At 37.2% G+C, this 104,948-nt stretch overlaps 12 protein-coding genes, 1 long non-coding RNA gene and 2 other non-coding genes across 29 annotated transcripts in view; 8 read left to right on the top strand and 7 right to left on the bottom strand.

The window, feature by feature from the left end:
- LOC135616819 (adenine phosphoribosyltransferase 4-like) overlaps positions 1-3,447 on the top strand; it is a 5,121-nt gene extending 1,674 nt beyond the window's left edge. For both annotated transcript variants that reach the window (XM_065116463.1, XM_065116464.1), the window contains 4 exons: positions 801-893; positions 1,207-1,356; positions 2,185-2,243; positions 3,069-3,447. In XM_065116463.1, the coding sequence (XP_064972535.1) occupies positions 801-893; positions 1,207-1,356; positions 2,185-2,243; positions 3,069-3,122 (356 nt within the window). In that variant the 3' untranslated portion in view covers positions 3,123-3,447. The remainder of the gene's footprint in view (positions 1-800; positions 894-1,206; positions 1,357-2,184; positions 2,244-3,068) is intronic.
- A 2,112-nt stretch (positions 3,448-5,559) lies between these two features.
- LOC135616083 (uncharacterized) lies at positions 5,560-7,185 on the bottom strand. The gene has a single exon (XM_065115256.1). It carries the CDS (start codon positions 7,013-7,015, stop codon positions 6,188-6,190), a length of 828 nt encoding a protein of 275 aa, XP_064971328.1. The 5' UTR covers positions 7,016-7,185; the 3' UTR covers positions 5,560-6,187.
- Positions 7,186-8,895: 1,710 nt separating this feature from the next.
- On the top strand, positions 8,896-17,039 carry LOC135616818 (vesicle-associated protein 1-3-like). 4 transcript variants are annotated; one of them, XR_010488508.1, is made up of 9 exons: positions 8,896-9,091; positions 9,373-9,443; positions 9,582-9,663; positions 9,760-9,875; positions 9,970-10,131; positions 10,244-10,288; positions 13,285-13,362; positions 14,677-14,787; positions 16,548-17,039. XR_010488508.1 is itself a non-coding variant. In XM_065116460.1 (8 exons), the coding sequence occupies exons 1-8, from the start codon at positions 9,040-9,042 to the stop codon at positions 16,656-16,658; spliced, it is 717 nt and encodes a 238-aa protein (XP_064972532.1). In that variant the 5' UTR covers positions 8,896-9,039; the 3' UTR covers positions 16,659-17,039. The 4 variants fall into 4 exon arrangements, 3 of the variants coding, with proteins under 3 accessions (XP_064972532.1, XP_064972534.1, XP_064972533.1); XM_065116460.1 differs by lacking the exon at positions 14,677-14,787; XM_065116461.1 differs by lacking the exon at positions 14,677-14,787 and having other exon boundaries at positions 8,942-9,091; positions 9,191-9,443.
- Positions 17,040-21,506: 4,467 nt separating this feature from the next.
- LOC135616817 (E3 ubiquitin protein ligase RIN3-like) lies at positions 21,507-35,165 on the bottom strand. The gene is made up of 12 exons (XM_065116457.1): positions 34,469-35,165; positions 33,630-33,707; positions 31,908-31,994; positions 31,692-31,813; positions 30,039-30,132; positions 29,553-29,658; positions 25,233-25,390; positions 24,988-25,125; positions 24,845-24,912; positions 22,711-22,938; positions 21,845-22,211; positions 21,507-21,761 (listed from the first exon to the last, which is right to left on the bottom strand). Exons 1-12 carry the CDS (start codon positions 34,712-34,714, stop codon positions 21,708-21,710), a joined length of 1,746 nt encoding a protein of 581 aa, XP_064972529.1. The 5' UTR covers positions 34,715-35,165; the 3' UTR covers positions 21,507-21,707.
- A 685-nt stretch (positions 35,166-35,850) lies between these two features.
- Positions 35,851-42,815, bottom strand: LOC135585571 (uncharacterized). Of its 4 annotated transcripts, XR_672116.3 has the most exons (10): positions 42,670-42,815; positions 42,467-42,595; positions 42,344-42,383; positions 38,403-38,478; positions 38,120-38,317; positions 37,834-38,046; positions 37,318-37,739; positions 37,182-37,227; positions 36,974-37,043; positions 35,851-36,217 (listed from the first exon to the last, which is right to left on the bottom strand). XR_672116.3 is itself a non-coding variant. In XM_065116458.1 (8 exons), exons 1-7 carry the CDS (start codon positions 42,710-42,712, stop codon positions 37,362-37,364), a joined length of 1,077 nt encoding a protein of 358 aa, XP_064972530.1. In that variant the 5' UTR covers positions 42,713-42,815; the 3' UTR covers positions 36,768-37,227; positions 37,318-37,361. The 4 variants fall into 4 exon arrangements, 1 of the variants encoding a protein (XP_064972530.1); XR_010488507.1 differs by having other exon boundaries at positions 36,974-37,227; XR_672117.3 differs by lacking the exon at positions 36,974-37,043.
- A 3,323-nt stretch (positions 42,816-46,138) lies between these two features.
- LOC135616082 (expansin-B18-like) lies at positions 46,139-47,466 on the bottom strand. The gene is made up of 4 exons (XM_065115255.1): positions 47,234-47,466; positions 47,032-47,144; positions 46,756-46,949; positions 46,139-46,622 (listed from the first exon to the last, which is right to left on the bottom strand). Exons 1-4 carry the CDS (start codon positions 47,418-47,420, stop codon positions 46,274-46,276), a joined length of 843 nt encoding a protein of 280 aa, XP_064971327.1. The 5' UTR covers positions 47,421-47,466; the 3' UTR covers positions 46,139-46,273.
- Positions 47,467-48,495: 1,029 nt separating this feature from the next.
- On the top strand, positions 48,496-48,569 carry TRNAV-AAC (transfer RNA valine (anticodon AAC)). The gene has a single exon. It is a non-coding gene; the product is annotated as a tRNA-Val (tRNA).
- A 316-nt stretch (positions 48,570-48,885) lies between these two features.
- On the top strand, positions 48,886-48,959 carry TRNAV-AAC (transfer RNA valine (anticodon AAC)). The gene has a single exon. It is a non-coding gene; the product is annotated as a tRNA-Val (tRNA).
- Positions 48,960-49,887: 928 nt separating this feature from the next.
- LOC135616816 (O-fucosyltransferase 29-like) lies at positions 49,888-61,007 on the top strand. Its single transcript, XM_065116456.1, has 9 exons — positions 49,888-50,425; positions 50,809-50,896; positions 53,853-53,929; positions 54,370-54,458; positions 54,554-54,743; positions 56,427-56,608; positions 57,843-57,945; positions 58,746-59,074; positions 60,259-61,007. Exons 1-9 carry the CDS (start codon positions 50,204-50,206, stop codon positions 60,518-60,520), a joined length of 1,542 nt encoding a protein of 513 aa, XP_064972528.1. The 5' UTR covers positions 49,888-50,203; the 3' UTR covers positions 60,521-61,007.
- A 1,728-nt stretch (positions 61,008-62,735) lies between these two features.
- On the bottom strand, positions 62,736-68,575 carry LOC135616815 (formyltetrahydrofolate deformylase 1, mitochondrial-like). 3 transcript variants are annotated; one of them, XM_065116453.1, is made up of 8 exons: positions 68,418-68,575; positions 68,235-68,347; positions 66,197-66,347; positions 65,886-65,959; positions 65,648-65,807; positions 65,085-65,183; positions 64,899-64,985; positions 62,736-63,011 (listed from the first exon to the last, which is right to left on the bottom strand). In XM_065116453.1, the coding sequence occupies exons 1-8, from the start codon at positions 68,493-68,495 to the stop codon at positions 62,865-62,867; spliced, it is 909 nt and encodes a 302-aa protein (XP_064972525.1). In that variant the 5' UTR covers positions 68,496-68,575; the 3' UTR covers positions 62,736-62,864. The 3 variants fall into 3 exon arrangements, with proteins under 3 accessions (XP_064972525.1, XP_064972526.1, XP_064972527.1); XM_065116454.1 differs by having other exon boundaries at positions 68,256-68,347; XM_065116455.1 differs by lacking the exon at positions 62,736-63,011 and adding an exon at positions 63,097-63,647.
- Positions 68,576-68,837: 262 nt separating this feature from the next.
- On the top strand, positions 68,838-69,633 carry LOC135616814 (uncharacterized). Its single transcript, XR_010488506.1, has 3 exons — positions 68,838-69,020; positions 69,106-69,272; positions 69,419-69,633. It is a non-coding gene; the product is annotated as an uncharacterized LOC135616814 (long non-coding RNA).
- Positions 69,634-72,383: 2,750 nt separating this feature from the next.
- LOC103990415 (coatomer subunit alpha-3) lies at positions 72,384-81,616 on the bottom strand. 2 transcript variants are annotated; one of them, XR_001979137.2, is made up of 6 exons: positions 81,457-81,616; positions 81,113-81,337; positions 80,259-80,750; positions 77,006-79,963; positions 73,255-73,591; positions 72,384-72,675 (listed from the first exon to the last, which is right to left on the bottom strand). XR_001979137.2 is itself a non-coding variant. In XM_009409542.3 (5 exons), the coding sequence occupies exons 2-4, from the start codon at positions 81,318-81,320 to the stop codon at positions 77,016-77,018; spliced, it is 3,648 nt and encodes a 1,215-aa protein (XP_009407817.2). In that variant the 5' UTR covers positions 81,321-81,337; positions 81,457-81,616; the 3' UTR covers positions 72,943-73,591; positions 77,006-77,015. The 2 variants fall into 2 exon arrangements, 1 of the variants encoding a protein (XP_009407817.2); XM_009409542.3 differs by lacking the exon at positions 72,384-72,675 and having other exon boundaries at positions 72,943-73,591.
- A 342-nt stretch (positions 81,617-81,958) lies between these two features.
- Positions 81,959-84,730, top strand: LOC135616813 (cell number regulator 6-like). Its single transcript, XM_065116451.1, has 4 exons — positions 81,959-82,404; positions 82,485-82,599; positions 83,928-84,193; positions 84,350-84,730. The coding sequence occupies exons 1-4, from the start codon at positions 82,291-82,293 to the stop codon at positions 84,569-84,571; spliced, it is 717 nt and encodes a 238-aa protein (XP_064972523.1). The 5' UTR covers positions 81,959-82,290; the 3' UTR covers positions 84,572-84,730.
- A 4,336-nt stretch (positions 84,731-89,066) lies between these two features.
- On the bottom strand, positions 89,067-89,984 carry LOC135616304 (ethylene-responsive transcription factor ERF039-like). Its single transcript, XM_065115502.1, has one exon. It carries the CDS (start codon positions 89,978-89,980, stop codon positions 89,258-89,260), a length of 723 nt encoding a protein of 240 aa, XP_064971574.1. The 5' UTR covers positions 89,981-89,984; the 3' UTR covers positions 89,067-89,257.
- A 1,720-nt stretch (positions 89,985-91,704) lies between these two features.
- LOC103990417 (8-amino-7-oxononanoate synthase) lies at positions 91,705-102,507 on the top strand. 5 transcript variants are annotated; one of them, XM_018828518.2, is made up of 11 exons: positions 91,706-92,042; positions 92,357-92,469; positions 92,568-92,675; positions 96,018-96,236; positions 96,324-96,379; positions 96,653-96,740; positions 96,819-96,952; positions 99,816-99,904; positions 101,647-101,797; positions 101,891-101,959; positions 102,062-102,507. In XM_018828518.2, the coding sequence occupies exons 1-11, from the start codon at positions 91,817-91,819 to the stop codon at positions 102,183-102,185; spliced, it is 1,377 nt and encodes a 458-aa protein (XP_018684063.2). In that variant the 5' UTR covers positions 91,706-91,816; the 3' UTR covers positions 102,186-102,507. The 5 variants fall into 5 exon arrangements, 4 of the variants coding, with proteins under 4 accessions (XP_018684063.2, XP_009407819.2, XP_018684064.2 ...); XM_009409544.3 differs by having other exon boundaries at positions 96,018-96,256; positions 96,338-96,379; XM_018828519.2 differs by having other exon boundaries at positions 96,018-96,256; positions 96,338-96,379; positions 102,045-102,507.
- The last annotated feature ends 2,441 nt before the right edge of the window (positions 102,508-104,948 follow it).

The raw sequence follows: 104,948 nt of genomic DNA, 5'->3' as shown, positions 1-104,948 counted from the left end.
TTAGACACTGTTTAGGAAAGGTTGAAGAAAAAGAAAGAAAAGAAGGAGAACTGCTATTATGACCATGTTAATCTCACAATTTTCTTGAACACAGACACTTGATCATAGAAAGGAGGGTCACATTTTATTAGGAGAACTGCAGTAGCCATTCCATGCTTCTTCCCAACAGCAGGGAGTCATCTTATGAGTTGAACCAAAATTGTCATCATTAAATTTTGCAGAAGAGAAATAAAGAAAGAAATGATACCATCACCATTGATTTGTTCAGATTTCATGGTTTTCTTTGGCACCTTATGGCTCCAACCTTCATTAATATTTGTATGAAATTTTGTCACACCTTATGTTGTTTGTGGCACCCTATGGCTCCAATTTTTAGTACTTGTCAGTCCAATCAATTTCAGAATGACTGTCACCTTTACTTAAATTTGTTCAGTATTATGTTATGTTTTCCATAATTAACAGTTAATTCAGTGCTCTGAAGTAGTTGTTATGTCATAATGGTTATTCAATTCTTATCTAAGCATTTCCTTTGCTTGCCTTTCTAAATTCGCGGCTGCTTAGAGTTTCTACGAATGGAATTTTGCAAATTTTTTTATTGGACTTAAATTTTCTAATACTTTTTCTGACGAGTTCTGCGTACGTATATCGGTTGATTTCTTCTTTTCGAGAAATGATTTAGATCACATACCTTAATGTTTTATGCTTTGTGGTACAATGGTTATAACATGGAAAATTCCATTTTTTTTAATGCTCTTATTTTTTAGCAAAATTAAGGTGATTTTTTTTTCCTATTATGATAGGAGTTGAGGCTAGAGGCTTCATATTTGGTCCTCCAATTGCATTGGCAATCGGTGCAAAGTTTGTCCCACTAAGAAAGCCAAGAAAGTTGCCAGGTACATCCAAACTTAGTACCTAACAACCTGCTCTTAGCATTTGCTGCTTCCAGTTGGAATAATATATATGAACTCAGGAGCTCTGCAAAGCAATTACATGCTTGGCCATTAGTTTTCATGTTTTCCTTTATGCATCAGTAAGCCATGTTCTTCTAGTTGACTTCAAGTGGTGATTGCAGTATAGATTGGAGAATGAATTCTAGAATTTATATACTTGTGTGTTGTAATTACTGGGGTTACGCCTAAATTTTTATATATAATTTATGAAATTAACTTCTTTTATTGAATTCTTGGATCCTTGTGCAATGCATAGGTGAAGTGATTTCAGAGAACTACATACTGGAATATGGATCTGATTGTCTTGAAATGCATGTTGGGGCAGTCCAACCCGGTGAACGAGCTCTAGTAGTCGATGATTTGATCGCGACCGGTGGAACTCTTTGTGCTGCGATAAGTTTACTCGGTATGTTCGTGTGGCTTAGATATGTAGCCCAAAACTCTGAACTAACTAAACAAAGCTTGTGAACAAATTCTAAGAAACTAATTGAGCTTGTCGTCGACAGGTAAATTTTCTTGATGAAGATTGCATTTTTAGTGTGTTTTACTTATTCTTTTAATGCAGCCAACATAAGTCAAAGTTCTTACTCAATGTTGATACCTGCACTTTTACTGCCAAAGTATGCTTTAGAGTGAAGCTCAGCTGGTTAATAAGTGGGCAAACTGAAGGTTAAGGAAAATAATGGCTGATTATTGATGTCAAGACATTATCAATGTCAAGAATTGAGGACTTGTTTGAGTATTGGGAAAATAATGGCTACTCTCTTGGTTTTGGCAGAAGATAAACAACATGCATTTCATACACTAAATATACTTTAGCACTCACTTGCATGCCACATTAGCTTTATCTAGACATGGAAAAACTGATTTTTTTGTCTAAACAGAACTTTTCTTGTCGAGGCCAGCTTATCAAATACTACTACTGAGATCCTGTTTTGTATAGCTTCATTGTAAGTTATTGAATCTTGTGCTTAATCAAACACAAATTTCAACCCTGTGAACTTGCTCTGACCTGTCTGAAAGATCCATTTGTCATGGTGGGTGGATGCTACTCAGATTTATCTGGTAGAACAAACCCAGACAGTCTCATATTTTACACAATGCTGAAGTAGATGATATTAACTCTCTTTGTCTTGCATCAACCATCAATGTTTTGCTTCTTGTTGCCTGCTGTCTTTCATTCAAATTTCCTATCTGCTCATGATTGATCTCCCCATGTTCTTCTTCCTCACAGAGCGGGCTGGGGCTGAGGTGCTTGAATGCGCATGTGTAATTGAACTTCCAGAACTCAAGGTGTGTTCTACATGCTATTCCTGTTACTATATTCTTTCACGCGTGTATATACTTTCACTTCATCTGTTTCTTTATCGAAGTATTTCAAGTTTTACTGCCGCGATTTCAATGTGCTGTTCTCTTGTCGAAGTTACATTAGTGTTACAAGCATTCTCCAACAATACATCACATAAATGCACTATTTTGTGTGAACAATTATCAGAAAAGCTCCAAATTGTTCGATCGATCTGCATTTAAAGCAAAATGAGAAAATCATATTACCTGAAGCTTTTGTACTTTTCCGTTAATCTCAACATAAGCAACTTCATTGGCATAGAACTTCACATCCAAATCAATGGTTCCTAGAGGAACTTCTAGGGGTATATCATTGAACTTCACATCAGTGCTAGGGGTATATCATTGAACTTCACATCCAAATCAACTTCTATCGTTCTTAGATGGATAGGAAAACGGTGTCAATTGTCGTAAGTTTTTATCAGAATACTTTACGAGACACTGATCATCTTCAACGTTTTCGACCAAGCTGTTCCAACCTCACATGTGTGAACACTGAATTCTAGCTAGGATCATTCGTATTGAGTATTTACGTATCGGTAAAACCTTAGTTTGACGAAGACCAATTTCAGTTGCTACAATCTGCACAGATCATCCATGCCCAAAAATGAACTGTACCGCCATCGTAATTTTCCATTGGGCTCCTCCGTTTTGCTTTAGTGTAATATCTGTCAATGTTTCATCATGTTTCTTAGAAACAAACCTACACAATTGCTTCTAAGTGGCAACTCAACCAGCAAACACAACAGTGGCATCTAACTTAATCTGCAGGGCCGAGGGAGGTTAAACGGCAAACCGTTATACGTACTGGTGGAGTCCCACTGATGATGGTATTATTCTCTCATCTTGCTGAAGCGAGTTCATGATACTGTATATTGGAGGATTTCATTCCGACTCTCATAGATGAAGCTGCCTATCTTCTTTCCTGTGGCAATAAGATTTGATTGGTTTACTGGGATGTGTTACTGTCTTTTTCCTCACTAAGACACCAGAATTCTGGAGTAATGCAATTGAGATATTTGAGATCAAAGAGGTTTCCAATGCAAAGGAATTGTTTTTGGTTGTATCAGCACCAGCTGATACTTGTACTAGTTCTGCAAACTGTTGTTGAGTTGAAGATTGAGAAATAAGAACTGGTTTTTTTGACTGATGCAATTGATTTTGATAGACTGTGATGCCAAATTGAAGATCTCCAGGAATGCAATTCGAGAAAGATAATCCATGATCATCCACATGATCTGTATGAATTCAACATATAGAAGTTTTGGAGTTACTGCAGCATTTTGTAATCACAAGTCCCTCCTGGGATCATACTTCATCAGTCTTCTCCCACAAGCACAAGAATCATTCACTAGTTTTCTTATATCAGTACTATGCTTAGAGTTTCCTATTTACATAGGTGATGGTGTCCAAAGAAAATTGAGGATTAATGTGCAAGGCAAAATTCGTGCTTATCTGTTTAATTATTAGTTGAACATATAAATCCCTTCGATTGTAACTCTTAGCCGACATTATAATGGACATTAATATTATTTAAAAAAACTCTATGTTAAAGCTTAATCTCCTTCCGAATTCAAATGAAGCTTAAAGTCAACAATGACCTAACTTGCTTATATCATCAAAATGATTGTCTTTACGAAGGTCACGCCCTCAAGCTGATCATATCTCCAAGTTAACATTTTCCTCAAATAGTCATGCCCTCAAATTAACTTATCTTGAAGTTGATCACACCTATATATCGTACTCAATTCACTTTAATCTTTAAGTTGTCAATGGCTAAATCATCTTTGAGTAAGCTATATCTTAGAAATAACCAAAGATGATGATATCCTTGATTTCATTATAATCTTATGATGATTACATCATTCAAAAGTTATATATTTAAAAAAATCACATCTTTCAACATAGTTGTGTATTCTCAAGTTTGTTATATCTTCAAAATGATTGTATTCTTCAAAATAATTGTATCCTCATGTCGATCGTATCTTTAAAATAACCACATCTTTCAAGACAGTTATATTCACAAGTCGATTATGTTTTCAAAATGATTGCATTCCTTAAGATAGTTATATCCTTTAAGTCAATTATATCCACTATATTATTTAAGAAGGTTGTATCATTGAGTTGATCATACTCTTAAAATAATAATTACTTAGGATCAACTATATCCTCAAAATGACTATATTCTTCAACATGACTAAAGCTAGTCGTATCTTTAAGAAAGTCTCGTCCTTAGGTTGGTCTTACCGTCAATTAGTTTTCAAATCTACTACATCTTGACATAGTTTATCTTGTAGGATAAAAGAATCTGACATAACCATATCACGTAAAAACATTCAACCAAAAGATCTTCAAATATCTCAAAGATCTTCTCATGCTTTATTTGGAAGTCGTGTAGAAAGATCCTCTTAAAGATCTTCCCTACGTACCTCTCTTAATTTAAAAAGCAAATAAAATGATTTTTCGAAGATTTTTTCGTTATAGTAGATCTTCTCATGTAAAAGATCCAATCATTGATAGACATAAACATGTGAAAGAAAAGAAATCTCACTCAATCGAGCAGAAATGCTTACCTTAACAAGCAAAGAAGAAAAAATGGATTTATAAAATCGCTAATTGAACACACCTCTCATGAAGAGAACTCCTTACTATTGAATTACACATCTATTTGAGTTAAAATTAATAAATAGTACTTGTGCCTAAAATGCTTGTTGTAGTCAAGATGTCATCTTTGATCGAGTGCGTCATATCTCAATACTCGATATGATCAAAGTGTCTCCTTATGTTTGATACATTCATATACGATGCATAACCGCAGAATATAATCAGTGATAATTAAAAGGGAGCTTCTCAAAGTATGTATTAATTTTGAAGACATCAAATTTAATTTGAATACTCAAATTTCTTATGAATCTTTTTCACTTAAAAAATTAAAATTAACTTAATAGTCAACCCCCTAAATACATAAAGAATGCCAAAACTTACCCCTTAATAAAGAATCAAATAATAGTTAATACATAAAGGGCAATTACAAACATCAAACATAATTGATATTGATATTGTTACAAACATCAAACATAATTATGATGCAGTGAACAAAAGTAAAGTTCAAGAGGACTTTCTCCTCCCCATTTCAAACAGACTAAATACTTAAACATAATTATGTTTAAGACATAATAATCCTAATTTTGTATGGTTGATTGGACCATACAAACAACTTATCTATCACAGAGAAAACACTGCTAGCATTTTTACATGGATCTTATGTATCACTAGTTATTAGAAGAGACTCATGCATGTCTTTTTACCTCATCTTTATTCTGGTCCTCCACAAGTACAGTCTTGGCAGTGCAGTGACAATTGAAGGTATGCAGATGACTGCTTTCTCGATTTGGACCACAATCATGCAGAAATGGAGCACTGAACTCAACTCTTGAATTAATAGAACAAAAGGTTGCTGTCACTTGTAATCTCACAAGCAAAGAATACGTTGGCTTTTAGGTCAGTGGTCTTTATCTGATATATATCAAGCAATAAAAGTATGATGGAAACCCTCAACTTCCATCTTTACGAATTAATGGTCCAAATAAAATGAAGATCTCCAATACATCATCGTTAATTCTACATATATGTGATAATGTCCAATTCTAAATATATCACTGATTTTGGAGGAAGGAAAATAAATGAATTATAAAGAAAACAAATCATTCCCACATGAGTTCAAATGTTTTTTAATGAAACTAAACAAACCAAAGTAAAAAAAAATAAAAAAAATTTTAATTTCTTGCAACGGAGAATTTTACATGCAATCAAATAGAACTATTTTAAGAACATAAAAAATATTATAGATGTTAATTGAAATTGTAATATTAGATTAGGCAAAGGCAAGTTTAAAGCTTATAGATAATTAGAAAGCACGGCAGCACGGCGCGGGGATCGAACACCAGAAGCTCACCTTCGCCCAAACTCACCGAGTCGCCCGCGGACTCGGGGTCCGACTCGGCCCGGACCCGGCCCGCGATGACCCGGCACACCAGCATCGCCCGCCGCCCGGCCCCGCCGCCGCCCCCGCTCTCGTGGGCCCCGCCGCTCCCCGCGAATGTACGTATCCCCTCCGCCGGCGACCACGCCACTCCGCCGTCGAACACCTCGCCGGCCGAGGCGGGAGGGCGGCACTGGAACCGCATCATCTCGTTCCCGTCGGCTGCGCACCGCGCGTCGTCGGACCGGGCGGCGCGGGAACGGACGGCTGCGCGGTATTCCTCGAACCGGGCGACGCTCCGGGCCGGGTTGCGGACCCGGAAGAGCATCTCGATCGTTCCGGAGAAGGCGTCGGCCCCGGCGGCGCGCCCTTCGCCGGAACACCATCGCGACCCGAAGATGATCTCCACCACCCGGCGCGAGGGGTGGCCAGGCGGCAGCTCCACCAAAGACGGGAACGGGCCAGCGGGCGCCACCGCCGTGGCCGGGGAGGGAGGCGGGGCGGAGACTTGCGGGCGGGATCTCGGCTCGGGTTTCGGCGTTCGGGAGGAAGCGGCGGAGGGGCGTTTCGGGAGGACGTCGTTAGGAGCGTGAGAAGAGGAGTCGGCGCAGGAGAGCAATAAGGAGGGAAGGAGCAGCCACTTCTTGGCAGACGAAGACGACGGCGCGAGGGGGCAGTCGACGTCGTCGACGTCGTTAGATCTGCAGCGAAACGACTTCATCCAGCCGGAGGACATTTGACGGCGATGGCAACGGCAACGGCAACGTAAAAACGGAGGTGGGCAGCGGCAAGCAAATGAGATGGACGAAGAGAGGTGAAGGGTTGTATGCAGTGGTGGGACTCAACGGTGGTGGTAAATTTACAGTATTGACATTCTCTTACATTTCCCCTACAAATAAGACAGATCGAAATATATATTTTACTGTATTCATTCCATCAGTATAAATCAGATTTAATTACCTTCTAATCAGGTTTGAAATATATTCAAATTCAAAAGGTCGAGTTCGAATGCCAATATTAGATTTGGATTCCCATAAGATAAAATTCGTCCTCGAAGTAAATAGTTATGTTCTTTCCTTAATTTCTCGACCATGTTGTTCTTATGGGGGGAAGAGATTAAAACGTGACTTCTATTTCAATGATATAATTACTATAAACATGGCTAGTATTTGTTATATTATCATTTTGTATTAAGTTAGGGCCTTTTTAATATATCTTTTTAAAAATGTCCTTCTGTTTATATTATATATATAAATATGAATTGAATTAGTAGTATATTCATAAAAGCACATAATTGAAGTCCCGAACTGGATGCAATCTTCAAGCAAAGTCAGATGCTTCTTCTCATTTATTTAAGTTACATAAAATCCGAGACAGATTTAAACTAAAAATATGTATCTTCTAATCACTCGATGACACATCACGTCATTACTCCTTATGTCTAAGTAATACTCGACGATTCTACCAAACCAATCCTACGGATTACTAAAACTCTTTATGAAAAGGATTAGAGTTACTAATTCACATGCAAATCTAAATCTCTCAACTCTTCACATCCTGCATCATTTTTCTTTGTGATTACCAATTTGATCATTGAATATACTCGTCTTACAATGTTGAATTTGTAATAGACTGCAACTTAAACCAAAGTTGGCTTACGGTGGTATGTTTTGGTAAATGAGTTGATGAGCAAGGCAGAGAAGGTGATCATACAAATTAAAGTAGAGAGGAAAATAATGAATTGTAGAGAAAACAATGTACAAGATGGCATAAAATATTTCTCTCTCCTTTTTTTTTTTTGCTTTTTGCGACCCAAATAATTCATCTATTTTGGACTAACATTATTTAACCCCCATTATTCAACCAAGCCTAAGACTCGCTCCTATCTCTCATTTAACTTGGATGAAGTTTTGCTTACCTGAGATCGATCCCCAAACGCCCTCTCATATGATGTGGCGCTTTCTCACAAGCTTGATCTGTGGGGGCCAGCGGCGATGATGATGCACACCCCGTTCGCGGGGCAGGCAATTTAGGATTCGTGAGACGTGATTTGGGTGGTGTCGTCGGTACAGGCATCAGGACTCAACCACCTCACAGACGGGCACGCAACACTACCCGACGCTGATTCCAGCTTGGAACGTTGGGTTTCATTTACATCGACTGCTTCCCTTTCTACATGTTACCCATCGAGCTACCTGCCTTGTCGTCGTTGGGTAACAAGGTGGACCAGCGAATGATACCCACGTCATGATGAGTCGGTCGATGAGTTGGCCAGCCCAAAATGTTTCTGGAAAAATAAGATCTCCCATTTCCCATCTCCTCCCGACGCGAAGATTTTTTAGGTTGTGGTCATTCCAACAATTTCTATACTTCACCTCGGAGGGATCTTCTCCAATCCCTCCACCCGAATCCAAAGCATTCGTTGAATCAATATGACTGGAAACGTGGGACCCGCCAAGGGTGAGCGGTTTTGATATGTACTAGGAACAATTGCAAATATAGGCGAAACTGGAGAAGATCCCATCACCTTCCTCACTCCCCCTGGGATCACCAGCCGTTCGATTCGATCTCCCTCAGCCGTCGAAACAAAATAAACCAACAAGAAAACCAAGCCATTATTTGTTGCAGAAAGGAGTCGTACCGCTCTGTCGCATTTCTTCTGCATTTCATCCGTCTGTTCCATTCCTCTCTTCTTCGAGATCGAGGTGGGAAGAAGAGCAACAGGCAGTTTCTTGTCCGCAGCGATCCAAATCTGTCATCATGATCAGTGGAGGGCTTCTCAAGATCCACCCCTCCGAGCTCAAATTGCCTTGTAAATGTTCTCGTCTTTCCGTATATGATCTAAATCGGTTTGTTTCATTTTTCTCTTCGCTCCCGTTGATCATAAATTGGATTTTTGTCTACGTTGAAGGGTTTCGGTCTTGATCGGCTTTTAGGTTGTAGTTTTCGTGTATTATTCTATTGATCTTGATGAGCACCGGACTGGTGGTTTTTTTGGCTTTTGGTCGTGCAAACGTTGCCTGGCTGGCATCGAATTCTTGATCCTGATGATGTCTGATTGTGTACGACTGCCGACACGATTATCTCGCGAAGTCGAAGTGAAAAGGCAGAGCTCTTGTTGCATGCAGCTGACCAACAAAACAGATAACTATGTAGCTTTCAAGGTTATCTCAGCTCTTTCTTTCCTTGATTTCTACCTTATCTTTGTTGTTCAGATATATGCGTTTGTGTTTATGTTACTAGGGTTATAGGACTAATTGTTTATGTGTGGGTGATTTCTATATAATAATAATTATTATTAGGTTAAAACAACAAGCCCCAAGAAATATAGCGTGCGCCCAAACATGGGAATTGTTCAGCCCAGGTCCGCAATTACCATAACAGGTGAAATCGTGTGTTAAATTCTTGAATCTAACTGTTAAGTCTCACTCCTTATCAACCATTGAAGCTTAATTTTGCAATTATTTTCTGCTTTCTCAGTGACAATGCAAGCTCAGAAGGAAGCTCCACCTGATTATCAAAGCAAAGACAAGTTTCTTATCCAGAGTGTTATTGCAAATGATGGAGCAACAACCAAGGACATTACTGCTGAAATGGTAGCATATTATGATAATTCTTGATTTCCTTCCTAATCTTGTTTTCTGAACCCTAAGGATGTCATGGGCATTGATGATCATATTCAATTTTTAGTTCAACAAAGCACCTGACAAAGTTGTTGAGGAGTTTAAGCTACGGGTTGTTTATATACCTGCTAATCCTCCCTCACCAGTTCCTGAGGAATCAGAGGAAGGAATTTCCCCACGGCCATCCATGCTAGAGAATAAAACTCAGAGTTCAACCTTGTTTGATGCTGTAAGCCCATCCTCATCTCTAACTAGTCATTTTTGGAGATTGCAATTAGTCTTCTTGGTTAGTTGTTTTCTGAGCTTGGGTGTTACTAACACAAAAGTGGAAACCATTTCAGGTATCAAGATCCTTAGAAGAAGCTCCTAGAGATGAATCTGAGGAGGTGATTTTATATATGTTGTATTCTATCTGTGCTTAATACAAGTTCCTTAGGTATAAGTAGAAAACTCACATCTTTCACATGATAGAGAAAATAGAAATATTGACTCTATTGTTTGAAGTAGGAAATAAAAGTAGAAAACTCACTGCTTTGTTCCACGATTGCTATGCTCAAGTTAAAAAAACCATCACAAACCCTTTAAAGTTAACTTGGGTGGGGACCTTGGCCAAAACAAATATACACACTCCTTGAAAATTGCACATTTGTATTCCATTTTTATAAATACATAATAAACTAAAGTTTTTTTTAGTAATTCTGGGTCTCTAACTATTTGGTAATCAAATGTATGACTTGTTAGCATAATTGGACATTAAATTATAAATTTTATATCTTATTGTATTACGAATCCAGAATAATTGATTTCTAACCCAATAAACAGGCCAAGTCTTTTAGCTTCTTTGTTTCTGAGCAAACTGTAGTTGCTTGTGTTTCTCATTCATTCTAATGGAAAATTGCATACTATAAGATGATCATAATTCATGATTCTACATATTAAACATGCATTGTCTAATGCCTTTGATATATATTTGTGATGTAGCTATAGTGTACTAACGGAATTGTTGTATTGGCGCATTAATTTTTTGTTGTTTTTGTCCCTTTTCATGTAATTTTTCATAACTTAGGATTAGAATTTGGATTTAGGGAATATAAAGGAAATTAAAGAGGAGCTTTAGAGGACAATAGCTAGCACTGTTGAATTGGGAGGAACTGTAGGGAGGATCTACCTAGGAGAGAGGTTAAGGGTACAAGAGGAAACTAGTAGTTCGAATGAGAGTAACTAGGATGTGGTCATGACGGTCAAAGGCTTCAAGAAAGGCAGATGAAGTAGTAGACAATGAGGTAGAGAATTTTTCATAGAGTGAAATGAGTTGGATGAGGATTCCTGGCAGAGAATGGATGGTTTTAATCATTGATTTTCAATTATTATATCTCAGAACATTCAGTGGCTTTTCCTACATTCATTGGTTCTGCTTTCTGCAGAACATCGATCAGTCAAGCCCTTTTTTAATATCACAACTTTCATTTATATTGCTCTAACAACCTCTGTGTTCCCTGAGTCTCTATGAAAGAAATAAGTAACCAATAGTGGCCTATGCCAAAAGTTTTCAGAAATTGAGATGAACACTATATTAATCGGATACAATAACAACACCCTTCACACTCAAATGGAGTTTGATATAAATTAATGCTTCATATTGAGTTTGCGATTGTATATGCTAATCAAGTTTTGTTTACTGCCTATTTGGTGCAATCAAGTTACACCTTTACTGAGTGTTCATGCTTATGTTGAATCTTTCATTTCCATACCCTATCATGGTTTAGTAAAGATTTACAAAAGGACCTTTTTATTATATCATCAATATGCTGCCATTTTAGCCTAGTTCAAAGGGTGTTAACAGAATCCATGTATCTACTATCATGTAGCTTACTCTAAGGAGTTCCCCATTAAATTGTAGGTATTTTCTATTTAAAAGGGTTGTCATATTTAAATCTAGACCAGATGCATCATATTTGGCATGAATTATTTATTATTATATCAAGTGAGAGGTCAACATCAATAATAACAACAATAAAGCTGTAAACTCTAACTACTTGAGGTCAGCTACATGGATCTTTTATCATCATTGAGATATGTAAAAATTCATATTTGGTTTAGTTAAGAATGTCTAAATCTTTATGTATAGTTTCTAGTGAAGTGTTTTTAGCCTCTCCTTGTATTAGTCCTTGTATGACTAATAGTGAACTCATACATCTTCTAACTATAGTATTTGAAGATCACTTTAGCAGATGGTTCGTACCATCTTAAATGATTATCCCTCTTTTTATCCTCTACTGAATTACACATAATTCTTCACAAATGAAATTATTTATTTTCATAACTTCCCTAGTAACTTTATACATCCACTCAACTAACTAATCTCAAAAATATAAACCTTTTTTTATATTTTGTCTCTCAATTGCACAACAATCAAATTCATAAATCATTCCTGGTCTAACAATTGTCTTATAATTTTTTTAATCTTAGAGGTATTAATTGATCTCCTCACTGTTTTAACCATCCAATTTTTATTTGATATCAATAAATAAAATATATATTTTCCTAAACTGATTTTTTTTGCAAATTATTATGAGATAAGTCCTTATTCCTTCGCTTAATATCCTACCTAAAGGCACCTAAACAAAACAATCCAGATAGACTCTGTTTGGCATCGTTGAACATGGATATGCTAAAATTCTCTCATCATAGTTCACTTCATACGAAAGTACTTCAAATGCATATGAGAGCCTAATAAGATTATTCACATACATAGTAAGTCAAATATCTAAAATATGTAAATTTAGCCAATATTCAACATCTCATAAGCCTTATTGTAGATAACATAGATGTCTTTCACGCCATATGATAACATTATCAAACATAGATTATGACAAGTCTGCTAATTTGTTGAACATGTCTACAGAAACATCCAACATGCATCTGTCTCAAACTTCACTGAAATAACTCCATATAAAAATGGATAAATCTAAAAATGTTCCACTTTACCTCAGTAACAACTAAATCACAAATTTTGGAAAGAGTATAGAGTTCGGTAATATTTAATGAACATAGGAATGATCCATTGATCCCCCATTTTTTTTGTGAAAGAAAAGAGAACTTTCTTGTTATGAAAATAATTTTGAATTTGGTCTTCTCTTTTTCTTTTCTTGATAAGGAGTTTCTTTCTTTTTTTCGTAATTTTCTTTCTTATTATCAGCTTATGCTTGTCTCACCATCAATGATAGAACATTTATTTAATAATATATTATGATGGCTGCCCATTTGAATGCTGGGAAAAATCATGTGACATGATGCTAGACTAATATTCTTCTGTGCAAAAGTTAGACTATTTTGTTTATCTTGTCTTTTAGTGGCTCAACCAGATTTTCTGGTTCCCTAGGAGGAGACTATGATTTCAAAGTTGACTGAGGAGAAGAAGTATGCAATGCAACAAAATAAGAAGTTGCAAAAAGAGCTGGTATACTTTTCTTGTTTATTTTATTCTATATTTGGTTCTTTATTTTTTGGAACGTCTCTTCTTTTTAACATCTGAGACTCCAAAACTTCCGCTCAAGCGATGTATTTTTTCCCACCCAAAAAATTTTGATATTATTGTGTCAATTTTTCAGTTCACCTTTGCATGTTTTGACTCTTTAATCTGCTAGATTTAAATCCAAGCAGTAATAACCCTGTATCTTTCATATTGGAGGTGAATACAGTGGCTAAATTTTATTAACTTCTATATTGAAGATATGATGAAAAGTGAATTGTGACAAGCCCTAGGTTCCAGGAATTCCTTTCTAATAAATCTTTTACCTGTATGGTGCCACTATGGACCATCATATATAGGTGTTTGTCAAGTGAATTAAGACATGGTACAGTAACAGCTTATTCTTCCATCTTTTTGGGGTTGTTATAGTGATCACGTTCCAACATATGACTCAGCTAATAGCCTGATACTAATGACACTACATAATCAAAGAGGTATCTTATGTACTCTTAGTTGTTCAACTCTTCTTTGTTTCTTTTTTTCACATCCCTGGCACCATTAATTTGTATTGATTCACCCTCATTGATGCATTTGAAATCCTTTTCACATATCCAAATTAACCTTAACTGTTCTCATTTTTCTTAAAATAACACCATCTTACTTTCTGCCAATGCAATCGTTTCTAATTTTTTTCTTGTTGAATTACAGGCATCAATCTTTTTCAATGTTGTCTTGCATTTACTCAGCCATCATAGTACTAAAGATTGTATGTCTATGTATGTTGATGCTTAGGGATAGGGCATTCCCTACCATTTTTTTCTCCCTCATGTTTGGGGTTTTGTGCGAGAGACTGGTGCTCTTGTTAAAGTTTTGTATCGCGAGATCCACACAATTGTGTCACCAACATTTTTTTTAATATGATGTTCACTGTCCTATTTTCTTTTCATTCTGTGTACTATAGTGGTGGAAAACATAATACATCTCTCCATTTCAACCAAAAAGTATGACCCATTGCATGAGGCTGTTGCTAGTGGTTACTTAGGAAGGTCAATGTACACAGCGTTTCATCTTGCTTTTATCCTGTAAGCAAGATTTTAGCATCCATTTCTTTGTTTAACTGTAGAATCCTAGATACCAAAATTTTTATTTTCTATAGTGTCTTGAACACCAATTGAACAATAGTTGTTATTTTTCTCTGTGTATGTCAATTTATTTTTCATGGGTTCAAATCTAGTCTTTATCCTGGTTACAATTGTCCTTTCATCTTCTAAAGTTTTTCGCTAGCTCTTTTCACTTATGCAGGTAATACGACCTTGTAAGTTGTAAGAACAAATGACCCAAGTAATTTTCAGAACGTGATAATCCATAAAAAGACATGTTAGAGTGGGATAATGATATAAGCATTATAGAAAGGTGAATTTTTTGCGAGAATATGTTTTCCCTTATTAGCTTGTTGGATATAATTGGTCTTCATTATGTTTTTTATACATTACATGTATCATGCTATTTGGATCCATCCTACTGGCTTGCTTATTCCTTTATCTAGCAAGATTTAAATGGATTTTTCATCATCACATCAAAGTAGGTCTTTGGTAGGGGTGTTCAAATCAAACTAGAAAATCGAACCTGAACCAGTTCATCAATAATTCGATTTTGAAAACTATAAATGGTAACAGTTTGTGAGAGTACACTTCTTCGATTCGATTAACCTGTTCTGACCGAACCAAACCGATTTTAATTTTAAAAAAATACCAACTCAACCCAAAGACCCCAAAAACTCTAAAATCCCTTCCTAAACTCGATGAGTTCACTGCTCTTCCATCGTCTCTGCGGCTCTTCCTCATCGCTCCCTTCTTGGCCTTGCTCTCTCGTCTCAGGTATGAATCCTATTCTTTTTTATTATCTTTCTTCGTTAATAATCCCCTTGTTGATTTGTATATATTATTGCATATCCTCATCAAGAAAAAAAGATTGCATGTAAAGTCGATATTCCTCTAGGGCATCTTTCAATAAAAAAATAAAAACCCACTTGTGTATAGGCTCAATTGTATAGAATGTTTAGAATGATATTTGTGATTTAAACTTTTTGAGAATATAGGTCCAATTGGATCAAAATTCTGGTTTGGTTCAGTTAAACTAGATCGATTCACTGAACTGAACTGGTTTTTTTGAAATATTTATATATTTTAAATTACTTAAAATTGAAAACTGGTTAACCGAACCAGATTAACGGGTTTTAAATTGGTTCAGTTAGGTTGGTTTGAACTGGTTCCAGTTCGGAGTACCGGTTTTTCAGTTTGGTTAAGTTCAACCTTTAATGGCTTGGTTCGAACCTCTTTGAACACCCCTAGTCTTTGATTCAATTCTCTACAATTCTCTAAGCATGGTTTCTTCCTTATTTAAGCTCCATGCAGCAGACTTAACCATTCTGTCAACCCACATGTGATAAGCAATTAAGCATTAAATATATATGAATGGACAATGGTCCATTTATCGCCTTAAGCATTTATATGAATTAGTAGAGATTAACATTCCGGACACAGTGAGCTGTTAGTTAGAGGTTCTACTCGAACCAAAATTTTATTTTCTACTCTGTTGTGCAAGGCAACTGAGATATAATTCGACTCTCTGGTATTTTTGATGGGAATATACATCAGTTGGCTTTCCACTCTACTTGAGCTTGATTTGTCTTCCATGGGTCAGACTAAGGTCCATGGATTGGTGGCAGTTTGAGCTCCTCCATATCTGAAAATCTATTGTTAAAGGTATAACATGAAAATGCATGTGACACAATGATATATGTTGAAACTTTTTTGAATTGAAGCTTTGAAATGATTTGAGCTATAGCCTTCTTTGATAGATATAATTATGTGGGATAGTTTTACTGTGATCAAAAGCATTAGATCTGTATGGTCTGATATTACTGTATGGATCTAGTGTTTTTATTCATGATTAGTATCTGAACCTTTCCTGTGGCCTCTTCCAGAATTTAATTGCATGATTCAATTCCTGTTGTGATGCTTCTGAGATTGTTTATCAATTAATGAACCATGAGATTCATAAAGTCCATGGCATACTGCATTGCGTTGCTGCCTTTATCCTCAAGTTCTTGGTACAGAAAAGTGATGAACCCACCTTAATTGTGACCTTGGTTTCTTTCTTTTAATGTCCAGGAACTGCTAAGACAAGAAAGGCGCAAAAACCGTAGCGGTTTCTCTGTCACGTTTGTTACGATTGTGGCTCTTTTGGGGATCATCATAGGTTTTCTCATCAAGAAAACATAGAAACACAGACTGATTACGTGGAAGTTCCTGCTTCAAGCATATGTTGTCTTCATGCGCCTAACAGAATGGCTTCCCCATGAGTATTGATCTATATATGAGTTGATTCATTTTGTCAAAGACAATGATCATTTGTGCATTCGAGTTCATCATTTTGCTCTTTTCTTAAACATCGGCAAATTTCAATCTCTGATGTTTACATTTGTAGCACTCCGTTGAAAGATTGCTTCGGCTGTTCCAAATCTTCATGACCCTTAAATACGAGTTATGGATCTTGTGGAGAGAGAGAGAGAGAGAGAGAGAGAGAGAGAGAGAGAGAGAGAGCAGTGGAATAGAATAACTAGTTCTGGATCTATTATCATCAAGGTTTATCATTCTGATTTATTTTGCTGATAAAGAAATTCCTTGCTTGCTAGTGTCTGTAAACTAACAATTTCAGTAGGAGAAAGGGAACTAATTCATCATAATCATTGTTTTCTTTTTGTCAGAACACAACATGCAAATGTTGCTCGCATGAACGCATACCATTTTACAGGTGCAGAGTTCAAGTCGGAATCGCCGTCAGGTGGGCACCAGGAAACTCTCCTCCTCCATTCCGAAGAAACACGCTGCCACCCCAATTGCTGCGGCCGCTGCAGTCACGACAATGATGAACCGGCAGCAGCAACCTGCGAGCCGATGTGCCATCTCCCCATCTTTGCCTCTTGCGCTACTCCTTTTGTTCCACTCCGCTGCTACTGAACCCTCTACATTCTCGTTCGTAAGCGGAGCAAAATCCTCTGGCTTTGGTACATTATTCTCCTCCTCCCTCTCTGCTTCCTCCTCCTCGAAGCATTTGTCTGTGCAGGAGCACATGGACACATTACAAAGGCCATCTTCGAGTAACCCGCTGAGGTCGTCCCTTTCGTGCAGCGCTTGGTCGAGGGCCTTCAGCCGTTCGTCGATGTGCAGTAAGTGCTGTGGCAGCGTGTGGTTGGCATGAGACTCCATCTCGGCAGTGAGCAGGGCCTTGAGGAAGTCCACCTTCCCCACCAAATCGTTGCAGATGGTGTGGTTCTCGAAGGACAATGACGCGATGGAGAGTTGACGGAGCCGCGATTCAAGCTCCGCGAGATTCTTGTGCAGCACTGCGTAGGGTCTCTCCATGGCCGCCGGCCTCCTCCTCATGCTGTGCTCCTCTAGTGGCGGGATGGCTTGGTTGGGAAGCCAACGGTTGCGGCGTTCAAAAAGTGGTTGGTGCATGCCGTTTCCCGGCGAATGGTCGCGGCTTTTGAACCCCAAAAGCCGCGCAGAAGCCACGACCGCTCACGCTCATGTCGTGCTCGACCATCTGAATTATGGCAAAAGGCACGACCCGATCCTATTGAGGTCACCGAAACCGGATTATGATGTCATTACGATTTGGACCAACATTACGAGGCACGATTCCTAGCCGTTTCCATGACACGAATCACGACTGAGCAGTAGGGACTACACATTTACCTGGGATACATAAAAATATTTATATTAATTTTTTTATAATTATCAAAGTAAAATATTTATGTCCATTTATCCTCGATTTTATCAACGAAAATATAAAAATAATAGGCACAAAAATAATTTTAATCGTTCCTATTGGTGGTGGTGGATGACATCAATGGTGAAGGACAACGATGTTATTGGGAGCTGCGGGTGGCTATTATGGATGAAAAAAATGGTAACGAGATGTGAGAGCCACTCATCGTTGTCGACACAGTTGCCAAGCGATGAAAGGGTCGTTCGACATTTGCATCGACATCGATGCAGATACATATCGAAGTCGCTCGACAACTACGTCGACACTGATACAGTTATCGAGTAGTCCTTTCGTCGCTTTACATCTACATCAACATCAGCGTAGTTGCGAAGTGGTGAAAGGGCCGCCGATGCAGATGTCAAGTGGCCCTTTTACCACTCAACAATTACGTCAATGCTGACGTAGATGTAGAGCAACGAAAGGGTCGCTCACTACGTCAGTGTCAATACAGTTGTCGAGCGACGAAAGGGTCGCTCACTATGTCAGTGTCAATGCAGTTATCGAGCGATGAAAGAGCCGCTCACTGCATTGGCATCGACGCAGTTATCGAGCGATGAAAGTACAGCTTGACATCTACATTGGCACTGACACAGATGCAAAGCGGCATCGCTTGGCAACTATGTCGATACTGACGTAGTGAGCAACCCTTTCATTGCTTAGTAATTGTATTGACGTCGACATAGTGAGCGACCATTTCGTCGCTTGAGAACTACATCGACATCAATGTAGTGAGCGACCTTTTTGTTGCTCTATATTTACGTTGACATCAATACAATTGTTAAGCATCGGAAAGGCCGCTCACTACATCAGCATCGATGCAGTTGTCGAGTGACGGAAGGGTCACTCACTACGTTGACATTGACATAGTTGTCAAGTAACAAAAGGGTTGCTCGACATCTGTATTGATGCTGACATAAATGCTGAGTAGCATCGCTCGGCAAGTGCGTGTCGACGCAAATGCATCGACACACTTGCAGCCCTTTCATTATGCATACAATTATTTATATGACCACTATTTTACGGTAAATTAAATTTATACTTACCAAATTGAACTAAAAAAATGAAGATATGAATGGCAAATCATATTTCTTAATGAGCAAGTGTGGTAGGGAGCGATACACCTATCAAATTGGGAGTATAGGGTCATGAGATGCCTTAATTAAAAATCATACCTCTTTAATTATTGATTTATAATAATTCATAGAAAAAAAGTATAAAATCCCTTATAAAATAGACTATACTTAACCTAAAAATTCATCTAAATTTCATCACCAATTTTCTAACAATTCACTATATAAATAAATGATTCTATGAAAAAAATTTACAAATAATTGACCAAAATATATTGAATTATTATAAAATTTTGTAAAAAATTAGGAGACATAAACTAAATACACACTAAATTTTAGTTTAAAATAAAATCATTTGGAGGCTAAACTATCTTTCTAATTTAATTATGAACACCTATTTTATTCTATTAAAACTGGGTTGGGACTATCTGAACTTATAAATATTATATCTTGGTACACATAAATGGTATACACTCAATTTTAAATCTTACAAAACTCTAAATAAACCTTTTAAAATATATCAAAAGAACATAACCTATTAAAATATATCACATATCCGTAAGAGGGTTGATTTAGCTCAAATATAACCCTTTCTCAAAAAAATAAGAGATTGTAAGTACCTCAAATTGAGACAATCAAAACTCTATACACTGATCCCATATTAAGATTATACAAGAAGCATTAGAACCATAAGAGAATCATCCAAAATATATCCAAAAATTAATAATAAATTTAAAATTTAGGTGACTCAAAAGTAGCCAAAATATGAATATATAATTTGTAAAATTAAAATATTAAGTATAAACAAGAGAAGAATTAGGTTTGTCTTACCTCAATCTTCTTTAGAGTAGGGGTTTCTAAGCCTCTATAAGAAAAGTTGAGAGATTGATTGATGAAAAAAAAAAAAAAAAAGGATCGTGAGTTATCAGGTTGGTAAAGAGGCCGAGGCTAAAACAAGATAGAGGTGCTGAAGAGATTACCTTGAGAACTAGGGTTTAATCTCATTAGGCCTCATTTTAATATTTTTTTACTAATATAACTCTAATATTACAGTAAGTTCCATTGAGTTTAATTTGATTTAATAAAAATAATATATTTTTTTTCTAAACTCATATTTCAATCTCACTTATGTAACATTTTGCATCTCTATTTAATTTTTAATTGCTCAATCCATGCTTAAGTCTTATTATCCTTCATATAGATAAACTTTTTGATGTTAATCATGGTCAAACTCATTCAAGACATAAGATTCTTCGATTAAAATTCAATTGTTACTTTTAGTCATTATATACATACTTATTATTATAACTTAACTTGATAATCAAATCCGATAGCATGTTTTAACTTATTACGTGATGATTAATATAAATATTAATACTTATGTATACTCAACTAATATTTTCATAGAATATTGAGAATGATATTTTTAGAAAACAGATACTTGAACATTAAAAGTCAAAAACTTGAATATATCATTTATCATATTTATTAAATATAAACATCACAAATCATATGACTGAGTGAAAATAACATATATATATATATATATATATATATATATATATATATATATATATATATATATATAATATTTTTATTAGCATACTAGTTATAGACTCTAGTATTACAATGGTTGGGTAAGGTTTAATTCTTCAAATTAAAAAAACTCTTTATAAGTTTGTAATATTTTTTTTACAAAAGGTATAATATTTCACCAACGAAAAGAAATTGTAATACACTGCACTACCCTCATGGATAGTGTGAGGACATAAAAATACCATGGTTCTTAAAAAAATAACAACATTAGGAGATCCAAAAGCTCAAGACTAGTAAAAGTATACAAAAAAAAGTTATAGATAATTTTTTACAAAAAAAGTAAATGACGCAGATAAAATTTTAAATTATACTTCATTTTTTCAACTAAAATGGTAATTTAATGCACCACTAGCGACTCTTTACTATTTGCATCGGCTTCAATAAGATGAGACAACTTAAGTGTCCAGAAAAAGAAAAAAAAAAAAAAACTTTGGCAGTGACGTGCTGAGGTGAGTCAAAAAATCAGCAACCTTGTTTTTGACTCTTCTAATAGAACAGATGAAAATTAAAGATTCTAAAGAATACCACAAATAGGATGCTATGCACGTTGCTCAAAGAATGCTGCAATGTGAATGGGGCCAAAGACAACTTACACTAGAAGAAGCAAAAATTCCAGCAAGCTTATTCTCCTCGAGGAAAATTTCTTTTTCCTTATGGATACTGGGCGTATCTTACAAGTAGAGACACTGAAACGTGAAGTACAATCGAGATTCTTGCAGAGGAGTGTGAAGACCACTTGTTGCATTTGACTATATATGGCACTGTGATATACAAAACTTGGACAGACCTTGATACATGCTATGACATATATTTACTGGGATGCCACTAGGGCTATTGCATAAGATTATTGACAGTAATGTCGATGTTGTTGGTTCTCAGGAGATTCTGCAAAAAAGGATGCCAAAAGAAGACATCAATGATATCCAGTCTGATTGGAAATCAGGAACGCAACACAACAATGAAAATACCTGTACAATAAATTCATCTGGAATATGTGGCAAAACCTCGCGTACTATATCTACCATAGCGAGTAACTCGGACATATTGTTTACAGAGGGTGAAGTATTCCTAATACGTAGACCAGTTGCATTTCTGTTCATCCTGAGGGAAGAAGATGAAGGAAGAGAAGGCATTGAGGTATGCTGAGAAGGCCATGGAGTCCAAGCATCATTATCTAGAGAACCATGGGCAAAGTTTTCACTAACAGATGCTAGCTGCCTCATCATCATCTGAACCCCACCATATCCTACTGGTCTGACGGAACTTGATGTACCAGCACCAGCCATTCCTTGATTCGCCAATGGAGGTGCCCAACTGGAATCAGATGCAGCTACCCTGCACCACTAAGGAAGAGCATGGTTCAATATAGGGTGGCACAAATAAGGATGAGACTCCCAAAGATAGGCTAACTCCTTTCCTTCACCACATAGTAAGACAATTTTTGTTTCCAAATTCTACAGACTTCAAATATGACCAGTGAAATAATGGTACAGCAACTTTAGCTAAATATTGTCCCAGGATAATGATAGAGAAGTTTCACTGGGGTTGATGGTCAGGGGTTGACAACTTTAGCTAAATGCCATCTCAGGATAATGTTGACATGGCCAGTTGGAAGCAGGTCAACATGGTGCCCCCAACATGATGTCATACAATTAAGAAGTTGGCAGGCAGAGTTCATGCTAGCCCATGCCATGTGCCATTTGGAAACATACAATGCCAGCATATCTTCGGCAGCAGGGTGTAAAAGTTGCAACTAAGTAGGGTATTATGATCACAAATATTGCTTTCCGTGAGAAGTAACATGCAATGAGCATAAAGATGCAACGAAACAAACCTCCAGATTGTATCTGAAGCATTCTGTTGGTGGTTTGGAGATGCTCCCAGAGGTGACGCATGATCAGGAACTGTCTGTAGGTTCATTCCTAAATTTAAATATTCAGGAAGTTGCAGGTCATCTGTTCCATTCCCAGAAATGGACCTTGTGTGGCCTCGAGGACTAGAAACAAAAAGAGGCCTCCAACATATAGGGCAAGAATACATCTCAGTCAAACCCTGGTCCAACCTGGAATGTTATCCAATGCAAAGGGAGTATGATCAAAGGCAAAAACTAATAACCTATCATTAATGAACACCACTAACATTACAAATGTTGAAGAGGGACTACTATCATATATAAGGAGCTAAGTAGTGCAACTTCAGAACTAAATTGTGAAACTATATCCTCCCAAAACAAAATGAACAAGATAATGCAACAATATAACAAGCATCAGCAATCAACACTATTGTAGCATGACAACATATTTAGGATCAGAAAATCACTAAACCTAGCTGATACAAGGAAATAAGTAATGTGTGGTCACATGCAATGAGTAAAAATGCAGGTAAAGTAGAATGAGAATAGAGTAATTAGTAATAAAATTTATTTGTATATTACACCTTAGGGATCAGGAGAGTTGGGCCAGTCACGTTTAGGACTAAATGACCTAATTTAAATCATTCTTAACCCAAGCTAATCCATTCACTTTTGGATGGTTGTTAACACCGCAAACTTCCAGGGTTATGTGAGTGGAAGAAGAAATCTATCCTTTGTCATTCCACAACATTAGACCAATAACAATGAATTTCCCCTTTTCTTTATCATCAACAAATATAGTTGTTATAATTGTGTAGGACATAGTGTGCCTAAGTTGTGACATTCATCGTTATACTATTACCATGTGTTGTAAGATGCATCTGACTCTGAAAATAATGACCAACTATTATCATATAATCGACTGGCTATAAAATTTAAAAAAATAGGAAGGCTAAAAATATGAAGAATTGTTGCTTGATTCGGCATCATGTAGACTTCATCTCATATCCAGGTATGAATCAAAAGCGACAACAGTATATTTTCCTTTTTTCTTTATAGCAATAAACAAACATGTGGATCATCATGCTCCATGGTCCGCATTGTAGGTGAGATGACTAAGAAACTGCTCTTCGATCCACACACCATAAGTATGTATCTAAGTCATGGGGACATAAGTTTAATCGTCCTGACAATGATTATCGATCAAAGCACTACTATTCGCATTGCCACTACATCCAGGAACCTCATGTAGACTTCATCTCAAATCCTTGTATGAATCAAAAGTGATAACAAACTTTCCCTTTCTTCATAGCCATAAACAAGGCAAGTGGAACATAAGATTGGTCGTCCTAACCATGATCATCAGTCAAAGCAAAGCACTACTATTTGCATGGCTACTATATACACAGACCTTATGAACAACAGACTATAAGGGAGAAGATGTCTCATCAGCAGATTGAAATTGTGCCTAGTCAATTTCGTCAAGTGGATCAATCAATTGTGATGTCTCTTTTTCCTTAGCATGATAGCCAAATACACGAGCGTGTTGCATGTTATTATGACCTAAAAGAGGGATAAAAGCTCAAAAGAATCTTTCATTTCTTACACAACTCAAAAGACCTTTGGAGAGGGACAAGAGGTGGATAGGACAAGACAAGCCTGCCCCACTTGCAAACTGCCTGGTTTTGAGCGATCCACACCTCAATTTGCTGCAGACCAATATGCACCACTCAGTATGCACTGGTCCAGGCGATATGTGGAATCTTGATGCATGTGTATGTGTTCAAGCACACATGGATACAGAATACACGTGTATACACTAACATATTTCACTTGGCCATAATTCATTTATTCAAATGATGGTATTGTTGTTTCATGGAATAGGGGAATATTATTGCCTTTAAAAGAAAATGTGTTTTAAGTACCATTCAAAATACTCCAAAGCTAGCCTGAATAGGAAAGAAAATTGACCTGGCTACATTGGCATATCAAAACAGCTCTATAGATTGTGATGATTCAAGTATTGAACAGCACAAAATAAAATCATCGAGATGCTGAACCATAGACAGCATGTAAGAAAAAGACTTCATTATTGAGCAAGGCACATAGATCATACCAAGATCTCAAACACACAAGATGGAATAGATGATTGCACCACAGTTTTTTAGCCCTGGCCATTGGTCCCTGCATCTCTTATAATTAATCATCCTGCTAGAAATTAATAACTAAACAAGTCAAAGGAACATTTAAACTACTTACTCTGCATATTGCACAGTCATCATCATAGGCACAAAGTTCCTCGTATGAAGCATCAGGTAATGCTCCATCAAGGGAACTAAGAGATTTCCACAAGTTGATATATGTTTTGATTCGCTTCATTATTGCACTTAAAAGAGCCTGTGAACGTCAATTTAAAAAAAGAAGAACTTCTCAGCCAGTATACAATTTCCATGGAAAAGATATTAATACCATAGAAAGGGGAACCGTATGAAATTAACACTCACACGCGAGTTCAGGAAAAGAACAACATCCACTAGATGAAATGCCATGCCATGAAGCCACCAGGTCATTAAGTAATGACCTAGCACCATTGCTAAAGTAAACATATCTAGAATGAAACCACAATGTCTTATAAGAATCCCCTTCCATTCAGACAGAGAACCTGCAGTAACAGTTGGGTTAGATAATGTGATATTTTGAATAACTTGATTGTACACTGGTGTCACACCACAATCAACTAATAAAAATTCTATCAGAACTAACTCAGAAAAGCTGTATATTCTCCATTAACAAATAATTTTGGAAAAGCAAAAAAACATCATGGAATTGAAACCATAATGTCATGTAGAATTAAAATACAATTGAAAATAACATTATGAGTGCAAGACAGGTGAGGCAAGCCTTGGCACCACAGTACAATTAATCAACTCGGGTGACTAAGATTTGAATCACAAAAATAGCTATACTATGCAGATAAGGTTGCATAAGTTGACAACACCCTAGACCCTGCATTAGCAGGAGCCTTGTACATTAGATCATCGTTATTTTAGAGAGGCAAGACATGGTACAGGTAAGGACAAGTAATATTTCAATGCAGTAGGATGTTTAAAAAAATTGAATAGGTCTTTATGCTTCACCCACAACTAGAAAATTTGATAATCTAACCTAATAAGGAAAGAGAAAATCATAAGCTCCAAGTGAAATGTTTGATTCAATGGAATTACAGTAAAATAACAAATCAGGTATAAATTGGTATTTTATTACCATGTTGCTGCCCACTCATATCATCCCCAACATAATAGTGAGAGTGTGCTATGGTACACAAAAATACTCTCTTATTCATAAGAGTAGAATGAGCATTTTGGATTGTAGGAGATAAATAATATTTTTCAAGAAGAAAAAAGTGCTTTATTGAATAAAACAATATCCTTCATCTTTTAGATACAACAAAGCAGGTACTTTCACTTGATAATCTATGCTGGTTATTGATATATGTTGTTTGCAGAATCATGATTCCTCCATCCACAACATGGTTTAAAATACCATTTGCACCAGTAAGTATCAATTTGTATTCGTTGGTCCAAGCTTGGACCATTAAGCATTGATGAAGGCTTATACACAGCATACCAACTCATATATATCAAATATAACACTTGGATCAGTATGTGCTAACAAGTATTTACCAATCCAAGCATGGATCATTAAGAATATGTAAGGTCTTGTTCAGAACCTATCAATCAATACTTAACCAATACCAATTTCATGGTTTGCAAAACAAATTGGACTGATACAGTGCAAGGGTATTTACTGGTCAGGTCAACTGTCAGGACATGGACCAAGCCCAACAGGATGATTCAGCTCTCATATAGGGCCATTAACAGGTCAATAAACAGAGGTGACTGGTAAGCATACTCCATAGTGACCCTAGACCCCGTGACCTTAGCCAAAGAGACACGTTGTGAGTTCTTTGGCAACTTGTCCCCTACTTCTTTCATCTTCTTACTCTCCCTCTCACATAGCCTCTCTCACTCAGTCTCATTCCTTTTGCAGCAACGGAAGATTTGAATTTCGCAGACAATTGATCCATTGGATGCAACTGACAAGCAACAAGTTCAGTAGGATGGTGAGACACCTCGCTTGCAGTCCGCACTTTGTGAGGTCTGCAAAGAATCCAAAGATAGTAATGATGTGTGCAGTAGTGCATCCACCGATGATCATGGTTAGGGTGGTCAATCTCTCGTTCCTACTACTCAAGTGGATGGAACATGGATCAAGGAACAGTATTTTACTCATGTCATCCAAGATATGGATTGTGAAGATCCACACAATTTGTTTATGGCTGCAATGATAAAGAAAAGGAAAAGGTAGTTGATGAGTACAAGCAGATGAGAGAGCCCCTAAGATGTTGACCCAATAGGAGTTCATCTTATTCACAGCCTTCCTGCTATAGCAAATCTCATGGCCAGATGCATAAGAACAATTGGTATTTTTTTGTTCAAAGTCAGATACATCATACAATACGCAACAGTACAATGGTGAGAGTTGCACCTCTGCCACAGTTTGACAGTCATACTTGGCCCAGGTATCTCCTACCATGTGGCTTGTTCATCATAATGACTACTACCCCAATATCAGATACCACAGGCCTGCAGATGTACATACTGATCTACAGTTTCATCACATCAAGGAACCAAATCCACTTGTCATATACTCACCGATCATTTGGTGGTATGAGCAGGTACATATTTCAGTTTTACATCTAATTCATTATCCTTATGTGTTAGAACTTGTTTATGTACATGTATTTTCTAGATGTTGCTTCTGACTCTTATCTGGTATATATTTCATGTTATTTATTCTTTTCAAGATTGAAAGCACTTAAATGTTATCAATATAGTTATATTTGTCAGTAAATGGTGAGAGAAAAAATCCTAAATTAGGGTTTCTTTTGTTGTTTGGTTTTTTCTGTAATGTGGCACATACTAACATGGGGTGGCACATACTAGCATACCATGTCTCATTACGCCGATACATATCAGACCCTTGCCGGTACAAACTATAGGTGCAATACACAAATTTGAATTCCTTGAATTTCAAGCTTATAGCTAGATATCTAGTAAGTACTACTAGTTCTATAACAAGTAGAGAGCCTATCACCTAATGATCAATATTTATCATGTACTAAAGCCTAGAATTTGTTAGGTGTCAATACCATACCAGGCCATAAGCATATTATCCAACATTAAACCCATTTTATTTGGGATTTAAGCCTACTGATCGAAATATACAGCCAAGGGTGACTAAAATCTTCCTTCCTCTTCTCTCAACTTTTCTCTGTCTCTTTCACAATTTATCTCTGATAAAAAATCAAATGAAATCATCATCCTCAACTAGAGCTTTATGTTACTCTAATTTGTCCACATTTAAGATATCATTTTTAAATTAAAAAAATTCACACCTTGTTCTAATTTTTTTAGTTTGAAACTAGTAATAAGTTTTACTGAAATGCATTAATTGAGAATTTTAAGTTCTGATCTAGATTTAGCATGCATATGCTAACATTCAGCCTTAATGTGCATATGTTTAAAAATAAAAATAGGGAAAATAAGCATGGATCCACATGAATTTAGCCTACATCTATTTGATCTAGGATGGATCCCCATAGATCTATTCTAGATTTATGTACATATAGGCTGAATCTGAATTTTTTTTTTTTTTTCAATAGGCTGAATCTGAATTGATCATGTCTAAATTTACACAGGAATAACAAGACAAACATGCTATGAACAAAGTTTATATTTAAATATCATGCATACGTTTGATCATACAAACTATTCCTCATTCATTGCATAAGTTCAAGTATATTTAATGCACACGAAGTAAATCTAGATTCAGCCTATTCAGACAAGTATATCTAAATATCATGCATATGTTCGATCATATAATACAATATTTTGAACCTTGGTCAGTCTATATTTGATACTTAGCCTCTCAGAAATATGTACCAAATTAAATCAATGAGAAACATGCAAATCTATATGGCAAGACCAACATTTCACAATTTTTGCATGATAGCTGCTGAAACAGACTACTATACGATGTACAGATTGATTATTGGAAGCTTCCTTTAAAGAAAATACTTTTAATTCAGAAATGAAGTATCTGAACTCAACTAGGTTCTTATTTTGACCGACCAAGATACTTTTTTTTTTTTTTTGTCAAAAGTCAATCATCTTTGACATTAGCAATGTTCACCAGATTCAGAGGAGAAGGATCTGAAGAACTGAACAGGAACAAGCCCATGAATTAACTGCTCAACCTCCATCAGCTAACAACAACATCACTACATGCTCAGGTTCCTCCTAATATAAACTTGATCAAAGACTGAATAGCTTATCAGATGAGTGGCTTAACAGTCTTATAAACTCAATAGGAGAAAAGAAGATCCCATGACTCAGCTTCCTCTGCCTCCATCAAGAAAGGATGCCTTTTGTCAGGTTGATAAACCATGATCATTAGACCAAGGAGCTGTCATTGTAATGCTGCATAAGGTACCAAGAACCTTCAGCAAATGCCAACACAGTTAATCTAACAATTTCTATCAGAATAAAGTTGCTACTTCCTTTTCCTAGTGTAACATAACAACCAATTCCATACTTAAACAATGAATTTAAGATGAGATTTGTATACACTCGATTTGCTATAGTTTTATGTAGATGCAAAAAAAAAACAACAGAATTAACCAAAAGCATTTAAATTAACATTTAGAATTCAAATCATAATACTTTTTATAAACAAATAAAGAATTTATGATCTGTAATTACCTGCTGCTGTTTTTTGAATGTCGGAATCTGCTGAGCAATCAGCAGCACTTTTATTGGAATGCCCCTGACAAATCTCAAGCAACTGAAATCCATGTACCATAATGGCCTACAAATATAACTGAAATCCATAAATGCTTTTGGAAATTGTAACCATGTCGACAAGGATGCTTCACTTATTATAAAGCATTCCATTAATTGCTCTCAAATTTACATGAGCAAATATGCATAAGTGAGAAAATATAAAAGTCCAACCCACATCAAGCCTTTAGTTTTATAGGTCATCTCAATTCTCAAATAATTTGCTCGGCTGTGCATCAATTTGAAAAACAATACAAACCTTGTTTTTTTTCTCTTGCACAGAAAATTGTAAAACATACCATAAAGGATCCAACTTTAAATGCACATGAAGTGAAAGATCTGACACATGAAATGGTAAACAGCTAGAGAATTAAATTTGATAATTAAAGCTTAACCAAATGTAATTACCTGAAATGTCTCGAAAGCTATACAGAGAGGCTCAAAGAACAGCAGCATAAACAAACTAGAACTGTGTGAAATGTAGATCATACACAACTTCATCCTGTGATTTCAAAATATTTAGGTAACAGTCACCAAAGGATCCTAATGAGGAAAATATGGTGCATTTAGACCTTACTTTCAACCAAAACAGGAAATAATCCAAAGCATATCAAAACAAGAGCTAATAGCCTATAGAACTTCAATAGAATCTATCAAATAGTACAAAAGAATGATAAATTTTCCACTATTTCCACTATTTCTTATTTAAAACTGTGCAGGATAAACACCTTTTATCCCTTCATTTTAGAAATCATGGAGTGCTGATGGTAACTTCAATCACATGCAATATCTATTCCAGAAGTCGAACTGCTATTAAACAAGATATAGACAGGAATGTGAATACATAGTCCACTAAAGGTCTCCATTTTCTCAATAACTAAATAAAATTATAGAAATGCATTTAGCTAGTTATGTCATGCCAAAATTTGCAGACCATCCTAAAGGCTCCATATCTTGCATTGTTTAGTGCCTCCAGTTATGTTACCTGAAGATCATTGAGAATCATGGTAGGAATCAATATCAATGTTTTCAAAATTGAATCATGGTAGGAATGAATATCAATGTTTATACTAGTTCCTACACTAGCACTGATGCACAATAATATACCCCTAGAAGTTCCTCAATTTGTACCCAAAAAGGCAAATGGAGAGAAAATATTCCCTTTAGTCAGCTCTGTCTTTGCTTGGATTAGATTTTTAATGCAACTTACTGGGAAACAAATACATGCTTTTCAAGAGGCAGTGATTTATTTGAGATAGCATGATGGAAACAGTATACTTGACCGATAGAAACTGGACCTTGTACACTTGTAGGTCTTCAAATTATCAACATATCCAGCTATAGGACAATCATGAAAATGCGGCAAGATCGAAGATCTAAGATTTGCTGATGATGTAAAGTCTTTCCAAGTATAATTTGGCCTTTGTAATAAAGGATATTGAATCTATGATATTGAATCCTTTATTACAAACGTCAAATTATACTCGGAAACACTTTACATCATCAATAAATCTTAGATCTTCGATCTTGCCACATTTTCATGACTGTCCTATAGCTAGATATGGTGATAATTTGAAGACCTACAAGTGTACAAGGTCCAGTTTCTATCGGTCAAGCATGTCATTTCCATCATGCTATCTCAAATAAATCACTGCTTCTTGAAAAGCATGTATTTGTTTCCCAGTAAGTTACATTAAGAATCCAATCCAAGCAAAGGCAGAGCTAACTAAAGGTAATATTTTCCCTTCATTTGCCTTTTTGGGTACAAATTGAAGAACTTCTTAGAGGTATATTATTGTGCATCAGTGCTAGTGTAGGAACTAGTATAAGGTGCCAAAAGTATTAAAGAAATGGATAAGTTTATTGGGAAATTTATTGGCACAGAAGTACATTGGAAATTTTAATGGCAGTGCTACATTTTAAGCATCTTTATGATAAAGGTAATAATAAGGATAACTTGTCTCTCATTCACTAAATGAAGCATATAAAAACCTGAATACAGAAGTTGGAAAGAATTTTAACTACAATGTCACCCATGTAGAGTTTGCGAAGAAAAATTACCAAAGGAAATCAGCAGATAGGACCATCAACAATGCAGAGAAAACACGGAAGTACTTCAAAGGTGTTACAGAAGGAGATGCATTTAGTCTTTCAAGCCAATCTCTTGCTAATGATTGAAAAATCTGTAAATTAAAAGCAGGAAATTCTCTCAGTAAGTACATATGGTTCTCCTAAAATTTAAAAAGAGAAGGAATGAGTATGTTCTTTGTTTCTAACCTTAAGGAAACATAGAAAGATCAACCAACTTGACCATATGATGACTTGAGAAATGTCAGGTGGCACAACTAGGAGAAGAAAAGCTCCCTGTTTGGATAGGCAAAATCATACATGTAACAACAAGGGATCTAGAAAAACTAAATATCTGATTGTTCATCTGCATCTATATGTAAGACCTCATTACAAATTCGATTTAGAACAAATGAACTCATGGCTGCATCAACTTACAGCAACATTAGTGACCTTGAGATCATAACCAAATTGCATTTAAATGAATGGAACTGGTATTGCTGCACTAAATCCAAGATGAGCACAAGTCAAAATAGCACTTCTCATGGGATTACTTGTCGATCAAATTCATGCAACCTTCCAAACTGAACACAAAAACAAGCACCATCTATTAATTTTCATGGTGGATCAATCATGTAAAATAGGAAATTTCATCCCAAAATAATATTGACACGGGACAACTCAGAACAAGTCCTAGGTTAGTCTAATTTGGGTCATAGTTAGGTTTAGCCTCTAACATCTTGAGGTCCAATGAGTCATATTTTGGTATATGTATGAGTGCTCCAACTTCTGGATATTCATTCAGATCTGTGTCACTATTCTTTCTTGGTTACTTAATGGTATTCGAGAGTTGTATGTAGTGAGCTTGTGGAGTTATAGAACTAATAAAAGAGTAGCATGGTTGAGGAAAGGCATGTAACTGTTACGAGTTGTATTTAGATAGTTCTGAAGGTGTCTTAAATAGGATTTTGTATAAAAGGAATGTCTTCTTCCATATGAATGAGCTTCTTCTCTTGCAGTGTGTTATGACGAATTATATATGAATTAATTTGTTCCTCTCTGTCGTATGTTGTGACAACAAATGGCTGTTGTCTCTTCTGCTTTCCCTAAAACTGCTCTTTTCTTATCTAGGTATCTCTCTTATAATTCGTTTAGTACGAGCTTTTATTTTGTATTCCCAAAACAGTAATCAAGACCAATTCCACTACAACAGCAACAACGAATCAACAAAATACACTGCTTATTACCTAAACAATCCAGCAAAACTCAACACCTGAATCACAGGATTGCACCATTTCGAACTTGTTAGAGGATGCAAAGCTACCACAGAATTGCACCATTGTGAACTGGCTAGACCGCCTAGACAATGAGCCAGGTCTAAATTGGACCTTCTTAAATTCATAGCAGGCTGAGTGCAAATTTTCAAATGGACCATCTCATTACCACTGTTGTACCTTCTCTTGGTCATCCTTTGGCTCTGATTTGATCAATTCCTTAATGAATTTCTTAATAATAACAAAATCTTGTTGCCTCTCCTCACTAACCGTATTAGCATCTCAACCATGAGAGATAAGCACAAATAGATGAAACTCTACATAAGGTTGACACTGGCCACATAATTTTTCACTAGCATTTTCCTATTTTTGCTTTAAATTACTAATAATTTAAAGGTTTTCAAGTATTACATTCCATTTGAAATGATCTAGAAAAGCAAAACTGCTACTTGTTTCTTATATGTCATGTTCATGTTATATGCCAAACTGATAAAAGCAAATCTTGTGTATGAATTCACTATCATGAAGGACAAACTCAGGGCATTGACCAAAAAAATTAATGTAGATGAAAATAACAATATAGAATGAGTGCCAAGAGAAGCTACAAAAGAAACATAACATATTTAAAGCCTTACCAGACTTAATAGCTGAGTGTTACCTTGTATAGTATGTAATTGACAAACCCTTCCAAAACTTTTCTAGTCTCTGATGCATTCAACCGAACAAAGAATAGTGTCTGCAGAAAAGAAAAAAAAATGAGATTAGGCACAATAATAGAAAGGTTCATAGGAGTACTGACAACTTGAGGTCTAACATTCAGCTAAATGACTTCTAAATAGATATCTAATAACAGCCTCTTCAATATTGCCTACATTTTTTGGCAAAATAACATCAGAGAACTCAATCAATCACTAACCAGTTTAAGCACAATGAAACCACTAAAGTTTTGGGTTTTTTGCCCCAACAGAAACTTCTATTTAGCACCGACTAATAGTAGAGAAAAGACATAATTAATAGTGATTAAAGCCATAATTGTCACTATAGCACATCCTGTTATATAATTTTCATGATATATAGCCCTGTTTCTTATTTTATTCGGAAGAGGAAAGCTTTTGAACTTCACTCTAGCTCTAAGGTTCCTAACGCAAGAATTTACAAGCATGATTATTCTCAAGCGACAACCTGTTCAGCAAATAGATCAAAAGAACAAAATAGAGAAATTCAAATATTCCTTGGCTACAACATGCAGAATTCCTCACTTAAATGAACCTATTTTTACCCATTTCAAACTAAATAATAATTAGAGCAAAAAAGGGGTTGTACACGGTCCAAGTTATCCCACTATGCTGCAGTTCTAAGTAACATTGCAAAACTATTGGAAGTGTCACGACAATGGAAAAAAAAAAAACATTGAAGAACCAATAAATTGGTGCAAATGGCTCAATAAGCAATGCTAGATCCACTTAAAACCAACGTTGTCCATGTCAATTACCATACCTTGAGCAGCAAGACGACCAGAACGTACACATTAATCACAAAATTCACCAGCATAGCTACAGTGACATGAGAGCTGAGGAGCAGCTCCAGCGCTCGGCGTGCACTCTCCGAGGAAACACCATGGCCATCCCCAACGAACAACCCATCGGATCGCATCCGGTCAAGCGAGGAGACCGTCCACCACTGCAGTCCGACGAGGCCAACTGCCGTGCTGAACGCCGAGAGGCACAGATAATTCACCGCCATCCGCACAAATCCCAGACACTTTCCGACGTTTACGGACCACCGAGAGCCCCAAAAGCGAGCCGTGCGATCCCTCTCTCCCCACGACCGAAATAGCACGCTGCCATCGACCCTAGGGTTAGGGAGACATGGGGAAGAATCAATCCTCAATCGGAGCAGCGTGTAGGGGAAAGCCTGGGTAGCGTCGGACGGGGGTTTTGGAATTGGAATCCTTGCGTGCTTTCAGATCTCCTCCTCCTTGATGCCTCTTCTCTCTTTTCTTGTTCTCTCTCCCTCTTTTTGGTGGAGGATTCGATCCGATTGCACTTGGATTTCGTCCTGCGATCTCCAACCCCACTTCGCTTTAAGAAGTGTAGGTTCAGGCGACGAGACGAAGAGAAAGAGGAAGTAAAGGAGTCTCGGATCAAGAAAGAAGGGGGAAAGGGCTGTAACTAATTAAAAAAAATTATTTTAAAAACAAATTATGTAAGCCGCGACGGCGCGTCCACAGCAGCGACCAATTGAGGCGCACCGACCGTGTCGGTTCGCCGTGCGTTTTGGCTCTCAACGACCGGGACAAATATCTCCGCTAAAGATACATCCCCTCCTACCAAACCGTGTTATTATAGGATTCCCTTATGGTGGAGTCCACATTCGGACCCCAATCAACAGGTCAATTATGAATTGAGAAATGTTTGTTCGGAAGCTGAGGAAATAATGGTGATCTCCCTGATGTAGCCATAACAACTAACAAATCGCAACCGAATCGAAGAGAATAGATTTTTTTTGCATTTTTATGAACCTACGATCGAAATTGTGATTAAATATTCTTTTTTCTCTTCCCTGACTTTGTTTGTTTTTCTCATCACTGCGCCACCATGAGATGATAAAAATTAAACCAGAGTGTATAAAGGGGTAATTTCTCAACCGTCCATCCGACTCTCCCTTTGACTTTAACCGTCTTCTTGCTTGAAATAAAAAAATGATTTTTTTTTAATCAAGACTCTAATTATAGTTGACAATATAAACTCTAAATGCATACCAAGTATATACCTTTTTTCCTTCTCTTTAAAGAATTGCATGGTTCTCGTCGTATCTTAGGAGAGGTGTACCTGCGAAATAGCTAATTAGATGACTATGGCAGACCAAAAGTACGTTCGTATCACAAATAAAGCTCAATTTTATCTCTTTGATCCGGTACATGTGTAAGTCGTTCAAAACGTACAGAAACATCGACCGAGATTATAGATTATCAGTGAAAAGTCCCACCCAGGCATCATCATGCGTTGCATCATTGCGTCGATTCCTAAGTAGGGGCGACAACAAATCTCCCCTACGTACCCTTAAAATTCGCACATAATTTCATTATGCTCTATCATGTTCTCGTAACTCAAATAGCAGCAAGTTACAAGAGCAAAATGTTCAACGAAACCAAATTCTAGAGCAGACAGATATAACATTGCGAACACACGAACGGTGAATCGAGAATGTGTGGAGGTATCCCGCCTCGAAGAACATTCAACAGCACTGGTACAAAAAATAAAGGCTAGTGAGCAAACATTAGTCAACTATTTATAACTTCGCACCATTATGACCATCCTTGGCAGCACGAAAAGTTCCAAAGGCAATGAGCAAACAAGTAGGACTTCACCTTAGCTACACTTTCACTGGAAATCATTGCTACATTGCATTAATTCAATGAGCAAGATGGGTTATCAAACGTTCCCAAACAAGTAAGATCATCACAGAAAACACATTATGTACAAGTAAGATCTTGTTGCAGACAACATATTCAGGAAGCATGGGAATCAAGCAATCATCACAAGTGTCCCAGAAAGCAATGGCCAATCCTGTTTGAGATGAAAAACAACAAAGAAGCAGAAGGCAAGATTCCTAGGTGTGAAGGTAAGAGTAAGACCAATGATCAGAAAACAGGCTGTTTTCTTTTCTTCTTCTTTTTCATTTTAACTTCATAGGTCCAGCAAACTAATACAAAACTACAAAAGTTAATAAAATATTTACAGCTCAAAAGAACCAAAAGCCATTTTGAAAGAACAAGACCGGGAGGAGAGAGAGAGAGAGGGAATCAAACTTAATCTCTCTGCATCTATAATATGAAGAGTTTGCATACGGCAGTGCATCAAACATTTACAAGCATTAATAATACGTGAATATCTACAAACTACGATAAAACAACTAATACAATGGCCTAATATCTCCACAATTTTGAATTTTATAAGAGGCACAGCTGTACCAAAAAAGAAGTTAGAATTGATGTGTTACCTCTATAGGTTGATTAATAATCATCATCTTCATTGCCACACCATTCATGTCATCATTTTGGATCTGTCATCTTAATTATGATTGAAAAAAAATGCTAAACAAAAAAAATCTGACACTCTGTGAAAGAGCCCATAGATACAAATGAAAGATATAATAGTTGCAGCTCAAAATGACTTTATAAGAAAAAGGAGGGATCAGTAATACCTACCTCAATGTTTTTCTTTTAATTGGATGACCATATGACTTCAACAGAGCTGTTAGGACAGCAACAAGAGTTTTAACAATAATGATACTTCAATTCAAGCACAAAGTGCATTCAGAAAAATCTAGGCTAAAATGACTACCTCTTGGATCTCAGTACTTTTTGACAAACTATTTATACTAACAGCTAGTATTGTCGAACTGGACTTCTTGATCTTCTATAACCATGCCTGGCAGGAGATCTGGATCTGCTTCGTGCTCCAGACCTGTCTCGGAACCTGTCCCTGTCTGATTCCCTCCCATTCCTGTGATAGTCATGCCTACGATCCAATCCTCTTCCTCCATCCCTGCTTCCTCTTCCACTCCAATCCCTTGATCTCTCTCTCTCGGAGCTCCGGTCTTTATACCTATCACGTTCACGTTCCCGCTCCCTAGACCTCTCTCTTCCAACCAGATCACGCTCTCTAACCCTATTCTCATGATCCTTATCCTTCACTTTCTTCCGCTCATCTGTTTCCTTCTCCCTAGCTAGTCTTTCTTCTTCCTTTGCCTTTTCTTTCACAGCCTTCAGGACAGTACATGCAAACAACCATTTAATCCATCAAATCATGATAATTATTAATTTGAGCTGAAAGTCATCTTAAAATTTGAATCTTTACCTTGAACTCACTAAGATAATCTCGGACCATGCCGTAGCCAATATGCTGCTTCCCACTTACATGAGTTTGTGTCCTCTCAGCAGCATCATTTGCCACCAGAAATGAACCACAGATCTCACATAGTGCCATCTTCTTCTCTTGTGGAAGCATCATAGCCTTATCATTTGCTGATTGTTGGGTCAGGGCTGTCTTCTCGGCATTCAGCATATCCACCTAAATACAAAGTTTTATTAGACTGAAAAATGCATATTATACCTTACAAGTACCGAGTGACTGTCTGCATTACCTTTCTCATGAGTGCCTCAGCTTCATCTACCTTCCCTGATTCACCAAGTGTCTCAATTTGTTCTAGAAGTTTCTTTATTTTTTCTTCCAACACAGAGAGTTGTTCTGATTTTTCGGCAGGGACTGGAGCAGGTGTTGCATCAACTTCTTGTGCCAACCGATCACGACCACGCTTAACTTTTCTATCCAAATCCATCACCTGCATCATAGAATTGCATCATTTTAACTTACAAAATTTTGAATACCAAAAGAAATAAAAAATATATATGTACAGAGAAGTGTACCAGCTTCTCACAGAACTGTGCAAGCTCTGCTTCAAACCTGGGAACATAAGCATCATGCCTAGGAGACTTCTCAAAACTGCAAAAGGTTTTTGGACAATCATTAGATAACATGAAGAGGCTTATGCTGAAACTGTAAATTCAATTAAACACCAAGCATTTATAAGGAGCAGAAAATAGACATTACCAACCATTCCTTCAAACTTCCTAGAATAACATTCTTTTTAAATTCTTCACACTGAACCATTAGAAGTAGTCAATCTCTTCGTTCATTACCTATTTATTATTTCCATAAACAAAACCTCCTTCATATTCCATAAACAAGATACAATAGGTGTATAGAGAAAAAGAGATTGTATGTAGATAAACTTAAGATGAACAGTTAAGTCTTAATAATCATGTTTAAAGACAATTCAAACAAGATTTACTTCCACCATACAAGTCACATGGCATCCAGTGCAAGGTTTTAAATCTCGACTGTACTGGTTGGTACAAACTGATATTTACAAGTCCAACAAGGTACCAATATCAAGACATAGAGCTCGATACTGGTATATACCATTCATTTTCATTTTTTTATTATTATATTGAATGCTACCATGTAATACAAGTTGATATGGTCCGATCAAATAAGAAAACCAGTATTGGTCTGAGATTTAAATCCTCGATTCAGTGCACTCATGAGGGTACAGTTTCACCACAAAGAACTTAACTTTGATCAAGATCTACTAAACCATTTCATCAATACTACCATTTGTGAGCCCGAAAATAATTAAAAAAAGTTAACTTATAAACTTTATGAACCAAGCCTAAAAGATTGAAGGGGAACATGCTGGCCCAGAAGAGTAGCTTCAGAGAGAACAACACTTAACTAAAACATCAACATGAGCCTTCTTTTACTACTTCTGACTTTACATTAACATAGAGAAGTTGTACAAACACTTCTTCAGCATTGCAAATCCATTTAAAAAAGGGTTTTTCACATACCCTAAAAATATGGGTATTTGGGGATGCATTAAAAAATTCAATATTAACATGAATCCCCTCTAAATAGCATATAATTTGCTTATATACTCAAAAGCTCATAGTTGCATGTACACGTTTCAGACAGCAGTTATTTATCAATCCCATCCATCAACTCCTAAACAATTTCTAATAAGCAACCACTATCGATTTCGTGAAGGTCAAAAGCTCATAGTTGCATGTACACGTTTCAGAAAGCAGTTATTTATTAATCCCATCCATCGACTCCTCAACAATTTCTAATAGGCAACCACCATCAACTTCGTGAAGGCTCCACAAGTTCGATAAGAAATCGGTGGCTTTGTATGTTTGAGAAGCAATTAGAACATGACCATTAAATGGGTATTTCAGCCTTTTCCAGAATTAGAGAGAGGGAAATAAAAATGCAGAAGTATTGTCTCAAGGCAAGTTCAATTAAATAAACTCAGCATGTTTTAGATCAATTTTACTAATAGAATTATTATCCAATATGCTGTTGCAATTATGTGCCATCCTGGAGGATATACATGCAAGTGTGAACTAGCAAGGGGAATCTACACAAATATGCATATTTCAACAGGTATATAAGCAGAAACCTTTTAAATAAACATTTTCCACTATTCAACTCCATGAATCAGTAGAGATCCCGAAACATGTATACAACATGGATCTCCAACTTGAGTGACAAATCATTGCTTTTGATAAAATGACTTTCAACTTGTCCATGGTCTTGGAAAGGAGTACCATACATTCAGTAATATGCAAAACAGGAACTACGAAGCACATATTTTCATATATTGAAGTACATGCCGTCTATGCTAATTAGTTTAAAGTATATAAAAGATTTAAAAATGAACAACAAATTAGATAATCAAAAGTGAAGCAAATAAGTCAGTCTCCAATTAAAATCCTACCAAATAGAGAAGGCATTTTACATCATATACTATAGAAGTGAATACTAATACTACTAGGTTATTGAGGTGTCAAGAGACCAGAGAAACATAACATGCATCATCTAAAGATATAAAAATAGGCAGGAATCTCTGACTATCGACAACAACAGATCGCATATACTCTATGGAAAGTAGATAGTTGATCATCAAAGTGTTTGAGCACATATAAAATGCCTCAACGAGAATGGCACACAGGTACATCAATCTGAAAGGTGATGGTATTGTTTTGGCACAGATTGCGTAATGTGTTACACTGAAAAACAGAACACTTATATCTGTAGGTCAGTTAAAAGTTGCTTAACAAATATGACAATTTTTTACCAGTAAGTGCTTAAAGTATGTTTTGTCATATCCCATAATCATGCATGACGATCTATTTACTCCATGCCAACTTTGATAAATTGTGATAATTTATAAAGACAAAGTTACTTACATTCAAGGTCTTCAATTCGAATAATACCGTCTGTACCGGGCGGTATGTACCGGTCCGCTAGCAAACCGATACACGGACATATATATATGTATATATATATACATATATACATATATAAAAGCGACGTCGCCCCACGTGGAGAGAAGAGAGGCGATGTCATAGATTTTTATTTTTTTACTTTTATATATAAATAAATATATATAGGCGATGTCGTCTCGTTTTTCTGCGACATCACCCCGCATGGGGAGAAGAGAGACGACGTTGCAGATTTTTATTTTTTTTACTTTATAAATAAATAAATATATATATATATATATATATATATATATACCAAGCGGTATATAGAAATACAATACCGTACCGTACCGAACGAATCTCAAAACTCTAGTACGGTACGATATTTCAATCCTTGCTTATATTTACTTCTTCTTTTTTAATAGAAGCCCATAGCAACAGCAATGTTACTTGCAGTTTCTTTTACAGTACACAACCAAAAAAACGTTTCCCCCAGAAAAAGCAACTAACGTCTAAAAGTATGATTCACTTGTGATGCTTTGATTTTATTCCAAAGTACAGCAAAATACTTCGAGACTTTGAAAAAACATACAACTGTTAGTATACTAATAAGCATCACTATCTGGAAGACCATATTTCTTTTTGGTTATGCTTACTGCAGTAAACCTTTTCTAGAGAAGCTGCAGTGAACTATATCACATGCTCACACAAAATCCTGCTATATTTCCAACTAAGCAGTATATTTAGGTTTACAGTTAAATCTAGAGAAAAATGTTGAATTGTTTGGCAATAACACGAACCCATGTGAATAAATATATCGAGATTAAAAATTAGACAGCATTGCTACAAGGAATGACAAATCATCCACTCATTAACTATGTCAAACTATTTAGCACGTATATGTTGAACTTTCAACTATCTATTAACTTAAACAGACAAGTCAGATATCTCCCATAAGAAGGTGTGCGGAGTCTTGTTGCAACTCATGATCAAAGTCATTATAACTCTTGATATATGGAAATGCAACCGCAAAACCTGAAAGGGTAACACAATTGTCTGGCATGTTACCATGCAAATATCTGATCAGAGAGCTTTGGATCGGTTACCTCAAACGAAAAACAATGCAATATCCAGAGAACTCCAAATGTCTTATTTATCAAAGCACGCCAATAACTCATATTAAAGTTCCCTCCTACATGACACATTAAAACAGCTAGCTTCAAAGAAATCTTCCAACCATAACTATTAGGAAAAGATGGTATAATTATCAATCAAACCTAAAAATATTGAAGCAATAATCACAATCAAAGCTCGCAGAACAATACAAAGAGAGTATTGAGTATTGTAAATCACGACAATATACAGCTGTTCACCACAACAATATAGAAAACCCCACAAAACCATCCTGAAATAGTCGGATAACAATTTTCTAAGTTCAAGCATAAGAAAACCGCCAAAAGATAGCAAAATACTAATTGAAATAGCGACACTTTGATGGCATAAAAGGGCAATTCAGAAAATTGTGTGATCGCAGTAGCTACCTTTCTTTTAGTTTCGGGTCATGGATTTTAGGGCAAGCTCCTGAAAAGAAACCACCCAAACATAAGAACTTGCAAGGCAGAACTAACGATAAATCAACGAAAAGAGAATAACCAAGCACACACCAAGATCACTCTTTGTGTTCACAAAGAGATCGTGCGGGCAGAACCGAACCATATACGCGCCACAGACCTCCTTGTCGTCCCACCGGATCTCCTTGTACCGCTTCTTCTGTTCCTCCGTGAGATTTCGTGCTGCGGGAACCAAATCGAAGGAATTGAATCGATCGAACGGATCGATGCTACGGAAAGGGCCGCGACGGACTCACCTGCACCCATGAGTTCGTCAAGGAGAGCTCTCTGGGCGTCCATGACGGAAGCGAGGAAACCCAGGTCGCGGCGGCTGAAGGCGACGTCGACGAGGAGCTCTAATGGGAACCCTAGAAAACGATCGAAGAGAAAAAAGGGGGGTCGAGGGGGCAAAAAAGAAAAAGGGAACGATCTGAGGGTTTTATGGTCATTTCAGGTTAATAGGAAAAGTGCTGCTGAAGCCCACTTGGCCGGCGGTGAATTTACCGCTGCGGTGAATTTTTAGTGAACAAGAAATAATCCCCTTAAGAACCATACTGCGGCCGGTGACCAGATACGCTTAAGAGTGGCTTTACGTCCCCGAAAGGTGGAGATTAGATTGCTACCCACGGCGTTTATTGTGTTTCTTCACATCATTGTCTCTTCAGCCGATTTGGCAGTCGTATGATCCAATACGAAAATATAAATAAATAAAAGAAGGATTGGAACGCTTTTTTGGGGGCAATGGTTTCTTATTTTAGCCAAATAAGAGATTCTATAATCATAATGGTTAGGAGGTGCGGAAACTCTCGGAAAAAAACCAATTACTACAAACATCCTATCAATTCAATTTATAGCTCCTTCTAGTTTTGGCATAGTTATGAGATATTTTATAATCATAATTATTATATGTAAAATTAAAAATATAAAAGTAAGGTTTGAAATAGTATTAGAATCGATGTAGTAGAGATAGTAAGAGACTGGAATTGGAAATGATTATGAATGGTCACACTAAGTGATCTTTCTTTGGGTGGTTCGTTAAATAAAGATTGTACTACTAGTAACTCGGACTTAAATATTTTAGATCAATTATGTTATCAGATTGGATTGTGCCAATGATTTATATTAAATTCTTGATAGATTAGGATAAAAATTTATATCAAGGATTCAAGTAAAAAAGAGTTGTTAGACAATTATGATTTATTTTTATACGAAAATTTATAAGAAATTTCGGGTTGGGTGTAGCTTAACATGAAAATTGATTTTTTTTATTAATTTTATATAATAAAAAATTTAAATTTCTCTTACATCATCGACTTTACGATTAATTTTTTTAATAATTAATCAATGAGTGTTTTTTTTATCCATCTACCAATGTACTAAAAATATATCATCAACTTCTACACCAAGATTTTTTATTCTAATGCTATCAACCTTATAGGAATATACAACATGTGATAGTACATACATATATAGCATGAAAATGATGAACAAAAAGATAATTTTAATAATAGTTGTAGACTAATTATAGATTACCCATTGTAGTTATACTTCTTTAGTATCCTGATTCCTAAACTTAAAAAATTTATATTAAAAATCTTATAATTATGGAAGTTAAATATTTAATCTCATTTATCTTAACACCATCGGTTTTACCAATTGAAGATATAGTATGTGATAGTACGTGCATGAATGACGTCGCATCGCTTTGCCTCACTCGTCTCCTTTTCCTCTTTCATTGCCAACATAGATGCATAGTGATGTTGGAGGAGGAAGAGGAGACAAAATAGTAAAGTACAAGTCTTATCTTCATCATTTTCCTCCTCCAACATTAATGTAAATATCTCACTGCTTTGTCTCATCTTCTTTTTTATTGTTGATGCTCGGATTGATATCGACAAAGCTAACCATAATGTCGTTATCATTAACTACCATCACAATAGTCACCTATAGTATTATCGATGATGTTGAAATTATCTTTTTATTATCAATTTTTATATCATTCATGCACGTGTTATCATGTGTTGTATCTTTCGTTAATAAAACCAATAATATTAGAGTAAATATTATTAAATATTTTACCATAATGACTATAGACATTTCAATATAAATTTATTTAGTAGAACAAAATGTTAAAAATATCTAAATACAAAGAGTAATATATAATTAATCGATGTAAAATCAATGATATTATGATAAATAAATTTAAATATTTTACTTTCATAATTAAAAATAATTTTAATATAATTTTTTAATTAGATCGATGCAGAGGATTTCTATATATATATATATATATATATCACTTCCCCCATATGCTTCTTCGTGGGTCCCTGTCCTCTATCGCTCGTTCTCTGACCTCTTCCGACGACTCGACCTTTCGTAGGTGTGTGTATCTTCCTCCGACGACAGAAACCCCGAACTACTCGACTTGGGCCGGGAAAGAAGGGCGGAGATGATCCTGCGAGAGTGAGCGAGCAATGGGTTGTTGGCGACCAGGGAGAAGAGTGCACGCACAAGCGTTGCCGCCCGCCCCCACATCTGCCGTGTGTCCCGGACGTAACCTTTGCTTCCCACGCCGGGGGAAGGCTGCCGATCGGCTGTCCGAGGACCAAGACACGGTATCATCCTCTCCTATGACGTGGCAGACCAGTAGTGAGGCCTGCTCGCTTCTGTCGCGCCCAGGACCAATGAAAAGGCCGTCGAGCCACAGTTATATAAATTAAATGACTACAATACCCTCATCTCTTGGTTCATTCTACCCCCACGATGGAGCAAATTCTCCCTTTGAATGAGGGCATTTTTATCTTTTCATGATGGATCATTCCCCTTCGCTCTATTAATAGCACCAAATAGATAAGTAAGAACGACCTGCAACGCCACAAGACCAAGCAAGGATAAGCTTGTCATGGGATCCCACCTGGTGATCATCGGCAAGCTGGCGCTCCTCGCCGGGGGGCATAGTAACTGCCACATCCTGGCCTCCCTCCTCTGCCCTTTCGCCCTTAAGCTGTCTTTCGTCGTCGCCCGGCTCGCCCTACCCTTCCGCTTTTTCCTCTTCCGCCTCGGCCGCATCTTCGCTGCCGAAGCCGCCACTGCCGCCAGCGCGGCGCATCGGCGGGACGGGAGGTGGGGGAGGGCCCTCCGCTTGCTCTGCGGCGACCGGCCCGCCGGCAACGAGGAGCGGCTGAGGCTGCTCCAACCCAGCGACGAGATGCTGACTGCTATCTCCATGCTGACGCTGTGAGAGGATGATGTAATGCTCGTCTCAGTGCTTGCTTTCTCTCGATTCCTATGTGCCACCTCCGGTCGATATCGTCCTTCTTGGATGAATCGGAGCTGAGAGGTCGGATTGGCTGCAGAAGATCCTTTTGATCTTAATTGGACTTAAAAAAAATAAATAATACAATAAAATACATGGCTTTATAGTTCAAAAAATTCACGATACAATTTGAGCCATTTTATTTTATTATGGCTGCAGAAGTTCATATAGAGGATGATTCTTTTGAGCTATACCTTTTAAATAAAAATTAGAAGATGATAATTAAAATTATGGCAATTAGTACTGATTCTTTTGATCGTATTCGATATTATTATTAGTCTTCATTATTATTGTTAGTATTCAATTATTTGTGATGACTGTTCTTAACACTTTTTTGTTTCCCTCTTTGTCGTGTCTTTTGACTGTCGAAGAGTGAAGAAGACAACACACGAGCACATATCACATGGTTTTGAGGGAGATTGCGGAGGGAGATCAAACCTATCTCCTCTTCCACCAACCTTTTTTATTTACGAGCTTGATAACTATCTCATCTCTCAACGTAAAGCAGCACAGTACCAGTAATTAAAGTTCCGAACATGGATTACTTAGTCGCTGTAGTTCACCAGCGATCTGTATGTGGCCCCTGGCTGCCAACCCACCGGAATCACATTGTTGGCCACGAGAACCTTCCGCGACAAGCCGGAGGTCAGGCGGAAGGAGAACGGCGGCCGCAGCTTCGGCCCTGAGTTCAGCCTCCACTCAGCGCCCCACGACTGTGTCATCGGGATCCATGAGGAGCTCGGCGTCGACGACGACGACGCTCCCTCCTTGATGTCCACACACGCGAGATCTCCGTCCCCTCCTTCGTATTCGATGAGCACCGCGATGTAGTATGGGTTGGAGCCGACGTCCACATGGAAGGCGACGTCGATGCCTGCGTAGTTGCACTCCACTCTGCGATATACATAAGCATGCCACGTGAAATTGGTGTTCTCTTAATTGGGGTTGGGACTGAGTCGTTTGAGATGGCACAAAGCAGTAGAAGCTCAGTGTATAAGACTGCTGCGATGATGATAGCAGTTCTCACCGAGTGTACTGTATTTGGAGAACTCCGGCGTTGCGAAGCTGATCTGACTGTCCAGGTTTTGCCATGGCCCCGAATGCGGTGCCGCTGAGGTCGAAGTGGACGGGCTCGGCGAGACATATACCGCCAGGGCACTCATCCGTGAGCACAATCGTCACCGGGTTCCCAGAGCATGCAGCGTTCTTAGTGCATCGGATCTTCCATGACCACCAAGGTTAAAAGAAGTCAATCTTTTGAGCAAGTTCATTTGATGGGCACATCTTGGAAGCAAATGGATACCTGATAACAAGCACCGCAGCCCTCGCCTGACTTGAAGATAGAAGGACTACCTGCTGCTATCATGGAAGAGAATGGAGCACGGTCAACTCCGTTACCATATCCGCATGCACCGCCTGCATACCCAATTAATATGATGAGCTCGTATGCTTGTTGGCTGATTAAACATGCATATGCTGTGCAACTGTATAATCTCAGCCATTACCGTCACTTCCGGCGCCATGAGCACTTCCATACCAGGTGGCTCCCGCCGGCGACCAGCCCTCAAGAGCAGAGGACGAGAAGTTTAAGCGCTTGGGGTTGAAACAACTGCAAGGGTCGAGGAGAGAAGACAGAGCAAGCAAAACAATGAAGGAAAGAACAGAAGAGGACCCGTGGAGTGGGAATGCCATGGTCACTAGCGGAAGCTCGAGCTAGGAGAAGGAACAAGTGCTGGTTGTGTGCCTTAAGACGGAATGGCTGAGGGCTATTTATAGAGTGCATAAGCTCAGGTAATCTGCAATGTCTCAGCCGCAAAATCTATGCGGGAAATAATTGAAAGATAAGTTGCTACCTGCACATGGCTTCGAAGAGCAACAGGAAGAAATCTGACTGCATTGATTAAGATAATTTCAATTCATTCTTCAATCGTTGATATGCTTCATGTCAAGCCTTTATTCGATAATTAAGAACATCTGCACTGTTTCAAGACCTCAAATTTATTTCCCATGAATCGGAGATGTTCTTTAGAACCTCTTCGCCCCCCGCCCTTTTCCCACTCGCTCACTCCATGCGTTATGTTTGCATGAGACGAGCGGACCGATCAGTCGCTCGCAGCGCACGACTTTCGAGGCGCTCGGTCGGTTAACCGCCCCGAATCACGGTTAGTTGAAAGCGAGGGAGTCCCGTTAACCGGGCCGTTGATGGCGTTGCTGGTCGTTGAAGTCTTCGAGCGGCCGACCTCCGTCTCGCGTCGGCGCCTGTTCGGACGACCGAGATGACATCCCCGTCGCGGTGGTCAGCAGCAGCCGCCCGTAATCTTTGGCTAAGTTTGAGGTTTGTATCTCGCTTTCGTTCCGCCATTTGGCCGCCGACAGGGAGAAGTTTTAGACTTTGTAGATCATGAAACAGTTTGGGAAGACAAACGCAGCCAAATATGCATAAAATATTGACCACCTGATCCAAGCACGTGACCTAACAAAAGGAGTTATTACTTATCTCAGGGAGACAAAATAGACGACTGTTATTTGAGATCTCCACATGTTTGGATCTATGTGTGGGGTGTCCAACGCTGCATGGGTTGCAGGAATTCGATCAGGTCGAACCGTTGGATCGTGGGTCGGCCTGATGCACGAGCTCTCCTACTTACATTAAACCTGGCCATAGCAATGGACCGGGCCGAAATATACGGGTCCAACGGTACCGAATTTAGGTGAACGAACCAACTTATTACTATAAATTAATTTTGGAATAGGCAACATATCAAGAGGTGTCGTGGTGTAGTTGGTTATCACGTCAGTCTAACACACTGAAGGTCTCCGGTTCGAGTCCGGGCGACGCCATTTTTCTTTTCGTTCATTTTTTATTTTTAATATCTTTAATATATTTTAGCTTTTTTTATTTTTCTAACAATATTTATTTAAAGCTGTATATTGCTCCGATTTTATTATTAATCAAACTTCTAATTATGTGATTATATAAATTATATATATATATATATATATTTAATTATGGGTCATGATGCACGAGCTCTCCTTCTTACATTTAACCGGGTCATGGGAATGGACCGGGCCGAAATATATGGGTCCAGCGGTACCGGTTTTAGATTAACGAATAAATATATTACTATAAATTGTGGAATAAAATAACATACCAAGAGGTGTCGTGGTGTAGTTGGTTATCACGTCAGTCTAACACACTGAAGGTCTCCGGTTCGAGTCCGGGCGACGCCATTTTTCTTTTCTTTCATTTTTTATTTTTAACATTTTAAATATATTTTTTAGTTTTTTTTAATTTATTTTTCCAACAATATTTACTTAAAACTGTATGTTGGTCCGATTTCATTACTAATCAAACTTCTAATTATGTGATTATATAAATTATTATTTTTCTAATTATGTTTCTTCAATTCAGTATACCGCTCTAAATGTGATTATATACTTTGTATCAGATGAAGGTTTCTTCTTCGATTTCTTCACAACTTTACGCTCCTCACATAGCCTTAAAGTACACTGAATTTGGATTGATATTATTAATCTAACTATTTTAGAATATTAATCGATTACAATCGAAAAATTATATACTGTCATTATTCATTTTAAGATCCCATCACATGTTCTTGACGGTGATCACACCTTCGTGGCTGTATCCTTGGAAATTGATGTGGCCCGCTTAGGTTCATAGCACAAGGCTTTGGCCCTTTTTAGTGGGACCAGTGCACCACATTTTCCTGCCGCTACAGCCAATACTTTCCTCTCACGGCATGACATCACTCGTTGTTGGGACTACCACATGATTGGACGTTTAGGTAGTTTTGACACAAATGATTTAATGTGAATATGAAGTGTCTGTGTTTTAATTGGTTGTTAACCGCAAGGTTTCATATAGTTGGAGGGTCTTAATATTGAAAAATATATATGCTATATTTTATTTCATATTTAAACTCTGCTATTGGTAATAACATACATGAATATAATTTCTAACAATTCACGATAGGAATAAGGAAAGAACGAATAATGGAACCCATTATTCACCAAACGGTTACAAAAAAACGAATAATGCGAAGAGCACATGTGAATGCAATTTTAGCTCTATTTACTATTTGCAAATCCCTTTTCAGTTTTTTTTATGGCCATTAATTTGTTTCGTTAACTGCCCCATTTCCTTCCCTCCTCCCCTGTCTTTCTCTCTCTCTCTCTTTCCCCGATACGCCATCTCGCATCGCGCTTCCGAGCCCATCAGGAACCCTAAAGAACAGCGTCCCTAATCACTTGCGTTCGCCATTTCCGATCCAAGCTTGTTCCCCGCGAAGCAACCATCATTGGATCGACCGTAGCCTCGCAATCCGTCTTTAGATCGATGACTGCGGTCGCGCCATTACTTTCGGAGGTTTTCGTTCCCATTAGAACACCCCCGGAGCTAGAGTCATTTGCTCGGTGTATCTCGAAATGAGGGAGCGACCACGATAGTTGTGAGGATGGCGTTGCAGCTCGGTTTCCAGGGTTTGAGGGGTGTGTCGTTCGTTTTTCCCAAGAAGTGGTTCAGGATCACCTGTATTTGCCAGCGGAAGAGGGCGATTTCGCGCTCTGTGCTGTGCGGTCTGATGCTCTTCAGTCTCGGCCTCGTCTCGCTCTTCACCGGCCAGATTGCTGCCGACCTCGAGTGGTCGCAGATTCGAGGACGGTGGGAAACCAAAAGGGTATGAGCTAACAAAACAAGAAAGGAATAGAAATAGAATCACTTTGATTTACGCAATTCCCAGAGAACGCAATGTGACACGAGGAGATGTTTTATGCTTTTGTTGTTGGTTGTCCGGTTTTTTATTTGTTTTTGTGGATTATGGTGGTGTTGTTGTTCATTTGACATTTGTTATGATAATCCTCCCTTTTAATTGTCTTTTCCGAGAGCATGCAGTTATATATTTGCTTTAGTGTATTAATTTCATTGCAAGGTAAAGTCTTCTGGAAGCAACTAGTTACTATCCATTTAATGTGCATTGTGCTTCATAATAAATTAATCTTAGACCTCTTATTTCGTTGGAATTTTTTTTAGTACATAGTGTCAAAATAAAGGCATTTGCAGGTTGGATACAGTTTTCCTGTCGATATATGGAAATCCGAATTTGCAAATCTCTATTACGGTTGCAGTGAGAGAAGCCCTCATTCTAGTGGTAAGTTCCTTACAGCATTACAAATAGGATTCCTTTTCTTTCCCTTGAGTTAATTATATTTTGCCTCATGGTTTTTCCTTGAGCTGTGAAGCATAAAATGGTCATAGACATGACCCTTGATGAACATGTAACTTTCAATTTGTTAGTGTACTTTTATGTCAAGAATTATTTTGTGCAGATTAGATAATTTTTTATATAAAAAGCCTTTTAACTTACTATACATTGTGGATATATTTTAAACAAAAAATCAACGCATTCTAAAAAAATATTAGAAGTACATATGTATTGCCAATATTGGCATGTGTCAGGATGTCAATATGATTATTGCCAGGCAAAAAAATTCAGACAAATACGCACAGGATTGAGGAGTCTAGTCAATTTTGCAGAAGACCTCAGCACAGAATACATGCATCATGCCACTATCTAAAATGTGTTTTTAGGCCTTTTCAAACATCTTTGTGTTTCATGCCTACACCATAAATTTACAAACTCACAAGTATAGAGGGCACTTTATGTGGCTTCGTGTAGTCTAACATATTTATGTTGTTCACCTAATGTGAGTGATTCATCCATCATGAATCAAATAAGTACTACCAGTCATGTGCTTATCAGTGTTGAACACAGACGTGAAGCAGACATGAGTTTTGTCATTTTAACATATATAAATTTTCATTGCACAATGGTATTCATTTACAATTAAAATACCTTCCATGTGAAGGCTAGTACTTAATAGGTATTGGCCACTAGCTTATCAGTGTTGGCTACGGACAAGAAATAGACATAATAAGTATTTTTAAGTATCCATGCTTTGTGGTCCTTGAGCAATGCAATCATTTTGTGTGCATAATTTCCTAGTTGGTTATTTTCAGCGCAATTTACATTTTTGTTAACTATTTACTCCATCGTAAACTAGCAATTTTCTCTTAAAATTTTCAGGAGTTATTCTATACATGTAATTTTCTTTTGCTGCTAAAAGATGCATTTTTTGTCAACTAGTTATTAGAATGTGAAATTGTGCTGCAACTACTAGTATTTCATTATCAAATTTTGCCTAGGGAATTAAGAGTCCAGGTTCTTCTTATCATTTTACTGGTCTCATTGCGTTTGTCATATATTATATGATACAAACTAGTATATTTGTTTGTCCTGGTTTTCTCTAATAGAGAACATGGAGTAATTAGATTATACAGAGAAAAAAGGGGAGTTATATATATAGAGTTCAGAAAGATGATTGAACACATGTAGAACCACTATGTTGGCATTAGTCTTTATGCAAGCTTGGAGGCTGTTCTTGATTAGATTGTAGTGGTAAGTTGATGAAACTTTGGCAGATAGGGGCAAAGTCAGAGTTTCTTTCTAAGGGAGGCTAAACAAAAATATGCTGTGTGCTTATATATTCTATTGCCAGCCAATAATAATGCAAGTTTCACTTAAAATATTTAAAATTAGCCTGAAACTTTATTTAATTTAAAATTGAAAGAAAGAAAGAAGATAGTCAAGTTTATTAATTAGTTGAAATCTGCAACATGGCTTCTTTTATGGTTTGGCTTTAATGATGAATAAGTTCATCTCTGTAGAGTATGGATTCCTCATTAGGAAATTAGCTTAGGGATACATTGCGCAAAGGAATTTGGAAAGAACTAATAGATGGATACACTGATAGACAGAGGAAGCTATATTTATGTTTATTTGAAGATAGAGGGGCTCTTGGCTGTGTAGTATGGCTTTGCCCATGTTTACCAATCTTGTGGCCTAGAGGGTGTTAACTACAGGATATTGGCTGTGTGGACTCTGTACCCTGTACAGGACAATAGATGCTTTGAAGAGAAAAAGAAGATCTTGATGCAACATTTTTCTTTTCATGTTAAACTTTGATATGCTGTATTTTAGGATGGTTGCTGCAGTTTAAATCAAGATCTGATATGGGCCTTTAGTCAATATGGTATGCATCTATGAGTTGTTCCTGGTGACCTGATTTGTGTCTGGGCATGTAATTATGTGGGATGCACGTGCAAAGTGCTGTACATTGTTACCAGGGCTGGCATGCACATAATACCTGGCATGAGCCCTTGAGATTAGTCAATCATTTTTAATTGTTTTGTGGGATTAAAGCTGCTAAGTTGTGACAAAGCAGCAGAGAAATTCAAACGTGGTAAAAGATTGCTGTTATGTTGTTTCATGGATGAATAGGAGTTGTGGCGCAGGGGAAGTCTCCTAAATATTAGAAGGGAGAAAAAACTATCAGTTGAGAATTGATATTAGGGTGTACTCATGACTTCTCTTTCCAAATGTTTCAGGTGATGGTCTTTTTGAATTTCTGTTATTGATTTGGAATAAACTATAACTATAATGCTTGACATGATCCAAAAATATCTCGATCTCATATAGTACAGGTTCTGTATAAATCCAAACTTGTCCAACTAAAATCCAACTAGGTAGGGTTGTGCATATCCAACTTATGTGAATCCTTAATGAATGAGTCTGACCACAATGTAACATGAGTATCTGAAGGCATGAACCACTCTGTTGAAAAATATGTGTTGTTATGTTTGCTTAAGTTGTCAATCTATGCCACCTCCTACGAAAATTTTCTATATAAGTTAATATTATTATACTTTATTTATCAGAAATCTCTCAAGAAGACTTGACTATAAGCTTGTAGGATCAGTGAAAGAATTTTTAAAGGTGTATTTTCATCATTCAAGGTTGAACAGTTTTGTACACATTTGTACAGTTGCTGTGAAACAGTAACATGAAGCTTTTTATATATTTGGATATCTTATTCTGTGTATGTAATATTCCACAAAATCACTGCCTTCAGTAGTGGTTGTGCTTTCACTGTCTTTGTTTTATCCTGATTATGGTGTAACAATATCATGTGTATCTCTTTCACCACCAACATGGCAGTACCATTTACAGTACTAATGGCTGAATATGCTTTGTTCATGTGATTTAGCTGCAGTGCATGAAAGTGTATCAAATGGCTACCTATTAATTGCAACTAGTGGAGGACTAAACCAACAAAGAACAGGGGTAAACTTTTTCTTCTCTTGTGCTGTTAATTTTGTTGTCATCAAGAAGTACTTTGAAAGGGCCTCATAAGATTGTTTAGAAATATTATCTTTCACTAAATTATGTCTTCATGAGATCCACCATATTGTTTCTTTACTTTATTTTTTCACAAGACTCTGAAGGACATGTCCTGAAAGTTCTGCTGCATCAATCTTCTGTCACTGGATTCCCAAATTCCTAGAACAAGTTTGGTCCTATTGGGCCGAAAAAACATGGTTAATATTGCCCTTGATCATGAGTGTACTGACCCACTGTCTAAATTATTTTATCCCTTTGAATCGGGTGTACATACTTTATCAAATCTCAGAGAATTAGTGGATCTTGTTGCTTATTATGTGTATTTTCTTTCTGCTAAAGAAAGAACTTATTTTATTTTTTCTCGTTACTTTTCTAATGATCAGATAACAGATGCTGTTGTTGTGGCCCGGATCTTAAATGCCACTCTGGTTGTTCCTCAGCTTGATCATCATTCTTTTTGGAAAGATGACAGGTGAGACATGTAGAACTTATGAGACAATTATTGCTGGAGTTGTATTTCTTAATCAGACACATTTTGTGTAAAAAAATATTTTCTTTATTTTGCAGCGAATTTGAAAATATTTTTGATATTGACTGGTTCATTTCTTCCCTTTCAAAAGACGTCACCATTATTAAAAGGATTCCAGACAAAATAATGAGGTCAATGGAAAAACCTCCATACACAATGCGCCCTCCAAGAAAATCTACTCCTGAATATTATCTTGACCAAGTGTTGCCAATACTATTGCGGAGACGTGTAAGTGGGCCAACAAACTGATTCATATGTACTCTAGCATTTTGCATCTGGATTACATGATACTACTTTGTATATACTAACTTCTGAGGTCTTTCATTGTTTAACTTGATATGTTTACATCATCTGAAAGTTATTAATTGTTACTAAAGGCCACTTGTTCACAAAATTGTTGATTGAATGGACAATAAATTAGATGTACAAATTAACATATGAGCATAATAAAATAAGTTCAAATAAACATTTAAGCATAATAATTTAGATGAACAAAACAAATATGTACCTACTTACCATCAAATTATCGATGTGAGTTAGAGGCAGGTGAATTAGGGTCCTCGATACGCTAAAACTCCAAATGGATATGGTGCATCTAGTAGGCTCATGCATGAGACTATTCCCATGACATCTGATACTGGTAACCAGTTACCATTGATGCGATAACGAGGTAGCAGTCATTGTTTCATCATCATGAACGACCCATGTCATAGGAAGCACATAGGGTAAATACAACCATGACAAGTATGATTCTATAGGTTGGAGTGCATTAGAGTTGTGGATATTGTGTGATTGGTCACTCTGACCATCATCATTGCTTGATGTGCTGCTCTTCACATTACTACTATCTACATGGTCTCACCATGTCCGGATTCTGAGGCATCCGATTGAATATTCTGCTCATCAATTCTACCCAACAAATCAATTGACTACGAATCTCAATCTTTTCCCTTGTCACAATGGCTGGATTTCTTACTTTGTTGTGTCCAGCCATGACCCTACAGACCAACTGCTTGAATCCGGCCACTACCTGACATCGACAACTGTTTTTCATGTAACCCTTGTTCCTCTTTTTGTATTATCTCAGTAATGAAACAAGATGGCCATGGAGGGTCTCCTGTCTCACCCAGTAGAGGATTGCCTAAGTTCTCAACTGTGTGAATCCAATTGAGCATCAAACCACAATCATCATTATAAAATTGGAAATCAAATGGATCAATCTCAGGCTCCTCTGTTTCTTTTTCTATATCAGCATAGCACAACCTTAGATGTATCATGTGTGTTGAAGTGGATGTGTAGTAGTTTCTCAAAGCATCTATAAGATAGCCTGTTATGAACTTTCATATGGATCAATCTGAATGTTGACCAAATATGTTCACTCGCTGAGTCACGTGATCTGTGGTAGGTTCCTCATTGCAACTCTTCCCAGATGTTGATCCTCCAACTTGTACCACCGCTGTAACTGTATCATGACTAGTAACAATGGTATCAAACAAACAAATCTGATCAAGGTATATAAGTTAATTTGTACGAGTAAATTATATTATCAGGGTCCATCTAATATTGGCATGATAAGCAGTGTGAAGCTTCCCGAAATAGCTATCCTTATAACAACAATCATAAATCATAGGGATACAAGAATAAACATCAACCCTAGACTAATGCATAAAATTAGATTAAAAGTTAGGTTCATATTTATCTTTATTTCAACTGCTCAGTAGGGCATGCTCCAAGGTCTGAGTAGTAGTTAGACTGGTAAACATTGCCCATACCATACCGATCAAGGCAATACTCGATCCTATGAGTCTGACATAACTCCTAACATATTTAATTTTTTGTTGTTGTTTACTGAATCAGGTGAAACTGGTTTGTGTTTTTGTCTTTACATTCTAATGTGTTGATAAATTGCAGGCTGTGCAGTTGACTAAGTTTGATTACAGGCTTACAAACAACCTTGACGACGAACTCCAGAAGTTACGCTGCCGTGTAAATTATCACGCACTAAAATTTACAGAACCTATACAATTACTTGGTCAGAAGTTGGTCAAGAGAATGCGAACAATGAGCTCACGCTATATTGCTGTTCATTTGAGGTATGTTCTCTTTGTTGGGAAGCTTCTTGGCATTTTAAGTTGCTGTTACTATCTAAAGGTTGCCTTTAAAGCATACCTAATTGATGGCAAATGTATTAAATTTAACAAAGAATATTTGCTTGCTTAATGTCATCTTTTGGATTAATGTACTAGCTTGTGCTGGTAGTCTCTGCCAAGGATGTGCCTAAATTTAGTTATTCATTTAGCTCTTTTCCTTGACTGTAACAAAGTTCTGGTCTAGATTTCATTTTCTTATTTCAAAGCTTGGGTTTTTCTGATGCTAAATGATTAGTCAATAAGGAGAGTCATCTTTCGAGCCAAGGCCTAGTCTACCTGTTGTAGCCCATCTGAATTTAAGTCAATCAGAATAAAATTAATTCAGTTCAACTAAGCATGGCTCATACTTCCACATCCTAGTTTAGTGCCAACAATTGTTTTCTTGAATTGTATTTCATTTCCATATTCTTCCATCCCGACAAATTCCCTCGTGAGAACTGAAAAGTAATGTCCATTGACCTGCAGTTGGTGAACTATGTTCTGTAACTTATTCTCAACCAAACATGTCACATATAAAATGGATTATGCATGTTTATATGGTTAAAACCAGATAATTTGAGTGTATAAGGGTTCTTGACATTTGATAGTTATCTTGGAAGAACCTTAACATATAGTTAAGTCATCAAAACATTCTGCCCCTCTGCTGATGCAATCTTTCTTTTTAGTTGCTATTTGTTTGTGCTTCGTGTCTGATTCTGCAAAGCTCCGACCTAAAACTTTAACAGACTTTGATCCATCATGAGGCACAAGATTTGGTCGATGATATTCCAAATTGAAATAATTCATACCATATTTTAAATTAAAATTGTTCAAGAGTTGAACAAGTGACCCTCTACTTTTGTTGATCTGCTTAGTTGTTGGATGTAAAATCTTCTGTCGTTTGTTTATGCAGACTTATAATTGTTGTTGCTTTTCATGGTTCAACTTATAACATCCTCTCTACTATCAATTGTATATAAAGCATGATGTTAAGTTTCCCCATTAACTTATATCACATAAATATCACACCTTAATAACCTTTGGATCTGTTTGTCTAAAAGATTGCAAGAAGTTTAATACCTTTTTTATTTTTGGTTTTGACGAAGGCAAAAGTTGTCTGTTAATAGTTTAGGTGAAGGCTAACCATTTTTGCTGCAACCTGTCAGAGCTATGAATTCATTTGTTGATTGAAATGTAGGTTTGAACCAGACATGCTTGCGTTTTCTGGCTGTTACTACGGTGGTGGAGAAAAGGAACGTAATGAACTTCGTGGAATTAGGAAACGTTGGACCACATTACCTGTGAGAATATTTTCATTATTTTAACGCTGCTTATTATTTTCAGCTTTTATCACTGGGATTATCTTTTGTCTTGAATTTCACGAGTACAGTTTCATACTTAACCTCACAAACAAGGCTTTTGCCACCCCTTTTTGACAGCCCAGCATTCAACAAGTAGAGAGTTTCTTGTTCTTGCTTCCAGTTGCAATAGTAATATCCTACGAATATGTGAAATAGTAGCCAATTCTGAAACTAAAACAAGTTAGCAGATACAAATCTATCACAGTTAAGAATGTAATATAAATTTGAAGGGATCTCATCAGAAGTAGATCGGTTGGATCTGCCCATCAAACTCCTCAGCTCTTTTTATGGAAGGAGTATTCATTGATCGATGCCAGGGCCTTGAACCAGATACACGTAGGTTGAAGATGGTAGATGTGACAATATCAATCCTTCTAGCGCTTCCATAGGAGCCAAGGACTGTAAGCTATAAAAAATAGACTAGTAGCTGAGTTTTTGTTCATTATTGCCGCTCTTCCTACCAAGCCCCATTAAGCCAATTCTCAAAGAATTGGAAAGAGTAAGAGAATTTAGCTCACACCAAGCTCCAAAAAATTGTTAGGAAAATTCAGTAAAAATAGATGTGCTTAGTGGAATCTTGGCTAACTTGACAAACATAGCCTTTGCATATGTTGTTCTTTGGTATCAATTCCACCCCAATAACATTTGTGGACATATTTGCTGTTTTTGATCTCCACTTTTTCAATAATAAAGGCTATATATTCTTTATGAATCCATGCTTTAAGCTGATATTCTTGCAGGATTTAAGCGCTGAGGAAGAGCAAAGCCGAGGAAAATGTCCATTGACTCCACATGAAGTTGGTTTAATGTTAAGGGCTCTTGGCTTTGTAAACAAGACTTATATTTATGTTGCTTCTGGAGAAATATATGGTGGAGAAGAGACCCTGCAGCCTCTTAAAGACCTCTTTCCAAATTTTTATACAAAGGAAATGCTTGCCAGAGAAGATTTAAAGCCCTTCCTTCCATTCTCTTCTCAGCTTGCTGCCATCGACTATATTATTTGTGATGAGAGTGATGTCTTTGCCACAAATAACAATGGAAATATGGCTAAGATTCTTGCTGGTCACAGGTATGACTAGTTACTTGGCGAATCACTTTCTTCTTTGTCCATTTCTAGTTTCTTGCTTAAGACTTGCTTCCCACAATTGTTTTGGATAAGACAAGGCTTTTGTGGTGATTTGGAAAAAAAAATTGGTTTGAGGACCAACAACAATTCCATGTAGTAATTTTGAAGATTGTCTATATTAAGTAATTAGGCTAACATTATGGTTAGGTTATGCTCTCTGGTTATTTCTTTATGTTGACAAGATTATCTCATAATGCATTGTGGCATCATACTGTCTCACTTTAGGTAAAGCATTTTTTTTCCCTTGTTGATCATTTTTTCCCCTTTCATCATAGATAGCGGAATTTAACATGCTTTTAAGTGATTTACGTGTGTTCATCCCCTACTTAAGTCTTGGTGCTCCACATCATGTCCTCTTGTTTTACCATGGAGAGACCTGATAACCTCTATATGCAAGCACATTTCCCCCTTCTGCTTATGAAGCCATCTAAAGATCCTTGGTGATCTTGTTTGTTAGGGCAATCCTGGTGTATTCTTCTTGATTTTCTTTTTGACTGTCCGCATAATTGTATGATTCTGAAGAAAACACTTCTTATACACGTGAAGACATTCAGATCTTACTCATTTTTTAACCCAGTGTTCCTCTAGCATCTGAAGCATTATAACATGACTTTAAACAGTTCCATTCTGCCTGTCTTTCTCAATATATTATTTCTTTTACTCCTATAACTTTTGTTTAGGACATCTCTAGCCAGAACTGACTATCATAATTCAAAACTTTTCTCACCTTTTTTCATGTCAGTTTCTTAGTTAGCTTCTCGTAATTAACAATGAATGCTTCATGGAAATAACAAAAACAACTACTATTTCCTTAGAGAACCTTATTGGTTTGTTGGGGCATATAACAGGTATTTAAAGGTAGTGCTAACTGCTAACCACCAAACATAATGTTTTCCTGTGTTTCTTCATCTTTTACCGAGGTGGCAAAGAGATACTTTCTAGAATCACAGTCATCCACATAAACCCATATGGAAGAGGTATCATCATATAGCTATTCTTTTTCTTCATTATCTTCAAATAAAGGATCAAAGCAGACTTGGGTTGTGGATCATTTACACTACTTTCAACTATTGATGTAATGAGTGGCACACATGCTGAATATGCATTCCTCTACGTAAAATCTGCAGGAGGTACATAGGATACAAGAGAACCATCAGACCAAATGCTAAGAAGCTAAGCTCTTTATTTAAGGCGCGCAACCAGATGGCATGGAAGGTCTTCTCCAGGAAGGTGAAGTTGGCACAGAGAGGCTTCATGGGGGAACCAGATGAGATGAGGCCAGGGCGGGGTGACTTTCATGAATTTCCATCTTCCTGCATATGTCAAAATCCAGATCTGATTGAAATAGGAGGGACCTTAGGGAAGCCTGAGCCAACTGAAACCATTTGACAGCGAGCAGTTTCCGAACTGACAAATAGCAGACAGACCGAGGAAGTAAAATTTTTTGCCGCCTAGTCCCATTTTGATAAAGAAGTTCACATTTAGCAGATTTATTCGTCTCTCAGTGGATAACCACCTTGGGATGGAATGTTCTGTCACAGTCGAGTTAACACAGATGCAATCATCAAGGCTCAAGATGCATCGGAATGTATGATACGATCCACTGCTTTTGACATTGGCAATGGTGTATTATATGCAGGCAACCTTCACTTCATCAGTATCTTCCTATCAAGCCAACGCCACAAGGAGGTTGGTTTCTGTTCTTCTGGCCGCCACTGTAAATTTTAGGATCAATTTTGTGGGATTCGAATTGAAAAATGCCGTCCATTGCTAGTAGGTGAAGAAAACTACCATATCATGAGAAAGACGTGTAATCTAAAAGGTTTTGATGTATAAATATAGTCACGATTTATACATTTCCTCTTTCACGTGTTTACTCTTTGCGTTCTCTTTCATCTACATTAATTTGCAGATGCCATGCTTCAACTGGTTTAGAGCTAACTGTTCTTGGCGCAAATATCTCTCACTAACTGTAATGGATGTTCCAAGCAGCCAGTGAAAAAACTGATCCAACTCGAGGAGCCTAAATTACTTGATCTAAAATGTTCCAACTATGCTAATGATTGATGGTTTATCTAATTGTATATATCATCTCATTTCTCATGTGACTTTTAAGGATTAATTACATATTACGTATGTTTATCTTTAGCATCTTGATATTTATATTTAAAAAGTTATATTATCATTTGTATAGTTATAATATGAAACATCTATCATTTCTATAGTTATAATATGAAAAATCTAGATCCATTTATTCTAACGACAAAAAAGATAATTTTAACTTTCCAGTTGGTGTTGATGAAATATGTTAATGGTGGCGGAGGACGATATCACTAGGGGTCATGAGTGATTGCTCTAGACAATGAGAGCGATGACGAGATATGAGAGTCGCTCTTCATCTACGTCAGCATCGACGTAGTTACTGAGTGACGAAAGGATTGTCAATGTAGATGTTGTGTGATGTCGCAGGATTGTCAATGTAGATGTTGTGTGATGTCGCTTGGTAACTACATTGACATCGACATAGCTAAATTAGATATGTTCTTTTGCTACGTATGTTGATAAAACACTTACCTACGTTTCAATTTTTACAAAATACGACGGTAAGAAAAAATCAATTGACAGAATTAGTTTCGCTGCTCGACAATTGTGTCAACACTGACGTAGATACAAAGCGCCCCTCATCTCTTGTCATCGTTCTTCTCATCCATAAAAGTCACCCATAGCCCTCATCTCTTGTCATCGTTCTTCTCATCCACAAAAGTTACACATGGCCCTCAACAGTACAGTTGTTCATCACCATCAATTAAAACGTTAAAATTATTTTTTTTTTTATTTTCATATTTCTATTAGTAAAAACGATGGTGTCAAGATAAATAGATTTAGATATTTTATTTTAATAACTATAAGGATATCAATATAATTTTTTAAAATGTAAAGACCGAAATACTAAACGTAGTTGACAAGGTAACATATAATGAATCCGAGTTTTAATTGGGTGTCACGAAAGCTGAGCGCCAAAGTTATGAGTGGCGTTAGTGACCACAAAAGGTCGAGGCCGGCGTTGATGCCTGTTTGCTCGTGCAGTTGAGATGAGCTCAATAGTCCACTGATCATCAATGAAAACGTCAATTCAATAAAGATTATACATTGATAATTTCAGTACTAACATGCTCGTATTCGATCGGTTGGAGCCAGATATGACTACAGAAATAATTCTCGATCTATTAGAAATCTTGTTATGTGAGATCTTTCAAATCTATGTAGTTCTTGGATCGATTTCACTTATACAAGATATCAAAATATTGGATGATATTCCTAAAACATTTCCGATAATTTTTTTTTATTATCCTCGTATTTGCTTCAATATCTTTCTACTAAACAAGTATCATCTGCAGGAAGCATTTCAGTTCGTTTATCTAATTTGAATCCATTTTCACTTAGAACAATTAGAGCTGCAAAATCAATGATGTTTTGCTTCTGTATCTGGCAATTGAAAGTGGATCCGATGAGGTTGAAAGGTTTAGGAAGTACAGTGAGTTAACCTTTCTTCTCAGCCTCAGGATCAAGGTATGATTAATGGTTGTGCAAGTCTGTTCGTTCATTGAGATAAAGATGGTAAAGCATTTTAAATTGACCTCGAAAATAAGAACAAAGGTATGCCAATAACATAATCCTAAATTTTTGGATGACAGAGATAATTAAAATTTGCAACACTTAAAAATGGACCTTTTCAGAATACAAGAGTCTTGTTCTCTTGATAAGGTAGCACCCGAAGTTCACAATAAGATTTGATTGATTGCAGGAGACATTGCTTTTCGAGATTCTCCGATTTCTGCACAAAACTTTGCAAGGTATCCCTGTGAGAAACTCTCTCAACCTGCACCATGTTTATAGAAGTATTCAGACTAGAAGTCAGAAGCATGAGAGAAGCAGTTGACTTATCTAATGTACTGTAGCTGCAAAAGCCAAGAGCAAAATATCATCAAATGTATCTATTATTACAGTCAAGGTTTCAAGTTTTGATCCAAGAACCATGTTGGTCTGGCTCTGGTACATATCAGTACACCGACATGTGGTATGCTAACATCCTGATTGGCATAGACCAAAGAATAAGAGGGAGAGAAGAGGAGAGGACAAGGAGGAAGAAGAGCCGGAGGAAATGGGAGAGGATGCAGAGGTGACAACTTTGCTTACTGTAGGAATCTACAGCAATGACAATATCAGGAGGTGACTGATGTGACAATGGGACTAGGAGGATGTCAAGGTAGTGATTGCGAAGGTTGCTGTGGCAACAGTCATAGCCGTGCAAAGAAAGAGAGAGAGAATACAGAGGTTGCGATGGAAAAGTCAACAGATTTTATTTTTTACCATCTGTTGATACCCAAAACCAAACAACTAGCAACAGTTGTTTCAGCTTGCCCAGAAAAAGAAAAAGAATACAAAACCTGTTTCAATTGGACCCAACAAATTTGCCAGAATCAGGTCGGACCGGTATATACTGGTCAGTATGCACCTGTTCAACCGGTTTTCCGAATCTTAGTTATATTGTTCATGGTATCATATGTTACTAAGCAACAAACAATCAATTGCAGTTAACATCAGAAACTAAGATGACTGGAATAACTGCAAAATTCAAATATTTTGAGTTAACACCAGAACACAAAGCATGACAACTTAGACTATAAACCATCCAATAACTTGCAAAGGTCTTTGTTACAGAGACTGTACAATTGTCTAAATCAAGAAAATAAAATTTTGAGGACCTAGATACACAACTGTCGACTCTTTGTTTAGTATCAAATTTAAAAGCCCAAACATTTCTCCAGGTTTTATTAGTTCATTTTGATGCTTATGTTGATGCCAGTTTTACAACCATGGGACATGATACTGCCATGTTGTCTTTGTCAAGGAAGAGCCATGCTGTAATCTCACTTGTATATTACACCATTGAATTAGCAACTAAACTTTACATGGACTTTTTTTAGTTCATTAAGACAGCATACTTGCAGATGACAAAATTCGAATTCAAATGCAACAAGTATTGTCTTCCACACAACTTAAAGAATGCCAACCTCTTTTGTCCTGTGTGGTTCTTGGTTCTCACAAAAATGATGTTGTAAAAAGGGTTATCATGGTCACCTAAGTTTGGGTAATTTTGTATGTGATTCAATATATTCAGATGTGCATGTTCCTGCATTTTGTTTACAGATTTCTCAATTTGTTGTCAAAATATACATTAATACAAATATGCTATTTTCTTAATTTGTTTTGTGAATTTGATCATAACTTGAGTATCATGGAAAGTAATTAAATGTAAAACAGCAGTAAAATATCAAAATGGATATTAAGAAACCATATGTGGGAGGAAGACGAGGACATGAGTCGAGACCATATGGTAGGTATTGGCATTATTAGCCTGTCCTCACTAGTTTGATCATTATACTGTAAGCTAGGTACTTGCCAAGATTTTGGTTCTGCCTACGAGACAATCAGTATGGATTTGGATTGGGTTGACAATGAATAAAAACACTAGCCTTAACTCTATTTACATTTTACAGTACCTTTCATTTGTTAATTTCCATGTGTAAATGACAAAGTCAAACACTAGTGTGATATCAAACCAAGCAAGTACATACAATATGAAGCCAAGATTGTCATAAAATGGATTACCCTAATATCAATGATCAATAATTTGACAAGGTAAGTATCAAAATTCAGGCATGCATAAAAGAAAATCTTTAATAATTGAGCATAAGAATATCACCATTTGTTCAATAATTGGACCAGCATCCAGCTCTTGAGTTACAAAATGACTTGTTGCGCCAATCAACTTTACCCCAGCATCAAAAGCCTGGATTTATATACCAGATCTGACTTAACTCTTATTCAAGAGATGAGCAAAGAAAGTTGTTATAGTTCCAACAAATAAATAAAAAATTTAAACAAAGACCTGTTTGGAAGGACTCCCACCCTTAAATGATGGAAGAAGACCATGATGGATGTTAATTATATCTTTACCATAACTCTCCAAAAACCTTCCAGACAGTATCTGCATGTTGTTATAATATAATAAGAAATTCGGACTCCAAATGACGTTCAAGTTGCCATAGTAAAATTTATGAAATAGATGACACATGCAGGAAGACTGTGTCAATAAATATAAGAATCTATTCAGATAACAGATATCATAATTAAGAAATACCTTTTAAAAGATATTTATTACTCACAGTTCACTTATCACTTTTCTGTTCATGTAAGAGAAATACCTTCCTCAAAAGAGAAGCTAACAACAACAATATCAATCTTTTCCATGTCTTTAGACATCACATTTTTCCCTTTATTTAGTCGTGGAACTAGAATCAATTGCTCATGAGCTTGAATCAACATTAGCCAATGTTCTAGGAAACTGCAGAATGCAAGTTCATGTTTCTACAATCAAGTGCTTAATAACAATAAAAAAGACCTAAAGATCTAAAAACAAGTTTGGAAGAATGACAAAATTGAAGGGCAAACCTGCATATATCTTGCAAGTACAAGAAAATCCGTATCTTCAACCAACTCCAGGATCTCTGCTTCTCTTTTATTTCCTACACTTGTTGGCAAGTAATGATATGGAATTCCATGTCTTTCAAGAAAACGAATAACATGTGTATTTGGAGCTCTTTGATGATTGCTGTTCAGTATATTTGGAAGCTTCAGTTTAAATCTTGAGAAGAAATTATTTGAATAAAAGAGTCGCAAGATGTCTCACCTTATCACACAGCTGATATCCACAGGTAGTCTACCCTCCTGCCATTTATATAACAAGTCCACCAAACAATGTTCCTACAGAAACAAATTCTTGCATTGATATGCAAAATAGATAGTCGTTCATTTTTTATTTATGAATTACAAACTAAATCACAGTTAAAAGTTTAATACATATGATTGAGTCCAGAAGGACAGATATTTGCATATAATGTGCCATAACTAAACCAATACAAACATTTTGAGGCTTAATTGATAAACACTAGTAATGATGCATGCTTAAGCAAAAAGAGTCAACAGTATAGCAGAACAAACCTGCTTTGAAGCAAGAATCACAATCTTATATTTAGGATCTAGATCAGGGACTCGTACAATAGATTTTTCTGCACTGAATAACTTTGATAATTTGATGAAGTCATTGTCCACCACATCCCGAGGCCAATGAGTAGGATCAAATACAAATTCACTGCCACGTGATAACCACCGTCTATTCTTAGAATCATTTCAATTGGTTGTAATGTGCATGTAACTCAAGATAGTATAAATACATTTACTCATGAACGAGTTCAAAATGTTTGCTTCTTTAAAACCTTGGCTTGGTAATACACTGAGGACAGCTAGGAAAAGTTAGCTTCAGAGAGGATACATCGATGAGTGCTGAACTCTGCTGTTTAGTTAAAAGGAATAGCAACAGTAGAAACAACAAATAAAATTACAGACCTAGGATGGCTTCTAAATGCATGATAACATCAGATAAGAGATAATCTTAAAAGTCACAATGTAGAAGGCAGTTTTAGTTAACAATGGCAAGAACACTAACAATTTACAGAAAGTGTGCTCAAATTTTTTTTTATTAACCTAAATTCAGGTGAAGTCTCATCAAGGAAAAAGGCATCATCATCAGAATAATTTCAACGCAGAAGGTTCATCACTCTTTGCAGAAACAGACAAAAATCACAGAAAAGGTAAGCATCTAAAAGTTGCACCAAGTTGACTAACATGCTTATCTAAGGATTTCATTGTTGTATCTATAAAGAAAAAAAATAAATTAGCAACACATTGTCGTTCATAGATACCAAGTAGACAAAAAAATAAGTTTCCATTTTTAAAATTCAACAATCTATATCGTATTCATATATGTTTCTTTCCTAGAACAGGATCATAATAGGAGACACATTAGAGATCTTAAAATAATAGGAAAAGTTTATTTTTCATTGGGACAGATCAGCTGAGGCCTTTATTAGACATATTCCAGTATCAACCACTATAGTCGAATTACTTTTGGTGATTTAAATTGAGCTTCTTAAGTTACTAAGTAGTTTAAGCAATGCCACCATGGCTCGATCTTCATATTTGACTCTGACGGAGACACAATTTGATCAACTTGACTACAAACACATACTCATGGCCAAGCTTGTCTTAGACTCATCATCCTTATTACAAGAGGAGAGAAGAGCCTAAAGGGGGTTGGCCATAACCAGGGCATGGCAAGATGCAGGGTTTTTTGGCTTTAACTATCACACCATGCCAACTTGGACACTTTCATGGGTACTTGGTACAATTTTTGTAGAAGTTCAACTGCACTTGGAAAAGATTCCAACAGATCAACTGGATCTATCGATTCAAGCTATGTTGCTCAATCAACAAACAAGGTCAACTTAGTGGGTGTTTCCCTTATAGAAGCAGCCTAAGCTTGCTAGACACTCCAGAAGATGAGAGTAAAATCAATTAAAAAGATAGTGAGGAATTGTCTGTATACAGGTCATAATTATTGATATGAGTCCGTTCGACATAAAGGGGAATATTTTTGTTACAATAGAGCTAGAAGTGATTTGGATCAATCAAGAACCAAAATCATTTCACATTATATATAATTTGAGCAAACACCTACACTTCACATCAATAAATTAATGTGGAATAGTATGAAAATATTAATTTGAGCAAACACCTACACTACACATCAAATAAGGAATTCTTTGGTGATATTTTCATATTATTCCATATTAATTTATTGATATTTATAAAGGGTTTCAAGGGTCCTACTTAGGGTCTAATCAGTTATTCAAAAAACTTAATATGGGCATAGCATAGATTACGTTATTTATTTTGCTATAAGTGTAGTTTTATGAGAGTTCTCAAGTTATCTTTTGTAGTTAGTTTATGGGATGATAGGATTAGCTCTCTATTCCTGTGTGTCTATGGGATGACAGGATTTGCTCTCCTCCCCTATATCTCGTCTCTCTTGTATGTATCTCTCGTTTCCCTCACTTTTCCGCATCAGTCTCACATAACAATGTAGGAACCAAATGAAACAGGAGGAAGAACAAACCAAAAAACAAAGACAAAACCCCACCTCCTGGAATAAAAGTCCGACCTATTCTCAGGGACAAAGACATCCACGCTGCGAATGTTTCCACCCCGCGATGCAATGCACTCCGAGAGCTTGGCGACGATCCCCACCACATCCTGCCCACCGACACCTCCAATCTCAACCCAGAAAAGGATTAAAGAAGACCTCCAATTGAAGCCCACTCACCGGGCAGTGGAAGACGTGGATGCCGAGGACGGAGCGGGTGGCGCCTCCGGTGATCGTGGAGATCGCTCTCCTCGCCATCAGATCCAAGACGACCACGCTCGCTTGTTCTTCTCTTCGGGGTAGCTGCCGCGTCAAATGGTTCGGTGTGGAAGGGATTATTGCCTCCAAAACAACCTTTTCCCACCCGAACGAGTTACACAGAAGCCTACCGCGTGAGGTAGGGAGAGGCCCACCTAAATGTGGATCCCACTTCCTAATCCAATAAGAAAATGCGAATATTACAGCGGAGATGTAGCCGCCAATGTGAGGGACCGGAGGAACGCTAGGTGGGTCCCTTATTTTTCCAATGTGAGGGTTCGGTGACCGGTAGGAAATTGGACGTTCGGTATCACGTCGATTTAATTCTTGAGATGGTCATCTATTGAACCGGAGGGTTGGACATAGCCGAACCGGCGTAGTTGATAACCGGGCAGGTGATCGTGATCTGAGGATACCTTCTGCGTCGATCCAATCTCCGCCTTCTGTCTCTCCAAGTCGACCTTCGTCCCGATCTCGTCGCCATTGTTCTCAGAGAGGGACGATCATCCAACGGTACCATTCGAGGTGAATCCATGTTTATAAGTTTGAATCTGGGTTTTCCGGACTTGCACCGTTATGGATCTGATCTGATGAGGTAGGGATTCTGTAGGTAAGGAGAAGATTGAGATCGAGATTGATGGAGGTGGAGCCGCCGGGGCCGCTGCGGTATGTGATTGGGGCGGCGATTATGATGGTCGGCGTGGTACTCCCGCTCGGGTACATGATGTTCTGCATCAAGCGCGTTCCTTCGTCATCCTCGACCTACTCCAAACAGACGTAGGTGTGGTTTTGATTTCTTTTCGTGAACTTGGCTGTCTCTGTTCTTGATTTCGCATGGATTGTGTCTTTTTTTTTTTTTTCTCTTTTTGTTTGTCTTTTGCTTATCTAAGATTGCAACTGATGATTCGGGCGCTGGAATACAGGACTAAAGGGCTGATATAGGGATCATCGGGAGCTCTTCTCTGCTGCCAATGGTCATCCCGTTACAGTGGAATGAGGAAATTACTGGCGAGTATACCATTAATGATGTTTCGATATTTTTGTTTTTTCCTTTCGTTGGTGTATTTAGAGGTTTTTGTGTACTTTGTATCTGATTTTAGTTAGAATAGCAATTTCTAGCTGGAAAATTTGCTTGTCAGTATGGTTGGTTCCAGTCTCTACTATGTCATTGTCAAAATGTTTGGTTGCTAATTGCTTTGATTCGAGTAAAAATTAAGTCCTGAGAGGGAGGCCCATTCGACTGGCTTAATTAAAGAATTGTTATGACATAGGTGACTAACTAGTTCATTAGATGTTGTCAATGGATAAACTGTATCGCGAGTCAAAAATAATTTGGTGACACAGGGAACAGACTGGGTGTGGCTACGCCAGTCGATTAATTGCTCTGATAATGTATTGGGCAGGAGCTTCATTGGGTTATAGGTCCTCTTTCTCTAGAGATGAATGGTATGGTGCTCTAGTAACCTTTGCTTCTGTCCGTCGGGAGGGAAGAAACCTATTCAAGCATTTCGTCTATCAAAAGAGATTGTGTTATTCCTAGCCGTAGCACACATCTCTTACCATTCGTTTCAAGTCAGCAGCTGCCAACATTGTTTTTGTGGTACCTTCTTTCTTTCCTGTTGTGCTAGGACTAAGGCCCTTTACAGAATGAGGCCCATGCTTTGGTGTAGCACTGGGGCAGGAAGATAGGCTCTAGATAGATACAGTAGTCGCTTTGAAGCAGGTTCATCTATCCAACCTGGCTCGGATACCAGCTTGTTCCTCTTGGGATTTCCCCCGTTTCATCTGGCTGTGGCTTGATACTGACTGTTGTAACAATCCTTGGCTGCTCAGATTCATATTTACAGTCTAATATCTCGCTTTTAAGTTTTATCTATCTGAAAGTAATAAGCAAGCTTCAAGCATCTGAAACTAAAAAGTGAAGTCCTTGTTTTTCTATTATACACTATAGGTGTATGCTTGTTTTCCTTCTTTGACTACCCATATTGCTCCCTCTCAATGATATATTTTCTTTTCTGTTGAATTAACTGGTTTTTGGTCAATCATTATGAATTTGTAACTTTTTTTTTTTTTGGGTTTCCACATGAGAGTTAGGGCTTGTATATACGAATGTGTCTCTAAAAATTGAGCAATAATGTAACTCTGCCACTTAATAGACATCAGAGCAATATCTTCCCAATATATTCCTGTTCTTTTCATTACTATAAGTAGTTGATGAATGCCCAAATGTGCATTTTAAACTTGGAGCAGTTTACGATGTCTTGCTAGTGATTTTTCAAGTTGCATCTCATCGTTAACTAATCTCATACGGTTGGTGGTTGGTTTTGAGCATTTTTCTTCCAGCACTTTTTTGTATTTGAAACTGGCTATCTTAATGCCAATCAATGCCTTTTTTTTCATTACTACATTTTCTACTTATGATACTGTTTCAGTAAAGGTTAAAATACTTCAACTATCATCATCTTGTTTATCTACTAAGCTGGAACAGAAAATTGTTGTAATTTTTATTTATTTATGTTAATTAATCATGCAAAATGCCTGAGAAATTTCATTTGAGTTCAACTTTGTGTACAGAACGAGTGAGATTTGGTTAGAATACGAATTATGAGAAGGGAATTCTATACACAGGACGAGTGAAATTTGTAGATAATGAACAAAAGTTCAGTATGTCTCTCTGAAACTACTTGAAAAGATAGTGAAATTTGTAGATGATGAACAAAATTTCAGTATCTCTCTGAAGCTACTAGAAACGATAAAGAACATTGCATTTTTAAAAACAAAGCAGCATTTCAACTGCTACTGAAATTTGATTCTAGTTGTGATTTAACATTTGTCTAACAACTATTTTCATGAATCCTGAAAGTGATATCAATGAAAAGTTAACCCAAAGGACAACCTAGCTAATAATTAGATCACCCTCCCTTGTGTTCTGACATGGTAAGCTGTAATGAATCAAGACTAGCTGGATTAGTGAAGAACATAATGTTAAAATATCAACTTCAAAGCCACGCTAAAAATCTTTTCTTTTTCTTGTTTTGAGAAAGAAGAAACTGATGCATGAACATGGAGCAGGGTTTAAAAAAACCACCAATTAACACCGAATTACAGGTCTACTACGAGACCTTTCACTGGTGATCTTCTGCGAGGCTTGACTTGGATAATCTTCTACACAACTATTGTTACATCTGAGATGATGATGATGATGATGATGATGATGATGAACAGTTAGCTAGCTGAATGAAGTTTATGTGTCCCCAACTGATCATTTATACTGCTTCTGGGTTGGTCATGTGCAAGAAAATTAGGTTGTTGTTCTGTCAATTAACTTTTAGTTCATAAATTAATTTCAATAGCTGGGTGTTTCCCAGGATCAGGGCTAGTGAACAAGATCCAATGTGTGGTGAGCTGTGCATCCTCCCACCGGGTAAAGCATTGTCAATTTTTATTCTTGGAGTCTGCTTGTCTGCACCGATACAATTCTACTGTTTGTTATATAGGAAGTTCTAAGAAATCTTTTGTCTTATATGAATGTGTTCGTTTTCATTATTCTCTTACGGTGCTACTTCGGTAACTAAATTACATGCGTCTAATAATTAAGCGTTCTACAGTAAAGCGTACAGCTGGAAGTAATTGTCCTCTTTCAAAACACTATATTAGGAGTATGGAATACCAATGATGATGATTAAAGAGTAAGATTATATGTTGATTGCAAAAGAGAGAAGGATTAATATGTTGTTTACAGGATGCTTTTGTACCGGATAGTAGCCCTTGCTATCGATTCCTCGAGAGACTACAAGCGTTTTGACATGTCAAGTTTGATCAACCAACAAGGTTAAGGAGCCTTTATTTTTAGCCTCTATTACGAATTAAGGTTGAAGGATTTAAATATTCAAAATAGAATATTTCAATATTTTAAGGAAAATATATATGTTATAATACAATTTGGAGGGGAAGGGTGGGGAATGTAATATTACCAAAATTTGAAAGGATATAGATGTGTAAAACGCCTACCTCAACCAAAAAAAATTCGAGTCTGTTGTCACAGCTACATCTCCATCTGACGGCCACTCGATGCAGAGAACAACGAAATGCCCACCAGACAGTAAGCGGTCTGTACGTTGCTGTCAATCTTTTCTCGGCTGAAGAATGACGACTGCGTTCAAGCAATTAATCTTCGTAGCTGAGATATATAATATTGTCAGAAGTCTGAGGACCATGCAACGAACTTAGGTAAAATATTCGATATATGCCTGACAGAGAAACACGCACAATCGGAAAAATGATCTCTTTCCCACATGATTAAGCATTAAGGATATATGTATAAAAAAAGAAGGAAAAATGTGAAAAGACTAGTTATTAGTTCAGCATTAAAAACTGAACAGTTTCTTCCACGTGTACTGCATTCACAGGCAAAACCCATACTTACGTGTGTAACAATTTCAATCCATGAGTAGAAGAAAATGGATAATATTTTTGTTATAAGAAGTACAATTCACCAAGAATTTGGTTGTAGTCAGCCTGCTATATTAGCTTATACATGTGTAATTCAGGCCTGAAAAGTGTAGGATGCAACTGGTCAAAACACTCATCAAATACTCTAAATATTCTTATCAAAAAATATTCTCAAGATTGAGATACTGTGCCAACAACCACCGTTATCTCATGGACAATAACAAGGATCAATAACTGGGAGTCCTCTTTCAAAAGAACAAAGAAAGAGAAAAAGGAAGCAAAAAGGTGTTGCCAGGGCACAACTTACCCCGAATATGTGACCGGATTTTTGAAGATGGCAGCTAGAAGACTCTCCCATGCACCCAACAGTTGATCAATGACGTTCGAAGCAAATGCCAATGCGGCTCCAAACTTTACGCTCAGGGGAAAAAACGCCAGCTCCAGTGCCTCAATGAAAAAGAATCCAACTTTTGCTGTAACCGAAGTAAAATGCCGAAGCTATAGATGCTCATGGCTGAAACCGCAGACACTCTTTAAGCAAGACCTATGGCTAGAGAAACTAAATGGAAGCCGGGATGCGCCTCTGACCAATGAGTATCGATTCAATAATGGACGGATGTGAAAGTCACAGCTGGTAGTTATACCTGAAGCACATATAAAGAAAAAATCAAGCAGACACATCAAAACAAGCTTCACATGTTTAACATGTTGATCAGTCATAAGCAAAATGCATACATCAAGAGCGGTAAAGCAGCCGCTGTAGTTACTGGCCTATGCTATAGATATAGTGTGGAGGAGACACCCAGGACAATTAGAAATGTAGGATGAACAAATCACACCCTTTATCTCAATATATGTTCGACAGCCAGAGCAATGATTTTTGACACGCACTTTGACGAACACATTGTCAAAGACTCACCCAATGGATGTGGTCAAATGAGCATATCAACTTCAACGACTTTCTTGTGGTCAAATTACCTCGGTAGCACCATATTATCAATTGTGACTGAAAGATATATATAATGTCCTCATCTAATATGTCATCAAAATACAAGGGGTGTTGGACAGTGGTGTGAAGCACTGCATATATATAATGTCCTCATCTAATATATATATATATATATATATATATATATATATATATATATATATATATTAGTTAATCTTTGTTATAATCATATTAGTTAAAAAAATACTGGCTGGTACGAAGATGCTACATGGAAGGTCAAACCATACATGGTAGTAGACTAGAGACATGAATATATGATTGGGTTTGAAAAGTTTTCATTTAACTGGAAGATGTGTTTAATGCATACATTGCATCTTTTACAATCGGAATTGTAAAAAATCTCACCAAAAGTAAAGCTACTGGGAGGTTTCCTCAGAAGCAAGAAAAGAGATCTGATATAGTCTACCGATCAGACTAACATTAACTTTCCCAAACTCTTTATCTAATTTTAGTTTTACAAATGATTTTGCCTTTCTGTCATGTGTGTGTGCAATCTCTTAAGTATGCATGCAATTGAGTTCTTGCATCCTTAAATTTGTTCAATACTATATCGTGGAAATTTTAATCCTTGTGATATACGGTGTTATTGGCGTATTGCTGCTGTACAATCCTACTGTGGCACAAAATATGGTGAACTGTTTTAAGTTAATGTCGTATAAGTTAATGGAATTTTCTTTTTTCTAATCATGACTGTAGAATTGACAATCTCGAGGTATGCTTACCTACTATCTTGTAGTCATGAAGATAATCATTTTAAGTTGATGTCGTAAAAGATAACTGAATTGATTCTTTCATCGAAACACTTGCCTTTTGAACTTAAAACTATGAAACAAAATACAGCTACCCAAAGATTTCCAACCAATAATCATCAACCTTATTACGCAGCATTACCTCGGTAAAATAGATTCAAAAGTTATACATGTCTTTATTCTAGCATGCAGTTGATATATGTAGAGAATCCTGACTCATACAACTATTGGTTCACTCAGGGCATCGTCTTATTTTCAACATTTTTGGGATTTGTAGTATGCAAGTAGCATAGTGTGGCAAATAAAGGAGAAGACAGTAGGGAAATCATTGGAGGAGGAAGATCAGAAGCCAGAAGAAACCAACAAGAGCGAAAAGAAAAACATACTATGCACATTTACCTTGAAGAAAACCCTGAATCATTCATAAAATAAAATCATGCAATCAAAATCACACAATCACTGTTTTCAGATAAAGACATTTTAGTATTTATGTGTTGACATAAAACCACTTAAAAGGTCTTTCCCAAAGATAAAAAAGTTTTCCAAGCATTCCCTAGAACATCTGCCATGCATCTCTTCAGGATGAATCATACAGATTTCCAATATTGGTTGGAACTTACTTTAACAAGTGATTCTTTCCCATCTAACAACTTGAAGATACCCAAATAGGCTGCTTCTTGCTAACACTTGACACAAGAATCAACTCCTGCCAGACCTCAACTAGCACAATCAAAGACAATTTAAGTAAAACACTAAATTGACTTAAACAACTCCAAATCAACCAAAATTACTTACATAACCTAACCTTATTAAATTGAATAACATATATAAACAACATTCAGTATTACTCACCTAAAAGATTAAACCAAGTTACAAATCAACATAACAAGAAAACACATTTGACTCGATCTAGAAACTAATTAAACTCAAGCTAAACCCAGGTTGCATCATCAGTGAAGGGCACAACTATCCAATCCTTGCAAGGAAAATCTCAACAGTTTCTAGGACCTCACTAGAACAGGCTCATGAGTTCTAAAATCAACTTGCTTGTCTCAGTTACTCAAGACACATGAATTCTTTCCGTGATTGAATTATATTGAGAGAAATCTCATCAGATAAACCAAGCATCATCATAACCTTTTATATCACTCCTACCAAATCTTCTTTGAGCATACTCTAATATTCATCTAAGCACGCAAGACAAAATTTCCACAGAAGTAATCATATTATTCTATTTCTTGGTAACTCAATCCATGTCAATACTTTAAACATAGATCAAAATATTGTCCGTACTGATTAGTACATGTCAATATTTATGAATCTAACAACTAACCAATAAACAGATCAAGCGATTTCATCTGGTTTAATCCATCGTAAGCTAAACCATCCTATATGTTCGCTATACAGACCTTACAAGGTGGTAAAATAGATTAGTACCAAACTGTACCAAAAGGAAGGTTGTTTCTTTTTTTGTTTTTGACAACTATTATGAGTCTTTTGTTTTTTTCTTCTTCCCTCTTCCTCTGTTTTTATTATGCTCTCCCCACCACCATCACCACCCGAAAAAAAAACCTCATCTTCCACCTCATCCCAGCTATGTTTCCACCATCTCCTCCAACAGATATGAGTCCTCCATGCTCTCTCTCTCTCTCTCTCTCTTGATGGTACCAACCGGTACCATCACAGAGCAACTTGGCTCAGATACTAAGTTAAATAATAGAGACAAGGCTCGAGTTGGTTCTTGAGTTGAGCATAAATATAAGTTTGGTGCCTCATACATAACAATGAAACTTCAAACGAGAGTTTGTACCAGCCCATGTTATAAGAAAAGGTCCAAATTAGAAAAAGGTCTAACAAATTATATTCAAATAAGTGGAGGAAAAAAACAAAGTAAATGTTTTGGGCCATGGGAAACATCAAAAGCAAAATATTTTGAGATCTGATAATAGGAATACAAAAAAAATAGATATACAATAAAGTCAAATAAAGACTTGACATATAAAAATGACCAACTCCAAAAGAACCATATGCACCCTTAACCAAGTACATAAGCAAATGAACCAATATCACATCTCTGGAACAAAAGGACCTCCTCCTTTTTCTCAAAACAATATGCAAGAAAAATTCAAAGCCATACACTATAAATCCACCTAATGGCCAAAAGAGCTGAGTTAAATGCTCAAAAGCAACTACCATATTATTTGCTTTAACTTTCATTCATTCAGTGCATACTAAGCAAGAGAAAACATGATAGACTCAAGCAAAATGCAGAGAAGGACATGCTGGATGTAACAAAGTACCTGTTTCCAATTATTTTGTTTGAGTAGGAGAGCAACGTAGACCTGAGGCATCTGCACCCACCATTGCAAGCTCACAAACAGAACAAAGCTGCCCCTCAATGGCTGGCACAAACCGAGCCCCACAATAAGGGCAGGAAACATCCTTCTGCCCACGATAGATTGGAACATAAGTTGTCCCACAAACTACAAAAGGATTCCTGTAATCATAATTGAGCTGGTTAGCATCCTGTTTATCACCAGCATGTTGCAGCACCTGCCTAGCCTTCTTTGCTTGGATTTCAGTGGGGCTATTCTCCAGAAGCATCCTGGCAAAATTTGCTGCTGTTGCATAGTTCCCTCCCTTATAGCAGATAGTCATAGCATTAATGAGGACAAGCCTCATATGGATATTCTGAAGCTTACAGTTGGTGAAATAGGCTGCCAGCTCCTGCTGTCGAACTGCATTGTCCTTGATTTCCTTTCTTTTGACCTCCATTTTCAAGCCCAGAACATACTCTCTAGCTATCTCAATCAGCTCCTTCACTTCATCAACTTCCCTCCTTGAGTCTACTACGATAAGTGGGATGGTATGCAAGATGTTGAGAAACTGGCGTAAAGCTTCTGGAAACTTTCCCTCTGTTGTGGCTCGATAAGCTGCCTTGAGCTTCTCATCCATCTGTGAAAAGTTGAATACAAGTGCTGGAGGGGCCCTCACATTAGGACTGGAAGCCTCACTCCAACCTTTCTCAACAGCAATTGATATAGCTGGGGCTGAGGCAAAGGCATGCATATAGGTATGACTTCCCACAAGAAGATCCATGAACAATGGCTTCATAGGAGCAAAGTTCTTTATACCCAACTGTCGTCTAAGCAAGCGCATGGCAGTGTCAAAATTCCCAGCTGCCACATGCTCTCCTGCAAGGGAAGACTTCTGAATCCAGATTTGGCTAACAGGCATGCCAGGTGTAGGAGCAACAAATAATGAAGTGCGAACATTTCCAGCAGCTTTTGGTGTATCTGCATCTGGTGGTAATTCCAAATCCTCAAGGTCCCATCCACCCTCCTCACTATCTTCATTTACTACCCCATCTTCAAGTTCTGCTACTATATCAGCATTTTGCAGCATGCCCTCCATTTCAACAATGTCCAATTCCTCATCACCCCATTCAGCACCAGTAGCTTCCTCCTCTTCCTCATTTCCTGCCCTCCCAACGTCTAGCCCATTGTCAAAAATACCTCTCATTACCTTTAGTAAAGGCCAATCCCCACGGCACACGAGTGATGCTGGTGGCATCAGAAGAGAACACACTTTTCCTTTGGGTAAAGAGGGAATATTTTCTCCCAATTCAGCAGTGAGCCTGTCAGCAACTTCCTTTAATCCATGAGTGACAGCTGTAACATATGCAAGAGGCAGATGACCAGCATTTTCCAAAATCTTGACACGTTCCTGAACGTCACCAAGATACATGGCATTATGAAACTGGCCCATGATATCATTCTTCAATTCAGATATTTTGAGCATTTTGGACAGCTTCTCCTTGTTACCAGTAACAAGATAAAGGAAAGATAGCCTCTCAAAGTTCTTTGTCCTCTGATATGCATATTCCACAATACTTGTGTTTCCTTGCCGAAGTGCCTCAACACCCAACCGATACCAATGGTCCTTATCATCAATCACATTTGCTGAAGCAACAGCTATTTCGATGTTACCACTCTCAAGCGCCAGGTTGAATCTAGTCTTTTCATCTTTCACGAAATGGAGTGCTACTTCAGGAAAACCTTTCTGTTGTAGGTATGCAATGACAGCTTGTCCGCATAGCTGAGAGTTCCTGATCATACTCATTACATGATCATATCTTTTCCGAAACAGAGAGAGCTTGAAGATATACTCTGTTGAATCAATTGATATCACACAGTTCTTCCCATCACGATCCAAGCAATAGATAGTTCTTCCAGAAACCCTGGTTATGTAAATAGGAACATCAAGTGTCTTTATAATTCCACTGTCCCCATTAGGAAGGCAATACTTGATATGATTTAACGTTGTATAGATGAAGACACCATTGTCATCCCAGGCACCACTTTTCACACGGATAGTCTCATGCAATGTACAACGGTGTACAAGTTTCTTATTAGCAATTACTATAGCATGTTTACCCAGCAAAGCAATAGATTCCATGTCACTTGACCAAACAACGTATTTAACAGGTGGAATTTGAAGTTCTCCAAGGACAATCCTCTGTTGGAGATCAAAAATAGCCACCTTGTCCTCAGCCCTGCACAACAAGTTACCAGTGCCTGCGTAAAATATTGAATCTGTACCACTTGGGAGAGGGCACTTCTTCACAATCTCATTTTTAAGGTTCTTAACTATGGCCTGATTGCTAGTCTTGTCGAGAACAGCAAATCTATTACGAGCTACAAAAACAGCTGATGCTCCAGCTCCCTTCTTTGCATCTTGCATATAGTCACCCCTTCCAGCAGTGTCCTTAGGAACGATATAAAGCTCGTAAGACCCCCCATCGACATCAGAACAGATCAAGACAGCATTCTCTGTGGAGCTAAAAGACAGTGTTCTGGGTCCCTGATTCAAGCTGACAGAACCAGGTCTCCTTATAGGAACCACCTGAGTATCTTTCTGGGTCGAGAACTCATAGAATCGCAAGAAACGATCTTTTACATAGTATAGGGCATCTCCGCTGACTGAGAAAGCAGGTCGTTCCCTCTCCAATTTGAAAACAATCATGCCACTATCATGGCCAGCTGCAAGAAGATTCATTTCTGGATGTGCAGCGAGAATCCAGAAACGGTCATGTTCACGACGAAATGTTTGAATACCCGTTCGCTTTGTCGCATCCCAAATGCGAATGCTTTTGTCTTCTGAGTTAGATACAATAATGTCCTGCTTTGCATGGAACATGACACTAGAGACATTATTCATATGGCCTCTCAGTGTGTCCACCTCCCAAGCCTTTGAATCTGTTCCAATATGACACGCATTAGCAGACACAATGTCATTTATGCTTTTTAATAAATTATATCAACATCTTCCTTATTTCACACATGAGTTGATAAGGAAATAAATCGACTAAAGTACTCCTGTACTCCTCATATCAAGATGATACAATACAAAAGCATAAGAAAGTAATATTAGATCAGATTCTACAAATTGTATCTCTAGGATTTTGTTTTTCTCGAGATCAAAGGAAATAGCAATTTTAATATTCTAAATAATAACATAATGATGCCAAATGAAAGATGTTTTTCAAGTTACCATTCATTCTCCACAGTTTCACTTGCCGATCATCTGCACCAGAGATGATAAGCGGCAAGGTAGGATGGAAAGATGCCCAGTTGACTCCACGATCGTGGCCTTCCAAGACATATTTGACAACAGCATCAACACCTCCAAACAGATCTGCATTCATCTGTCCCAGACGCAGGATATCATCAGCTGGGGAAACCTTTTTCCTCAGTGAACTAATATCCCAAACACGGACCGTCTGATCCAAAGATGCAGACACAATCAGGTCCTCCTTCGGATGGAATGAGGCGCACATGACATAGTGGTTGTGCCCGGTCAACACCGAAATGCAGTTTCGAGATTGCCAGTTCCAAATCCTAATAGTTTGATCATCACTTGCACTAACGATCCATGGGTGCTCATCGTGGAACTGAACAGTGCGGATGTAATCAAGATGCCCAAGAAGGGTGAACAGGCACCGGTGTGTCTTATAATTCCAGACCTTAATCTTATAGTCATCTCCTGCAAATACAACATTGCCATCAGAAAGAAACAAATAAACAAACTGCGCTCTCTGAACTATAAGTTAAAGGAAGAGATCCCAAGAAAGACATCCATGACAACCTCAAGATATTAAACCTAAAATCAAAGGCAAACAAAGATCGGATTCCAATCTTAAAGGGGCACAAGGTTACAAATATTAAATCAACAGCACGAAACGATTAGCAAATTCAGGCAATCAACGAGATCCGGTTACCAAAAGCAAATTCAACTTGCAATTTTTCCAGCACGAAAGAGATCTGATGCCATGAATGACACATGATGCACCTCAAACAAATTAAGATCAAACGAAGACTGAGCATTAAGGACGGGACAGCGATCACCTCCAGAGACGAAAAGAGGCTGGGACTTGTGAAAGTGGACGCCTCGGACGGGGCCATCATGCTCATCAAAACGGTCGATGAGTGTGCCCATCCGGTAGTCCCATAGCTGGATAACGCCGCTGTGGAGGCTGGCAAGGATCCAGGGCCGCTTGCTGTGGAAGCTCAGCCCCTTCACCCGGTTGCTCTTCGTCTCGAACTTGGTCAGCATCGCTGCCACGCGCCCGCCTGCGAGATCGAAACCGACGCATAACAAACCCAAATCAGAGTGCAACGTAGAGGCAAATCAGCGGAAATTAGGGCTAGGGCAGGGATCGCAGCCCAGATCTAGCGAGGGGATTTCCAACCTGAGGGTCTCAGATCTGGATCTCGAGAAATTAGATCGATAGAAGCGGATATCCCCGCCGCGCCGAGAGAGGAAGGGAGAAGGAGACGGGGGGGAGAAGAGAGAATGAACGGGGAAGAATATCTCTACTTTCTCCGTTACACCACTTCATCACTTTTTCTCTCTCCGTCGTCTTTGCAAATATATCCTTTCCAAGTTTAAATATAGCATATTGATTCTTACAAGTTTTAACAACATATATTTCGTCGGTTAATAAATATATATATATATATATATATATATCAAAAAAGAAATTAATTTGGTATTTTATTCAGACTGAGGTCCAACTAGTTTGACCAATAAATCCATGATTCTATTTTTTTCTAAAATAACGTGCATTCTATTTTTCTTTTACAGGTAAAAATGATTCTACTTTAAAAAACATTTTTTATTATATTAAATGTGATGCACTAACCGACTCGTCTCAAGTCTTTGTATGCGTCTCAACTAAACACAACCGAACGCCACGGGTTGACCAAAACCTCAGACACTTTCCGCGTGATCCATGTCTTACGCACCCGCCTTAAAGAAACCACAAACGACGCCGTCGTCGGTTACCGTCTCAGTCCATTTCAACGCACGTATCGTCTCACCCAATCCGACCCTCGTCGTCGGTGAAACCAAAGGCCTCCCCGTTTTCAGATCTGATCTCCGTTGGGATCGGCGCTCGTCGGTCCTGGGAGATCTGATTTCAGGACTCTACATCTAATGCGACCTTGATTTGTCGGGATTTGGTGATTCTTTTCCGTTCTTTCTTCTTCGGATTGGTCGTGTTTTGGTCGCTGCTGGATCCGCGATGATGTCCGACGTGACGGTCCCGTCCAGGTACGTGAAGCTCACCAAGGATCAGGATGTGCCTTTGGAGGAGATCCGTCCTGGGGAGCTCAATCAGCCGATTCGCGTTCCTCAGGTTAGGGTTCTTATTGGATTCTTATCGATTGTTGAATTCGACTCGAATTGGTAAGATTTCTGTTATTTGTGTTGTACCAGTTGGGGGTTCACAGATGTGCCGAGTGCGGGCAACCCCTGCCGGAAAGCTATGAACCCCCTGCTGATGAAGCTTGGACCACCGGGATCTGTGGATGTGCTGAGGATCCTGAGAGCTGTAAGATCTGTCTCTTCGCTTATGTTCCATACTGAAAAGTGGAAGCTGTATTTATATAAAACATCTTGATGCTTTTGAAATTATAAAATGATGATTCCATTTCAGTTTGTTGGTAACTTTCTCTATCTTATTCTTCTTTTTGGCATATTTCAACATCACTAGTTCAATTTCTCATTTCTATTTGACTAGACACTTCTGATGGTTCAGCTGCTCGACAGAATATCAAGCATAAATTGTATAGTTGAGTTAATAACTCAACAAGTTCCTGATGGATAGCATCTTGAATGAATCTCGGGTGCCAGACCAATACCGGTCTGGCCAGGGGTAGTGGGCAGGTCAGCCGACATTAGCAGTGACATGAGGGAGGTGAGTGCTAGAGAGAAAGTGAAAAGATCAAGAAAAGGGTGCTTTAACCGTAGATAAAAAAGAAATAAAAACTGAAATAGGTGTCTGAGCAAGGAGTCTGAACCAAATGATATACCCAATTCAAGAGGGTTAGTGCTTGGTAACCAATTGCATGCTAGTTCCTGACTAGTAAATAGCACCCGGTACATACCAGTCTGGATAAAATTTCAAACCTTTGTTTCATTTAAAATAAAAACTGATCAGGACATTATGAGTTCAGTGAACTGACGATTTGAAATGATTAGTAAACTTAATGGCAAAATGACACTAAAAAATCAGAACCAGTGAAAGTTGCATTAAGCAGTTATTTTCCTTTTGAAACAATTTCAGGATGATAGGATGGAGATTGTGTTTGTTATGTAAATTGATGAAAACTGTTCTTTTTTTTTGTCATTTCTTTCTTACTTGATTTAAATTATTCACTAGAAGCTTAACTTCCACACAGTTCTGAGTGTCCAGGAATTTAAGATACCATAATTGCTTAAATTTATTAGCTTTATCTCTTACCATCTAACTTCTTTGCTACAGCTACTTCCTTGTATTGTTCTTTTTCCTTGAAGGCCGTATTAAATTCATGATCATGACATAGTCACCTCAGACAATTCCGTTTGCTCAAGTAATGGAAACCAAAAAAGAACGTATAATAAAATTTATGAGGAAATAAAAACACAAAAAAAAAAAATCTGAACGGATAATCCACATAGATTTATATTCTAGTTTGTTGTTGAGGAGATGTATAGTAAATGTTGGTTTGTACTTTGTCGTCAGCTTTTCCAAAGACCACTTCTTGCTCTAGTCTGACATATGACGCATGCCATATTCTTTTCAAGAAATTAAAAATAATGTGTTAATCACTGATTGTTTAGTTTTACCTACTATTGGTAGTGTCTAATAATTTAACTGGCAACCTTTTTGGATGATAGGTCGGACTGGTCTGTTCTGTCCCTGTGTGTTGTTTGGGCGCAATGTGGAGAGGCTTAGAGATGATACACCATGGACAACTCCCTGTATGTGCCATGCTCTCTGTGTCGAAGGTGGTATTGCACTTGCAGTTGCTACAGCAGTTTTCCATGGTATTGACCCAGAAACATCAGTTTTGATTGGAGAAGGATTAGTCTTTACTTGGTGGATGTGTGGTATCTACACCGGTATATTTAGGCAATCACTACAAAAGAAGTATCATCTCAAGGTGGATTTTTATCTTCTATTTTCTATGAATTGATTGTGCTATTTGCCTACGTAATTTTTTTGTTCCTAGCAGCAGTTGGTCCCTTCTCTGCTTGTCTGTAGCTTTCACTTCATGATCTTGGTTACTGTAATGACTGTTCACTTATTGTATTTGCAGAACTCTCCATGTGACCCTTGCATGGTCCATTGCTGCATGCACTGGTGTGCTATCTGTCAGGAGCACCGGGAAATGAAGGGTCGGTTATCTGATAATCATCTCATGCCAGTGACTGTTGTCAACGCACCACCTGTGCAGGAAATGAGCACTCATAATTCAGCGGACTCTGAGGCTGGTCCACAACAGAGCCAGCTTGCTGAATTGAAGACACAAGCATTATAGTTTAGTTGGTTTTCAGCATAGATGTTTTTAAGAATGTGAGGCACAAGAAAGAAAACTGAAAGATCAATCTTCTTTATACAATTCTTTGTTGTTGAACTAAGACATGTCAAGGAATATTTCCAATCTTTTCAGCACCCAAGAAGAGTTCATTTTTGTTTACTTATGTTGCTATTTTGATGCTAGCAGATGGTTTTTCAAGTGTTGTTCCGTGATTTTTTTTGTTTTTTCTAAAACCATTTTGGCAATTGTTCATGGACCTCTACATCTTCATGGACTATTTACCGTGATCCTCTGTAATTTGGTTGTCGAAGCCATTTCAATGCTTCTAAATTCTGCACCTTTAATTGAAGATGTTCCAACAACAGCAGTTCAGATCAATGCAAAGTTCGTGGGAACAGCTACTTCAAGTCAGATATGGAGAGAGATGCTACTGAAGTCCCGGTCCTGTTGTAGTGGCACAGCAGAAGCATCAATCACCATGCTCAGACGGTATATTTCTATTAAATTGATTAGAAGTTTAATCATGTGCTATCTATAGTTGATTAATCGTTTGTGAGCATAAATGAATTAGGTGAAGGTGTACTCTATCTTTTCTTCATCTCCATTATTTTTCCTGTGAAAACACATGGTAGTTTATATACTTTTACCTTGGATCACAATGTAATGCATCATGTGGAATATAATGTTGCTTCAGTAAAAGCCTGGTACATGCTTCTGTCATCACCATAATTGCTTGATACTGATAAGTTCATTTGTGACATTTACTTGGCAATTTAGTTTTTGGTAGCACATAGTTTTCTAGTTCATTTAGAAGGAATCAATTGACAGTGGGTGATAGATCCATCATAAATTTGTAACAACCAAGGCAATATTATTACATATTGAAGCTAAATTTAAGAAAAGACTGGAGGAAGTTTAACTTACTACTCCAATAATTTAATGATTCTATGTGATACTTTAGCTCCTCTGAAAACAAAACATATGATGAATCGGATGTGAACTTGATCTACTAGAAAAATGGTCGTTCTTTGCCATTTTTATGCATTTCAATGCATTGGAACTGAAGCATACAGCACATTGACTATTTGAATTACTTGTAGGCCAAAACTTCTCGTGGAAGCACACCGGGAACAGACTGCAACCTAACAAATGAGTGACAGTGGATGCAGATCAACATACCAAAACAAGACCAAGGCAAATGATGGCAGAACTTTGTCAAGAGCTTGTGCTTGAAGCTGTCGCCCTGGCTGTCACCTCACATTTCATTCTTCTTTTTCCACTATTTTTGGTGTTACAGCAGCCCCATGCCTTCTTTTGAACCTGAGGTGCTCTTACTGTAACTTCCAACATTTCTCCTTACAATTCACATAAGAAAATTATACAGATAAATAAAGATTAATGCAGTACTCACTACACTCAATTCACTGTTTGTACTTATTCCTCAAAAAATTCCCAATTTGTTTATCTTGAGATTCGGAAGAAATGAATGTTGTGCTTGTGGAACAAAATTAAACATGTAAACCTTCCCAAGTGTGATTTAATGAGCAAAAGCTGAGATTAATCAACCAATAGAGGAGTTTTGATTTGCCATAAATGTTAGACTTAATAGGCATATTGAGCTACTTCCTCATAATTTAAGATTTTAAATTTTATAGTCACTCAATCATAATCTATTTTATTCTATCCAGCTCGCATCAAATGCTTGGGTTCAGATTTCAAGAATCAGGTATAATTTGGTATGAATCTGAAATGGATTTTAGATCTAATAAAAACATCGATTCTTTTCTAACGCTTTTGTTGAGATATAATGCCAAATGACATTGTCGGATACCTGCCGATTTCCTTTCGAAAGGAACAAAGAAAAATCAAAAGAAAGGGAGAAAGACAAAAAAGAAAGAAAGAAGAAAGAAAAGAAAACTATTCTCGTTGAACATGAGGTTCCACCTTCCGGACCCAAAGATGAACTAGAACAAATGGAGAAGGGATGCATCAAAAGCATTAAAGTATCTCATGATGGTGGTAAAAGAGGCGTATGATGAGCTTCTTTCCAACGTAAAAGAAAAGTTTAGGCTGGCCATACACCACACTTCATCCCCTTCCCTAAAATATATCAAAAGAGAAAAAGAAATCAATGATAGACTTTATGCTTTGCTTGTGCTCGCCCTCGCTGAACTTTCTTGAGGAAAGTTATTAGGTTCTCTAAGCCAAGGAAAAACAATGCGTCTTTCTTCTTACCACCCATGTTCATGGTTCATCAATCAAATATATAGCTCGATTGGGCAACTCAACTCACGTAAGTTACACAGAATATTAGCACAACCAAGAAAGTTGGGAACTTCTATGTATATAATCCAACTTTTTAGGCTACCTCATATGGTGAACGAACATTAATGCGACTGAAAACTTAACTATTAGGTTGTGATATAACTAATATAGATGTAATCCAGCTTGTTTTATCTTGAGATTAACCTTTACTCTGATACAGTCGTCCTAATTATATATTATTATTTATAGTTAAACCTCTTTAATATCTGATTACGTAAGGTTGTATGGATGGACGATATAGTATATGAGAATACATGTATGAATAACACAAAAGCGATATGTAAAAGGATAATTTCAATAGTGATGATGGACTAATTATAGATTGTCCCTTATAATTAGTATCTCGGTTTCTACACTTAAAAAATTATATTGATATCCCTATAATTATGAAAGTAAAATATTTAACATCATTTACCCTAATGTCATTGGTCTTACCAACAGAAGATATAATACGTGACAATATGTATATGAATGCCGTCACACCTGTTTGCCTCACTTACCTTCTCTTCCTTCTCCCTTTTAATCATTGGCGACATAGATGCCTCATCAGTCTTCTCTTTCTCCTTCAGCATCGACGTAAATGCAAAGCAACATCGGAGGAGGAAGAGGATGTATAGCGGTGCGGCACCGATGCAGATGTCTTACCTCCCTCCTCTTCCTCCTATAGTGCTGATGCAGATGCCTAATCACTCTGTCTCCTCATCGTCGATGTTTGGATCGATATCGACAAGGTCAACCACCACGTCATTATCGTCAACCACCACCACAAGAATTACTCACGGTGCCACCATCCATCACTACCGTTGAAATTACATTTTTATCTATTGTTTTTGTATCATTCATGCATATGCTATCATATGCTCTATCTTTCGTCGGTAAAACCGATAATGTTAGAGTAAATTGGGTTAAATGTTTAGGATTTCAATATAAAATTTTAAAATATAAGGATCAAAATGTTAAAAATATCTAATTACAAAGGGTTAATATGTAATTAGCCCACCACCATAGTTGAAATTATCTTCTTACTCATTGTTTTCACTCATACATATGTTATGTCTTTCATTGATAAAACTAATGGTGTTATGATAAAAAGGATTAACTATTTCATTTTAATGATTATAAAAATTTTAATATAAAATTTTCAAGCTTAGAGACTGAGATACTAAAGATGTTTGACTAGATAGAGTAATATATAAATAGTCCAATATAATCTAGTAGAGGAGAAAGGTAGAGAAATAACAAATGTAAGAAAAAATTAAGAGCATCATTGTACCTTTCAACAGCTACCTTTGAGAGAAATCTTGCTTATAATGAGCTAAATTTCTCTTCTAACCGAGCATTCTTATCTTTTCTTGTGACTTCCCTTCTCCAAGACAAGCAGAAAGCCTTTAGTCAGATAAGCCAAACCGTACCCTATGGCTTGGACACAAGTTGATGACCAAATTCATGAGGATAGATTTCTGGTCCCATTCACCTCTCATTGTTATTTATTACCAGCTTGCTCTCTGCATGACTTTGTTTGAGTCTCTACAGAATGTGTGTCCCACATACATTTCATCTTAGATTTTCCTTTCCTTCATGTCCCCCGTGAAGGTTCTATAATTCACTCTGACTGCTGAATGAGATGCACAATAGATTTCAACATGATAGCATACATTATGAGTGATTAATTTTTGTATGTTTATCACCTCCCAAGCTCAGAAGTAGAGTAATCAAAAGCTACAATTTCAAATATTATCTCACAGCATCAAAACAAAATGGTTTTCTCACTTCCCAACAAAACATCTGTCACTCATTATTAACAAATAATTGCTACCTTGCTGATTGACAGCATGGGCATTTCTCAATGATTGGTAGAGAGATGAAAAGGAAAATTTTATTCTTTTTATAAAAAAATTAGAAAGAAATTTCCATCACATTAAATGACTTTACTTTCCAAGGGAAAAGCAAACCATGATTTTTCTTTCTTGATCAAACCCAACTGAAGACACATCAGTGTCATGAGAGAGACCATTGTCATGCAGATATATTCTAATGCTCTTTCCTCTTACTGTTGAAAGGTTAGCATTGCAATTGAATGAAGGATCATGCTGAAGATAGTTTTCAGAGAAGGAAAAGAACTGCTCTACTCCTTTACAATTTGTCACCATGTGATTGCACTAAGGCACAGAGGCAAAGCAAATGCTTTACAGTTTGAGCAAATAAGAACATGGCTGTAACGTTACACACTCATACATCATCTAAGTATTCATCGATCTGTCGAACATGATTTGGCTATGTTGTTCTTTGGAAATGTATATTAGTATGTGAGGAAGCTATTGTTAAGTAATTTTACCAAAGCAGAGAAAGAGATGATTGAGACTAGCAGCAGTATCCCCACAGGAATGGCTCCTCGATCTTAAGTTCGCTGACGTCCTCGGCTGCCGACGGTGCCCATGGCGAAGAGTGGCTGAAGCCTTCTCTTAAATCAAGCAGGAGATCGGGTAGATCGAAGAGAGCGCCGTCGCCGTCGCCGTCGTCTCTCGGTGGCGTCACAGGAGCAGGAGAACGGAATGGTGACAGCTTGGTTTGGTTTGGGCTCGTGCGTGACCCGGGGCTGTGATCGCCGAACGTGGTGGCGGCAGCCAGCGCCGCCGCAGCTTGGATGTCCTTCGCTGCAGCGGTGGCCGGACGGGGTAGATGGGAAGCCAGTTCCGGGAAGTTGAGGTACGCAGACTGCCCCTTGATCGCCAACGCCGCCACGTCGTGTGCTCGGGCGGCCATCTCGGCGGTCGGGAATGTCCCGAGCCAGATCCTCGACTTCTTCTTCGGTTCACGGATCTCCGACACCCACTTACCCCATTGACGCATTCGAACGCCGCGGTAAGAAGGATGCTCGCCATCATTGCGTTGCTTCTTACTCTCCTCGCCACCGGTTGCCCGACCTTTCCTCTTGTAGCCACCCCTGGCTACTTTGCCTGAGATCACCTCTGAACTGTGGACTACTTCTGTCGAAGCATTGGTGGTTGTGGCGGAGGACAAGTTGGAGGAAGAAGAGCAGCAGCAAGAGGAGGAGGAATAGGACGAGCTGAGAGGCTCTTTCATGAGGAAGAGGATGATGGAGAGCAAGCGATGCTGCAGCTAGCAGACTGTGATGCTGTGGGCTTTTATGCACGATGAGACAGCTGCGGTGGCTCATGCTACAGATGTGCCGTGCTATAGTAATTCTCTCGACTTAGTAAGATTGGATATCCTTAATAGACTTCCTGAAGCAAAGCCAAGTCTAACATCAGTTAAGGATCGATCTGAGCCAACGCCGATCATATCATCATACTAATCAAAATACTTAAATTCAAGTTAATAATAATAGACAAACAAATAAAGTCATATTCCACTTTGAATCTGTGATTAAACTAATACATCATAAAGAAAATATCTCTTATCACAAAACTCTTATTTAATTAGGTAAAATATATTATACATATAATTGGATTCTGATAACTGCATCATCACATAATTTCTTAAGCGATATCCTTGATCAGAGGAACTCTCCTAATAATTTATCATAAATAATTTATTTTTATCTATAAATAGATAAAATCTCTAGGATCAAATTTATTTTTCTGAATAATTATATTACAAATAATATGATTATAAATTTTATGCTAACAAAACTATCACCGCATGTCTCTTTTTATCCGATACATGATCTTAGTCTCCGGATTACTATTCCTCTCTCCATTAAACAGTAAATCGGTAATGACACGAAGAACTCGAAGAATTTTTCTTTTCTAAAAATAATATAAGGCAAAAAAAAGCTGTCTTTATAGTATTCTAAAACCAGTTGTTGATATTTCATGCTTATCCAACCTTGATTACCAAACAGATTAATTTCAACACATTCAAAGGCAAAGAGGACTATTTAGGAAGAGTTTAGGTAGAAAGATGAGATCAAATCTAAAAGTCTACATTACTTGGAACAATAAACAACGCAACTGAAGTAAGAATGGGCTTTCTACTCCAAGAATGTTATCAATCGGGAAAAAGAAAACCTCGTTGTTTCAACCTCCGAACTGCAAATTTAGAAGGAATCATTTAAGGTTTCTAAGTTCCACTGGTTGCTTCTTTTATTATTTTTTTCTTGAGTTAAAGTATGTTATGGGTGAAAGAAACGAATTATTGTGAGTACGAAGCTTTACTTGCGCAGAATCAAGAAAAAACATATAAAACGATTAATATACACAATGTTATTTCCAAGGTAATATCATATATATTATACCGGTGTTTTGAGGTTTACTCGGTATGATACGATATTGACGTACTGAACGGTACATTAACACTGTAGCATTACTATGATGTATACTGTAGCATTGTAGTACGATCCGTCCGATAACGAACGGTTCATGTACCAATAGCCTATCGGACCAATACGTACCGCCCGTATCGAACAGTACAATTCGATACGACAGATCTTGATTATTTATATAATTTAAGTTGTAAAAATGCAACATTAATCATGTTGCAAAAGCTCACTCTCTTAACCGATGTAATAATATTTAGTTAATTTTATGTTTATCATTTACTGATATCTGACAAGGCTTAAATACATTTTTTTTCCAAATAAATTACTTTTCATCTATATATTTTTAATTTAACTCTAGCGTGTATCTCTTTTAGTAAAGCTAATTAGATGCTTATATTTATATAATCGATTTTAAATAGTTAGAAGCTAATGACTTTGTTATTGGTGTGAAGTGTCTTAATATTTAGAAATTATTAGTGGGCTTTTTTATTTTAAGGAATTCGCCCATAAATTGAGATGAGCGGCTTCCGGCTACTCGAGGCGGGAGAGAGGGAGAAGGCGGCCCGTTTCTCCTCGCTCTTCTCGACGTTGCGTTTTCCTTTGGGTAATTCTCGGCTCATCTCTCTCTCTGGAAACCGATGGCGCTTTGGGATCAGTGGGTGGAGGCGGCCCTCGTAAAGTTGGCCTCCAAGAATCTCTTGCGCTCAACCCGCCCCATTTCCCTCACGCCGGCGGCGGCGCTCCACTTGGCCGCCGACGAGGTCGAAACGTTCGATGGGCCTCGCCAGTGGGACCGGTCGTCGGTTGAAGTGGAGATGGATGAGCGCGCCTTCCGCGAATGGCTCTCGGAACTCCCTGACCCGGGTAAATATTTTGAGCCTTTTGTATTTGGTATAAAAATATGCTTTTGCCCTATTTTGCCAGAATTTCGCTTGCATTCGCTTCCTATCTTGCCTTAAAAGTTCATCTTTGTTGCGTCCTTCACATTTAAATACCTTTTTCTCAGAAATAACTCCTTCAATTGCTGTTATTGGTTTCTAGTGAAAGGAATTTATCTCTTCTTCTTCTTGGTTTGGTAAAAACGTGATTCTTTTTGGTAGGGGCTTCACTTAGTGTAAGGTATTTTTGAGATTAAATAATTCACGATGAGAACTGGATCTTTGGTGCTGTCTATCCAGGAGGCGAGTCCATCGCTAAAGATGAGAACGTGAGTAGGAAGCTGCTACTTTTCTCAGGTAACGATTACTTGGGTTTGAGTTCCCATCCGGCTGTGCGGAAGGCTGCTGCAAAGGTGCACTAATTTGACGGTTGCATGTAGTTGCAAATCATGATAAAATTTATTATCTACAAATTTTTATACAAGTTTTATTTACTTCGGTCTTCTTTTAGGCAGCCCAAGAACATGGTATGGGTCCAAGGGGTTCTGCTTTGATCTGTGGCTACTCTAATTATCACATGCTACTTGAAGCTTCATTGGCAGAACTGAAGAACAAAGAGGTGCTTGATAAATCTTTGTTGCTATGCACTATTAGATTACCTTTGCTTCTTGGTAGCAAGTAGTAATGTTGTCTCCCAAGGGTCTGAAGAATGAATATTGGACAAGTTGAAACCGTATAGACATCCTCTCTATGACTATTAAATGTAAGCCTTGAAGATGATTATTTGGTTGTTGCTTTACTTCATAATGAGGTTTAAGGAGGAAGGATCCAGGGCGATTGGCAGTTTGAATCGGAGTATCAAAGATTTTTCCAAAAATGAACAACTAAGAAATAAAAATTAAAGAAAATTTTGGACAGAGTACTTGAAAAATATATAAGGAAACAATGAACCAATATTAGTCTGTATCAAATATTATTTGAAGTCAATAGTTGTAATGTCCTGCAGCACACATTGCCAAACCAAAAGAGATTGAAAGAACACTTGTCACTAGATCATTGAGGATCTGTGTAGCACCAATCTAAACTTTCCTTTACATGATGGATTGGCCAAGCCTTATTTTGCCAAATCACCATTCAGCAGTGTCTTGGGATCTACATCAACTGTAAAATTTTTACTTAGTTTCAAACTGCATTTCATGAACTTGGGTGAGAGTCTTCGGCTGCATGGATGTGTAAAAATCTTTGTACGAGATAAGATAAGGACCCCTGGGTCTTCTTCCCTCTCGGAAATGTCTAGTAGCAGCAGCAGATTAGTAGCATGGGAGCAGTAAAAGAAGGCCAACGGCAGCAGCACCAGAAGCAGAGAAGACCCAAATTGGACCAGTGACAAGATCAGAAGCTTAAGCGGGGACTGGCAACATTATAGACATGCTGGGCAACTCCTGCCTAATTCTATGTAGGGCAGGGACTGTGTGAGGTAACAAGTCACAATACTTATATCTGCATGAGGATTCATGTCGTGAGACTGTTGACCCTGCCTCATGGAAAGTAATCACAGGATTCCTTTCTGCATGAGGACAGGAGTTAGTGGACTCCCTTCCCTTGTCGGATTGGTATTCTGGTTTAACCAGCTTCTTCGGGACTGATCAAATTCAATCTTTGACTGATCTTGCTTCAGCGATGGACCAATCCAGCATGTCTTTAATGTTGCCAGGCCCATATTGGGTTGATACTATTGTTACTTGCCATAAATGGGTAGCCTCTGCTGCTCTGCTGCTACCTGCCACATTTTACAGCTGGGCTGCCAATAATCTGCTGCTGCTGCTGCCTATCACCTTCTTTTACTGCTGGGCTGCTAATAATCTGTGGCTACTGCTTGATGTGTCTGAGAGTGGGAATAGAGGAAGGGAAAAAAGAAGAAGTCTGCTCCAAATGTAATATAGACACCTTTCTGTCACGTGGTTGTTCATGAATCTATGTTTTATCTGCACCCTACTCCTAGGTGTATCTTTGCTCAGTCAAGGAAACCTTGATGAAGACTCTTTACCGAGTCTACAATATTGGTTGGTTGCTGCTGAGGTGCGCTCTGGATTCGGATCCCTTCTCCACAACTCTCCCTTCCCTCCCGCTATGGATTTTGTGTCGATTCGCGTATGGTTGGATCTGCACCCGTGCTTCACCTCCCCCCTTCTCGATGCCATCCAATTCGGACTACCGGTTTTATCTCTTTTATGCATTGGGCTGCATGGGATCTTCTTGTCATCTGTGTTAACATCAATTGGCAAGTAACATCATAGTTTTTTTTGCAAATATATTAACAGGGAAAAGAAAGCCAAAATGAAAATGGACTCCTTGGCAATGTAGAGTTGATCTCATACTAGCAACTTATAGGATTTGATGAAATACAAAAGGATCACGGTGCCTCTTTTTGTTGGTATTAAATCATAGTATCATCATAAATTTGATATCAAAAGATGAGCAAGTTCAATAGAAGTGTCCTATAAAACTAAGCTGAGGATACCTGATAAAAGCCCAATTTGGATTGAAGTTAGTAGAACAGTAAAAATAATATAGAATTCAAGGATTCAACGAGAGGAGAATCACTTAAAGTTGCTTTTGTATCATCAACTTTGTTTATATCTTATAGTAAAACAATGGTTCTTTTGAATTTTTTTTATGAACTTATTTAATCATTATTCTTGATTCAAACATTGAAAAGTCTTGATTTTGGTTGAAGAGATTTCCTTTGATTATTTGTTAATTGTAGACTATAATAGCTAATTTTCATTTCGTTTTCTTGTTATTTCACTGTTACTTGGCCATGTATGATATCTTTTAGTGTGCATGGATTTTAGCTGAGAAAACTTGATTCTTGCCTCAGAAGTAGACTTATCACACAATATTAGTGACAAGACACTGGGAGGGGGCTTTAAGTGATCCTACTTGATACTAATCTGACTATTATTTTTGAAATAAGGAGCAAGGATAAGGGTGATTAATGTACACAAGCCTTTCAAAATTTTCATCTTGTTCACATCTGGACCCGAGGTTTACTTAGCAATGTATATGCTAATCACAAGATCCATAATGAACATTTTTTTTGGCTGAAGTAACATAGTATTAGTTGGACTATTTGACATATTGGCATAGAGGGCATGTTGAGATTATGGAATTTGAAAGCCATGATCAGAAAGGTTGAAGCGATTAGAACTAGACAGTGTCAAGTTGTGCAAAATATTTGAGGATGTCACCTAATGTTTCATCCAGGATTTTAGTTTTGCATACTGGACCTATGCTGGTCACTGGCTGGGCTGTTATAAATTTGGGGCGTATCGACATATGATATGTTGATACATACCACAGTACTAGAAGGGTGGAGGAAGAGGAGGAGAAGGAAAAAAAAGGAGAAGAGCATCGTGCGTGCTGGGCCGATAGCACGAGTGGTGTGAGCAGCGCAAGCGGATGTGGTGGGCTTTCCACTTGGTTAAGATATGATAGATAACATGCCAAAATTGGGTCGTGACCCCTGTACCTAATCTGGACCTCCCGTAAACCGGCTGATACATGCAGGGCCATGCAAAATCGCAAATTAAAGTTTTAACAAACTATTGAATGCTTCTTTGTTAGAGCTTTAATGTATGCTAGGTTTTACCCTTGCAGGAATGAGAAAATGTTAGTGCTTGTTCTGTATTAGTGATCAATGGAGACAGCCACTAGGGCAATTCACAATGATGGATATGTAAAGTTTGGTGTTAAAACTTTGTTGTACAAGCTCTTTCAGAAGTAACAATTATGCATCATTCTTTGCAAATTTTGTGCAGCTTTAAGTACTCTAATTATTAGTCCATATATTTTGTACTATAGATGAAAAAGTTAGATGTCATACAATTCTTTGTATTTTGTTTTTCAATTATTTATTATATGTTACTATACAGAACTGCTTGGTTTAAATGCTATATAGGATTGCCTACTTTGTCCTACTGGATTTGCTGCCAATGTGGCTTTCATGTCAGCTCTTGGAAGTATTTGTTCTCTGTTGGCTGTTGGTGGCCGACCATCCGAAGATCAGAAGATTGCTATTTTCTCAGATGCCTTAAACCATGCATCAATAATTGATGGGATTCGTCTTGTTGAGCGGCAACAAGAAGCTGAAGTATTTGTGTACCGGCATCGTGACATGGTCCATCTCAATGCTTTGTTGTATGTTCTCTAATATGGCTAAGTCTAAATGTGTTGTCTATATATGAATCAATAACTGGAAACACAGATGTTTTTCAACAGGTCATGTTGCAAGATGGCAAAAAAGGTCGTCATTACTGATAGGTAATTTGCACCTGTTGACCTCAATGATGTTGTCCTATGTTGTTCAAGTTGCATTTTTGGTTATCTGGTAGGAAATTTGGGTTGCTATAAGTAGGGTGTTTAATTTCAGTGCTGGACCCATACTGGTCCCTAATCAGACTGGTACAGTATCTGTGGTACAGGCAGTGTATGCTGCAAGGTGCTTTGGAATATGGTTTTTGATGAGTGTGACCATCAGATACTTTTCCTTCATGAATCTGAAATATCTGATCTTTTTCTCTTCTTATATTGCAGTCTATTCAGTATGGATGGAGATTTTGCTCCCATAAGTGATCTTGTTGAGCTTCGCAAGAAGCATGGTTTTCTGTTGGCCATTGACGATGTGAGAAAAGATTGGTATATTTCATCCTAAACATTTGATGTATTTTAAAGGATTTGACTGTCACGAAAATGGTTTCAGGCTCATTCGACACTTGTATGTGGGGAGAATGGTGGAGGTCTTCTAGAAGTCTATGGATGTGAAAGTGATGTTGATATATGCATAGGCACTTTGAGTAAGGCTGTTGGCTGCCTGGGTGGTTTTGTTGCTTGCAGGTAATTCTCTCATGTTATTTTGGTCTATTCAGACAAGTATACAACTTAACTGATTATGTCAGTCATGGATCATTAGACCAGCAAATGTAATAACAAATCTATGTTCTCTTAACTCTCACAGATTGTATTTATGATGAGATTTTGCAGTGGGTACTATCTACAACTTCACTAAATGAAATTCACTGATAGACTTATGATCATACTTGTTTTGGCTCTCATAAGTTGGAAAGAATAATAGTAGTTGCTATAACTCTCAACAATCATTTATCGATGCTTATGCTTGTCGTGCTTCAAGTATGGATTTATTCTTCATGGCACTGGGAATGCTTATCATCAACTACGCTCATGCCTATGCTAGTCACATGCTGGCAAATGTATGTGGTCATGACTGCTTAACTATTCCTAGTTTAAATCTATTTAAATGATACATACTGTCTAGCATATGCAATGACATGGGTAACTCATGCTACAACAATCAAAATAACATGAATCCTTCTGTTCAGTGAGGATTAACATCCTTTGATCCTTCAAGGATCATCATGTCTTTTCTCATTGTTTCAGGCAATATCTTCTTTGGTTTTTCTTGCTCTCTTATAGTGCCAAACCTTTGTTTAAATTAACTTTTCTTCCAGTACACTTGAAACTAAAAAATTCTCTTTGAATATGTTGAACCATCTCTTTCTAGGCTTTCTTTTGTAAATTTAATTTTTTTGTGCTATCTTTTGGCCACTAGACATTCTGGATCATAATTATGCGAGTGACTAGGAATGAGAAGCCTTTTCATTTGGGTTGAGAAAAATATCTTACTTGATTGACATGTCCTTTTATTCTGACAATGACGATCTCCAACTCTCACAACAGTAATCTCTAACATTCCTATGTACACTGCACAGTCAAGAAAATTCGATAAACCATTGGTGGTGATATGTTATTTATTACTTACTCTTCATACCAGGCTATTCATAACATTAGATCATTCCTGCTTGAATGATCAATGGGTAGTCTTTAGCAAAAATATATCTCCAAATGATGTTCCTGTTATGCTGCATAAGAAATATTCGCTTTGATGTCCCTTCTTGTTGATCAATGAATCCAAGAAAACTAAAGCTTTTACTTTCTGACCAGTTTTGATGCCTATCTTCTTAAGATCTTCAATTGTTAGCTTAACAATTTAAAAGTTACAGTTTATATATTATATCTTGGTCATATTATGAATTCCAAAATTTATTCAGTTGTCCTTGTGTGCTGCCACCATCTTGTTTAATGATTCCATAAACTTTCGAGAGTGAGATTTTAAGACTGACATAGGCCTGAACAAAGTGTAAAAGATATTGAAAATTTTCAGACTTTAATTCCTCCTATGCATTCTTTTGAGTTATGTTCAAGTTTTGGAACAATACTTGATATTCTGGGTTTTCAATCAAATTGCTTCATTTGAATTTTTACATACAACTCTATCATAAGTGATCTACTGCTAAACCTTTACCTAAGTATGAATTGTTTGTTGGTTGGTTTGTTCGGAATATAGCATCAGCAAAATAAATAAATAAATAAATAGGTTTCACTAACAATTATAACTCTTTAAAATTTTAATGTTCTATTATTGTTTATGCAGTTTACATTAAATTTCTACTGTGCTTTTGCTGGGTAGCCTAATTTATGTGAGAATGACTGCAAAAAAGAATCAATAATTACTTGACCAAAATAGTACAGCAATATTGTTAATAATGAAAATGGAGTTAAGTCAGTTTGAATAACATTATGTTAATTTATCAATGGAAATTATGCTGATAGCACTGTTAATTGGATGCTACTTTGTTTTAATTGAGTGTTACATTTTTTGTTGATAATGAACAATCAAACTTTTTCACTGCAATACCTTAAATTTAGTATAAACATAGTTTAAATAGTTTATTAAATCTCTAGACGTTTTTATTAAACTAGCAAAACTTTTTGAGTTGCTCCCTTTTTGTGAGAAAAGCTCATCATAATAATTATTTTGATCATGTTTTAAATCACATAAGCAATAACAATGTAAAGGAGACATGAAGTGCTCATTTGTGGATGGAAAATATTTAATATTTTCAATAAAGATTTTGATTGGACTTCCATAAATCCCAAGGATAACCCTTAGGAAAGGGTCCAGGATATATTTAACTCTAACATCATCCACCACATGTGAGCCGAATTAGACTACGGATGTGAAATTGAACCCAAGTGTGTGCAAGTCAATTAGAGAAGATGACATTGCACAATTATTATTAAACACTGAACAAATTAAAAAGGAGCAAATACAAAGTTTGAACTTGCAAACTGCTCTGATGCCATTGATAAAGATTTTCATTTGGCTACCACAGATCCCCCAAGTTTAAGCTATTGGGAAAGAGTCCAAGATATATTTAACTCTAACAATTTAATAGTTATTAATGTTCAATACTAAAAAATTGAAGTCAAACTTAGCTTAAACAATCAAGTTGATTAAAAAAACCAATATTTCTGTGGCTAATTCCTGTTGCTTTTTTCTTTGTTATTTTTGTACTTTTTAGTGCATTATGGTGCTTTCCCAATTTTTGATGTGATAAAAGTTTTCTTCCAAATTTGATGCTTTCTTTTTTGCTGTACTCCTTTTTATTACTCTATGCGACTTTGGAGTTGTATATGCCACATGACTTTTAATAGCTTGATCTTATTGTGAATATTTTGGTGCTTCAGTTTTCATTAAGAAGGTTATCTCTTTCTACATAGTGTTGGTTGTCTATTTAAGTTGCTTCAGTATTTGGACATGGAAGATTAAGCAGATGTGCCTTTTAGATGTTTTATTTCTTTTAAGTCGAGTATCTAATATCTAACACTTACTGTGCAGCAATAAATGGAAACAGCTAATACAGTCAAGAGGTCGCTCCTTTATCTTTTCAACTTCACTCCCAGTGCCGATTGTTGCTGCTTCTCATGGTATTTATTCTTGGAGTTTCTCCAACCCATATTATTTCATATAAACAAATTCTCTGAATTTCATAGTTCTTGGTGTCAGGTTTTTATGTCAGAATACCTGAGATATTTCATACAATGTTGACTGCAACCCTTTTTGGCTGTTGTCTGGCTGTTTATGGGTGATGTCAGTCCCCTCATGAATATGACTTGTAGAGTACAGAATGTTGTGGTGATGAGGGTGACACTGGGTACAAGATAGTGATCTCACATGGTAAACAATGTAGGACACAAAAGAATGATAAATGGTGGCTGAGACTAAGAAGAGACATTGAATCCTTGGCCATAGTGGCTTTTGCTGCTTGATACATAATTCTTGGCATAATTGCTCAGTCCTTAGCACTACTTTTGTTGTGTTTCTGCCAGGTTGGTGTACCATTGAAACTTAAAAACCTTGGTTAAGACATGTCATGGTGTCTGGAGGTTGTCTAACATACTTTTGTTGGAAATTTGATACAGTTTTGTTGATGTCTTCTTGTAGCTGCATTATTTGATCAATGGCTATAAATCAATGTCTTAAATCAACCCTTGAATGCCTAGCCTTTCTGCAATTAACTAAAATCCACTTTGGAAGACATAGGGTGCTTGTGAAAATGTTAGACGAGCTAATGAGAAGTTGAAGTGGCGGCAAGGATAATTCGTTGTGTGCCGTGAGAATATCAGTTATGAAGATTGATAGGGGATAGAGGAAATTCACAATAAACACTCAAAAGGAGGCCCTTTTGGGGAAGAAGAAAATTGGAAATTGTTGTATTATCAAAGAAGTGGTATCTATAGACTCCTGTATTAATACCCGTGAATCATGTTGGTCCCTGTTCATAATTCATTTTCCTTGATAATAGGTTTCAAGTATCAATCTGTATGTCTACATCAGAGGAGACGTTAGGTTTGGCTTCTTATATGCTGTTTACATAATATTAAAACATTTCTTATGTAGTTACTTAAAATCATGCATCTCTGTCTTCTTGCTGAATTTGCAAATGAGTTATTTTGATTCAGATTCCCTGAAGACATTATAGTTGATCTATTGAATAGTAGAACCATTCAGTTCAAGGGTCAAAGTGGTGTAATTGTTCTTCTTAATTTCTAATTTGGATGTTTCATTGGGTATCTTAAAATGACTTGCATTAATTTACATCTCCATACATGTAATGACTCATAATGGACTTCATTTGGTTAAAGCAACCAGTTCAGGATCAAAGTTGTGTGATTAATGTTATTATTTCAAGAAAGATGCTTCTAGGTAGGACTTATCCCAATTAAGGATAGTGGATTGTGTGACCAGTGAGTCAAGAATTTACCTGCCGTTGTTATAATTATTGATATAAAAGGTTGTACTTGTGGAAGCAGATATACATTTTTGTCTGCTCAGGTGTGAGATGTTCATTTCGGGATCTGAATAGTACTATGGGCATGCATAAAGCTCCAGATCTTAGAACTTGATGAATTGATGGTTACTCTGCTTTCCATTCTAGGAGAACTTTTTTTCGAAGACTATAAACATCGTAAGGTTAATCCTCTCAAGCTATTACTATGATGAAAATACTGTCACTTCCAGAAACACAGGGTTGTTATGATGAGGTTTTTCTTGACTTTCACATTGAATAACTTGTACCTCCTATTTGTTCTTTTTAACTACTTATGGTGTCCACAACTAGTGCTATTTAATTGTGGAAAATGCTTCACATCAAGCAGTGTCCTTGCAGCTTCTCTTGTTGTGGCAAGAAAGGAGAAGTGGCGGAGAACAGCGATTTGGAGTAGAGTGGATGACTTCAATGTTTTAACCCGACTTAACATCACTAGTCCAATAATTTCTCTGGTCATCGGTAGTGAAAAGGCAGCACTTTGTGCAAGCAGGTGATAGGCTGTTTTCACATCTTTTACCTCAAATGTGTTCTCCTAAATGTTACTCACGGTTGTTTTTATCCTCATGTGGTTACTGTTGGCCAGACATATGCTAGAATCTGGTTTTCATATAACGGCGATCAGGCCACCTACAGTTCCTCCCAATTCATGCAGGTAGGTCTTCGTATACGATGAAAATTCTAGAGAAAATTTTCCTTTCATTTACGTCAGTATAGATCTATCTTGTGACATCTTCAAGATTCGATCCTTCGACAGGCTGCGGATCACCCTGAGTGCTGCTCACACTTTTGAGGATATCAAAAAGCTCGTAGCTGCTTTATCCCGCTGTTTTGTGTTCCCTGCTGCTGATCAGAATGCTCAAATAGCTTCAAAGCTCTGAAAGATACGGCCGCTTGTAGCTGCTGCAATTTTTATTTGAAAACTTCCAGTAGCCCTCTATAGGTGTGATAATAAAATTTTCACCTGGTTTTGAAGGACTAGAAGATTAATCGATACGATACAGATAGCAAAGAGGAATAGGAAGGTAAGAATTCTATATTTCAGATTAGTGGTGTCTTGCTATTAATCGAAATAGCATAGTAGCTGATCTATTTTGGTACGACTTCTCGGTGATAAGTATGCCTATCGGACAGAATGGCAAACAGTGAAACCAGTTTTTGCAGGAGAAATCAATTATTTTTGGGTGCTACTGCACCTCATAACGTAGAGCTCTTATCATTCTCGTCCACTTTCTTTTCCTGCTTTGTTACACAGGAGTAGATGAAAAATAATACTAGTCAAATGTAAGGTGACATGCAATAGATACAACTGTATATCTCCTTTGCTTTCCTTTTGATCCAAATATGCAGAGATAATTGGGTGAGGAATAATTTAGGGATGTGGAACAGGTGATGTATTCATAAATTTTATCTAAACCTGCACTCAACTAATTAGGTATTTAATTACCTACTTTCCTAAATAAACCTATGAGATTATAAATCTGCCCTTTAGGGAGTTCTACAATGCACATTTACTTTAATGCATGACTCTATCAAACAAGACCTTGTTCTTTTATGACATTGTTGTCCATAACTTGGTCAACATGATAACAATTAGTACACATCATATCAACAATCAAGAGAAATAATCTGCATCTGCAAATCAAAGACAAGTCGGAAAAATGGCTGTTGGAATTCACATTTTTGTGTGGTGGTATTATAAGTTGCAAAACAAAGGGAATAACAGATCCTCATTATCAACAATTGCCAGTCTAGAAATTATAAACGCCACCCTTCTCTTTATCCTCTTATATAAATGAAAAAAAAGATGATTCCTCATTTATTGGTATTTAATATCAAAAATAGAGTATAAAAACTAACTAATATTACCCAGTTTTTGGGTCCACAGCCTGCGTGATAGCTCCTCCATTGAAGCTACTCAAAAGAAACTTCCTCAAATGCTATTGTAAGATCCCAAGAAATGATCAGTGAGCTCATGATTTAGCATCAACAGACCTTGAATGGCAATAAAAAGAAAGATGAGATAGCTATTCAACTATTTATACTCTTGAAGGAAGTTATCAAAATGCAATCACTGTCAGCAAAACCAAATGATTCAGAAATAGGCTGTAATCATCGGAGATTTTTCTCTTGTCATTAATCAGAATTATCGTGATTAGTTTTTTTCTTTATTTGAATTATTGATTTCCTTGTTTGTAATATGATTAAGGAAATAATTAAAATAGACTTTCTTAAAGTTTTTGAGACTTTTAGGAAATAAATATTTCGAAATTTATTTTTGAGAAAATAAAGCAAAAAATAAACTAAATATGAACATTAAAATATTATTGCCTTTTGGGGTGGATGCATCTTCTCATGTATAAAAGGTTACCTCTCCTTTATTATCAACGAGGTTGGCAAGAGGATTGAAGAGAAGATCCATAGAGGAGAGAGGTCTCTTATCTTTTACTATGATTTATATTTAAATTTTTTATATTAAAATTATTATATTTTTATGATGTTTTTATGATTAATAAATAATGATCGTTAAATTATAAATTTCGAATTTATTTGGAGTGTGACATTGGCAAAGAAAGTTATGTCATAAATGTTAATTATGAAGTTATTTACTTCATTTCTATGAAAAAGCCCACCATATTAAAAAAAAAAAGAGGATAAATCAAGTTGTGCAGCATATAACAAAAAGTAACTAAAATAAAGATTCTTCTGCTTTACTATTTATTTAAGATGAAAAATACAAATATTGATGATTTAAAATTTATTAGATCATTTCATAACGTAACGTAGGAGATGATATTGAGATCATGATCTTTATTATTAATAAAATCATGATAATGTGTTATCATATTTTTTATGATTAAAAATCATGACAACATAATATCAAAATAATAAAGGGATCGTAATAATCTTATCATAATTTATTTTTTTAATAATATCTTTCTTAATATCAGCACATAACAAAAAAGAAACTAAAAGAAATGATTCTTCCTCTTTATTATTTATTTAGGATTGATACGTATGATGCTCACAGAGAGGTCCTGCGACGATGTTGCTACTGGAATTGGGAATCTGCGTCATCCCCTTAACGTTCTTCCTTGCGCCGTGCCGGCGGGTTGTGCATCTCGTTGCAAATCTTCAGTGGCTGCACACGAGTCTGATGCGTTCAAGAGCTACGTCTCCGACCACCTGGAGACGCCTCCTGCGGATCAATTCTGCGACTCTGATACTGTAGAACTTGTAGTGCTTCAGCGAATATGATCGAGATGTAAAGAATGTAGGTAGGGAAGTCTTCCTAAATCCTGTTCTACTCAGTAATGGTTTCTTCTACTCTAATTACAAAGCCAGTAGCACTCTTTGGCAGAAATGACACAGTTGACGATGATGATAAGTTTATGTAAGTTTCTGCTATACCAATGTCGACGTAGATTAAGCAGGAAAGGAAGCTTCACATAGTGAATCAATCAAGTTATACAAATGATTTATTAATGGCAAGGGATCTGTGCCTAGAACAATCCAAGCCAGAGTTCTACCCAATCAGTGATGGGGATATAAACAGGAATAACCTTTGTATAGGAACAAATACTAGAAGACCAAAATATGCAGCGGAATAAAATGGAAACACAATCAAACAGAACACCAAGATA

Source organism: Musa acuminata, chromosome BXJ2-7, assembly GCF_036884655.1.
Source record: "Musa acuminata AAA Group cultivar baxijiao chromosome BXJ2-7, Cavendish_Baxijiao_AAA, whole genome shotgun sequence".
NCBI lineage: Eukaryota > Viridiplantae > Streptophyta > Magnoliopsida > Zingiberales > Musaceae > Musa > Musa acuminata.
This window is presented reverse-complemented; position numbering and strand designations above follow the sequence as displayed.

Excerpts from the sequence above, each read along its gene's own strand:
- LOC135616083 (XM_065115256.1), bottom strand. The coding sequence starts at position 7,015 with ATGTCCTCCGGCTGGATGAAGTCGTTTCGCTGCAGATCTAACGACGTC.
- LOC135616818 (XM_065116460.1), top strand. The coding sequence starts at position 9,040 with ATGATCAGTGGAGGGCTTCTCAAGATCCACCCCTCCGAGCTCAAATTG. Across the intron at positions 9,092-9,372 it reads CTCCGAGCTCAAATTGCCTT|TCGAAGTGAAAAGGCAGAGC; the intron begins GTAAATGTTCTC and ends TATCTCGCGAAG. Across the intron at positions 9,664-9,759 it reads GTCCGCAATTACCATAACAG|TGACAATGCAAGCTCAGAAG; the intron begins GTGAAATCGTGT and ends CTGCTTTCTCAG.
- LOC135616817 (XM_065116457.1), bottom strand. The coding sequence starts at position 34,714 with ATGGCGGTGAATTATCTGTGCCTCTCGGCGTTCAGCACGGCAGTTGGC. Across the intron at positions 25,391-29,552 it reads CATTCAAAAAACAGCAGCAG|GTTCTCTGTCTGAATGGAAG; the intron begins GTAATTACAGAT and ends CTGTTACTGCAG. Across the intron at positions 25,126-25,232 it reads TTCTTTTCCTGAACTCGCGT|GCTCTTTTAAGTGCAATAAT; the intron begins GTGAGTGTTAAT and ends TGACGTTCACAG.
- LOC135585571 (XM_065116458.1), bottom strand. The coding sequence starts at position 42,712 with ATGGACGCCCAGAGAGCTCTCCTTGACGAACTCATGGGTGCAG. Across the intron at positions 42,384-42,466 it reads GAACACAAAGAGTGATCTTG|GAGCTTGCCCTAAAATCCAT; the intron begins GTGTGTGCTTGG and ends GTTTCTTTTCAG. Across the intron at positions 38,318-38,402 it reads CACAGTTCTGTGAGAAGCTG|GTGATGGATTTGGATAGAAA; the intron begins GTACACTTCTCT and ends TCTATGATGCAG.
- LOC135616082 (XM_065115255.1), bottom strand. The coding sequence starts at position 47,420 with ATGGCATTCCCACTCCACGGGTCCTCTTCTGTTCTTTCCTTCATTGTT. Across the intron at positions 47,145-47,233 it reads TCATGGCGCCGGAAGTGACG|GCGGTGCATGCGGATATGGT; the intron begins GTAATGGCTGAG and ends TTGGGTATGCAG. Across the intron at positions 46,623-46,755 it reads CTCCAAATACAGTACACTCG|AGTGGAGTGCAACTACGCAG; the intron begins GTGAGAACTGCT and ends TGTATATCGCAG.
- LOC135616816 (XM_065116456.1), top strand. The coding sequence starts at position 50,204 with ATGGCGTTGCAGCTCGGTTTCCAGGGTTTGAGGGGTGTGTCGTTCGTT. Across the intron at positions 50,426-50,808 it reads GACGGTGGGAAACCAAAAGG|GTTGGATACAGTTTTCCTGT; the intron begins GTATGAGCTAAC and ends AGGCATTTGCAG. Across the intron at positions 54,459-54,553 it reads TCTTTTTGGAAAGATGACAG|CGAATTTGAAAATATTTTTG; the intron begins GTGAGACATGTA and ends TTTATTTTGCAG.
- LOC135616815 (XM_065116453.1), bottom strand. The coding sequence starts at position 68,495 with ATGGCGAGGAGAGCGATCTCCACGATCACCGGAGGCGCCACCCGCTCC. Across the intron at positions 65,960-66,196 it reads TGATTCTTGCTTCAAAGCAG|GAACATTGTTTGGTGGACTT; the intron begins GTTTGTTCTGCT and ends TTGTTTCTGTAG. Across the intron at positions 63,012-64,898 it reads GTCCAATTATTGAACAAATG|GTTGAGAGAGTTTCTCACAG; the intron begins GTGATATTCTTA and ends AACATGGTGCAG.
- LOC103990415 (XM_009409542.3), bottom strand. The coding sequence starts at position 81,320 with ATGCTGACCAAGTTCGAGACGAAGAGCAACCGGGTGAAGGGGCTGAGC. Across the intron at positions 80,751-81,112 it reads GCCTCTTTTCGTCTCTGGAG|GAGATGACTATAAGATTAAG; the intron begins GTGATCGCTGTC and ends TTGTATTTGCAG. Across the intron at positions 79,964-80,258 it reads GAAACTGTGGAGAATGAATG|ATTCAAAGGCTTGGGAGGTG; the intron begins GTAACTTGAAAA and ends ATATTGGAACAG.
- LOC135616813 (XM_065116451.1), top strand. The coding sequence starts at position 82,291 with ATGATGTCCGACGTGACGGTCCCGTCCAGGTACGTGAAGCTCACCAAG. Across the intron at positions 82,600-83,927 it reads TGCTGAGGATCCTGAGAGCT|GTCGGACTGGTCTGTTCTGT; the intron begins GTAAGATCTGTC and ends TTTGGATGATAG. Across the intron at positions 84,194-84,349 it reads AAAAGAAGTATCATCTCAAG|AACTCTCCATGTGACCCTTG; the intron begins GTGGATTTTTAT and ends TTGTATTTGCAG.
- LOC135616304 (XM_065115502.1), bottom strand. The coding sequence starts at position 89,980 with ATGAAAGAGCCTCTCAGCTCGTCCTATTCCTCCTCCTCTTGCTGCTGC.
- LOC103990417 (XM_009409544.3), top strand. The coding sequence starts at position 91,817 with ATGGCGCTTTGGGATCAGTGGGTGGAGGCGGCCCTCGTAAAGTTGGCC. Across the intron at positions 92,043-92,356 it reads CTCGGAACTCCCTGACCCGG|GAGGCGAGTCCATCGCTAAA; the intron begins GTAAATATTTTG and ends CTGTCTATCCAG. Across the intron at positions 96,380-96,652 it reads AAGGTCGTCATTACTGATAG|TCTATTCAGTATGGATGGAG; the intron begins GTAATTTGCACC and ends CTTATATTGCAG.